Source organism: Parasteatoda tepidariorum, chromosome 2 (assembly GCF_043381705.1).
Source record: "Parasteatoda tepidariorum isolate YZ-2023 chromosome 2, CAS_Ptep_4.0, whole genome shotgun sequence".
NCBI lineage: Eukaryota > Metazoa > Arthropoda > Arachnida > Araneae > Theridiidae > Parasteatoda > Parasteatoda tepidariorum.
The window spans coordinates 44,004,358-44,148,536 of NC_092205.1; the positions used below are offsets into that span (position 1 = coordinate 44,004,358).

The window sequence follows — 144,179 nt, forward strand, 5'->3', positions numbered from 1 at the left end:
TAGGCCCTTTTTCTTTAATAGCTACTTTTGCAAACTTCTTTTTATTGGATTAAATTTTATTTAGAGAAAAAAATGACATTAGAAATAATCTACGACTATAAAAAGTTAATTCAACGATAAAAATAATACGTATATTTTTTTTTCTAATGGCAGGGACTGAACTTTTACGTTCTTCGCCTAGGAAGATACCAGAAGTATTACTAATTTAACGTTACCCAGTGGGCACCTGTGATCCACGGAGGCGAGCAATATTACCCACGCTGCTCTGCCACAGATACCTGTTTATAGGGTGTGCCACATTCACACAATAGAAAACAACACACAGAGCGAAACATCCATTCCCTGAGAGGGATTCGAACCCGCAGCCATTGGCTTTGCAGTCAGCCACGCTAACCGCTCGACCATAAAAATAATATAACCAGCATAAAAATATTATAAACATGTGACAAAATTTAGTAAAACATACTGACTTTAAGGAACTTTATTTTGAAAGAGTTTGGGTTGGCAAAATATAGTTAATGTATACATTACAATTTTGAAATATTCTAATTATTAAGAAACTCTCCTTCCAAAAAAATCTTTCCACCATAAATTGATGGATTCTGAAGGATCAAAGTTTTGAATGGAAACATTAATATTTTAATGAAAATTCTGTTTTCCAGAATCCTTCTTTATTGTTGAAGCAATCTAGTAATCTAGTAAAGCAATAAACAATTTGAAAAAAAAAAAAATTATGGGAAAAATTGACCGGTTACATATTTAAATTAACTCGCCACTTTTTTATGTTGACTATCGCCATGTGGTGAGTGGTAATTTTCATGTTCACCTTTAGCGAGCGTTTTAAATAATTTCGGAGTCGTTGTTAGTTCGTGAATATTGGCTCAGCGGTCATAGTTTAGGAGTCATAGTCATAGCGGTCATAGTTCGATATAAAGTTTACTAAGTTGAACATAGCTCAGCTATGTTCAACTTAGTAAACTTTAATATCGAATTTAATGAGCCAGAAGAAATGAAACCCCTGGATCAAACACAGGGGCAATCTCACCTCGCCTTCGCGATGGAGTTTTTGAGAGAAACTAAACCGTTTTAAGTAAATTTCTCACGATTAGCCCGATGACAAGGATTTAAGTTCTATTTTAAGAAAATGTTAAGAAATGCAAAATTGCTAAAAAATATATATCTTTAATACTTATACTTGCTTTAATTAACCAAAATAAAATAATATTTCAGCATTCTATTGACGCTCTAAAAACAAAATTTTCATCAAATACGTACTTTCATGAAAGTATTCTGAACTATAAAATTAATCGTACGTTCACCTTTTATAACTGAAAATGTTAAAATCAAATGCCTAGTTGTACAACACAAGAGACATTTATTTTCAGGCATTCTTTTTTTTTTATAATTATTTTTACTTCAAAAGTTTGTTAATTTAAATTCAAGTTAATGAGCGCAAGAATTCTCCTTTGAAAAATTTCATTTTATTCACCCTCTTTAAGAATATAGTAGCACACGAAACTTTTTCTAACGTCATTTTCTCTTTTGACGAAGCTTAATTATGGAATTATTTAAATAAGAGACTTAATTAAAATTGTAGAATTTGTAGCACGGAGCTATTTCAGTTAATAATTTTTACATTGTAAAACTATTTTGTGTATTCTAACAATCATGCGCTGTTATTTGATTGAATTTTTTTATTAATTGAATTTATTTTAATTTCTGAAGTTTATTCTCAGTCAATTTAAGTTCGCAAAATGTTCTTCCCCCATCTGAAAAATAGAAAAGAAAATTAAAGTGAATGTAAAACTTTTCACTGTAATTGATCTATCTACATGGAGGAAGAATTATTGTAAAATAATCGTACTGTATGGTACTAACAGCTTTGGTTAAAAAAAAATCATAATTTTGATAATAAAAACCAAAATATACGGTATTTAAACAGTTCATTCCGTAATTTTTTTGCTTGTATGGTAATGATTCACCGATGATTCTGACTTTCAAAACATAGTTCTTATCACCACACATAAATCAAATTTGAAAAATAAATTTTACTGAATAAATGGATTTTATGTCATGCTCCTAGGTATTGAGACAAAAATATCAAATTTTACCACATTTACTGAATTTTCTTTCACATTTTACTAAACCATATTTTAGTGTTATTGGTGTTCGTATTTTGTCAGAAACTCGATACATTTTACTGTATTTTGGTTGTTTTTACCGTGTTTTTTCCCCTTTTTTTTATGTAATGGCAATATAAGAAAATATACGTTTAGACAAATTAATTGATTCAACAAGTGAGAGCTAATTTTGACGAAGCGATATTAATATATTCGTTCATTAATTATATCCAAAAATATCTTATTACAAAAAGTGTTTCTTACAAAATTACCCAATTAAGTCATTTACATTTTATAATAATTTAAAATCTAAATTTTGCAATCATACGAAGTAAACTTTATATCATGAACCTCAACTTTATCTAAATATGTTTGGCACAAAAAATGTGTTTCGTAATTCCGTAATCCGTGATGGATTGTTGATCAAGCTTGTAAACCTTCTGAATTATAGTTAAGCAACTTAGTTTAACTTCAAGTTTATCCTTAATTAAACAAATTTAAACGTTTGCTCAGTTCAACGATGCGTTAGTTTTTATATCATTATTGACTCCTTTACATGGTTAGTTTAGGCTCTACTGCGGGGGGGGGGGTATATAAGCCTGAGACTCACATGCAGTTCACTAAAACGCTTTTAAGCTTCAGCCAGAAATATACATGCTTGGTATATTTTTTTAAAAAATTATAATAATAATATAATAATTTTTATGTAATATATATTTTATATTTATTGTATAGTATTTCAAATTCATTATATTTTAATTAGTTCCCTAATTATTGATATTTATGACAATAAATATCCCAAGCCAAAATGACCCAAACCAAAAAATTTGTTCACTCTCTGCTATATTACATCATTGGTAAAAATTCCTCCGCTATTTAAAGCTTTATTCCATGTAAGTGTGTTTATAATAAAAAATTATATTTATTAAAGTTAAAGAAGATAAAAGATGTTTATATTCTTTTAAGAATCTCTAAATACATAAAAGTACATCTTGTTTTTATGTTTATTTCTTACAGTAAAAAAAAAATCCCGTTTAAATAAATATTTCAAGTAAAATATTTTACAGCTAAAAATACCTTCATAATTTTTATTATTTTCATACAGATGATCAGAATTTATTTCGTTGATTAATGATTTTGTCATATGATTTTTCTGTCCAATAAGAATGTCTCAAAAAATAATAGGCAGTATTTTGCTTTTGATATATTGAGAAAAAATTGCTTTCATGAATAGAGTCAATGAACTTTCCACTGACTTAATTTAAAACAATCAACAAATTGCAGATTTAAAATTGAAGAGATTACAGATTTAAGATTAGAATTACAAATTAAATGGTAATAAATCTAATTTCCTGATAAATTACAACTTTCTCAAACATTAGGGCATCTTAAGCACATGAAAAAATTTGTATACTTTTACTATTCCTCATTATCGAAGTTTCCTCATTATCGAAAACAAGTTGATTTACAGATAAAGATATGTAATTCAAGAAACATTCATATTCATCGTTGAAGATGTATTCTTAAATCGTTGATAAGTATATGTAGTTTTAATTAAAAAAAAATTTTGTTTATCAAAGTATACAAATTTGTGCTATATTTGTGATTTCATATGTCTTAGTTATATGTGTTTTTTTGTGTAATGGGACGTAGCCCTCATATTTTTTTTTATATATTTCACTTAAATTGTACAATTTAAAATGTTTTGTGCTGAATTTTTATTCGCTTTTTATAGAATTTGAGAGAACGCACTATCCAGACGTTTTTGCAAGGGAAAGGTTAGCGGAAAAAATTTCCTTACCAGAAGCAAGGATACAAGTAAGTGTTAGTCCCAACATTTTCTTCTAACTTATCTAACAAAATCAGACAAAATTTAATCGGGAGAAAATTAAAATCCCCTAATTGTGTTAACTATGGAAACAGAATTTTTATTCCCTGCAAAATCTTTCCTCTAAAATTTTATATATTAAAACTCATAACATGGTTTGAAAAATTACGAATCTTTAAAAATGCTACTATTTCCATACAAGGTTGGTGCTAATTATAGTAATTGGATGATGTTTACTTGTTAGATGGTTCATTAAAGCTCCTAGCGTGTTTTAAAAAATCACGATCAAAACTTTTAAAATGCTGCGATATCCATAGAAAGTTGGCGCCAATTTTAGTGATTGGATGATGTTCACTAGCTGGATGGTTCGTTGAAACTCCTTGCACGTTTTAAAAGATCACGATCGAAACTTTTAAAATGCTACGATTTCCATACAAAGTTGGCAGTAATTTTGGTTATTGGATGATGTTCATTAGATGGATGATTCGTTAAAGCTCCTAGCATGTTTTAAAAAATCAGATCACCTTTAAAATACAATTATTTCCATGCAAAGTTGACCCCAATTATAGTAACTGGACGATGCTTAATTATTCGTTTCTTTTCGAATAACAGTCATTTTTTTTTCGTTTGAAGTTCAATGCTCTCGTTTTTAATATTACTTCGTAAGAAACTATTTTAATGAAATATTTAGTATATTTTCAAAGATATTTTCTAAATTGTTGTTGTACGAAGAAGAACCAAACTTTCAAGAACCCTACCACATACCCTCCCATAAAACTTCTCCATATTACATAGCTACAGCCAGTAGAAAGTTGTCGTTTTTTTTTACTCTCATATACGCTATGCTTTTTCGTTTGCTTATGGTTTGTCCATCATGTCTTTTGGCTACAATAGATTTATCACATATTCAGCGCCTTAGCTTCAATGCTTTTCTGTTGTATATATTTTGATATATAAAAACTTCCCAAGCAGACCAGGTGAAACAAGAGGCTTATCAAACTTTCCCTCCGGAGTGTATAAAAAACTTCCAAGCAATATATAGATAGACAGTTAATGCAAATCTTGTATTGATGCAATCTTTATTTCTGAGAGCTCGGTTTATGTTTTTTCAAATTGCTAAGAGCTTAAATTATTATTAATTGCTGCTTTAATTAAATTTTGATATTTTTTCCCCATAGGAAAAACAGTAGCAACTTCAAACTTTTTCACAGGATAGAAAAAATAATTATCTATTAAAATCTACAATGAATAATGCAAGAATTTTTTTTTTCATTTCGGATAACATAAGTTTAAATCAAATTCAGAGTTAGTTTATGCTTACGATATTCCCAGCTTCTGAATAGAACGCATAAAATACAGTAAACACACTGAATCTGTTTAAAAATCATTTCAAAATGTTAAACATTTGATTATGTTGTTTATTTATGATGTTGAACGTTCAAAATGTTTCAAATGTTGATTTTTCAAAATGTTAAAGGCTTAAATTATTAGTAATTTATTATTTGCTGATTTAATTAAATTTTGAAATTTTGTTTCCACATAGGTAAAACAGTAGCAAGTTCAAACTTTTTCTCAGGATAGAAAAAATACCTATTCATTAAAATTAATGCAAGTACTTTTTTATTTATTTGTTTTTTGTAGGTGTGGTTTTCAAATAGAAGAGCGAAATGGCGGAGAGAAGAGAAACTACGAAATCAAAGGCGAACCGTAGATCAAGTGAGTGCATCATCCGTTGCAACACCAACCGCTGGACGGTTGCCATTGAACGGTACTTTTGCAAACACAATGTATCCCTCTCTTGGACAGCCTATGGGTGCAATGCCAGACTCATATAGGTACTCTTTTAAAACTATTATGTTTATTCATGTATTCTTTGCCGGTTGAACTTTTTTTAAAACTTGCTAGTGGAATGCAAATTTAATTCATATCGCAATTACGACGATTTGCGACAGCTTAATTTCAAAATTCAGGTCAATATGACAATTGATGAGCTTAATAGAGAAGAATATGTTCAGTAAAGATTTTTCGAAAATTGTCTCTAAAAGCGTTATAAATTTCTTGCAATTAACTTATAAAAGACAAGATTAGCTCTGGGGGTAAAGCCCTTATCCTACAATGAGGTAATCCCGGTTCGATTTTCTGCGATGCTGTCCAGCGATAATTGACCGATGATTCGCATATTCCTACTGGTACTCACCGATTATAATTCTGAAGAAGAGTATTCCCAATGTTGTGAGATATATATTGTGGTTTAAAGTCCCCTTGCTATAGAGCTAGTAGTGGTTTACCATTTCGTGTAGCTCAAAAGTAGGTCAGTTTCACTAAAAGTCTTTAACGAAAATCAGTTTCTTTAAGAAGTTTCCTTGCATTCTGAAATCGGTTGAAAATTATAAGGATACAATTTTAAATAATATTATATCCTAATTCAGATGTGGAACACCTGTTAAAATATTATGTCCTAATTCAGATGTGGAACATCTGTTAAATTTTGGTTATGCAGAATTAGTATCATAATGTACTCAAATCCAAAGTTTCTGTCTTTTTAAAATATCACTTAATATTTCATTCCACGAAGCCTTTAATTATCACTAATTTCTATATTTAATTTTAGTTATTAATTTTATATGAGTTTGTCAAATGCTTTTTCGTGGATTACATTTCGGGTATTTTATATTCATTTTAGCACACTCCATTAACGAATAGAGAAACATTAATATCAGATTTTGATAATTCCTTTCCTGTATTAGATTATTATTTAGATATTGATTTACATTGCTGAGTAAAATTTATTATTCTTATTTTTATTTTAACTTGTAACATTTTGTCAAGTTGATCCTAAATACATTAAGGTCTATTCAACCTTTTGCAATGATAAAAAAGAGCGGTTACTAGTGCAATATATTTTTAGCATATTACAGGCTCTTTTTTTATGACGATATGGAAACAATTAAGGAAGTAGGTCAGGAAAACAATTAAGGTCACTCATATACATTTTGGCGTATGAAGTACTAAGCATAATTTGACTCACCGAATTTTCATTAAACATATTTTTCTTACTTTTTTCCTTATTTTGTATTAATTTACGTCAAAAAAGTACAAATTTTATATTTAGCATTTTAATAATTTATGGTTATGCCATACAGCATGAAACACCGATGTCCTTTTCTGCGTGGAAGGTAAACTCTTCTAAACACGACTGATTTCAAATTTGCATTTATTTGCAATTATTTAAATCTAAGAGAAACAGTTATTCATCATTGAAATTTCTTTAATCTACAAAATCAATTATTGATACATTTTTTAATTTGAATGGAAAAAAGGTAAGTATGAAGGTTTCTTTTCAATATAGTATAGTATAAAGGTTTCTTTTTAATATAGAATAGTCTAAATCAGGGGTTTTCAACTTACATGAGGCCGGGGGTTGCAATTAAGAACACCAGTCAAATGGCGAGCCGCAACTTCATCAAAATTTTATATATGACTCTTTTATGTTTGAAGGAACATTAAATATTACTGTAAGAATTTTATCAGGTTGTACAAAACGAAAGTATTGAATTACAAATTAAAATAAGAAGTAGATTTTTGCATGAGAAATAAATTTTTTTGCACAGTTAGTATGTTAAATTTCACAGAAACGAAGAAATTAGTTTTTTTTTTTTAACGAAAGAAAAGTATTTTAAACCCATATAGATTTTTTTCGAAAATTGTCCGCAAAAAAATGACAAATAATATATTTTAGTTCGCGGGGCACAAAAAAGCTTCGAGGGCCGTATGTGGCCCTCGGTCCGCCAGTTGGTAACCACTGGTTTAAAGGTTTCTTTTCAGTATAACAGTCTAAAGGTTTCATACAGTATATCATATAACAGGGGTGGCCAACCTGTGGCTCGCGAGCCACATGCGGCTCTTTGAAGGGCTATTTGTGGCTCTCGATAAATATACCCGAGTTCCTTTTCATTTTTGTGCTATTATATTTTAATATTTTTCTGAACCCATTTGAAATTAACATAATTCAAGGTGAGTTTTCCATTTCCAATATACTTATGACCCAAAAAGCATCTGAAGAATTAGAATTAATAGAGATGCAAGACGATCAAGCTCTACAATTAAAATATAAGTCGACGTCGATTACAGAATTTCGGAAATTTGTTCCAGAATCGAATTATCCTGAATTAAAAAAGGCTGCTTGTCTAATTATTTCAATATTCGGAACAACGCACTTATGTGAATCATTTTATTCCATTTTAAATTTCGTGAAATCCAAACACCAATCAGTATTAACTAACCAGTATCTCAAAGAATTACTGAGAATTGCTATCACCAATTATTCACCAAATTTTAAAGAATTGTCAAGATAAGTAAAATAAATGTGTTTCATTTTTAATATTTAAATTCAATACATATATTTTGTACTTTTATTTACATGTTTTCAATAAATATAATTTCTGTAAAATAAAATTTTTAATACCTTTTTTGCATACCTTTTAAATAAATATTTAATTGCGGTTCGCGAAAAATTTCAAATTTTGAGAAATGGCTCGGCTATCAAAGAACTTGGCCACTCCTGTCATATAAAATAAAGGTTTATCACATAGTTTGGAGGTTTATCTTATAAAGTAGTTTCATATGGTATAAAGAGTTTTTTAAAAACTATTATGCGAAATAAAGTGTACGATCTTTTCAAGGGTAACTAGAGTATCTAATCCTGAACAAAAAAAGAGTTTACATTAATTTCAGCTAAAGTACTCATAACAATAGAAAGACTAATGACTTTTAATATACTTTTCTTTTTATGATTATTATAGTAATTAATTTGAATTCCAAATATTTCATATAATAAAAGTGATAATTTTCTAAGACAAATATTGATTTTACAGCAAAGACATGTCTTCATTTTATAGCATGGCTCCGGTGTCTGGCATGACACCGAGTTCGTGTCTACAACAGAGAGACCCTGGAGCTTATTCATATATGCTGCACGATACGCTCAGTCTTGGTGCCTATTCTAGGGCGTCGTGTACACCAGCGCAGCCTATGAATACGCATCCTTCGTACGCAGTCAGCGGAGCTAGTCCACATAGTGCAGGTAGGTGTCTTTTGATTCTGAAAAAATTGTTTTTAATTACCAACATTTAGAATTTAATACTTTTAAAATTGGAGCATCACGGTTTCCCGAAATTGAGCAAAAATGTTTTGAAATAGCTCCAAAAAAAATAATAATTCAAAAAACGTCATGTATTCAAAATTAAAACATTATGAGCTCATTTTTGAACAAAATGATGTGGAGGGTCTCAAAAATGATGCGGAGGGATAAATATGTGAGAGAGATATTCGTTTGGCAGTGACAGTGTTTACCCCCCATTCACTTAAAAGTTTTTAAGATCTAGGGAAATAAGCAAAAATTGGAATTAAATTTATCTATCTCCTGATTAAGCTATTGAAACCATATATATATATATTTTTTAAAAAAAGCAACTCTTTGTACTATTAATATTATAAATTAGTATGTCATGATGTGTCATTGTCACGTCCATTATATACAGATTCCTAACTCTCCCTGGACTGGGGTATAAAAATATGGTAATTAAAGATTCCTACTACGAATCTGGAGGTACTTAGTTCGAATCCTGCCGGCAGCCAACGATTACCATTCTCAATGAATATCATCTTTTTGGACTATGCATTTTCCTCAAAAATGAGTATATCTGCTTCAATTTTGAATACGTAGGGTTTTCAATTTTCGACTATTATTTGTTACAGCGCTATTTTGACACATTTTGAGAAAACCTCTTTTATAGTGCAGATATTAGATATAAGGAAAAAGTAAATTATTTTAATTCCTCTAGGTCCTGCTTGACAGATACAATTATTTTACTCGAAATTTTTCTTTTCTTAAAGTTTATTATTAATTAATTCAATATTTACTTAGTGATTTAGGCATGTTAGATTTTCCTTTAGTATTTCATGGAAGTATTTTATTTAGCATTTCGTTTTCTTGCATAGCATTTAAAAATTAAGGGTACTTTCAAATTAAACATTAGTATTTTATGGCAGTTCTTTATTTAGTATTTAATTTTCTTTCATATAATTTAAAAAGTAAGAGTAATTTTAAAAGGAAATATTAAGTATTTTATAATAAAGAATTTAACCAACAAATCTGCTAATCTATTTTTCTTAGCAACGCATAAAGTAAAATGGAAATACAAATAGTGATAATGTTTAATTGAATACTAAATTTGATTACATGTGAAAAAGGGGCGTGATTACTTTAGAAAAAGTATCAAATAATTATGTCCCGCAGTGGACTGATAGTTAAGACACGGTTCCCAGCAGATCACCGAAGTCAAGCATCACTGGCTACGGTCAGTGTGCGGGTGGGTGACCACTTGGATCAGCCTGCGTGGGGATCGAGGGTGTGCGGTATTGGTACTCGTTAAACTGTTCTACCGTAAAGTGCTCGACTTCGCGTGCAGGTCATCGGGCTACCGAAGCGAGGGTGCCATCCCCTCCACAGAGGATCAAAATTGGGATGGCATGTCTTCGGATCATCCTCAGGGATGTTTCCCAGCCCGTCGGCAATAGCCCATTGTGCAGCTCTAGTGCGACGTAAATGAACAACAACAACAACAAATCAAATAATTATTTTTTACTCATTTTATTGAAATAATGAAGATATATTGAGTTTTATATCGCATATCTTCAATATCGATTAATAATAAAGTCGCAACAATATCGAGTCGTAAGTCGCAACAATATCGAGTTTTTGAAACTTATACGAATCTCTGGTAGCAAACTAGCGTACGTTAAGCAAAATCTTACCGAATTTGCAAATTTATCTTCAAATAAAATATTTATCTTCAAAACAAAAAGCTTTAAAAATATCTTTAAAAAATTCTTTTTTTTCCTTTCAAATTTCAGGTGTTATATCACCTGGAGTTACAGTGCCCGTGCAGGTTCCCGGACAAACACCCGATATTTCAGTAACGAGTAATTACTGGCCGAGGATCCAGTGACAAAGGGACTCCAGTGGTCGCCATAAATGGTCGTCCAGTGGTACTTCTCAAACACAACAGCAATCTCAACAGCAACAACATCAACAACAACAGCAAATATCGCAACAACAGCAAGATATGATAAATGATCGCAATCTTTCGATTCTTGATGGTCTAAGGTTAGGTGAATCGCACTATTTGCATCCTCTTTTCCTTCATCTGGCTTCTGGAGTAGAAAGAAATTCATCTTGGAATACACCTGCCTTAGACCACAGTGCATCGACAGAGCATGATGTCCAAGAATCAAAAGCAAAAATAGAGGAAGACAGCAAATCACATTCCGAGCACGAAACATCTATAGTTCATAATCTACCGAAAGTTTTATAGCTACAATCAAATACTTAACTACTGTTTCATGGGATATAACGCTCCAATCAAGTTCTGCAGAAATTTGTCTAAAAAATTAAATGTGAGTTTTTCTGAACTCTGTTTTTAATTAATTTTGAGTATCATCTTGATATTAAATTGTACTTAAGTTGCACATACATGAAATATATTTGATGAGGGACCATTCAAATATTACGTGAACGTATTTTAGGCGAACTTGAATCTCGCTCCATCGTCAGCAAAAGAAAGTAAATTGCAAACCACAATCCCTTCGCTTAAGCAAGATCTTTTCCTCTCGTCAAAATGTAATGTTTCACACAAAATCTAGTTATGTCTGAAATTAAAGAAATTTAGAAATTAAAAAAATTGGAAAGAATATTAAAAATTAAAGAAATTTAGTGTCTTCCATAAACATTGCTCATACTTTCATTCCTTGCCAGAGTAAGAAACGAAATCACAAATTTTCCTGCTCCTTATGCGTTCACGTTATGTTTGAATAGTTCCAAAGAACAGAATAAAAGTGCAAAAAGTTTGATATTAAAATGTGAATCTAAGCATGATCAGATAAACAATATTTTAAAACAAAACTTTTAATTTAAAATTGCTTATTAAAACACCTTCATTGTCAATATCTTTTCTTATGATAATCCCGAATCTAAAGAATTTGATGAGAACAACTGAAATTTTCTTTATCATATGAGCCTTGTAATATTCATTTTATTAAAACACCATTTTACTAACACAGCAAAGTTTAAGGCACAGCTTTATGTTTAGTTCAATTTATTGCAGTTTGAAGCTTTTATATTTGTACAAATATAATAAAAAAATTTAAACTTAAATATTTTAGTGATTGTTTTTAAAAATATTTAGCTACAAGAATTATTACTTACAAGAATCATTATTTTCAACCTCCAATGGAATCAAAAATAAATTATAAATTGAAATTGTTACCAAAAGTTGAGTAAAAATTTAATTACTCTTTAACGTAATTGCCAGAAAGATGTATCAAATTTTCTTATCACTAAATAAGCTTCGATATCGGTTCTAAACAATCTCGCTAGGCGGTGAGTTTTAAATTTCTCGTTGGTCTCACATTAGTGGCACCGTTTATTAAAGCAGAGATTGTGAAGCTTGTTTACTGACACGACAATTGTCTGAATCTTGATGTCAACTAAATAAAAAAATAATTACGTTTTTCTTAATTTTTGGTAATAATTTCGTGTTTGTATATATTTTTAATTAATTTTATGATGCATCAAAATTTGAAAAAAAAATTACCCATATTTTTATGGAATTCGCAGTTTATGTAATTGAATGCTTTTCTTTTTAACGACGTTTGAGATTATTATTCGAAAATTTCCCCAATGTTTATTTTCTTAAAAATGTAAAATATGAAAAGCACACTTTTTTCAGATTTATTACCTCTTTATCTATAGCTGGCGCTATCTTTCTTGTCTTATTTCGGTAACATATCATGTCTATTTATGTAAATTGTATATTTAATTATAATTTAAAAATGCATCAGAAAACAAACTGTTATAATAGCTTAATAGTGAAATGCAGTCGTAAAAATTTAATAATTCTAACAAATATTTGGAACTGCTGTAATCATTAATGCATAAAAAATTGTTTGGGAAATATTGTACGGAGAAAAAAATTCTGGTAAAATTACCGTAGAGAACGGTAATGACATTTCTGGTAAAAAAAACAGCATAATTCTGTATAATAAAACCAAAATATGCGGTATTTAAATCATTCATTTGGTAATTTCTCTGGGGAGTGCAGAACTCTTCTCCGGAAATTCTGGTTTCCGAAATTATAGTTCTTATTACTACACATTTAGTAAAAAGTATAAAACTGAAAAATAAATTTAACTGTATTAATGGTTCTTATGCCGTGATCTAAAGCATCATGATAAAATTACCAAGTTTTACCACATTTATCAAATTTCATCGCAGATTATAAAACCATATTTTATAGTTAATTTTACCGAAATCATTACCAAAGCGTTTCGGCAAAATTACCGAGCTTTTTGGTGTTATCACACAACCGCTAGAAGCACGGTAAATTTTGCCATGTTCTGGTAGTTTTGACCATAATTTTTTTTTCTCAACGTGGTATAATTAGTGCTATCGAAATAAATAGTACTTAATACAAAATTTACGTAAATTAATTTTAATATCTATATAATGAGCAAAAGCAATTTTCGATTAATATCCAAAAACTTAAAAATTCAAAAAAAAAAATTATAAAAATTCTAAATATACATTTTGAAAATTATGAATCATTGCATTGTTTATCAATGTTTGAATACGACAGATAGTCATTATTAATTCATATACAAAGCATGGAATGTACTGTGATGATTATAAGCTGTAAGTTAATTTTCATATTAATGCTCACTGCTAGTCATATGAGTCACCAAAAAAGTGATATTAAGTGATGAAAACAGTATACCAAAGGGACTATAGGATATTTAGGACCAAAGTTACCGAGAATGTGAAAAGTATATTTTGTGCCATGTCGTCAAATGATGACAAATCTTTGTATACATTGTACTTAATATTTCAATGTAATATATTTAACTCTTCCATTTAAAATCATCAGTTCATTATAATAAAATGAAAGCGCGATGGCAATTAGCTGTTCTTCCTTGAAGATTCATGGTTGTATTATGTTGCTATTTTAAAACTGAATCCTAATTTTATAATGATAATGATAATAATAATAGTGAAATAAGTTGAATGATAAAATTCAAGCCCTGAATTGATTTCTATTTCTCAGTGTTGTTTAAATATTCGTTTGTTTAGTGGCCTGAAAGTAAAGTTGAAAACTCCTCTTATGTAATCTATAATTATTTTTAAAATAATTTCTTGATAATGATATTGGAATATAATATTCATCGAGCTTATAAACTTGTAGTTTTTATTATTCTAGGTTAAAATCTGCCAGAATAATACATCGCTAGGGTAAATCACGGATCAACAAAATATTGTGAGAAACAAAATCTTTTGTAAAAAAGAAAATAATAATAGCTTATACGAAATCCCATACAAACAAAATTTAGGTGGGTGATTACAGCAATGACAAAATAAAGTGAAAAGAATTCTAATTTGGACAGTAGGGTATGGTTTCCTCTATCTTAAATGTTAAAACTATTCGAGGTTTGCAGCGCATGCACGAAACTTTCCCCACTGATCACCGTATCCCTTGCTAATTTACAGTTCAAACCGCCTTTAATGATTCGCTCTCATTTTTGGAGATTTTCCTCTTGGCTGTAGTTGGTCTCAATTAAAATGCAAGCTTTTATTTAGTTATTTCTTTTTGAAAAAATGCTACTTGAACTTTAAAAAAGCAAAATAGAATTGAGTTTTTATTTATTTATTTAATAGAATACCAACCAGAAGAGTGGGTCGTTTAATGCCATGGTATTGGAAATTAGCTAACCATTTAGGGTTAAAAAAAAAAGATTAGCGTTATGCAAAATCTCTCTATTATCTTACTTGACAAAGCACTCTCGTATGATGAATAGTCAGCTGAATTTATTGTGAAAGAAGTAAGTCTCTCACTTTTAATTTGTGGTTTCCGCATTTCTCCCCCCCCCCACCTCGCAATATCTTGTTTTTACATTTTTAACTCGTGAAATAAGCTATGCCCATGCAAAATCTTGCTTTGCACAAGAATTTGCCACAAATGCGAGTTTCTTTCTTTTTTTTTCTTCTCTTTTTCAATGCGAGTGTGTGCTTGCGTGGAAATCTGTCTGCATTGCATGACGTTTTTTCAGAGCGAGGTTTTGTTAGTGTGAATTTTTATTTGACAAAGATTCTGTCTGCATGGCATTCTGTCTATGCTAAATTTTGTCCATGCAAAATTCTGCAAGCAAACACTAATTTATGCAATATTTTGTCCTCGTGAAATTTTGTTCTCGCGATTACCTGAGGTCTGCAATTTCCGCCATTTTCATCTTGAATTCTATGTTATATGCGGTATATGATTGCAATATCAAAATGTACAGCAACATCTCAACTCGTGATGATCTAGATCGATTTCTTTTTTAAAAAAAATATTAATTTATTGAAATCGCATAAAAAGAAAGAAATCATTTATAAAGTTAGTTTTCGAATAAAAAAGAAGCTTTAAACTGTATTAATGCAGCTTATCTTAAAGTTTTATTTTGTCTACTTATAAACTCGATGGTATTATTAAATAGAAATATTTCTTTATTGAGTAATTGAAAACTGGGAAATCTAAGAAATGTAACTCCATTAAATAAAATTTAATTTATGCGCTTGATAAATTTTATTGGAAATTTTAATCTATGTTTTATTTCTTTTAAAAATATTACATTACACTATTTCTTTAAGAATTTTTTAGTAAATATTTCTTAAAATATTTTAAATATATAAAATGGTAATTATTCTTTATTTATAATAATGTGTTGTATTAAGAAAAAATAAAAAAACTGAGCCTAAACATGAAAAATACGCATTTGAAATGTTTTCCATTTATTGTTTTGTAAAATAATTTTGCAGACATTAATTATGTGTTGATTATTTTTCAATTATAATTCTCATATATAAAGTGTGCTATCATTCAAGACATGGGTTCATGTTATTTAAATGTACTATTTTTAATGAAAAATATTAAACTAATGCAATAAAGTGAAAAAGTGTATAATAACTATTGTTAATGAAACAATTCTACACAATCAGAAGTAGCCACAAATTATCTATTTTTTTTGTTTTAGTTTTTTAGAGTAATTGAAGATATCTATCAAATATTAACAAATAAATTTTTAAAAAAATCCTTTGATCAGAAATTGTGGAAAAAACTTTAAAAATAAATTTTTATCACAAAAATTAAATTGCACTTTGTTGAATTATTTTTAGTTTTCAACTTTGATGACATCTACAATTATAGGGTTTCAAGTTTACTCTATGGAAAAATGTTGATTTAACTATTTACATTTATTAAAATTAAAATTTTGTAATTATAGCAAATGTAGAAAAATAATTAATGTATAAAAAAGACTAATTTGTGGTTACCACTGCACATAAGTATTGCTTTCTGAAATCTTTATAGAAATAATTATAATACTAATAATTATATTTTTTTATTTACCAATTACTGATTATCTGTAAAAATACGATTTGCCTAAAAATTAATATAAATAATTTCTAAAACAAATATAATTAATCTTTCACATAAAACTTAATGTTATATATTTTTTAACTATTTTATCAAACATATTTAAATTAATGCATTTTAACAAAGTGGTTCTTAAATCTTGAGTGCTTATTTCAGCGTATTGGCAAATTTAACCTATGTAAATATTTTTTTTGTTAAAGTCTATCAAATATTTTTGTTATAAAAATGCAAGAAAATATGTTAAACTATTCATCTCCAATGTAAATATTTATACACTTGAAAAACATAATAATTTCGAGTCGATTAAATTTATTGAAATTTATTTCTTGCAAAATTTGTTCTCTTTTTTTTAAAAAAAAAAAACTTTTTGCATGAAAAATTTATTTTACATAAATGAAAAAGAGAATAATTGGTTTGAAATTTTCATGAAATTTAACAGAACTTTGTACGAAATGGAAATTTTTTTATAACATTACTTTAAAATTATAAATTGAGTTAAATTAAATTTCAAAACAGGCCACTGGCTATTAATTGCTATGGGACTTGCATGGTTTGCAATAGGTTTAAATGCATTTTAACATACTGTAATATTTTTGAAATATCCATCCGCATAAGTAATTTTTTTTGTTAATCAATAAATTATAATTTATACTTTTGTTTACAAAGTAATAAATATTCATCAAGTAATTTTATAATGAAAATAGATCTGTACGCAGTGAAACTCAGTAAATTATTAGTTTTGAGTAAAGAAATCTTAAGAACCTTAGTTTTGAAACCAAGTAAATTATAAAATGTGGAAATGTTTAATTATTAAATGTAATAAATAAATCATATCAAATAAAATTAATTAACTCATCATGCTAATTCAAAATGTTTAATGCTCATAATTTTTTGATTCAGGCAGGAGTTAACGTGTTTGTAAGCTGAAAAAAATACTACTTTGTTTATTTGAAATATGTTGCGAATATGTTTTTCTGATATGTAAAGCTACAGTCAGAATATATTTATACAAACTGATTACTGGTTGTTTAGTGTATAAAATCTATTATTGTACAGTTTACAGAATAAATATTGTGTAAAAGAATTGTCCGAAAGTTGGTATGATTTGTTTTTGCAATAAAATATTGTCTATTGCATTTTGTGTATTTCTTTTGACATTGGACTGGTATATAAGTTCTTATTCTAAATTTTTATATTCAGTAAGTTAAAACATGATATTTGAAAACTAATATTAGTGTGTTAAGCGTAGATAATAAATCAATATGACATCTAACCTTGATATTCCTTATCAGATATCATTGTTTTTTTGTTTTCGCATTTCGAAACTATTTATCATCCTTGAAAGATACAGACAGAGCATATGTATCGAATCTGTTTCATTAGAGTCTTCGTCATAATTTCATTTATGTCAAAAAAAATTTTCTCTCTTTAAAATGGAATAAAAATATGCGATCGTGAAATTAACAACTATGAAGAAGTAGTATTTTGAAATGCATACCTTTCACTCAAATAAAATAAAAGAATTTTTAGCGACCTCTATTATTAGAAAACTCTAAGCATTTTTTAAAATATCAAGTGCTACTTATTTTCAATTCAGAAATCTTACAGAATTTTTATATACACAGGGTGATTTTTAAAGACAGCTCTTAATATGCATTTTTAAAATCTTTATCAAAAATTAAAACAAAAAGACCTACACATTTGTGATTACAAATTAATGCTAGGAAAAAGCAAAAATGTCATCGAAATTTGACAAATCACAGTTCAAGAGAGCGATTGTAATAAACAACAAGATGAGTTTGATTGATCATTCAGCAGCTGGTAATTAGAAACAAATCCAATTAATCCTGCTTCTGATAGTTAGATAAGTAACAGCCACCTACCTTATCTGCATAATATGTAAGAGTTCAATTAGCGTTTTTTTTTTCCTTCATTCGCTTAAATATTAATCCCTGTCTCCCCGATATGCATTCTTTTTTATTTCATTGTTAATATATTTTTTTAAAAACATATGTTAAGGGTGCCTGTATATATTAATACAAACAGTACACCATGTAAAAATGTCTAATAATGAGTATTTTTTTTAAAAACTAACCAGAAAACTAAAAGGGAGTAATGGAAAGGGAAATATTGGAAACTTAAGAAAACTTTTATTGCTTTTGTTTTATTTCATCTTCAGAGAGTGATACTTTATTTTAATTAAATTTAAATACGTGATAAATCAGTTTTCAATTCAGGAAAAAAGTGTTTGTTATAAAGGGAATAAGTTTTCAAGAATTCAGTTGAATAATTATAAGTCAAGGAATATACAAATAAATAATATTCAGCAAATATATTTAAACTTTTAGAATTTTTAATCTAAAACTATGGTAAAATAACCAGCAGCAGTCTGTCCATCCAGTTAACGGTAAAGTTTCCGGTAAAGAAGAATTTTGTACCTTAATGGTTTTGAAACCGTTTACTACTAGTATGATTAAAAGACTATGAATACAAACCTGTGCGGCTTTTTAACCATTTACAACTAGCATGGTTTCAAAGCAATAAAAAAGGATTTTAATTACACATTGAAGATACTTTAGCAGCTTTATGGTGTTGCCATCTGTACGGAAATGAGAGTATCATATTTTAACAGCCCACGGTCACAAGTCGGGGAGTGCGGAACACTAGAAACTCTTCATGAGTTGAAATATTGTGCTGTCAATTCTGGGACTCTAACCTTCGTTCTGTCGGTCATGAGAATGACAGATTAGCCCGCTCGCTACATGTACCCATCTGCAAGAAACTAAGTGGTTTCATTAGGTGGGTCTAGTTGGTGCGATAAAATACTGGTTGTTTAACAGTAGTTAAAAACAGTTGATAAAAGGTTTTCCCACGGTTAACAATTTGAATACCATTTTATTTATGGTTATTTGACTGTTTTGTTTGAATATGATAAAATAACAATGAATAAATTATTATTTAACCATGTCTCGTAGAAATTTCAGGAATGAAAGCACAATACCTTGGCCAAAAAGAAAATGCAAATCAGGCAAACGAAAAGAAGAAAAAAAATCATGTAGAAGCATTGGGTCACAAAAGCTCGGTTGCGAATTATTGACATTGGGTCGGTTGCAAAAACTGGCAAATGGCATGATGGAGGCATTGAGCGCCTGCCTTACTTTCCAGACAAGCTAGAAGCCATCGCACTGCAACTGGATGAGCTTCACGCTGTCATTACATATTTTAGCATACATATTTTATCGTATTTTTCCCTTACTTTAAGAAACCCGTATTGAAAACAGTCTAAAGACACCTGGTGTTGACACCTTTGTTTTTTGAAATTATATGATTATAAAGATGTAAAAATTTTCATAACTTGAAATTCAAAAGAGTCTCGATAAATTAAATGAAAAAACAACAAATGATTATGTATATAATTTTTTGCATGGAATAATAAACAAGATTTATAAATCGCTAAACAGGACTGCTAAAAAATATTTATTATTGCGTATATGAAATTTTTTATTAACTACAACTGTTTCAGACATGATGCAAAGTACGCAAAAATGTTAAATTAACATTAAAAAGCTCAAATTTTTGTCCTCACTCTTGTCTAAACTCTAGGGATCTTTTTTCTAGATTGCTATTTTTTGGATACCAAAAAATCCAAATTCAAAAGAAAATGTTTTATTAAAAATTTTTAAAATGTATATTCAGAAAATATATGATTTTGTGTCTTATTTTAAACTTCAAATATCGTCTGCACTATTTAATTAACATACTAGGACTCCTCCACTAGGACTATTAAGGTTTTATCTCATTTTATAACCGTCGTTGAACAGCGGACCCAATTGTTGGGTTTACGACTATTAATTTTTAACTCAGTACGGAAACCTATCATGGTCAGTCTGACGTCAAGGGGACTCTAATCCATGATTCGTCTACCACTGAGGATAGTTTACATCAGCACTGTGGTTGTTGAGAGCCGGGTGCTGAATTCGTATCGACCAGCCATCGTTGTGGTTCGAACCCGGTTCACCTCATTGGAAGGCAAACGCTCTATCTCCTGAGCCACCACGGCTCGGACCATTAAGATAGCATTTTTATACGTTGTTGTTGTTGTTATCGTTGGCCATTAAGGCAAGGGGTGCGATTGTTCTAGTTTTCCAGAGGCGCTATTTATGGGCAAGAATTCAACTTCTGCCACACCCATACGTCACACCCGTTTATAGGGCGGACCATTTAATACATCCATCCATTCATCCATGGCTCGATAATTTAAGCCTGAACGAACAATCGCCAGTTCAGTACCTCCAGAGGTTTAATTTGTTATTTGAGCATGGAGGACATTGGGACCCGATAGATTGAAACGAAGCTATAATTTTAAACTATATATACTATCTTGCTGTAAAGAATTATCTGGGCCTTATGACGAACACAAATAACTAAAAAATATTAAAAGACAATAAACTTCAATTTGGGGAAATGTTTCCTCCTAGATGAAAAATATTAAAATAAATACCTTATTCTCATTTTTTTCAAATTTTTATGAGCCCAAATAACGCTGCAGTTTGATTTATTTAAAAAATAAAAAATTAGACCAGAAACGCTTTTCATTTTCTCAAGGCTGTGGTTTTTCTCTATATTGACGTTTTAAGCCATTTTCGGAAAAAAAATTCAGAGGGCGCTGGTTAAAGATAGTTTAAACAGTTATGAAAATAGCATTATATTCGTAAAAAAGCAACGTTAGAATAATATTTCATAAATTAAAAAGTTAGATCAGGCACAAACGCTTTTCATTTTCTCGAAATAATAGTTTATCTGCAGATTGATATTTTTTGCCATTTTCATAATTAGCACAGTTATAATTATAGCTAGTATACCGTAAACCGGGGCGACTCTACCCATCCAGGGGCGAGTCTATCCATTTTAGTTTTATTTAATTTTCACTATTTTAAATTGCAAATAAAAATTTTTTTACCGACGGAGGACTTAGTTCAGACTCTAAGGAAGATGGCGCTGTAGTAGTTTGATCAGTTTTTATTTATTTGGTGTCTTTTTAACCGACGTGTTCAAACGTCTTTTGAGAGATTTGTATTGAAAATTAGCAAACTTTTAGTTGGTGCTCCGTAAGTATATTATTATTATTACTATTTTCACTTTGGTTAAGTGATAAACTTATCTAAGACAAAGATTACATTAATTTTATATTAAAAAAAAACAAAAAGAATGTAAGTTTTGCTGTTGTAAACAAAAAGCCAGAATTCGCGGGGCGAGTCTACCCATTCGTATTTAGTTTTAATAAAGCATAATAATATAATTTAGAACTTTGTTTATATTAAAATTAAGTCATTTTAAATGAATTTGAGTATATTATTTTAATTCTGCATTGATAAATTTATCATTAATAAGAAAATTTATAGGTTAAATATAAATGTAAATATAAAATATGTTTATTTTACCTATTTTTTCAATTTTTATATTACAAAATTAACTTTTTTTATTTAATGCAAGTTAAATAAATTATTATTTATAAATTATTATTACCTCCCAAAAGAATGGGAAAAGGATTTTTCATGATTCCCAATGTTTGAATTTCGATTTTGTTAATAATCTTTAATTATTATTATTTATTAATTATTTAATTGTAAATTTATATTAATTTTAATTTATTTTTATCAACAATAATCAGAAAAAAATGTTATTTTATAATGTTAATGATTATAAAAACAAAACTGTGATCAAAATGTGATAATCGATCAAATACTCAATTTGTGTTATTTTATGAATAAAAAAATGGAATATATAATAAAGTTATGAATTTTACTTCATAAATATCCTATATAGTAACTAAAATAACAATTTAATAGTAAAATTTGATTATTTACAATGTTAACATTCATTTTAGTAGAATGGGTAGACTCGCCCCATACGAGAGATTTGTCAGCAGTTCTATAAAAATATACAGTAACAGCGTAACTGTTAATATTTTCTAAAATCGATTTCACAGCTTTAAAGAGGGATAAATAGCGATTCCGAAACACCTATTAAAAGCCTTTTTTCTTTAATATTTACAAAAGTTTGGCCACTTGAAAGTTGACAAACTGAAAAAATGGGTAGACTCGCCCCGGTTTACGGTAGTTCAGAATTATCTAATCATAATGACCGGTTACAGGGAGAAAAAGTAGGCAAAACAAAACTTAACTAAACCAGTTTTGAATAACTGCTAGAAATTTGAAAAAGTTATAAAAAATATCATAATAATAGCTTTAAAGGGTGATGTTAGAGTTCTTGAATCCACTTCGAAGTCATATTGAGCAACGTTTCGTTAAGTTTTCTTTAATCAGCAAAAAGAGACGCCAAATACACTCAGTCCAATTATTTCAATATAAAAGTATAAATGAACTTTATTTAAGTAGTTTATTTGTAAAAGTTTATACTTAAAATACACTGGTGGACAAATTAAGAGATGGAAAGCATTTTCGCACATTCATTCGCACATGCAAGATACCCGCACACCGCTCCATGTGTTAGACAATGGTTCCGTGAAGGCCCAGAGGTACAGGCAGGAGGTCCTAGAGCCCTATGTGCGTCTTTTCAGGGGTGCTGTTGGCCCTGAGTTCATTTTAATGGACGACAATGCACGACCACATAGGGCTCTCATGGTTGATGAGTGTCTGGAAAGCGAGGATATTCAACGAACGGATTGGCCAGCCAAATCCCCTGACCTGAATCCTATTGAACATGCTTGGGATGCTCTTGGGAGAGTTATTGCGATGCGCTAACCTCCCCCCGGAACCATTCTGGAGTTAAAAACTGTTCTGGTGGAAGAATGGGAGGGTCTTCCACAAGTCCTCCTTAACTCCCTTATTAACAGCATGCATACTCGTTGTGCATGCTGTCTGTCTGTCAGGGGTGACCATACACCATACTAGAGGCAACACACACGGTACAAGTCTCACTTTTATTGTCATCTTTTATCCTTAAGTTCAGACTACATTGGATTTATTGGCGATAGGTCTTGCCAGTGAATGGCACTTTCATTTTTGTTTTGCATACTTTATTATCATGGAATAAGCTATATCCATACCAAATTTCATTTATTTATATTCAGTATTTTTTGAGATATTTAGGATCCATCTCTTAATTTTGTCCACCAGTGTGTATCTGAGAAAACTAACTAAATTTGAGAAAACTAACGTTTTATCAAAATATTAACTATTTATTTAGACAAAAACAATTATTGATATAAACGATGTCAAATTTCGTCATTCTTTTCACGTCAAATATTTTAAGACGATTCACGAAATTTTCCCTGAGCTCTTGGTATGTTTAGAAAATTATGTTCTATACGAGAAAAGGGAACATTTACTTCAAAATGTATGTTTGATAATCAAATGGTTAATTTCGTTTTCTGAAAATCCTGAATATGAAATGAACTTATACATTCTGGAAAGTATCATGAAATAAAATGTTTTCATGATTTTTTTTCATTTAAATAATGTTTAACTTTTTTTAAAAATTATTATTTCAGTAGGAGTTTTACCATTTGCATTAAAAAATAAGTATGATCAAAAATTTAGAGTTAAAAGTATTTTCCACTAAAAAATGCTGAAAATATAAAAAGAAAACTATATTTTTTATAACTGAATGGAAATTATTTCAGTGACTTTGCTTTTAACTAGCTGAATACGTGTTTTGTACGGAGTAAATAAAATTAAAAAAAAAAAAAAAAATCAATAAATCAGTACTGAACAAGCCTACAAAACCATGCACAGAACTGAAAGTTCTATACCGACACAATAAACAAAGCTAAAAAGATTTATTTAGTATTATTATTTGTTACCCTTTCGTGTGGTTTTATGTTACTATATTAAGTAAAACACTTTTTTGTTATTCATCCCTATCAGAATAAAGATAAACTGCATTCAGTATCACTTGGCATGATGTTATTTCTGGCGGCCGACACACGATAATCAAAATTAACTACAGTCCAGCGATTTTTTCCGGTACTTATCTGTTTTGAAGGGCTGTAAGACATCTATTTTCTCAGTATCTGTATTGTAACTGCTCAGTATTAGAGCAGTTTCAATAATTGCTAAAGATATAAATATAATACTCTATACCTATATTAGTACAATTGGTATCTATTATATACCCTCCAACATTTGAATTATGTGTAAGTCTTGTGCTAGAAAACTGAGGTCGAAGTACTAAAAACAAATAGAATTATTATAAGACCTTGATAAGGACTTTAGAGCATAACCATTTCTCTATCTGACCTTTCATATACTGTAATAATAATTATAAGTTGTGGTGGAAAAAACGTTATTTTAAATATTAATACACTATCTTTGCTGCCACTGGAAAATATTTTTCTGAAACTACTGAAAATCCGTTCAAGAACACGTTATTAAAACTACACCAATTACCACAATACCAGTAGTACGTATTACACTAATTAATTAAGCTCCATCTGCCCCATTATTAGTTTTGAGATTTTCTATGGTAACCCTAAACAAGTAAATACACTTACTACATTAATTTTACTTATTTCATTATTTTTTTTTTTACATTTCAATATCTACCTATTTTCTAAATTATTGAAGCATAATTGGCGTTAATAGTAGTATAATGTTTTTCTTATTTTTTATGCTTCTCTCAAACGAACTGGTACCACTTTCCATTATTTCGCTTTTCAATACAGAATAATTTTCATGCTGTAACGTTAACATTGATCATTTAATTTATTTTACATAATAAATAAAAAATAATTAAATATTAAAGTACGTGCAATAAACTATTTTTCTGAACGAATAGAGCTATAAATTAGAAAAATATCACCGACGTCATCTTTAAAATATTTGGAAAATAGAATTGTCCATAATTTAATTTGAAACAATGACTAACGTTTAACCAATAAGAAAGTTCTATTTTTAAATCGACTCTTCCAAATCACCGAATGGAAAATTTTATACCAATTTTAAGATCGAGGGCTAAAATTGGCCCTTGTTACTGTCCAAATTTCAGGACGACAGAACAAACAGTTTTCCAGTGATTAAAGAGATGCACACGAATACAAACAATGTTCCTGATATTATTACAGATTATTCAGAATTGGAAAACATATAACAAATTATTTATTGAAATAAAACGCATTTTCAAATATTATTACATTCATTTAAGGCACAATTTTTGTGAAAAGTATCTGTCCTCTATCACAAAATCTTTATGAAAAAGTGATATTAGAATTTTAATAGTTGCAGATAATAGTAAAAATTATATAATTGTAATAGTTGTTTTAGTTGGAGATAATAACGACTTTCACTTCACACTCGTAGGAGGTTCCAATATTAATTATATATTTACTTAATTATTTATATTTGTGTTAGTACCAAGTTTTTTAAACCTAGATTGCTTATAAAGTAATTTTTTACAACTTTGCAAAATTTTCTACAACTAAAGAAATTTACTAAAAAAGAAAAAAAAAGATTTCACCTTCTCTGATTTCTTATAAAAATACTTTAAAAGACGAGGTTAATAGCAAAAGAATTTACTTCAAAATAATTTTTTTTAAATATTGTAAGCAAAAATATAGCAGAAATACGGTAATTAGCCAGACTCGAAAGTAAAATCCTAAATGCAACTAATTAAGAGGACAAGATTAAAATTTTAAATTTGCAGATGGTATTTTATTCTTTTCTTATTGCTTCTGACTAACACAACTGTAAAGAGTTATTTTAAAATTTTTTTCGAATAAGAATGTAATATTGGTTTACATCATAAATATGAAGGTAAATAATGTTTTTAAAAATTATGCTTGGCGATCTTTTGGTTTTTTTGTGAAATATTAAAACTGTATAATTATTATTTTTTAATAATAATAATAATAATAATGTGATGCTATATATAAAACTTAAATGACAGGAAAAAGTTTTTCGTTTCAATATGAATGCTCATGATGTTGTTCGTAAACAACATTTGTAATCAATAGTTAAAAATTCTGAAAAAATGTATCTTTTAACATTTATTTTCCCCAAAAAGAAGCTGACTGTAATAATAATAGCAATAAAAATAAAGTAATAATAATAATAATATTGACATAATAATTAAAATAATAATAATAATAATAATAACATTATTCATTTTCAAAAAAAATTTTAGGAGAGAAAAAGATAATTGAAAAAAAATTTAATAATATTTTTTATGCTAACTTTAGCTTCTTCTTGAACAATGCCTGAATGGAATATGTTATCTTATATTTTTCAAAATAAAAACGATAACATTATTCATTATTCTTTTTATTTATTCAGGATCAAGGTTACAACAATTGAAATGATAAGTCGTTAGCTGGTAATGTAGGTTAAATAGGTGATATGAGTTATGATTCATAGTTTAGTTTAGATCATTCTGTATGAGAGTAAACAAAAACAAAACAAACGTTTAAAAAAGAATAAACAAACATACAGTACCGCTCAAAAGTATCAGTAGACCTAGAAACTTATAAAAAAATGGCAAAATTCAAAGTGTCATAACTTCTTTAAAAATGATCAAAAATGCTTCTGCTTTATCTCATTTTGAAGCTTAAAATCTCTACTTTTATGTGCTCAAATTGTTTTTAATTAATATATTTTGCAATTATGTACAATTACACTCTAAACAATCATAGAAAATTGTATTAATTTTTTGTGAAGTTTGACGCGATGTACGGGCACAAAGGGGTTAGATATTGTTAATTTTAATTATACCATTGAAAAATTTGGACTTTTAGCTTTAATTTAAAAGAATGTATGTACATTTTTGTTTTCAAATTGTTTCTGAGAAAAATACGAAAAAATAAATTTCAAAATATTAAATTGTAAACGTTGATTCTTATTTCATTATTATATTTTCCAAAAAAAAAAGTTAAAATTGTTATAATAAATTATGAAATAATATTATCGAGAAATATTAAATTTTAATTTATTTTAATTAAAAAATTTTCATATCATATTATAATTACACTAAAATTCATTATAATTGCTGAAAAATCATTAAATTCTGAAAAAAAACCTTTTTTTTTATTTGACAATAACTTCGTCAAAAAACATGTTTTTTTGGAATTTTTTTTTAAATGAAAGCTAAAAGTCCAAATTTTTCAATGGTATAATAAAAATTAACAATATCTAACCCCTTTGTGCCCGTACATCGCGTCAAACTTCACAAAAAATTAATACAATTTTCTATGATTGTTTAGAGTGTAATTGTACATAGTTGCAAAATATATTAAATAAAAACAATTAGAGTACATAAAAGTAGAGATTTTAAGCTTCAAAATGAGCTAAAGCAGAAGCATTTTTGATCATTTTTAAAGAAGTTATGACACTTTGAATTTTGCCATTTTTTTTTATAAGTTTCTAGGTGGTACTGTAAGTTTGCTTTTTTTTCTCTCCTTAAGTGGACACAGCTTAGATAATTAAACGGTTAGGAAAAAGAGACTTATGTATGTGTTTTGGTACACTATAAAAAAAAATCATGGATCTGTTTCTCAGCTTCTAAAATTTAGTAGCGTTTTTAGAAAAATGCATCACAGTAAGTTCAGAGGTAGCGTAACATTGTGTTACAGGAGGTTTTCTTGATTTCTCTTACCTCCCAATGAGGTGTTCGGGGTTTGAATCCCGGCGATGGCTGGTTGAATTGAATTCCGCACACGGCTTGCACCGACCACAGTGCTGACGTAAAATATCCTCAGAGGTGGACGGATTATGGAAGTCCCGGATGAGTCCCCTTACCGTCCGGCTAATCGTAGTAGTTTTTCGTGGTTTTCCTCACCACGCAATGCAAATGCGAGTTAGTACCATCAAAGGGGTCTTTCTCGCAGGCAAATTTCTCTCAATACCTGATCCAGGAGTATCCTTGTCTTCTGAATTAGGTTCAAAATTACAAGGCTACGGAGTTGAACATTAGTAGTAGTAAATCCAAAATCGGGAAAGCTGTTCAACGACGAAAATAGAATAGAATGATTAATTTACATATATGAAAGTGAGACTATAAATAACATTGATACAGCATCAATGCAAGCATGTTCTATCAAATAAAAAATATAACGAGTTAATTAAATTTAAAATTATATTTATATAAAGTTTTCGTTTTGTAAGAAACGCGAAATTTTTACACAAATGTGGAGAACAAAATAATGTGGATAAATCAAGTTTTATTTATAGTTTTATATCTGCCAAAAGTGAATGCATAAAATTTTCATTTGATAATTTAGAGTTAAAATTATCATATTTTTTTATTATATAAAAATAATTAAGAACTTTTGTTTAAGCCAGTTAATTATAAAAGTTCAAAAATAAAATTTTAAAGTAATTTTCGAACTACATACCATACAGCATTAAAAAAGAATAGCAATTAAGTAAGTTTTTTTGCCTTTGAACTGCATTTGCAGAGAAGACCGTTTTACAGATTAGTAGTGAAATAGAATCTTTTCCCCAGTTCCTAGTTCCTCGCAACCTTCTTTTTTCTCCAATTATAAAAATTCATTTTTGATGATTATTATCATCATCATGACTGATCATCATTATTATCATCATTATTGATGATTATTATAATCATCAATGTTTTCGTATAGATTTCTAAGTGGGTGAAAAGAGTATTTTAGTGAATTGGTGTCAAATAAAATTTATATTTTCGAGTGAAAATACTTTTGAGTGAAATCAAGAGTCTCATTATGTGTAGTCTGTTTTTTTTTTCCTTAATGTCACACAATAGCTTATAATAAAAATTGCTGTAATGTTGCTTAATTGAATTAATCATTGTTATTTTTTATTAATTTATTTTATTAATAGTTATAATATGATCTAAGCATTAAATAGCCATTTATATACAACTAGTTATAAAATGGCTTGAAATAAAGATTTCGGTAACATTGTTTTAACGAACTGATTATTACTTGATTTTATTAATTTTGCAAATAAATTTAAAATTTCAGCATGGCAAATAATTAGTCTTCACCTTCAGCTTAATCTGTTTCTATTTAACTAATGAATTGCGGCTTAAAATTAAAAAAAAGTGAAATGAAATTTTTAATTAGGATTTAATTAATGTAAAATGATTAAATCCTAATGAACAAAATTGTAGGTATTTCTTAAGACTGATGAACTATTCATTTATTTATAATTGCTGAGCGAACAATTATTTTCTGAATAAATGATGTTTTTAAAACTATTAAATTTATTATCTTTTAATTTTACTTTTTTAACAAAAATAACGAAACTTTATAACTCATGTGTGCTCCCATCTGCTATTTTTTTTGCACCCATATTTAGAAAACATTTTAATAGAATGTGAGGTATAAGAAATGAAAACTAAACTAAACAAATTAGCAATTATTATTTCTATTTATTCTAATAGCAATAGCAGATGATTTAAAGATATTACTGATTAATTTGTTATTAGAATTATGAATTTGAAATTTTGATTAAATTATCATTTGAAAATGAAAAACGTAAATGTTATACACTTTAAACAATAAGTTTAGACCATTTTCCATTTGCATATTTATCAATAATTTCGATAATCGAGGATGTAAAAAAAAAAAAAAAGAATTAAATTCAATAATTAATAAAATCTGATTACCAGTACAGTTAACCAGATAGAGATATTTTTATAGTTTGAGCTAGAAAAAAAATATTTATCAGCTATTGCCTTTAATTAGTACACGAATTCTTTATTTCAAAAAATGAATATAAACATAAGTCTTAATTACCTTTTTATGAGAATTTATTTCTGACTATCGCCCTCATAAACGTATGAAAATAAGATATTTACGAATATTTTTCAATGATCTATTTAAAAAAAAAAAAAAGTTTGATCTTGAAATATAATTTTGATTCTAACTTAATAAATTCCAATAAAATTAGTAAATTTTAAATGTTTTTATAGCATTTAGGAATGCTCCATATTTGGATTTAAATACGCCAACGCAGTCTTCCGGATGAAGTAGATAAGGAGGAAATACGTGCAATACCTCTAAAAATGAAATGCACTAGTCATACACACATTTGTTTTGAGATTACATCAGCTGACTATACTCATCTGAAAAAATTTTCACTTACAATCGCCAAAATTAGATTGGGAAGTAAGTGCTGCGGATTCAACTTCAGTTCATTGGCACTTTATTTGGCGTTCACTCGCCCAGACTCTGGCGATAAAACGCTTTTCCTTCTCCCATCAGGCAACCCTTGGCCGAGAGTCGTTCCATGTCGAGTATTTTGCTTTGTTTACTATCGCTTCAAAAATTGTAGAACCGTTTCTATTCGCGCTATGGAAAATCAACTCTTGAAGCGTGTTTTTCGATGATGTATTCTTTCGTCGGGTTGATGAAGATTCTGTGAAATTCATTCCGCAATAAGGATTTTATCCGCGAAATGATGGCTCGATGCCCAGCTGGTGCCTGATGATAGAGAGCTGGCGATTCAAAATGGAGGCCAAATCAGTGGTTATCCCCCATCAAGTTTTTTGGTGTTTACAATGTGACATATTTTGGACTCAATTTTCGTGACTTGCGGCCTCACATGGGGAAAGAACAAGAACTTATAGAAGCCGCAAGAAGTGGGAATATAGCGACAGTCGAGCGGTATTTGAGTCAAAGAGCCAAAAGATCAGGTCCCCTCGCAAGGTAGGTTGAGTCTATTTTCGGTCTTTTCTGGGGGTGGAAACTTGGGGGGATGGGTCACATTTAACTCATTTTTTAATCCGTTATTTTATTTCTCGTTTACTGAATGTAATTGTTTCATTTACCGGTTTCTTTCTTAAAGTTGGCTTCACCGCAATGATTCTTTTTTCCCAATCTAACGGAATAACTGTATGTGTTACGAAAATTGTAGTAATCATTGCAGTGCGGGCAAAACTGGTCTAGTTTCTTGCATTTGTGATAGATATTTTACATTTTTAAAAGTATTTCTTAAGATGAAAACGTTATGTTTTTGATTATTATATTCTGAAAAAATTGTTTTATCACATATCTGCTATGCTATCTTTAACCTATCATATCTTTCAAGACTATTTTAATTGGAGATAGGAATCAAGAAAATTATTGATCTCTTTCCAGTATTGATACTTATCTTTGGAATTCTTTACTTAAAAGAAATAAGGATAAAACTGTTAAGTTTAGGCGTTATTTTAGTATTTAATAAATTATACACTACTTTTTATTTCGAATGGTGTACAATTTAGTGTAATGTTACTGGATATTTTAAGCAATAAGAATTATTATTATTCTACATTATTCGTAGAAATTTTTTAGAGATAGTTATTTTACATTGTATTGCATAAAAATAAGCTCATAATTTTTATTGCAATTTTCTTTGTTTATATTTTAATTTATATTCTGTGGTCTATGTATGTTCTGCAATCTATTGTCTTTTATAAACACATTTTATCGTTGAGTATTTATTTAAATTATAACCAAAATGCTTTTTGTATGAGATACTTTTATATCTAGGCCCCACCTTGCTTTTTAATGCCAAATAATAATTTAAATTATAATAATTCAAATTATAGCAGTTTAATTAAAGAAAATTTTTTTATCCAAATTCCTGAACGTTTTTAGCTTTATAATTGTAAAAACTAAGCATTTTGTGCATTCAGTTTCGAACATACAATACATATAATGCATATTAATAATATATTAATTCATTCTTATAATTTTTATACTTATAAATTAGTGTAATCTTGTTATTTTCATTTCCTTATAAATTCAATAATTATTAAATATATCATTACGTGCTAAGTATGTAAATATTCGTTTCTTGAATGTTGAATCATTTCACATTTGGTGCTTTTCATTTATTTTTTGTAGCTATTTTGAGCTTTACATATTCTATTTAGTTAAATTCTAGAGATGAATGCTTGCAAAATTATAGTGTGAGAAAACCGAAATCCACATTCAAAAGTCCAGAAAGTCAACAAATCTATCAAATCATTCCATTATTTATGATAACGCAATCATTACTAATGAATTCACGCTTCTAAACATTTTGAGTGGTTATCATTTATAGACATAAAAATATATCAGATATATTAATTATAATTATTTTAACATAGTTACTTTGGAATTGTGCACCCTATTTATTTTTTTGATTTAACAATCCTTTTTCTCCCCCAAAAAAATTCAAGTTTTTTGTATTTTTAAGTACACAAACATCAGTAAATTTAGTTTTTAAATTAAAGATTCTTTGAAGGATATTAAATAGTAATTCTTTTTTTAGCAAATTGTTTTTAATTTTCCTTTTCAACTGGTAAGCGTTTATATTTTGCTGTTACTACTTTTTTAAGATCACGTTAAAAATCTATTATTTTTATTTGATGTGAAGAAAACATTTTAATTAAATAAAACTCATTTTTCAGCTGCTCATAGAGTAGCTTTATCATTTTATAATACCTTACTTTATGTGTTTCATGCATCATTTAAGATAAAATAATTTAAACTAAATCAAACTAATTTTATGAAGATGCTCGTGTTTTATTGTATCTGTCAAATTTGAGACATATTTCTTATATGTTAAAAGAAAAAGAAAAACGTTTTAAAAGAACAATTCTTTAACAAAACTTATTTATGTAAACACGGTATGATAAATAATTTGGTTTTAGTATGTTTTTCTAATGATTAAGTTAAAATTCACTAAAAGACGTATTATTAAAATTGTCATGATCTTAACTGGTTTTAATATATTTTGTGTGTTAATAAACATGCATTTATTGGATGATATTCGGTTATTCGAAAACGTTTTTTTGAGCAGGTTTTTCTTAGTTTAAGTAAAGTAAAATATTAATAATAATAAACTAACATTTTTTAAAATTTTTTTGACTAAGGAGAGAAAAGAAAAAAAAAAAAATTCTGGTAAATTTACCGCACTGTATAGCAATGACGTTTATATACAATGCGGTAATTTTACCAGAAAAAAAGTAATAAAATTCTGGTTCATTAAAACAATATATACGATATTTAAACCATTCATTTTGTAATTTGTTCATTCATATGGTAATGGTTTACCGGGTAGTCATGTTACCATATAATTAATTAAAAATATAAAAAATTTATAATAATTGTTTTTTTTGCCATGCTCTAAGGTACCTCGATAAAAATTACTAAATTTTATTACTAAGTATGAAATTATAATTTATTGTTGGTTCTTACGAAAAGAATTATCAAAGTGTTTAGGTAAAAATTAAAATTACTGAGCTTTTAGGTGTTCCCATAGAACCAGAAACACGATAAATTTTAGCATATTCTGATAGTTTTGATCATACTTTATTTTCAGTGCATAAAGCTGTAACGATTAAAAAAAAGTTTTAGTTAAATAGTTATTAAGGACGAATTTTTTAAAAATAAACTTAATTTTTTGCTTATGCAGTTAACGGTATAATTTACATTAAAATGCATCAAGCCAAATTTAATTCAAATTAAAAAAAAAAAACAAATTTACCTTTCCCAGTTTATTAAAAGTTTCCATAGTTATTGCACAAGCACCTGCACACTGAAAGTATCTAATGTTTTGCATGAGTAAATAATATACAACGCTAAATTATTCAGATTAATATTTATCTCTGTTTACCCACCTTTAAATCTGATGTTTAAACCTATCTCCCAAAACATCATTGATATTCAGTGCGTGCATTATATTTATGCATACCAAACTTAAACATGCACATTTATCGTTATTTCCTGTTTTCGTGCAAAAGTAGCATTGTTTGCTACAAAGTAAAACAAAACAAAGCCTGACATTCCAAATTGAAATGCTTCATCAAAGGTCATTAGATCCCCATCAATACACGCGTACTCAAGTAAAAAGCCTTGTTTATTTTCTATGCGTCCAAGATGTTGTTTCAAAAATAGGTATCAAATTAAAAGTAATTAAGATGGAATCTAAGGCGGAAAATGTTGTCGGAAACAAGCTGTGCCCTTGGTTATTCAATAACCACAGATGAGTAACTGATCTACTTAACCTGTTTAATGGAGAAAATATGGTAATAGTCACAGAATACGTGCCATCAGGTACAAATGATACCCCAGGCAATGCATCTCGATGTTAGTGGCTCAAGTGAATGAAATTAAATACCTATATAGATTGGTGATAAGTTGTGAGATGGAAAGAATGTAGTAATGTAATATTTTAATCAATGACAGGAGGGACAATTGTAGGGAAAGTATGGAGAATTGATTTCATTGTAATTTGTCATGATGCCACTAAGCCTTCTTTTTTAAGTGCAATTAGTGCAAACAATATGGCTAATAATATTATATTTAACCATCAGGTACGAATAATACTCCAGTCTTAAGTTGGGCTCAATATTAGTGGTTCAATTTTATGAAAATTAACATCCATATAGATGCGCTGTAAAAAAAGGGGGTTTCTCAAAGTTGAGCAAAAATGTGTCAGAATAGCTTCTAAACAAATAATAGTCTAATTCGAAAACTCCCTATTCAAAACTGAAGCAGCAAATACTCATTTTTGAGTAAAATGCATAGTTCCAAAGGCTATGTGGACGGAGAAATATGTAAGAGATAATTGTTGGCCGCAGGCAGGATTCGAACCAAATACCTTTGGGTTCTTGGGAGGATACAGTAACCACCATCGTTGTGATGTTTCATTGCAGCTGGCACTATTTAAAGCTTCTGAACTCTCCCTGACTGGGTTGTATAACTATGGTAGAGCATCCTTCTATGAACCCGGAGGTCCTTGGTTTAAAACCTGCTGGTGATCAACAAGCATTTCTCTCTTTTATCCTTTTGAGACTGAATTTTGCTCAAAAATGAGTATTTGCTGTTTTAGTTTTGAACGCATATGGGTTTTCAAGTTCGGCCATTATTTGTATCTGAGCTATTTTGACACACTTTTGCTCAATTTTGAGCAACCTTTTTAACAGTGTGGGTAAAAAATTGTGAGCTAGAAAGAATGTGATAATGTAATTTCTATAATAAATAAAAGACAAGGACGACAATAATCGAAAAATATGGGGAATTTCTTTATTGTAATTAAACACTTTTTACGATGCCATTAAAGTTTTGTTCTTAAGCGCAAACTTATTTTTCTTAATAGAAATAGCAAATATTTCAAAAATTTTATTAAGTGTAGAATCTACGATTTATAATTGGTGCTTGGAATATCAAGAAAAAATAATAACTGCAAAAGCTATGCGCATTAATAATGAAAATATTTCCAACTTTGAACTCGACGTTAGGTTTTTTTTTAAATTTATAATATACTAAAAAAACTAAACAATATAAATTTGTAAATAATTTTTTTCACTAGATTTATCTACAAAATAAAAGCATTATCTATTTGTTTGTCACCAGATAAAAAACATTTTATGTATATGTTTCTCAGCAAACAATAGAATAGATATATATTACATTGATGACATCTAGGAAAAAATATATCTACATTATTTTATATTAGATTTAAGTATAATATTTAATATAGGTCATAAGCCAAGTTGGAAAGATTTAAATTTTCATTATCCCTTTTTAAATCCCTGGTGTTCAAGATAATTTTTTAAAAAAAATATTATAACTCAAAATCATTTTTTGCATAATAACATCTAAAACTTCATCATGCATAATTTTTTAAACTATCGATTAAATTTAATTTTTTACTTCAACTTTTAGAAAGCATCAGATAAACTGAGCTCATAACTTTTCCTAAATAGCACTATTTATTTCTTCATATTTTTTGAAAATTATTGTAAATTTTTGATTTTAGCCTGCTATAAATGCATAAGGTTAACTGCGGTAGATTTATTTCATTTTCTTTTTTTATTTCAGTATGATTTGAAGATTTGTTTTTGTATTATTTGACTGTGAAATAAAATAACGTCTTAAGGATTCAAAATATAAGAAATTTGCTTATATTTAAATTATAATTTAAAAATTAATAGATCAAGAGTAATCATAGGTAAATATTTTTTATTTTTTTAAATATCGTAATAATTTGGCTTGTTTCTGGAATAAATACTCATATCAAGCAACCAAAATTAAGCTCTATTGATTTTGACATCTGTGATTACTCTGCCAAATTTAACCATATATTTTATTGCTATTTCCGTTTTTATTATTTTTGTTCCAATTTTTATCGAAACATAATAATGCTCTAACTATATTTACTTATGTGTTGCTATTCCGTTGTTTGGTGTAGCAATTTTAATAGTGGTCACTTTTCCAAGAATAGACAATTTGAAGCAATAATAGTAATAAAAAAAAAACTGTTGATATTAATAATGAAAGCATTTCTCAAAATATGGTAAATATTTCAATGTTCCTTTTTAAAATGAAGAGAAAATGTAAGAGAACCTTCATATTATTTCCATATTTATTAAAAAATAATATTAATAAAAAGAACATGTGCTAAAATATTTTGAACCTTAAAAATGCATTTAAAATTAAAAGGATGTTCGCTTAGTTGAATTAATCCTCTCGTTGGCAATTCCATTGGAGAAGTTTTCTTATATTGTTTTAGAATTTTGCTATCAGATAAAATAATAAATATTTATTATGAAGTATATCTATTATCTAGCATGTCTAATATCTATTAAAAACCAAAATAGATTTTACAATTGCCATCAGTTCAATTTTAATCGTAGGATATTTTCTTTCTGAATTTTTAAGGGTTTTAGAAAATTACGATACTGAAGACAATTTACCTTTAGATTCCTGTAAAAAAACATCGGAAATATCATCATGGAAAAAACATCAGAAAATAAAAATACATCAGAAAACATCAGATTTGGCCATAAGTGTCTAAAATGAAGTCTTTATCCCATTGTGGAATGGTTTACTTAAAAAACATTTTTTGTAGTAAGTTAAAACATTCTAATGTTCTAGAGTCCATTTAAATTTAATTTTAGGGGTGATCAAATCAATTACCGATTGAATCTGTTTAACATAACTATTTTTATCTATAGTCATTAGTCTCCATATAGTTTTCAAACAAGTTAACTTTAAAGATTAGTCTGTTTATTATATTATACTCTAACTAATTTTTAAAACACAATTCTAAAAACCTTAAAAAAGAAATATTTATTGCGGATAATATATCGTAAATTATATCGATTCAAATTGACAAGATTCACTCAATTCGTCGAATGTCAATTTACAGCGGATAATTGTGATAAGTACTACTATCCTTATGTAAGTATCATTAGCAAAACAATTTGATTTTATCGATAGAAAACTGATAAGTCGTAAAAAGAAATAGTACCATGACTCATTAAAGAACAAGTGTAGCTGTGAGCTCCTATTTTCCGAGATAACATGAGTGCTTCGTGATATGTTAACAGGGAAATAAAAATAATTGTTTATAATTTCGTTTCGTTTATAGATAATTTCAATCCAATTATTACATGTATCAATCTTTTAATACAATCAGGAAACCACCAATAAATAAAATAGATACATTTTAATTGTCAATTATAAAAATTATTGAAGAGTGATTTAGTTAATAGAAAAAAAATTATTGCATGTGTTTGTGATTATAAATATCATTGCATTAATATCAAATATCATTGCATTTTTTAATGTAAAAATGTGTTATGAAATAATTACAACAAATGCGTACTGTATAGATACAGATTAATTTTCACTGCTAATGTAGATAAACGTAAATAAACTGAAAAATGAAATACTAGTACTGAATAGCACATTATTCGTATTTATGCGTTTGATTATAGCAACCACAATGCCTCTTAAACAAGTTAAAATAAAGTACGAACAGAATAATGCACCAACAGATTTACCAACAGAATAATGCACCATGTTATAAGGGTCGAATCGTCGAGGAACATTCCAGTGACTTTCAAGTCATGTCTTGGCCCCCAAATTCCCCTGACCTTAATCCAATAGAGCATTTGTGGTCCTACTTGGAAAACCAAATTAGTACTGCCATGCTACCCCCTCGCAATGTAAGGGAATTGCAGGATCAGTTCGTGAGCGCTTGGTACCAGATACCTCAGACTACCTATCAGCATCTTGTGGAATCAGTGCCACTGTGGCTGCTACCAGTTTTGAGGGCTAAAGGTGGTCCTACATGTTATTAGCAGGGTGGTCACAATGTAATGGCTCTTCGATGCATTTAACACAGTTGAAATATTTTCAGATAACTTTCAAATTTTCCAATAAAATTTTATAGAATGTTTAAAATTTTAAAAGTAAAAATTAATGTGTGTTGAGTAGCATAACAGTATACATATATGATTAATATTTTTAATTTTGGGGTTAATATTTAATGTTTATATCTTGAAGACAAAACTTTTTTCATCATTAACTTAAAATGTAACGTTTTTATTATTTGTATGATCTTTCAAAATTTTATAATTTATTTAAGTGATTGGTCCTATTGGCAATACTTATTTAAAAAACATTTTAACATTTTAAATGCTTTTCATCTTAAAAATAACAATGTAATTTTTATTTCATAAAGTAAATTTTATTTATTAGGTTACTTTGTGTGTAATTTAATGCACTGTTAGAAATTTCTCGGAAAAAAATTGTTAAATAAGAATTTATTGAATGGTTATTTTACCACATTTAATCGAAGCAGTCAACCATAAAGAAAACGGTAATCAATCTGTTAAGTTTGAGAAAAACTGTTTATTAACTGCATTCACCTAATACTGTTAAACAACCAGAATTTTATCACACCAACTAGAACCTAATGAAGCTACTTAGTTCTTTTCAGCTGCGTACATGTCATAGCCGAGCGGACTTATCTGCCAATATCATGACCGGCAGAACTGGAGTTCGAGTTCCAGTGTTGACAACACAATATTTCCTTTCTTCCCTTCACCATACGAAGAATTTCCAGAATGCGGCACTCTCCAGTGTCCATTACCTTAAGAAAAGCCGAGCTCCATGTCAAGTTAAATAATATTTTCTTTTTTTTTACGTTTTTGAAAAATGCTATTTGTGAATTATTTCAAAACCATAAAGGAAAAAAATGTTCTTTACCGTAAACTTTACGGTTAATTGGATGACCAGACAGCTGCCAGTTATTTTACCATAATTTTAGAATGAAAATTTTAACAGTGTGTCATAAATATTAAAAAGAAAGCATAAAAATAATTTTTATTAGATTTATTATTTTCGCATAACAGCCCACTTATAAGGCAGTCGTTTCTAAACTCTTTCTTATATATCAAACAACAAAAAAAAAAATCAAATAAAAGTTCATCAGCTGCATTTCTTTATCTGTTATCTTGTTTGTAAAAAAGTTTAAAATATTCCGCTTCTTTTAAAGTTAGATAATACTATTACACCAGAAGGTATCGCTAGCTCACCGTTAATTTCCGGAGAACTTTTTCTTCAATTTTAAATCCATCAACAAACAGTAAGAGAAGTAGTTTCTCGAAGAGAGAGAAGACTACACTTTATCGCCATAGTTTCTTCTAGAAAAATATTTGTTCTTTTTTTTCACTCTTTGCCTAAAGGGATGAGTCTAGATAGTTTTTCTTTCTATACGTGTTGTTTTTGTACTCGAGTTTTCTTAGAAATTCAAAGAAAACAAGTATTTTTTTTTATTCAATGAAATGCATTCTTCAGTGGCAAAGTATACAAGTTTAAGCGTTCTTTTATTGAGGTTGTAACGCCCATTGTATCTAAGTACTATCTTTTTTTAAAATGCAAAATTCAATAAAGTTTTCTTTACTTTATTTTTCGTACTTATAATAGGCGTTATATCTAAAATGTCTTATGCTTCTTTATTTTATTCATTTAATAGAACCGGTGCAATTATTTCTTAACAAAATATTAATTTTAACTTTTAATAAATTAAATAATGTGTTATTGTAATAAAAGTATAGTATAATAAATGTTGTGTTAGTATAATAAATTATGAAACTGAGTAAAATTTTGTCTATTCTGTTATAATTATTTTTTATTTTTTACTGGATCAGATAAATTTCATACAAGAAATAAAATTGTTATCTGAGGTGATTTAAAATAGTTTATGTATTTTTTGTTACACAATTTAAATAAATTTTTTAATGTAGAAATTTTTCTATGTAAACAGTTTTTCAAATTTATGTTATATCATAAAAAGGGGGGGAAATTATTACGATACAAAATTAGTAAAGTTAAAAAAAAAAAAATAAAAAAAAAAAAGCATTTGCTTTAGCTATATCAAATACAGCTAAAGCAAAGCTTTTCTTTTTAAATTTTCATTTCCCTCAAGAAATAAATATTTAATTTATGTTTCATTGCTACGTATTACGCTTATTTATACTGGAGGTGGACTGGTCCCTGAAATTTTGCCGGGTCCAGGTACCAGACAAAAACTTTATTTATTACTCGGCCGGTACCGGATACCTGGTAAAATTAGGATTTATTATTACGCGGCCACATATCACAACATTTATGCAAAAAAATATAAAAATTATATAGCATTCTATCGAACAAACATATTTTCAAAATATCATTTTAAAAAAATTTCTTGTGTGCATACATAGATTAAAATATGCTTTTTATCTTAATAAGCTTTTTATCTTCATAAGGTATTTCTCTTTTCCGAACATATTTCTCTGTCCCAAAGGCAATCCACATTAATTTAAATTCTGCTCAAAAATAAAATTTGTCGTATCTAAACTAGTTATTTCAGCTTGATTTTTAGGAAACTAGTGGATTGCACTGATTTCCTAAACTACAACTATTTCAATGAATAATTTTCAGGTTACTGTTAGTTCAAATGTGGTAGTTTTGAGCATAAATGAGTACTACCCTGCACGAAATACCCAGTGAAATTGTCTGGGTACCCGGTAACGGTTCTCGAGTCCAAAAACAAGTATCCGGTATCTGGTAGTGAAATTTTTTTTCTGGTTCCGGATATTAAACGGGTAATATGCAATTATTTAATTCACAATTGGCACATTTCTAATTTATACATTAAATTATAAAAATACTGGTTTATAAGCAATTTTAGAATTAAAAAAAAACTAAAAATTGCTTTTCAAATATTCGGAAATTAAAACTCACTGTTGAACTGAAAATATGTAATTATTCAACATTTAAATGCGAAAATTATGTATTTTATAAATTAAAAAAAAAATTAAATTCATCAAAATTACTAATTTTTTATTTGAAAATAATTTAATCATAAATTAATAAATCTGATTTATTTTGAAAATAAAACTATGCAGTGTAACTTAAACGAGGAGAACGTTTATTACAATTTTTTCCCCTTCAAATCAGTCAATAATGTTTCAAATTAAACCATGAATCAAATTTTGTCCATCGATAAAGATATATTTATAGGTATCGATAATAATTCACCATAATTATGTGTCTGTAATAAATATCAATAATTATGAAAAAAATTCTCTTATTTCTATAGTAAATCTTATTAGTAAAAACTTATAGTAAACACCAATAGTTGTAGTAAACATTATTGATTTATTATAATTGAATACTACTAATAATAGTACAATTCAATGACTAAATTTCTTTTTTAAAATCTCACTAAAAGCTGGTTTTAGAACAACTTAATCATGTCGGGATGAACTGAAAAAAAAGTTCTTACGATTCTCACGCGTTAAAGGAAGAAGAGACTGTTTTTATTTTCATTTATTAATTATTTTTTATTGCCAGTGTACTTTTTTTTATCTACTAATGATTCATTTCCTTTTTATATTGCAAAATCTTAGACCAGGTGTTTTTTCTCCATCCTGTTGGTCTCACATTTTTATCCTTGATTGACAAGTTTATCATTTTAATGCCTTAATATTACGCTTACTGTAATTTTTATTACTTTCTTATCGTTTATAAAGTGATAGTTATTTTTTTTTATCTATAATAAGTATCAAATTGATTTCAAAATTTTTTGTTTTAGTATATTTAACACGTTTAATTAGTGTGCATTGTCAATGTGACTAAGAACTAAAAAAATAATTAAATTTAAAATAACGCAACTATATTTTTTTTCCAAATTCTTTTTGTTTTCTAATATGAAATTAATTAAAATTAATTAATACACGGTAAAGCATTTTCGTGCATCTTAACACCAAAATTGTGTCAACTTCTTAATACCAAAGTGATGCTACTCTAAGTGTTTCATTACACTAAGAATGTTCTTTTATACTACTTGGTGTAAAGTAGACGCCACTATTTTTCATTTCATTTTACTTTCTTTATTTTTGTTTTCAGTAGCATGAAAATTTGTAACTTCATTAAGAAATGATTCATAAAATTAAAAACATACACATTTTAATAATTGAAGAGTTGAGAAGATGTAAGCTTGCATTTTGAGAAATCAGCTGAAAGCTTTACGCGTTAACAATAAGAAGTAACTATTATATCTTTGCCTTTATTTCTTGTCGGCAAGCTACTCTTATTCATACTGTTCGTGCTGTTATGTTCCGACTCTTACCATTTTACCACGAAAGGAAAAAAAGAAACTTTCGAAGTTTACTTGTTGACTGTTTGTAGCACTTAGAACCTCCTACCATTTTAAATACATTCAAAGATTGATCCAATGACATATCTATCTTCTCATCCAATGACATATGCAAAATAAATTCACTGGAAACGGCACCCCATTACGAGCCCTGGCCTTCTTCAGAGTTTCAATTCCGACCCTTTCTTTGGCATTGGTTTTCTATCATGTAATTTTCAATTTTTTTTGTCACCTCCGAGAGAGTCCCACCAACCGAGTTTTTGTAGCTCATTTCTTTTGAGTGCTATCTAGTTTTGCTGCGAAAACTAAGCTCTTTAATTATTTAATCATTTTATTAGGATTAATATTAAAATAAAGAATTAAATGCATTAATTTAGACAGGGAATTCAACTGAAAATTAATAAAAGAAGTAGGCAGTTTTCGAGGACAGTAACCAATATTCACTAACAGCTAAATAACTTGGGCCCTCATTAGGCCAATTTTCTTAAACCTTGGCTCAGTAAGCGTTCAGAGGGCCTTTATTTTTCTGATCTTGGCCTTATATAGAATTTTGTGATTCACCCGATATTTTACAGCCACTTTACATCCAATATCGGTCCTATATAGCATTGTCAGATTCACCCGATATTTTATATCTATTATTTAGTAAATGTAGGTGTAATATTGGCCAATGTGGGCCCTTTATAGGCCATTCTAGGACCAATATTAAAAAATTCAGACATCTCAATATTGGTCCCTTGGTAAATATTCTTATAAGGCCCATATCGAACCAATTTTGGAACCCAACTGGAGCCAAAGTAAAATTGTTGCTAGGAATTTCTACAACAATAGTTTATGAAAAGTGTAAAAAATAAAAACTTTTTTTAACATTTCCTTTTAACAAAAATAAAAATTCAAAGTTTTCTCATTAGATGATTACAGCCTCAAATCAACATAAATATCGTTGTGTCTTTTCAGTAAATTGTATCAAATTTATATTCTAGTTTATCCCAAATCCAAGGAAATTCCTTTTATGACACAAATGATTAAGGCATACAAACTAATGGCCTTTACAAAAAACAAAAATAATTCATTTCGAATCTTCCATCTTTATCGATTTTAGATTCTCCCACTCCCGTTTAGATAAAAGAAAGAATTACGATCTTACCCAGAAAAGTCTGTTGTTATACATTTTTTACGAGCTCCTATTACGGTGTCGGAAACGAAGAAAAATCTTGAATTTTTTATTCACCCTAACACAAGAATTGACGTTGTTTGCCTCGTCAAAATTCTTATGGAAAAGTCAATACAATGATTACTGTTTCTTTTCTTCGGAATCACGTTTTTCCTTTTCCAACTTCTCAGAATCGATTGAAGATCAAGAAAAGTATTAAAGATGAATAACGATGCGCATATGTCCCCTCCCCCCTCTGTATGAACGTTTTGTAAGCGATGTTGCATTTTTTTTATTATTTAGTTTTGAGAGAAAAAAAAGAAATGAATTTTTAACGTGAAATAAATATGGTTATAGTTCTTGGCTTGGAGAAATACTTCTAAAGGCCTTTTTTTTTCAGGAAAAAATTTCTTCCAATCATTTAACAAAGTAGCAAACTTGGTAATCGTACTTGAAAGTTTCAGAATTTCATTTTATGGTTTAAGAAATAGTTTTCATGCAACTCCTGAAAAATAATGTTTGTTGTTTGAGTTGAGTCAGGTTTTTTCATTATTTAATTTATTTTATCTCCTCGCCTATATTTTTTTAACGAATTTTAATTTTTTACCCTTTATTAGGAGAGGGATAATTGCAATTTGGAAGATATAATGCTAATTTAAGTCGGCAGAACCGCTTAATATTATTTTTTTCCTTCATATTTAAACATAACTCTTCACTGTATAAAATCTTGGATAAAATTACCGTAAAAAGTATTGATACCCGTAAGATCCATCTTATCATAAAATGAATTTTTACCGTGAAATTTTATACCGTACTTTTTGCAGTAATATTTATTTAATTACAGTTATTCGGTAACTTTACAATAAATATTACTGTAAAAATTACGGTTAATCAAATTTTTTATTTCGCAAAACTTAACGTCAAAATAGATTTTGCAGTTAAAGTTTAATTGAGCAATGATCGAAATTGTATTAGTTGTAGGATGTGGATATTTTTTTCAATCTCTTGAATTATGTAATTTTAATTGATGAATTCCAAAATTTAAGTTAAGTCTATTGAAAGCAAAACTAACATAGCCATGGGTAAAAGACATTTAATGGCTTTGAATATAAAAATTAATTTTAATCCTTTAATGATATACTTTTTTTGCAATTGAACAAATTTTTTGGTAAATTTTGATTGTTTGAAATGAAAAATATATAATTAATATAAAAATGCTCGTAAATATTTTGACCGTTGGAGGCTTTTATGGTTTTTCTTTTTATGTAACGCAAATGCGTATTAGTTCCATCGAAAAGTCCAAGAGTTTTCTCCCAATGCTTGATCCAGGAATTCCCTTGTCTTCTGCGTTGGGTTCAAAATTTTAAAGTTATGGATTTGAGCATCAAATAGTCTTAAACTCAGAATTGAGTCAGCTGTTCAACGCCGGTCATAAAATAAAGTAAAAATTATAGGTGAACAATAATAATATCAATAACAATGATAATAATAATAAAAACTCAATGACGCTACAATGTTCTCAAACTTAAAGACGTTTATGCAAAAAAATATACGCTTGAAAGTTTTTATTGCAATTTAATATTTTAAGAGATAATAATGAATGGAATTGCCTAACAGTTTTTTTTCAGAACCGAGTTCACATTTCTTCTCAGTTTCAAGGAATCTTGACAATACTAAAGTAGCCATTAATCATAAATACAAAAGAGTTCTCGGTTTCACCACACTTTAAAAAACGGAAACACAGGACATCCAAAAATGAGAGAACAATAACAAGGAAATGCTATTATGAAGCGCGTATGGTGAAGAATTTCCGTGTTATTCCTTTTATCTTCCGTGAACAAGTTTACAAAGGTTATAGAAATCTCTACTAGTTTAATTGAATTGATTATCATGAAATTAAATATCACAAATACTATATGATGACCTGATAATATCAGTTTATAAATTTTGATGTAAATTATCATTTATCACTGTAAATTATCATTTCGTTGCAAATAATAATTTTTAAGTATGATTTCTGATCTTAAAATATCGCCTGCATGAATTAATTGAGATATTTGTGGTATTATTATTAATTTTTATTATTTTATTTAAAAATGGTAAAAAATACAACAGGTATACAATTTTTTGGATAATTTTAAGGAATTTAATTATTTGTGGCAAAATGTAAAACTTAAGCGAAATCGGTCGAATAGTTCCTGAGAAATTGATTTTCAAAATAGTCTGCTGCTTAAAATTCGAGTTATAGCGAAATACGCAAAAAATAAAATTAACACTAAGGGATTCAAGCTTCGGACAGCTCTCCTGACCAAACTATTGAGACTATATTTCCCATATTGGGGTTACCTCCTATATATTTGGGGTCAGAATACTGAGTCCGTTGTAAAAAGGTTTGTTTATTCAGAGAAAATCTATTTTTGTACTTGATTTCGTGACCTAAAATATCCCCTTCGCTTATTAATTAGCATATTTAGGATCACTCTTACGAACCATTAAGATTGAGTACTAGAACGTGAAAATCCGATCATTAGATCAAAAGTTAATCAGAAAGGTTTTTATTTTTTTTTATTATTTTTTATTTTTTTGCGCATTACGTATACTGCTTATGGCATTTATGAAAGAATCGAAAAATCACCTCGTACCCAGTGATGGGATCGATTACTTAATGGTATTTATTTACTCATACAGTTGGCTTCATTTTTTCGATATTCTGATAAAAATCTTGCTCGTAACAGTTTGTATTTATTACAAAAATGCACGGTAATATTCAACGAAATATTACATTTTCCATCAAATACCAATTATCTGGTTGTAATATTAGAAAAAAAACCGGCTATAAAATTATTTTAGAAAAAGTCATTAATTGATTTAACCTTAAACATCTGTAAGTATGTGGGATTTGATTAGTTTATATTAAGATTAGTTTACCAAGCCAATATCATATTTATTTGATTGGTTTTCATTCTCAACTGAAATTTTAGTGCTAATTTTTGATATTTTTTATAGATTTTTAATTAAAAAAATTAAATAGAGTTTAAAAAAGGATTAAGAAGAGTTGAAAAAGGAGATAAAAAATATAAATATTTTACATACAATCGTACTACCAAAGCAGAATCTTATTTGTTTTGAATGAAAGTAAGGCTCTATAAGTGATGCATGTCCATGATGTATGTCCTTAGTACAGACTGTCTCCTTTGTTATATTCGTAAACAATTTGATTTTCAATTGTATTCTAAAAACTTTATTCTTTGAATGGAAATGTTTTAGGTATCACTAATAAAGTAATAAATCATTATTATATTTTTCCTTTCATTTTTAGTATGAATAAAATATTTTACTTTCTGTTCCTTTACTTTTTATTTATCACTTTTTACTTCAAAAATGAGTCATTTTGTATTGTGCTACTGTAATTTACGTGTTCATGCAACTGTTTTCTAGTCTTTTTTATTGGTATTGTTTTTAATCATAACATAATGCAAATTTGTAACAACACTAAAAAAGTACCGCTAATTTAATTTGCACTAAAAAACTACAAATAATTTTGATGCTAAATAAAGTGTTACATACTCGTATAAATTAGATTAAAATTACCTTGTCATACGAAGAAACTAATTTGTAATCTTAATACAAAGAAAATTCAATGTTAGTAATTTATTTCAGGGAAAAGAGGTAACTTAGATCTTAATTGAATTTTGAAAATGTACCAAAGTACTTTTAATACTCCAAATTTAAAGTTCATAGTCGCACATTAGTTTAAAAGTTTTTACAAAAGTAAGAATTTTTTATCAGCCCTGTTGCTTTTTAGTGTCTAATTATCAAATAGATGCTTATGTCAACCATACTCTTGAAGAAGCCAATTATATGATTATTTTCCCTAAAATATCGTTTGCGTCATTTTGTGTTTGTATATATACAGTTCAAATGGTTGTTTTCAACTTGATTAATTTAGTTTGAAAAATTCAGTTCTTTAATTTAAAATCTGTAAAGATTTATGACATAGAAATGTTTATTCAACTATTAAATTCTTGTAACTATCAGTTATCTTTGTCTGAAGAATTGGAGAAAAAAAAAGAAAATCGAAATGATTATTCATTATGCATAGTTGTATAAAAGGCATAGTTGTATAAAGACACTTACTTATAAATTCCATTAACTAACTAAGCAAATGTTATTTATAAACCTGTCTTAAAAATAATATTTTAACAAATATTTTATCCCCACTTGCTTGTTTTCTTATGTCTATGCTTATTTTTCATCATCTTGAATTAATTACTTCGTTATTTTATTTTTCTATTTCTACTTTATTATTCTATTCTTTACTACTTCATTATTTTATACAATATTTAATTCTTTATTTTTTTATTATTTTATATTCTTTAATCCATAGTGTCAAGTTCAACAAACTATTTGATAAAATAGTCTTTAATTAGGTGCAATTTATAAATTAATTTATACATTTTGATAGTTTATAAATTAATTGCATTTAATGTATAAACTGAGTAAATAATTTATAAACTTGTGTTTAAAATAATATTTTAAATATTTCGTCATCACTTACGTGATTTTCTTTCAAACTCAAGGCTTATTTTTTTATCCTCTTGAATTAATTACTTTTATATTTTCCTATTCACTGACCATAGTGTCAAGTTCAACAAACTGTCTGCTAAAATGGCGTTGAAATTGTGCGCAATATATCCATAAGCCGGATATACAGATATTGAGGAGCAGCAAATTTGTCGCTCAATTTCGATGGTGGGGTGCAATGAAACAGATGGCTGAACTTGTGGATTCATCACTCTGCATTTCCTCAATTAATTTCATTTCTCATTTGCAAAAGGAAGGAAATCATCGGATCTTCTTTCTCTTTTGGCCATCAAAGAACGTGCATAGTAATTATCTTTTTGCATAATAAAAACGTAGATTGGTACGAATCTTGGAGGTTATGGCGGAAATTAGAATAATTGACTAAATGTTGTGTTAGTTTAGTTGAATGAATTGTGGCGGGACAGTGAGTTTTTCGAAATTAAAAATGATCTGAATTTTATTGAAGTGTTACTTCTTTAATGTTTAAATATATTTTAATTTGAAGTCTTTGGATCTCCTTTCTCTTTTGGATATCACATAGTAATATTTAAAAATAGTTTTTTTTAACAATAAAAAATAGTTTCTTAATACTTAAAAATAGTTTTTTTAATATTTAAAAATAGTTTTTTAATATTTAAAAATAGTTTTTAATTTGAAGTCATCGGATCTCCTTTCTCTTTTGGACATCACAGAACGTGCATAGTAACTTTTTCTTCATAAAATGAGTTGATTTAGATGATGAGTTGATTCATAAAATGAGTTTTAAAATAGGAACAGATTATTACTTTTAATAATTTTATGCCATTTTTTGTCTTTAAATAGTGTACTCATAATTGATGATTTCTTTATTAGAGAAAGTTTAAAATGCTCGTAATATTTTGTTTTCAAAAATAGTATTATTAATGGATTTTAACACGTGTTTACCATAACAAACGCTTTTAGAGTTTTAATATTTATGATGTGTTTTTTTTTTGGTAGTTTTAAAAGACATTTGATATTAAATGTCTTAACGCCAACGCACATGTCTCAAATTATACGCTTTCTCAATCAATGTTGACACTTTTAACCAGGCGACATCTGAAGTAAATGATCATAAAACCCACGCATGATTCGAATTAGTTTGTTTATTTTATTTTCTATATCTATGTTTTTTTTATAAAAAAAAATCCGTAATTAAAATAGTCGAAAAAAAAGTTTATTTAAGCATTGACTTTGAACTTGAATTATTAATTAATTAATAATTCTTTAGCTATTAAAAAAGCAATAAAGATTACAATTTTCTTAAACATTCTCGAAAACAAATGACCCAAATCTCACCAGTATAGGTATATACCACAAGTCACAATTAGTAATTCCGACATTGTAATACTTTGTTTGTAGGAGTTTTATATTATACTTTACATCAAAAAGAATTAATGGTTATAAATATAAATAGTATTAGCCCCGCTGCATAATTTTAAGTTTCAACTCAGGAGTTTTATTTATTATAAATCTTTTAATAGTAGTGACATCTAAATGGGCAGGTATTTAATCAAATTTATTTAGATGATAAAGAGTTTGCAATAGAAAGGAAATTTTTTCATATTAAAGATATTTCACGCACAAAACAGTATATAATTTATTTATATAAAAAGAAGATAAAATAGATTAAATTTTCCTCCCTTGATTTTCTGGGAATTAATGTGTTAAATAATGTCTTGAAACGGTGTTTCCAAAATTCAACTTTTTGGATGAGTTACAGTGAGGAAAAGAGGGCTGTACAAAGCGCAAAAAATAAATGAACCACCCTAAATAACTTTTGATCTAATGATCGGATCTTCACTCAATAGTAATGGTTCAAGGGGTGACCTCAAATATGTTAACTAATTAGTGCAAACGATATTTTAATTTACGAAATTAAACACAAAACTGTTTTTTCTGTAAATAAGCATACCTTTTTTTTCGGTGGATTTAAATTTTTGACCCCCAAAGTATAGTAGCTGTAATCTGGTCCCAATAGTTTGGTCTGGAGAGCTCTCCAAAGTTGAAACTTCTTAATGTTAATTTCACATTTCGTGTATTTCATCATGTCTCAAGAACTTTTTTAAGAGAATTGAAAAATTTTTGCACGCAATTATAAAATTTGTTTATTCAAAGATAATTTAATGCAAAATATAAATTTTAGTCAATAATTATTATTTTTAATAATTTTATTTGAAACAATTTTGAATTGTAAGTTATCTAAACTTTTACAGCTGTTTAAGGAATTGAGTTGAGTTCTAGAATGTGAAGATCCGATTATTTGATTAAAAATAATTCGTGGGGGGAGGGGGTGTTTATAATTTTGCCCGCAATTTTAAACCATAATAATGGTGCCTTCCATAATATGCCACAAATTCTCTTCAAACTTAAAAATCTTTAAATTTCAATCGCATTTTCACATAAACGTATTTTTAAACTTTTTTTTCTGAAGCTATTCACCTGATTTTTATGGTTTTTGATGTTATAGGTAATTAGAATCTTTATACTATAGTATGTCGTAGATTTTTCTGATGTCTATAAACTTCAATAGTCAACTTTTTTGCCAGTTTTGCGCAATAAATAAAACGAATTTGCGAAAATAGTTTTTGATTATCCCTTCACATATAATTGTTCATATATATTTCTTCTAATCATTTCAATTGTAATTTGCCTTTAATAATGATAAAGAAATATAATTTTGACAAAACTTAAACATGCTTTTTAGTTTGAAAATTAATATCATCCACATTTAGTATTTACGTTTTTCTCACGAAACGTGTGTTGCTTAAAATCTAAAGCTTAGTATCCAGCTAAATAAGGAATAAAACTTTAAATTTTAAACATTTTGTAGCTTAAAATCTAAAATTTTCCCGAAATTTCACACGGATAAAAAAATTCTGGTAAAATTATCGTACTGAATCATCATATCAAAAAAAAAAAAAAAAANGTAATACGCATAAAACCTAAACATACAGTATTTAAACCATTCATTTGGTAATTTTTCCACTCATATGGTAACTGTTTGTCAGAAATTCTAGTTTTCAATATTATAGTTTATATTACCACACATTTAATAAAAAATATAAAACTGAAAAGTAAATTTCTCCGAATAAATGGTTTGCATACCATGCCCTAAGGAATCATGATAAAATTATCAAATTTCACCACACTCACCAAATTTCATCTCCTATTATAAAATCATATTTTATTGTTAATTTTAGCAAAATCAATACCAAAGCACTTTCGTAAAAATACCGAGTTTTCTGTTTTTCCTATCTGGTAGTTCTGACCATACTTTATTCGTCTGGATGGCGCTGAATAATCCCTAAAATATGAATCTGTATTCTAAGCACGCGACTCTAAATATTATGTATATTGAAACCATTGTGTCAAATGTATAATGGTTTTAATATCATTCTAATTATAATGACAGAAAAACACAACAAACATCTTTTAAAATTTGAAAACCAATATAGATTCATACTGAGAATCAAACGTCTAACATCGGATAATCCCAGAAACAGGAATCGGTATTCTAAACACGTGACGCTAAATACTATGAGTATTGAAACCATTGTATCGAATAATATAATGACCATGTTTTATATCTACATTAAAACTAAATACACCTGTGTTTTGGGTCATGCTCCATTGCACTGCTATTACTCAAACTGGAATGGTAAGTTCCGCGAAGAACAAATCTCTTTTTCATTGTTGATGAAGGCGCGTCTTTTGTTATCTTTTAAAGTAATGAGACAAAATGATACCTTCTACGAACAAGAAAAAAAAAGAGTAAAAGAGAATGTTTTTTGATAAATTCTTTTGTAAGAATAACTTTGCTTCATTTTTTTTTTGTGTGTTAAATAAGAATGACTGAGAAAAATAGTTAATCCCGAAAATGTATGGGTCATTGCTGTTTGCATAAAACTTAGCCTCGTTTATGTGCGGGATAAGTTGAAAAAATACAGCACCTTATGTACAAATACATAAAATATAAATGTAAAAATAGGTTATTTTTTCTTTTTTTCATTTGAATAGAAAGTGAGTGAAATTTGCTTTTGTTTTCCAAAGTTATGGTTAGTTTGCCAGGTTTACTTTTTATTTATTTTTTTATATTAATTTTTTCATTTATTTTTAACATTTTTACAAGCATTTTGCATTTGTTACCATTCAAGTAATGATCATACTTTATTTTTATATATACTTTTGCAACTATTAGAAAGTATTAAAAAAATACTCACAATTATTCTATGGATTATTTTAACAATTTTAAGAATTAATGTTTCAAATTTTTGATGTGGCATAATATAATGTTTAGATGTAATGTTTCTCATTTTTGATGAAACTATTAGAAAGATTAGACCATAAGATGCAACTATTAGAAAGTATTCAAAAAATACTCACAATTATTCTATGGATTATTTTAACAATTTTAAGAAATAATTTTTCTAATTTTTGATGTGAAATTATATAATGTTTAGATGTAATGTTTCTCATTTTTGATGTAACGTAATATAATGTTTAGATGTAATGTTTCTAATTTCTTGATGTAAGTACTTATGATTTAATAGTAATATATTTAAACAAATATGAAACATTCTTGAATGCAAATCGAAGTAACTAAAATATACGTTCCCAAATTTCAAGCAGTCATCTTTAATAAATATTTAGAAATATCATTTTAAATATAGTTTATAGCTTCAGAAACGCTTGTAGTTCAACTCAATGAATAAAATTAAGGAAATAAAAAACATGAAAGTTCTTCATTCACCCTTAAGGAAAAACATCAAGGAGAAATAGTAAATAATTTAATAAAATTAATACAATATGTTCTCTTGTATTATATTTTAAACAAATCATCGTTAAATAACTAAGCGTTCTACTGAACCTGCAACGGCTATTTCTGGTAAGGAAAGTGGTTGATTATTTCTCGTTAATCTTCAAAGAATATTGGGTCATATATGGAAAGACATTGTTAATAGATGTTATATCAGTCTCTAAACATTATTATTAAGTGATTTTACTTGATGTTTTGTGTCATGATATCTATTGTACTATGAGTTCGTTTGTTTCAGTACAAGACTTGAGTATTTCTTATTGTCAACTAACTTTTACTTGTTCAACATTCTCTCATTATGACTTTTTAAACTTGTTACACATGGAAGAAAAATTTAACCCAATTTTGCATTGTCTAGGTTTTGAATGGAGCCATTAGAATAAAATGTTTTCTTAAAAAAAAAAACTGTATCAAATTGTAGAAAAAAAAAGAGGAGGGAATTCTTGGAGGAAATGTATTATCAGTATATAGATAAAATATACTATGAAAATTGGTTCATCGCTGAACCATAATTTCAGTACATTAATTGTGCAAAAATTTGCTTCAACCTTAATAAGGTGTTAAATTAAATTTAATCGATTAAATTCAAAAATACTCTCCGAAAAATTGGTTCATCGCTGAACCATAATTTCGGTACATTAATAGGGCAAAATTTTCAACCTTAATAAGAACTAAATTGAATTATATGGATTAACTTAAAATTCCAAAAAGTTACTTCAACGCGAATCCATAATACGGTTCATTAAGCGTGCAAAATTTGCTTCAACGTTAATAATGTGTTAAATTGAATTACTTCAAATATATTTTCCGAAAAAATAGATTCAATGATAAATCGTAAAATCGGTACATTAATCGTGCAGAATTCGCTTAAACCTTAATAAGTGCTAAATTAAATGAGATGCATTACTTCAAAAATAAATTCCAAAAATTTGATTGACGCTGAACCATAATATCGGTACATTAATCGTGCAAAATTTGTTCCGCTCAATGTGAGCCGTAATATTTATGTATTCAAGTTTCTGAGGGATTGATTTTAACGATGACATAGTTTTCAGTTTTACACTGAATTAAGGTTGCAGCGTATTAAAACGATATTTAGGGTCAATGTGTTAAAAAAATTTTTAACAGTGTGTTGCAAAAATAATCGATTTTTTATGAAAATTTTTTGTTAAAAAAATTATAGTTCATATGATAGTAATATCTTGCAGTCCTATTCTTGTAATAATTCTTGCAGTCATTATTTTTGTAAGAAAACAGTTTCAAAAGTGATTGAACTATGCATTGTTAGAAAATTTCGAAACCTTTTGAATTATAGCATTCTTTAAAAATTTAATGTACTTGAAAAATACTGTTGATTCCTAGCGTTAATTTAGGATTCTTGGAATGGAATCACTAAATGTTGACGGCTTAAGAAAAGTTTTTCAACTCTGCTAGAAGGTTGCTTTGTTATTAAGGGATTTGTGGGGAACTATGATATTTAAATTAACATCTGAATATGGTTTTCAAGTGGAAGAATATTATGGTGTTAATTTTTTAAAATTTATCACGTGATATTATAGATCTATTTAAACGGGTGCATGATTCAATTAACACTAGAAAGACTGAAATTTAGTATCTACCTATATTGCCCAAAAGTGATTGCCAAATTGTAAAAAGATTAAATAAATTTTCTTAAAATTAATTTTTAATATTTTTTTATATTATGTACAGTTACACAGCAAGTTATTAGTTAATATTAACAATAAAAAAAGTTATATGTTGTACAAAAAGTCACAAAATTCTAAGAAATTGCGTCATTATGTACACCATTGTTTTTCTAATTGAAATTAAAAAGCAGTCAAAATGACTTCCTTAAGCAATCTAGTGTTAAACATTGTAATAGGGTTATAGTTAATTTGCACTGTGTGCAATAATCGATAGTTAAACGGCAATTAGCAATTAACTATAACAATTAACATTGTGTTTGGCACCAATTACAACTTAGACCTGAACCCATTTTTCGGGGATAGAGATTCTAACTTAGAATGTCATTTCAGCAGGACTTAAAGAAATAGAAATTTTGAAATATTTCTCAGCCAAATAAAACATTATGGATTTAAATTATTAAAAAGCAAACTAACATATTTTTGAAAAAACAATTTTGCCGTGCTTTCCGATTTTAGGAAATTGCGATACCGATTTATTTTCTCTTTTTCCTTCTTTTCTTTTTCCTATTGCGTAGCGCTATTAGTGTGGTTGAGTGTGTGATTCAACCTTTTTACGTCTACCGCTATTAAGTTTAGTCATTTTTACAAATTCGTGATTTCCTGTTACAAAATCAATCAGAAGTTATAATAATAATATATTATAATAGTTCTTTGTTCTGTAATCTAACTTTACTTAAATGAGAATATAAAGAAAACATTAAATAAATATATTGTTAATGCTTTTTGAAAAATTGCAGTGGAAATGACATTTATCGTTTTTGAGTTAAAAAAATAATTGATCAAAATCGCCCTTGAAGCCCTATTTCAACAGAGAATTATCACCCAGGCTAAAAAAAGAAGAAGTAAAAAAAAGAAAACTCTGTCATATTTTTTAAGTGATAAATCATTATTTGTCATGATGCACTGGACTAGATGACGTCAGAGGCTAACAGGCAATTTGCCAAGTGTGTCGTGGAATGTTTTCTAAGATTTAAAGACTGCTGTTTGAGGAACTTAATTTATGAAGTTGTTTACTCGGTATGTTTCATCTATTTGGTGAAAGGTTCTAGATACATTTATGATTTATCATCATCAAAATTTAATAATGAAATCTGTTTCTTCTATTTTTTTTAAATGTGTAAACATTGTGTTCCTAATTCAGCAAAATTACTTATCAATGGAACTAAAAATTCAACTCATCATGCAACACATAGCTAATAAAATAATAATTTAATACATAGTTAAATAAATAAAATAAAAAATGAAAAGATTTTTCTTTTGAATTTCCAAAATTATTTATTAGTTTGTTCAATAGACTTAAATGTTTTTTAAATTTTTTCACCTGGTAAAAATTATTTTTGAAAAATTCAAAGTTCTAAACTACTAAGTTATTGCATGTTCAATCAACTTCAGGTGTGAAATAAAAATATAAAATGAAATAAAATAAAAATGTCTAAACATTAATGAACATTGTTATTTATTGTCTAAATATTAGAAATAAATGTAACTAATCCTTATTTACCTAAAATTATTCAAAACTTTATTATTTTTACTAATAATTTTGAACAAATTTTAGTGCATATTGTCATTTTTTTAATGTTTTCTTTTTAATGTCCATTGTTTAAAATATTTTCTGCACGTGATAAAATTTGACGTTATGCTTTTGATATGTGTGACCATATGTGTACTTTTTTCTTTATCATAAAAATAATAAAATCACTCAAGAAATACTTTTTATGCAAAAATAATAGAAAATATATTACTTTTCTCTTTATCGAAAATAATATATTTTTTAAAAATTATTTTTGCTCAAAAAATATATATTGAATGATTTTTATTATTTTGAATGATTAGATTTCATTACAGTAAAACTCTTAATAATTTTATATACAGATATCTTCCCTTTTCTTAACTAAATCAAAACCTTTCTTCATAAACGCATCGAAATCTTTCAGACTAATTTGATTTAAATAAGGAAGACATAGATAAAGCTTTAAATATACAAGATGATCTTACAAAGTGTTTCCAAAAATAACAACTGGCTTCCTTTAATACTTCAGCCCCTTGCCCATGTTTTGCCCACACTGACGTCATTGGCATTGAGCCAAAATATTCATAAGAGAAAGGCTGCATCTTTTTAGCAACCATCTTCATACCTGGGCGCAACACAGGGCATTTAGAAGCAATAAACGAATAAAAATAAATCCGTTATAGAGTCAATTTGGGAAAGTGCTGCTCAGGAGAAAGTGTGAGGTTCTAGCTATAAAAACAGCCTCACGCTTTTTCAAAAGAAGCTTATTGATTTTTAATATTTCTCTTATCTTTGGGAGTGCGTTGTGTTATTTTTGCTGAAATGATCGAGTCAAATTGGTTTTGAGCAGTAAAAAAGTCTTTGAGAATATCGTTGAGGTTTTATTTTTATGTTTTTTTTTGTAGTACAAATATTGAATGTTTCCTTTATTTCTTAACTGTGACAATTTTAATATTTATTAAAACAGAGGTGTTTTCGACATTTTTTTAAAAGAATTAATAGTTTATTAAGATCGGATTTTTTGTGAGATGTTTGATGCAAGAATAAAATTGATGTAAATAATAAAATAAAAATAAAATTGATCTAAATAGTAAAATAAATCTTTGAGGATATTGTTAATTTTATTTTTATATTTTATAATTTTTTTTGGGGGGGGGATTTAAATGTTTTTTTTTCTATTAAAGTAAAACAATTTTAAATGTATATAAAAAACGAAGACATGATTTTACGAAATATATGCATGCTTTCTCGATTTATAAGATATTGTTTTGAATATATGTAAAAATAGAAGAATATTTTAAGTATTTTTTTTTATTTATAGAAGTAATAATAAACCCTTTTTATTCTTCCTTTCCTTTAAAGAGTCTAGTACTAATTTTGCAAGTTTAATAATAAGCTTTTTAATTAATCATTTTACAAGACAAGATTTTTTGAAATATTTAAATGTTTTCTCGATTAATACGATATTGTTTTGAATATTTGTAAAAGTAGAAGAATATTTCCCTGATTTTTATAGAAGTAATAATAAGCAATTTTTTATTCTTTCGTTTTTTCAAACTGTCTGCTACTAATTTCGTAAGTTTAGTAATAAGTTTTTAATAAGTAATTTTGTGAGATGAGATATTTCGAAATATTTTCTCTTTTTTAAAAAAAACATAGCTCTAATTATTTGAAGACAAAAAAAAAAGAGTTATACATGATAGATTTTTAAAGAAATAATAACGTTCCTTTTCTGAAAAGGTAAAAGGCAAGATTTTTCTCTGAAATTCAACTATTTATAAATGGAAGCCAATATTTTCCAATTAAAATTTATTATTATTATTAATATTATCATTATAATTATTCCTGTAAAAAATTATATTATGGCGTCAATGGTTAGAAAGTTTATTTAAAGACAAATATTTAAAGCAAAATTTTTGTTTGCTTGTTTTGTGATGATATTCAAAGAAGTTTGGTAAAGCTAATTTCTTTTTATCAAAAAGCCCCTTCACATATATTACAAAAATTAGACTTTAATGGAATTGGCAAAAATTTATTTAGATGTCACGCTATCTTAATCAAAAATCCCCGTGTGTGAAACGAGAAAAGAATCGATATTTTGCAGCAGAAAATGACATTTCTATGATTTCAATTAATAGCCTCAATGTAAAAATGGGACTAATAAATGAATATTTTTCGATATAAAATAACATTTGCTTAATCTGAACTAATAATTTCATGTGGAAATGAAGAGGAAATTAATATTTTTCGAGATAAAATGTCATTTGCCTAATTTTAATCAAAGGTCTAAGTGAAAAGGGGGGTGGAGCGGAAAGCGTTGATCTTAAGGACACTTGATCTTAGCTTGACACTTCTGCGTGTTAGAATGACTACCTAGACAAAGTTTGTAGTGACTATTTAATTTTTAAGTCTTTATAACTCAAACAATTTTGGGAGATTGACCATTCATGCAATATATCGTCATAAATTTTTAGCCAATCTCACATCTAATCGTACACTTATTTCTTAAAGTATGAATGGGCACTTTTATGATATATGATCATTATATTTTGACGTTTAAAAGCTTTGATAATTTCCTGAAGAATAATTGCGAGAAATATTTATAAACTTGGTTGCAGACTTTGAATTCCAGCCATAATTACAAGTACCCTATTCAAAATTTAAAGTTTATTTATTCATTTTTTTTCACCCCGAAATTAGTCAACTATTGCATTAATTTTGACACGATTTGAAATATATTATTAAATGTTGAGCACAAGTATTTTTTTAATTTTTAATCCGACTCTTATTGTCTGAGATATATATGTCTCGGGCAGACAAGTCAATGGTATATATGAGACAATGCATCCCCGCTATATCAACATTTCCTAGAAGAGAGGCCTCCGCATGAATCGCTCGACGTAATAGTTCGACGTAACGAACATGAACTGCGCAGTGGAGAAAAATAAGAATGATGTCACAACGTCCAGACTACTAAACTGCGCAGTGGGGAAATTTTTTTTCCAGCGTTCGGGCTGTAAAAGAGCGAGTTTCTCGATTATGGTATCCGTGCCAATGCTTCTTTTTTCTCAATATCTTCTTTTAGGTGGTGGTTATATACGATTCTACTATGTAGTAACATATTGGGAAACTGGTATTACAATACAGCTTGGGATGTGACTTTTAATGCACGTGACCTTCAGAGGGTTATAGTTTTCAATCTTTTGTAGGACTATAATTTCCGAGGGTTTCTTTCTTTCGTTATTTTACATAAACGATGATATTTTAAATTGATATCAGAAAGAAACATTGGAAATTCTAATAAAAATTGGTAAAAAGGAGAAAAAAAAACTATCGATTTTTGGGATTTTCGGATTTATATTTAGTACCAATCAAATAATATATCAGTTATAAAGTTAGTTTGCCCGGGTATTAATCATAATTGCTTATTATCTATAAGAGATGTTATGTATCTCGTTTGATTGACATGTTCTTCTTTATATTTCAGTTTAAGAAGAGGCCCAGGAGCAAATGCTCAAGATCAAAGTGGTTACACGTCACTTCATCACGCTGCTCTGAATGGCCACAAGTAATTATTATTTAAATTACTATCATTTGCTTACAATATAAGAAAAATATGTAATCGGGAGGAAACAGTTATTGTTCATAAAAATACGCCACGGAGCTCTCAATTTTAATTAACTGTAGATATGTTCAAAACAAAATGCCTTTGTTTAAAATTTTGTGTTATTTTTTCTTTCTTCATAAATATATAGAAATGATTTTCTTTTCGCAGTTTAATCAAAGTAAAACTTTTTCCCAACCCACAGAACAAGAACAAGTTTAATTTAGAGTTTTCAATGAAGACGAGTATGTTAAGATACTTAAAACTCAGTTCCCTTGTCTTCTGAGTTAAGATGAGTAGTTGTACTGTGTTCTTCTTTACAGCTTACAAACTGATCAAATTCTGAGGTTGTAGAATCGGATAATATGTAAGATTCTATTATGTAGGTTATAGGGTTGTGTGAGATAATATGTTAGGTCTGTAGAATCGAAATGTAAAATGCAAGGTTCGCACGTTCCTCAAAAATATCTAAAGTGGTTTCTATGTTGTAATTAAAAAGCCATAGATTTCTTTCTATTAGCTTTCATCTTAAAATAACGAAACCAAACCAAATCAAACGAAAACTACTAATGAACCCAAAGATTTCGTAGCTAAATATATTTGGAGTGGTGCTGAATTCATCAAATTCCGAGGGTGTAGAACCGTATAATATGTAAGATTCTATTATGTAGGTTATAGGGTTCTGTGAGATAATATGTTAGGTCTGTAGAATCGAAATGTAATCGCACGGTGCTCAGAAATTTACTAAAGTGGTTTCAATATTGCAATAAAAAAGCTATAGATTTCTTTCTATTAGCTTTCATCTTAAAATTACGTAACCAAACCAAATCAAACGAAAATTATTAGCGACCCCAAAGATTTCGTAACTAAATATACTTATTTGGAGATTTAAAACGTGGTGCTGAAGAATAATTAGCTAAAATGCATTTTTTTAATTTTTTTTAAGAACCTTTCAACCTCCGATCACTTTATATGACAATATGTATTAATGAAAATTAGCCAACGCTTCTAAAGTTCATGAGAAAATGGCAACTGAATTTATATTGTCACACCACTATATTATTTCTCTACTTTTTACTTATGGACAAAGATTTAACTATATATTTGCTTTAAAAGTCGAGCTGGATGAAAATATGTATATATATGTAACTCACGTACTGAAAAACAACAGAATAATTAATTCACTAAAATATTTGACCCCTAATTAAAATGAACAATAGGATTTTACATACTTTTCTGCTGTCATGAAAAGATTAGATAATTGCCAAAGATGAGCCTTATCGAAATTGATAAACATGTTAAACTGCTTCTTGCGAAACTACATTTACTGCAATTTATTTAAAGATATCGGAGATATTTGAACTGGCATTTCTCTTCTATAGCCATCTAACCTAAACTGACCCTACATATATTTATAACACTATTATTCTGTCTTTGAAAGTTTTGTATAGTTTTAATTTCATTTTGTTTTTTGAGGAGGCATAAATAATTACTAATTAATTTTATAAAAAAAAATAATTAAATTTACATTACTATGTTTGATATTTTATTCAATTTCTACTTTTTGGAAATGAAAAAGGCTGTAATGAGCTGCTAAATCTCCTCACGATATCATTACTCTTTTTGATTGTTAGCAATAAACAAATTAGTAGTCTTTGTTTTATATTATTTTTAAAATTTTCTAAATTTGTTTTTATTTATTGAGTGTAAGTTATTTTTTATTAAATATATTCGTTTTTTTTATTATTCATACTAATCCAGCTTATTTAATAATCTGAAAAACAATATTTTCTGGGTATTTTGGTACTATTCATAGCTGAAATATTAACTCACATCATTGTTTTCTAGTATTTGCACAATTTAATAACGCAAAATACAAATAAATTTTTTATAAATATTAACGAATAAAAGATAAATGTTTTATTTTCTGCATTCGGTTTTAAACTCAAATTATCGACATTAAAATAGATTGAGATTAAGGGGGGAAAAACTCAAACTCTAATGATATTTATTGAAATTTTTCAATTTTTTTTTAAACAGCTGCATGATTAATCACTTACTAGGCTTCGCGTCTTCTCTTACGTGTATTTTTTTAAAATTATTTCTAAAAAAATTCATTAAAAAAATTCATTTTCTTTTATTATCATTTTTATTTCTTTCATACATTCTAAACTTTCAAATATTCTAAATAGGGAGATCGTTTCGTTGTTGCTGCAATACGAGGCCTCCACCAATGTTGTCGATCACAAGGGATCAACACCACTCCATCTGGCGGCCTGGACTGGAAACATCGACATCGTTCGATTGTTACTGGAGCAAGGACCATCGGTCCCTAACGTAAATCTAGCAGTAAGTGTGTACTCAAACCTATCTCCTCGACATTAGTTCAATATATTATTTCTTATTCATCAATTACGAACGAACACGAAACTGATTACATCTCTATTTGAGAGAAAGTACCAGCGTTTTGAGAAATAAAGGTGAAAGGTTATTGATTGAGTTGTAAAGAATGTTTCTGTTTTGTTATTATTATTTTTCCTATCTGTTAGCTTTCTCCGCTGATGTGCACTGAGGCGTTACTTGAAGGTCAGAAATGATTATTCAAGGTTTACATTCTTGTGTTTTTTTTATTTGCTTAAATTTTTTTTCTTTTAGTATCTTCGCTACGAGAGGGAAATTATCTTCGCCCATAAAATAATTATCTTATGGCCTGGAGTCCGAGTTCTTTCATCCGTGTAGCAAAAAAGCACCGTAATTCACAATTAACTAGAGGATAACTGTAACTGTGCTTGAGACTCTTTTAGTGAAAGTGATTAAGAAATGAGATAAAGACTGTTTCTTCCGTTTGGCACGCTAGGGTTTTTGAGATGTGGAGATAAAGCTGGCGTTTCTCACGCTTCTATGCCATTTTTCTTTATTTTTGTTAGATAACTACATTTTTATTGTGATTCATTTCTTGAAGCTTTTATATCTTTCAAAAATATTTCATTTTTTCTTTAATGCTGTAGCGTATAAAACAGCTTTCCTGTTATTTTATCTGTTTTACTTACCGTTTTGAGGTTGCTGTAATAGTTCACCAATGCTTATGTGAGAATGATGTATAAATTTTTTTTTTACTTGCAGTATTTGATATCGTTTCATTGTTTTCTGTTTTATTATGATATTAAATGCTTCAAAAAAGCTGTTGAATTTACTACCATAATGAAACTGTTAAATACTTATGGCATTTCCTTTATGTTAAAGCATTTTAAATTCTTTAAAAATATGATTTTCTCAAAAATTTTTGTTGAAAATCGCGGTTGAATTTGCTGCCATACTGAAACTGTTAAACATTTATGGCACTTCCTAAAGGCATTTACGGCATTTTTGTTGCGGCATTTTCAAAAATTTGATTTTCTCAAAATTTTTTAACGCCTTAAAATATTAAAATATTGTACTTTTTTTAACATTGAAAACAGTTTTGCAATAGTCTATTATTAAATAATAAAAATTTACACGGTTTAGGAGTTTTTTTCGTTAGTTGACCAATCATAATGAATTCATGGAATAATTTATACCCGTATCAATTAGCTTAATATTCACGAAAGTTAGAAAGAAAAGATTCTTGTTATTTATCATAGTTTTTTTTTTTTTTTAGATATCAGTAAATTGATTTTAAAAACTCAAGAAAACAAATAATCAACTTATTGATAGTAGTATAAAAAACGAAGAAAAAAAAACAATTATTTCTTTTAAATTTAAAAAAAAAAAAACCAATTTTGAAATTACTTTTGTTAAAAAAAATTAATATGAGATTTTTAATGATAATAAAAAAATAACCAACATTTCAAACGTCAGTTTCTAGTAAAATTTAACTGTTCAGCGTTTAAAGCGCCAGAATGCCTCCTGATTGATTGATTGATTTAATTGAATGATTGGAAGCTTTAGTTTCTCTTAAAACTAGAGCAAGCTGTATGCATCCATCCAATTTTCTTACCATGCTTGTTCTATAACGCATCGAAATCGGTTCAAATTTATGCATATAACATCATTCAGTTACAATGATATATACCTCACGCAAAATAATGCTTCAGATTAAAATTCAGAGAGTTTAGGGATATTCATCATCATCTTCATTGGCGCGACAGCCCGCGATGGGCCCTGGCCTTCTCGAGGATTCTCTTTTATCTTGCTTTGTTCTTAACAAAGGTTTTCCTCGCGTCCGGCTCGCACCGACCACAATGCTGACGTAAAATATCCTCAGTGGTAGACGAATCATGGCAGGCAAGGGGACTTTAACCCATGATTAACCATGAGACCTTTAAGCCATGACATGTTTTAAATAGTTTTTCTTTCCCCGTACCGTAAATGCGGGTTATATTAATCAACGAGTCCTCCACGAAGGTAAATTTTTCCCTATACTTGATCCAGGAGTTGCCTCATCTTCTGGATTGGGTTCAAAACTACAAGGTTACGGAGTTTAACATAGGTAGTTGTAAGTTCAAAATTGGGTCGGCTGTTCAACGATGGTTATAAGAAATAAATAAATAAAATAAAATTCAGTACAAGTAAGTTCTTATTTAGATAATCGAATCGTCTGAATTGAGTTTTCCCCGAATCGTCTGAATTGAGTTTTCCCCTTGGCCGTTGATTGATTATTAGTTAGCCTAGTCATAAAAATCCTTCTAAATGTTGATTCATCTGGTGAGATGCATATTCTTCTTTTAGCCGAAAATCAGATAGATTCTCTTCGCGTTAAGTTGACCAATTTTTCCTGTTTATGAAAAAACACTATCTTTCTTAATATCAATAACATTTATTTCCCTTCACAGTTTTGAAATAGAACAAAAGATTGTTTTCCAAAAATGAAAAAAAAAAATTTTTTTTTTAAATTACAATTTTACAAATTTTAATTTTCTTAATAAATAATTCCCGTGTCACAAAAAAAGCTCTTCTAAGAAATAAGTAGAAAAAGCTGGAAATTGTTTAAAAAATTGTGATTTGGGCTCAATATCGATCTGTAAAGTTTTTTCTCACTCCCAAAGTTAGTTTAATTTTTAATTTATTGTGCAAGGTAGGGGGTTGAAAGAAGGAAGAACTTTTTTTTCTCGATATATGGGTGATTCTCACGAAATATGACCATTCACTGTCCCTTGCTCCAAGATCTAATACTATAATACTAAAAGAACTTTTTTTTAAAAAGAAAATTAATAAATTTCATTGCTGTTAGCATTTTAAAATGACTTTGCACTAGCATTGACTGTTTTGTAGTGCTAAAAAATTTAATTGAACTTCACAATTTCACATTTTTGGCATGTCCCATACAATGTTTCCAATAATAACTAGCTTCAAAACTTCCCATAAATTTAATAATATCTAAATTTTTTTTATCTCAACCGGTGTAAGCATTTCTAGAATACACACAGAGGGTATTATTTACAAAAACTTCGTTTAAAATAATTTTTTATGTCAATAATTTGTTTGTCCCAAGAAAATCTGTCATTTTCCTGGCTTCTTTTATTTAGTGGTTTGTAACCAAAATAGTAGAGCCAGCCATCAATATCTTATGTAAATGGATTGATTATATACCCTCCTATATGAATATGTCTTGTTGCATAAATAAAGAACCAATTTTCTGGTTCAAAATCTATTTCAAAAAATTTTTCAAGATGAGTAGGTTTTTGTGTTGTCATTTTCCTGATTTCTTGAAATCATTAATAACATAAACTACATAGAATTATCTGAATTATTTTAAGAAATCCTGTTGTTTTCTGCAGAATGTAAGCGTCTTGGGCCAAAATATTAAATTAAAGTTATATACTATAAAATGGCGAATTTGTCATTATCCTGGCTGTCATTTTCTTATGAATTTGTCATTGTCTTATGAATTCCAGGACATTGAAGTATTACCAGAAATTTTTTTTAACTGCTAATACTGAAGAAGGAAAAGCAAATATTAACCTAATACCAAGTTTATGTATGATTGTAATATGGTTGGATGTAATCAAAGTTATTTATTTATTTAATGATTGATTATTATACACAATTTTATTCTGTACATATCAGGAACAAAATATTTTTTGATTCTTTCTACAGTGTATAAAAAGAATTAATTTAAGCAATTAATGGTCCATCTAACATAAAGGCTTAAGTTGAGTTACTTACTATTAACTTAAAATGACTGTTTTTTAAACTTCTAAGGTAATATGTCATTTTCCTGGCATTCAAGATTTGGTGAATTTCTATTTTTGTCTCTCGACCAAATGTCAATAAACTACACTGCTGTCTGTAAGATATTAATAAGTGTAACTAAATAATTATACAAAAAAGTTTTTAGATTATTTTGAAAACTTTAAATTTGAAGAAATTTTGTGGTCTGAATTGTCATGTTTAAAAAGAATCACGCATATATGGTTTTTCAGTTGTTCTATCAAATGTAAAACAATAATAAATAGGAACAAAATATATATCAAATATATATATTGTTCAAACATATCAAAAACGTTCAAATCCGATAAATTGAATTTGTTAAAACTTAAATCATTGTAGCAACATTCATTTGAATAATATTTTTTATTTACTATATTGTAAATATTTTTCTAAATAATTTTCAGAAGATCAACAAATCCCTTTTTTTTTTAACCTATAGGACCTAACTTTTAAGAAACCTGAATCAGAGTAGAGCAAATTTTTCCGACCTTTTCAAAATTTTAATTAACTCTACACCACTGATTTTAAATGATAAGAGCTAATTTCAATTACAAGTGATTTCAAGATGGTGCTTAAAATCCCTTCGGCATTTACAAATTAAGGAGGTTTGACAACAGCATTTTTCACTAAGTTATAATGTACCTAACACACTTTTTCAATTTTTTAAGTTAATGTTAAATATCACGAAAAAAAATCCACCAATTAAATTATAGTTTCGTAAAAAAAAATAATTCTAAAGAGTTTTATTTTACTTTTATTTTTGATATGCCACTGTACTTTTAGCGTAGCAAAATGGCTATAAAGCTCTTTGATTGAAAAGTATTTTGCTTTTTGGGTACTAATAGAATAAATAGTAATAATGAAAGCAATAATAAAAACCTGTATGGCCAATTATTCAAAGTTACTGTGTTTTTACGATCTTTATATTTAGTAGCTTAAATATTTTCCTTCAACTTTTGGCAACTATCAGGTTTGAAAAAATGATAATACAGGATAGAGATCCTATCACGGAAATATATCATTTTTGTGATGGTCATTTTTTAAAAAAAAGAAGTTTTTTAACGGTGATTATTACTGTTTCAAAGTAGTTTCTACACTCATTTATGATGCCAAATACTAGGATATATTCAAAACACAAAGCGAACAATGTAAGATGTCGTAGGTAATTTTTGAGTTGGCAAGCAGACGAATTAAATTATTTATTTATTATTACTTAAATGACATAATTGCCGGATTTTCTGGAAGATTTCATTTTTATATTTAAAGTTATAGAATAATCATCTTTTATATTTCATTCTTAAATTAGTTAGTCTAATTTTGAATCATTTTATCTACTTTCAAATCAGAATAAATAAATAAATATATATATATTTTATAATGCGTATATAAATATATATGTATATATTAAATAGTCAAGTATAAAAGGACGTTACTAAGTAGAAATATTTTCGCGAGTGAATATTTCAATTGAATATATTTCTAAACATAATTCCTTACCCACATTATTTTCTGTTTTTAATTTTCTTGTAGAAGATGACTGTATAAAAAAAAAGAGTCTCACTTCAAAAAAAAAGAAAAAAAAAGGATAATAGAACATTTTTATTTATTCTTAATTTTGTTTCAGAATCACGACCGGGAAACGCCTCTGCATTCCGCTGCTCAGTATGGCCACACCGAGGTTGTGTCTCTTCTGCTCAAGGTAAAAGTTCTTATTTAAAAATTATAACATTTATAATACTTTTTTTTTTTTGGGTGATCTTAAAAAAAATAAGCCACGGTTTGCGTGTCTCGGACTTGCGCGGACGAAGCTTTAATTTTGAACTATTTATGCTGTTTTGTTGAAAAGAATTATCCGTACTTGAAGTGGGAGAAATGCGTTAAATATTTTTAGAAATAAAAAACAGTTATTAAAAATTTTATTGGAATTTTCCCATCTAAATGAAAACAATTTACACTAAAAAGTTAGTATGTACCTATCTTGCCCAAAAGCAGTCAAAATTACTGCATTGTGAAAGAATAACTAACGTGTAAAGAAATTTGTTTAATTAATTTTTAATATTTATTATGTTATTTACAGTTGTATAACAAGTTATTGGTAAATATTAACAATAAAGAAATTTACTTCACTTGGAAAGAAGATATTAATTTAAGTATTATTATTTGTACATTTTTTGCAAATGAAAAAGCTGTTAAAATGCATTTAAAAAGCTTCTAGCAACCCAATAACTTCTAATAACTTTACCCAACCTAGTGTTAAAATAAATAAACAATTGTCTTTTGCACGTTTTTATGAGTTCAAATGGTGGAGCAACTCCCCGATTATTAAAAAATTTGATCACAGATATTCACAATAACTGCGACTTTTCTTGCGTCCTTCATAATCAGCGAAGAATCGGGGTAAAGATGAACAAAACTCAACCTAATAGTCATAGTTAACTGTTACTATTTCTCAACAATTTAAAAAAAAATCTAATTATTCACTAAAAAGCTTCATTTTGTACACCTTCGAAGTAGTAGTAGTTTATTTTTTGTCGCACTAAAGCTGCACAAAGGCTATTGGCAACTGTCTGGGAAACATCCCTGAGTATGATTCATGTAGGGGAGAGGGGGGCACATGTGAACATGGTATGTTTTACCAATATGATTTGAAATGAAAAATCTCGAAAAATTTTCAATTGATGGCAGTACTAGTCCTACCTCTCTGAGAAACTTTCAGAACAATGAGACATTTTGTTGGTCTATTCTGACAATTTCTTTGTATCAGCTGGTGTTGCATATATTATAATCGCTCGCTTCTCCAAGTGAAAGCATAATATAAATCAACTAATAAACTAAAATTAACTATTGCAGATCATTATATGAACATTCAGGTAAGTTTATGACAATTATTCTTTTTTTTTACTCAATTAAAAGTTCTTTATTTTTCAAGTTAGGTTTAAGAAGGATGATGGGGCACTTGTGAACAAAACATCTGGGGCAGATGTGAACAGTTCACAAGTACCCCTACATAGTATTAAGATTATTATCCTCATGATATTATAAGTTTAAAAAATTTGTGTGCATTTAAAATTATTATTATTTAATTTTCCATAATTAATTCATTAATTTTTCCTTAAAATTTTTTTTTTTTATTGAATGATTGATCACGCATATTAGCTGATACAAACTGAGAAATAGAATTGCTAAAGCTACAAATGAAAAGATAGAAAAAATGAAAAAAAAGCGTGAAAGAGTATTACAGAAGAAAGAAAAAGGCCCATTACAACTCCCGTGGAACATGAAGTTGCGAAAAACCCAATAACGGAAAAATTATTGTACAGCTGAAAAATTATTTTCTTATTGACAGTACTGTTGTACAATTTAAATTCACATAGTAAGCTACAATCCCCTCAGTATAATGCGTATCTATATCTGTTATATTAAAGATTTTTTTTCTTTGGAATATGATGATTGCTTTGTGTTTTTAATCTTGTTCATGTGTGTCCCAGGCATGTTCACATGTGCCCCCAATAGGGGCACATGTGAACAATTGAAGTCATTTTTCTAAACAATTATAAAGTAAAGAAATATTTTACTGAAAAATCTCAAAAAATTCCATAAGACAAAGAAAAGACTATTTAAACGCATGGACTTCTTAACTATGAAAAATTAATGATATTTTTTGAAAAATGAAGAAATAACAAAATTTGTTCACATGTGCCCCCCTCTCCCCTACGTCTTCGAAGAACAGCCTTATAAAAGATATTGAAACATTGGATGCCGTTCCTTTTTGTATGCGAAAGTGGTTAGTAATACTATTTTTTGGTTATCTCAAATAGTTGGTTAAATGCTGTAACCTGAGAGAAAATTAAAATTTAAATACGCAATTATACATTATTCAACCCTGTACCTCACTAGTGGTAATGTAATGCTTTTCACCTCTCTAATAAGCTAATTTCATATATTTATATAGTCTCCCGCAGTGGACTGATCGTTAAGACACGGTTCCCTGAGGATCACCGAAGCCAAGTATCACTGAATGCGGTCATAGTGCAGGTGGGTGACCACTTGGACTGCGTAGGGACCAAGGGTGTGCGGTATTGGACCTCGTTAAACTGTTCTACCTTAAAGTGCTCGACTTTGCATGCTGATCGTCGGGCTACCGAAGCGGGAGTGCTATCCCCTCTGCAGAGGATCAAAATTGTGATGGCATGTCTTCGGATCAACCTCAGGGATGTTTCTCGACCATCGCCAATAGCCCATTGTGCAGCTCTAGCGTTACGTAAATGAACTACAACTACAACATATGCTAATATAATACCCTACCTGTTAATTTAATCAGTTGTCTATTAAACTAGTTGGTGTTTTATCCAAACAGGAACTTTTATGAGAAGAACTCTCAATTAAGCTTTCAAATTTTTCTTTTTTTATAATTTGGCGCACAGTATGAAAAACACTCATAGGGAATTGAGATTAACATACCTATCGTGTTTCCTTCAGTAAAAACTATTCGCTTTACACTGAAATGCCAATGAATGAGGAATAGATAATGCTTTGCAAATTGTGTAGCGTTACGCCGAATTTATGAACACGTGAAAGCGCTGTGGTAAAACTTTATATACAGTTAGTAATGTAGCTGTTATTCAGTTGTTTCAATAGCCACTGTGGGTGCAACTTCTCAATTAGAGACCTTCGATTGCGGACTAACAGTATTTGCTCAATACATGGGCAGTTTTGATTTCCGAAAGTGTCGAAGAACTTTGATTTTAAAAGTCAATAGTTTCAAAAGCATACCAAGAATGCATGCACGGTGAGAAAAAAGCTATCTGCTGTTAGCTGTTTTTTTTTTAAAAAAAAAAACCTTGCAAACTACGGAACGACGAGGATTTGAAACTTCCAGTTTCCTTCTAGGGCTCAAGCTGTTTCACCTAATTTTTTTCCTTCTGTGTCTTCTACTTTCACATTTTTTTGAACTTTTAACGTGTAAGCGTCATTTACAAACGAAATTCCGTTTTCGTCTTTTTACTTCAACTCTATCCTTCCAAATTTAGTGATTAATTGCTTTATAATAGAATCTATTGCAGTGGAATGTATCTTTGACTCTATAAAGAGTTTCTTAACAAATTATCGCATTCAGATGGCAAATATTTTATCAGTTGAAAGCATAGTATATTTTATAGTTTTGAAGGCATTTTGAAACCAACATCTTCAATCTGCTTATTCTTCTTCGTAATTCTTTTGATGTATTCGGATCCTTTTTTCGTCAGATGAAAATCTTATGTTCAAAAAATCATCCATAAAACTGGCCATAAGAGCTCTTGACGAAATTTGATATCAGAGTTTACCAAGCTGTCTTGCTGTCTTCAGTATCAGCATTTAGGGATTGATATTATCTTTCGATTCCCATGTAGATTGTCGTAAAGAATAGCAAAAAGTTGAAAGTAGAAGACTTTTCCAAGTAGATAGACATATTTGTTTTTCTTAGCTGCTGTAGTCGCGCAGTGGACTGATCGTAAAGGCGCGGTTATCAGTAAAACGCCGAAGTCAAGAATCACTGATTGTGGTCAGTATGCAAGTGGGTGACTTCTTTGATCAGCCTGCAAAGGTCCTCGGCATCAGTCCTCGTTAAACTGTTCTATCTTAAAGTTATCGACTTCTCGCACAGGTCGTGGTGCTACCAAAGCGGGGGGGGGGGGCATCCCTTCTGCAGAGCAGCAAATGATCAAAATTGCGCTGGCATATGTTCGGATCATCCTTAGGGGTATTTTTCAGACTGTGGCCAATAGCCCATTTTACAGCTCTAGTGCGACGCAAATAAACTAAAGCTCAACAACTTAGCTGCTGTATTGTCAAAAAAAATTTTTTTACTAATAATAAATTCCTATCATCCTTTTTCCATGAGCAGAATTTTCATGTTAATTTTCCAGCTTGCTTAGTTAAAATTTTAGAGCTTTGGAAAGGCTATAACTGCTCCATCCGTAGAATTGGCAAAATTTGAACTTTTAATTCCACTTTTTACTCGTAACTAGACTAATTCCATCTTCTAGACCAAAGGTTTGCTGGTTCATGGCCCATAACCGATCTTTTACGGTGACAGAGTACTTACGGTAAATGTTGAGCAAATCTGAATAGTCATATATATATAGTACCATCTTGATAGAGCAGACGACTGAAAAATATTTAATTAAGCACAGCTTAAACATTAAAACATGACATCTTCCATCAAGTGGACATGACAGCATAGTGACGCTCACGTTATCTGAAAAACAAAAATTCCTATCGCCATCGTACGGCAACCTTCATTTTGTCAATTCAATATGCTCATTGGAGTAACAGAACACTGCAACGTTATTGATGATGAGACAACTAGTCTTGATCTAGCTTGATTTAAAATAGCTCCGGTGTATTGTATATAGTCAGCTCAGATCTCAAGAACCACCCTATGATTAACAGAAGATAGTGTTAGTTCCCACGGTGCTCTCACATGCCCGTGAAAAAGCCGCAGCGCTACACAATGTGTAAAACATTGTCTCTCTCTAATTCAGTAGCACTCCAGTGCCCCTGTGGCAGAATTTTTTAGAGCTTTCTGCGACAATTTTATCTACTACTATTACCTTTCTGAGAGACATTTTTAATAATAGCAAATATATATATGTTACTAATTTAAAGTAACAAAAGCGCTTTCTATTTACAAAGAAAAAAAAAGCTTTCATGTAAAGAACAGAACAGTATATGTATATATTTTTTTAATTATGAATGTAAGATTTTTTTAGAAATCTAAATATAAAAGAATACATATTCTAATATTATTGGCGATCTGTTCTAAGCGATATTTGTATAGTTAACCTGTTTTAAATTTTTGCTATCTGGAAATTACTTTTTATAATATGAATCTGAAATTCTAGCTAAAGCAAATCATTGCGGAATTTTTTTATTTTCAAAAGAAAAGAAAAAAATTCACGAGTGATTTTCCACCTCCGATATGAGAGAAAGGCATTTTTTGAATATAGTTCTGCAGAAAGGGGGGGGGGAAGTTCTGTAGGAAAAAAAATATTTTGAAAAATTCTGCAGATAAAAAAACCCAAACTTCTTTGCTTCCCGAATAAAAAATCTTTCTGCAGGAACTATGTAATGTTCTGCAATAATGACGCCGTGTCGCCACGATTTTGTGCATCTATGAAGTATACAGGGTGTCCCAAAAGGTCGTTTACAAACTTAACATGCTGGTCTGTCATATCATGATATAGGTAGTTTGAGAGTTTTATTTGTAAAGTTTTCGCTCTCACCTGTAAACAATTATAAATGCAACCTAATTTATTCTTGACCCGAAAAGTTCTCCTCAGAGAAATTTANTTACATCACAGCAAATGCTCAAAATTCCTTCCATTCGCCACAATGCACGTTTCACAGCGTCGGCGCATGGATTCACGAACCCGTTCTAATTGGCCAGGAGTGTCACGGACACGTGCTACCGCTTCAGCGATCCTGGCGATAAGATCCATGTCCGATGCTACAGGTGTCTCGTACACTATGAACTTCATGTGTCCCCACAGGTAGAAATCCAGGGGAGTCAGGTCGGGGGATCGCGGCGGCCATGGGACTGGTCCGCCTCTACCGATCCAGCGATTAGAATAAATCCTATCGAGGCATTCTCGAACAGCGTAGCTAAAGTGGGCAGGCGCTCCATCATGCTGAAACCAGATGTTTCGGCGTGTAGCGGCTGGAATGTCACCCATCAGATCCGGCAAAACTCTTTCTGAAAAATGCGATAGGTATTTCCGTCGAGGCGTTCCGGTAGAAGGTAAGGGCCAATCACATGTCACCGATAATACCTGCCCAAACGTTTACGCTGAAACGTTGTTGATGTGCATGGGCACGTGTACATCTTGGGTTTTCATACGCCCATACGTGCATGTTGTGCAGGTTCACAACACCATCCCGTGTAAAGCAGGATTCATCAGAAAACAAAATCCATGATGGAAAATCTGGCTGTGCGACCCGCTGTTGCAAATACCAGCGTGAGAATGCAATGCGTTTGGGATAATCGTCAGCGCACAATGCCTGTACTTTTTGGAAGTGGTAAGGGTGTTGCATGTCATCGTGCAGTATGCGCATTATGGTGGAACGAGCTACACCCAAGACACGTTCGCCTTCTCTGCGGGTTGATGGCATATCCTGTAGCACGGTTTCCTCTACGACAGGTGTGCGTGTAGCACGTTCTCGACCGATGTGGCTACGTGCTACGAAAGCACCTGATTCACATAATCTGCGGTGCAATCGTCCAAACAAAACATGACTTGGCAGACGTCTGTTTGGGAAGCGCTCAAGGTACGNTCAACAACACAAATGAAGCTATAATGGTAAATCGTCTGCTGAATTTATGTTTAAAAATATCAAACTTTCGATTAAAATCGTCTGCGGTCGCCTAGCAACACTTACTGTTGCCAAGGCCAGAAATATAAATAGCAACCCTCGTATAATAATGGAAATAAATTAAGTGTACAAAATATTCCATAATGCTTACCCTTCATTTATAAATGTTTAAAATCTTTGTCAAAAGCAATGGTCACAAACTTATGTTTATATAAGAAAAAGAATATTCAGGCTGATCATTATTGAGGTCAATTGTTGTGAATGGGGATTAAAAGCAACGGCTCTATGATGAAGCTCATGGACTAAGTTGTGCTTTCTGTTTCTCACAATCAAACTAATTTTAGCATTCGTCGCCATCATTATGATAGATCCTCAAAAAGAATACATTTAATTTCAATACATTCAATTTTGACGTAATGCTCAAAATACACATTGGACATCGTATATTTTATCAGGTTTCATATGGAATCTGATGTTACTATTGAAGATTATTATAATTTTGTAGATTATAATATAATGTTACAATTTTTTTGTTGTTGAACTCCCCTTCTCGCTTTTGTCCTCACCATATAGCCATAAATTCAGAATTGGATCGACCTTTAAATGCCAGTTAAAAAATGAAGCAAAGTACTTGACTTTTTGAGCTGCTCTATCCCCTGGGCATATAGCGTTTGCCTCCTAATGAGTTGACCCAGGTTCGAATCCCATCGGCAACTGGTTGATACGATTTCTGCTCTCGGATCACATCGACCACAATGCTGGCATAAAACATCGTCAATGGTAGACGGAGCATGGCTTAGAATCCCTTTACCGTCGGGATAACCATGGGAAGTTTTCGTGGTTTTCCTTACCATGTAACACAAATGGGAGTTGGTTTCATCAAAAAGTCCAATACCCTACTTTAGTTTGTTCCAATGCTTGATCCAGAAATTACTTGTCTTCTGGGTTGTGTTGAAAATATAAGGCTACGGAGATGAACACTAAAAGTTTTGGTATTTTGTTATTATAAAATAAAGAAATTTTTTATGCAATAACTATTACAGATTACTTTAATGTAGAAAGATAAATTTATATTTATAATTTTCATAAAGCATAAAAAAGCAAGTCATGTATACTGTCCTGCAATTGAGAAAATAACGTGCTGTAGATTTGGAGAAAAATGGCTTGGCAACTGTTTTCTTTCTATTGCTAATGCTATAAACTCTAAAATAGAACGCTGATAAAACAAAATTTAATTTTGAAAATTTTTTTTGCAATAATTAGCTTATCACAAAAAAATGCCAAAAATATAAAAATCTCAATTTTGAATTTTTTTTTCGCATACGTTGATTTTTCTATCGCGCGGCTGTCTACCTTTTTTATTATTTTTTTTTAAAATTCACAATTTTGGAAAATTGCTAAATAAATAATTATCCTTTACTTTTAGGCTGAAAGTGGTAGTGCTCTTCACGAGGCAGCTTTGTATGGAAAAGTAGAGGTTGTTAAATTGTTATTAGATTATGGTAAGTAGGAATATCATCTTCCTTTCAAGTATCTTTAACAATAGATATGCACAATGACGTGATTTAGTATTCTTTTTTTTAATGCACATCTATAAATTCAAGCAATGTGTTTTGTTTTCTTCTAGGTATTGATGTAAATTTAGAGAATAATATGAAAAGGACTGTGTTCGATCTTTTAGAAGATTTAAACACTGCCATTTCCAAGCAAATATCTAGAATAATAAGAGGTGAGTAAAGTTTTATTACATTTCCTCATTTCTTCTTTTAAAGTTTAAGGATGATTTTTAAAATACATTGTTAGGCCTCACCTGTTATTCTACTTCAAAATCTGTTTTATACACAATTTCCAATTCCGTTCAAAGGATGTAGAGCACTACGAAGGATGATTATTACGGGGTGTTCTCTAATCATTAACCTTTTATTAAATACTTATCAAAGATGTTGACACTAAGAAAGTACGTAAGTAAATAAGTAAAAAAAGTAAACAAAAGCAAAAAATATTTAAAAAAACTTTTTGAAAGTTTATCGAATTATTATCGGATCAATCTACAAAAATACAGCTAAAATTAACAAAACTTATTTATTTGACGCATGAAAGAAAAAAGATGTTTAATAGATTTTATTGTGTAGATGACAATGACACTGTGTAGATGACCATGATTAACTATAGCAAGGGGCAAAATAAGAATTATCGCTAATTGGTTGATAATTTTATGACCAGTTTTAATGAGTTTGTTTAAGTTTGGTTTATTTATATGGGTTAATTCTCAAATTCGTTTTTAAATATTTAATTGTGACTAGCATTATGTATATAATTAACACGTTTTCGACAATAATTTTTTATACCATTCACCATTTTTTTTCAACCACAATCTACTTTCCAATTTTATATCTTATTTTGTAACCGTCGTTGAACAGCCGACCCAATTTTTAGTTTACGGCAACCAATGTTCTGATCCGAAGCTTTGTGGTTTCGAATCCTATCTAGAATACAAGGAAACTCTTGGATCAAGTATTGGGAGAAATTTGCCTCCTCGGAGGACTTTTTCATGGAACTAACCCGCGTTTGCGTTACAAGAAGAGAAAAATCACGAAAACCTCTCGTGATTAGACTGTTTTCGAAGGTACTCTAACCCATGAACCGTCTATCACTAAGGATATGTTATGCCAGCACTGTGGTTCAACCATTGCTGAATTCGGATGCAGGTCACCTCATTGAGAGGCTAGTGCTCTATCCCCTGAGCTACCATAGCTCCTACTTCTACAGAGAAAGAAGACATAAATTCTAAACGTTCCTCAATAGTGTGGTGATAAAGGTAAAGAAAACAGTCAAATCCAATCTAATAATAAATGGACAAATATTTTGTACAATTGCTGCAAATATATACTGTAGAAAATATTCAATTTAGATAGGAATTGTTTTGGATCATTTTAGGATATCTTATCGATATGAAGTGTACTTTTACAGTTTATAAAAAAAAACTGAAATAATTTATTTAAATTTTTTTTCCGTTCAGATCATACGACAGCAGTGGGGAGGGTTGAGGACAGCAGCAGCAAGTCTCCCTACTCCACGTCACCTCCTTCTAGTTTCAGCTCGGTCTCGACCTTCGTTCCTACTCCAGAAAAACAGAACTCCCTTCTTCCTCTAGTCAGAAGTGGTTCTCCTATGTCCGAGGCCACTGACACTATCTGTTCCTACAACAGCAGCAAGCGATCTTCCACGTAAGTTGCAATTTACCTATTAAGAACGATTTTTTTCTTTACAAAAATTTGCAAAATATTTGATTTTGGTATTTATGAAAATGTAACTTATATTGAATTAAGTGAATGAAAAATAGATTATATATAATAGATAGAAAATAGAGTTTGAAAAGATTAGGTATTTTGAACTTCCGAGAAAGAGAAGAAACTTTTTAAATGCTTATAAACTTCAGTGGAAGTAACACTGAAAGAACACGTAAAACTTCTAAAGGAAATAGCATTGAAAAGTTAAACTTCCCGAATATTAGTGAAGCTTCTCAGTAACTAACGTGGAAAACATAGTCGATGTCTTCTAAAAGAATTAACATTGAAAGGATAAATATCTCGAATAATGAAGTTTCTGAGTAAATAACGTGAAAAACATAGTCGATGTAAAATTTCGAAAGGAAACAACATTGAAAAGTTAAACTTCTCGAATATTCGTGAAACTTCTCAGTAACTAACGTGGAAAACATAGTCGATGTCTTCTAAAGGAATTAACATTGAAAGGATAAATTTCTCGAATATTGAAGCTTCGGGAGAAAATAACATGGGAAACATAGTCTTTGTAAAGCTTCGTAAGATGTGATATTGAATTCATAAACTTATAGTACCTTATTGAAACTTTTGAGTAAATAACATGGAAAGCATAACTTTTCATTCTTGTGAGAAAGGGAAGTTTGTAAATCCTTGTAAAACTTAATATTATCTGACTAAATTAAAACTTGTTCAGAACGTGCTGAAAAAAATTTAGATACATGGCATCATTCTCATGGTAATTCGTTTCTTTTCGGGTAGTTTAGATATGGTATTTATAAAGCACTACAAGATTTATAATTTAAAAACTATAATAGATCATAGTTTTTGCCATAGTTTCGTTTTGCATTTTTATAGAGGTTTTATTTTAATACATATTAATGGAGATTCTTGTTCTCAGGGCCAGCGATACTCTCCGGAAGTCGCAGGGTTCCAGTTCCGAGCACCTGTCTATGAGCAGCCGAAGTCCATCGGTGTATGAGACTCCGCCTCTTCCGAAGGACTACGACGCAGCTTCTGTACACTCATCGTCAATGTATGAACCCCACATCATGACTTCTTCTACAGACATCCAAGGACTGACCACTTTCTCTCCTCCAGGTATGCTTTTGAAAACACCATTCTTTAACCTATAAGAATAAGTTCTCATGAGATACTCAGAGATATGATTGCTTCAAGAATTATGTAATTAATCAATTTAGTGAATCTAATATCAACACGGATTAGCAGACTATGTTTTCAATATTTTGAAACAGCTTATTAAGTCATTATTTTCATATCTGAGAAAATTTAATTTATGAAAAATATAACTTAATCCAGGTCTGGATTATAATATTAAGAATGCCTGGCACAATTTTCTCAGAGAGCTGGGTAAACGTTGAATCAATATCAGGTATGCTAATTCGGTGTCGTTGCATTGATTCACTTGCCATTCGCATTAAAAGGTGAACTTGTAAAAAATAATTAAGCATTAAAGACCGTGCAATAAAATCTTAAACGGAATCATTTACGATTTTATTTATATTCCACCAATTGCGATTTTATTTTTTTTTCACTAATAGCTGGAGTGAAACTAATAGGGAAAAAATAATTTCTTACGAACGGAATATTTAAAATTTTTAAATGATTTTTGGATATTGGGCTAAAATTGCTCCTCATAGTCGATGTCCAAACTTCAAAATTCTAGTGCCAATGGTCCTGGATTTATAAGAGATTCAAAATGGCGTTTCGCAACAAGGACATACAAAATACTCAGAAAACACAAAAGAAATTTGAAAAATATGTGCTGCAACCGCAAATCATTACTTGACAAATTCAACTTTTTTTTCTAGATCCTCAGGGTCCACCTTCCAGAATATCAGTGCCGCCTGGTTGGAAACCTCTTGTAAGTCTAACTTTCTATGACTCTTTACTTAACCTAATGTAAATTTGAATATCTTTTTAACTTCTTTTTTGACATTTTCCATGCAGCCACCAGCAAAACCTCCTAGGAAGTCAATCACATCCTTATCCCCTAGTGGTAAAACCCAGCATCACATAAGACAGTCATCAGTCACATATGACTCTACTTCACAAAACCCAATGATGTACGATCCATCCGACATCATGATGCCCAGGACACCACCCAGCGGTTTCGCTAACTCAGACTCAGGCAGCTTACACCATCATCACCAGCACCTAGCACAACAGCACCAACCTGCATCGCTGACTTCAGCCACCCAGCAACAGAATGTTTCTCAGCAACAGTTGTCGAACGGCAAGGTCAGCGAGACATCGCCCTTCAGTGCTCTCTACGATGAAGTGGCCAGTGGGAGGGTCACTAGTGCTACCTCCTCTCTTTTAGGTCCAAAGGCCATGCATCGCAGGCGGTTGACTGGAGAAGGTCTGAGGCCGGACAAACCCATTCCTCCGGCTAAGCCGAAGACACTTGATCTGAGGACTAAAAGACAGACTATCCAGATACCACTCAGCCCCACGCACTATCAGCAGCCACCAACACCAGACTTTCCACCACCATCACCATCAACGGCCGCTTTGGGTATCCATGAGAAAATAAGACCATTAAGTCAGGTGGGTAGTGATTTATTGCGACTACCCAGGAAAATTCTGGCTAATTTTCGATATTGCTAAACTCTTATTATGAAAGCAGAACATATATCACTCGTCGAGTATACTGTTTTTCTATATGCAGTAAAATTGTGACTTTCGGAAAGGCTCATTTAGTCTCTTTGGCCATAAAGTCATTCTAGCAACCAGATAATTCTATTTTTTATGTCCTCTCAGGGGTCGATCATTGAAGTTAATTTTCAGAAAAAAACATTCTGCAATTGGTAAAAATTTCATTTTGTTAAATTTATAACGTTTTTCTTGAAAAACATGCTGTAGTCACCCGGCTATGAATCTTTTACACTATATCCACTTATAAAAATTTATTTTATATAAAAACAAATTATAAATTTGGATATCAAGATCATAAAATATGTTTTTTAAAAAAGACAGCCTATTTTTGTAAATTGTATTTCTTAAGGAAGTTCTTAAGAAGTTTTAAATTTTAGACTAGTTAATTACATTACAGAGATATACATTTTTACCTAAACATAGTTTAATTTTAGTTCAACATATTTGAATATAATTATGTGGTCTTTAGTTTTATTTTCTAAAAATGTCATTTTTCGATATGGTACCAGATGTTTGATTATAAGCATATAAATGAAATTTTTAGCATGAGCTCCTTTTTGGTATGAGTAAAATGAGTGATTCTTTTAAAATGAGTAAATCTAGTAAAATGAGTGATTCTTTTAATGTAAGGATTTATCTCTTTTTTTACATTTTTTTCTGCAAAAACTTGTTTTTTTTCCATCATTTTCTTACTGCTTTGATGCATATATTTATCTTTTGAAGTATGGAGTTAGATTACAAAAACATAGCAAGAGTTTTTTATATGATAGCAATAAATAAATTTCATTAGACTTAGGTAGTGTAACTTTATTAGTATAGAAGCTCCTGGCATGATATAGCCAAGCAAAGAATTGATACAATAATTTTGTAAGAGACAGTTATATGTATATGTTCCTTTTCACGTTGTATACATTTGTATACAGTTAACGTTCTCTTGTATATAATTGTACACATGTTATGGTCACAGCTCCGTATAGCTTTTTGACGGTGAACCTTAGTGAAATTCATTATAGTAATGATTTTATTTTCATATTCAGATATATATTGTTTTCTTACTGAAAACGTGTGATGTTGTACATAGTTTAAAATAATTGTCTACTTTATCATCATCTACATTGAGCTTTCATACTTCCGGTGTACATTCAATACAGTGTAAAAATATTAACCAGCATTCATGTTATAGTTATTTCATTTTTATTATTTATTCATCTGCAGCTTATTATATGTTTGCATGTTATTGTGTTTTATGTTATTTTATGCATATTATTTTTATTTTATGCATGTAAAAATACAATAAAATTATTTTTACGAAATTTCGTTTTGTTTAGTTTCTTTTGTTTTGTTAACCTCCCCAATTGTTTTAAGTAAAGATTAGTTTTTAGAACTCATCCTGTTCTTGATTCCTGAATAAATTATTTTTATTTATATATAGCATGATTTTTTTTATTTTTACTTTATACCTTAAGACAGCACTTACATATCGAACATATTTCGAAATATATTACTATATTAATAGACATAAGTGTTAAAAAAACAATGGAAGTGTATTCATTTTTTTTCCTGAACCATGTGGGAAAAAATGTTTTAAATCACTGCTGTATTTTCTATGAACTAGAATTTCCACCCCTACTTTCATACAAAATTGTTTAATGTTTAACGTAAAACAGTAAACACGTTTCGTACACCTTTTTTTGTCCACGTAAAATTTATATCTATTTATTGAATGGGAAAATGTATACCTTCCTCTCCAATGACAAAAATTTCGAAAAAGTTCAGTATCTTAAGTTAATAAGCATTTTTGTAACGCTAATTAGCAGCTGTATCAAAATACACATTTTTACGAACATAAAGTACTCGTAACGGGGGTTCGCAAAAAAAGGACCTACAGGACCTACATTAGGCTTACATATCAGTATAACAGGTATCTATTACCACAATACCAAAACTACCTATTACTGCAATTATTCATCATTGGTGTCAATAATAATTTGAGGGTTTCTTTTGGCCCCTCGAATGGAGATGCACCATGGTTAGAGAAAAAATTCTAAGTAAATAGTTGAAAAAAACATATTATATATCTATTTAATAGTAAGATTACGTGCATTCCGGCTTAGAATAGATTGTACGAATAAAATTTAAAGAATCTTTTGCGGAAATTTGAGATTTATTACTAACCAAATGTAAAAAAAAAAAAAAAAATTCTTACTTAAAATATTTTCATTCATTGATCAGTACTGCTTCTCATCTTTCTGATATCATAGAAAATAGAATTTCTATTTCATAGGAATTCTATTTTTCACTCAACTTATAACAATTGAAGTACATTTTGGACAGACCTTGAGTCATCGATTTATGATTTCGCAGGAGCAATGTCTGAAGAATACGATGGGTGTGGTAGGATGGTTCATTAAATTTTTTCCAAATAGTTTTTGACTAACTTTGAAAATTTCTTTTCCTGATTCTAATTCATTTGTTGGCCCTTTTTTCCATGCTTTTTGACCTTAAGCATAATGAAATTGCTTGTACCTTAGGGTTATACAAATTGTTACGTTGAACACGAATCTTTGTTCAATATATAATGTTTCCAATTCTAGATCTTCTAACATTTCAGGATTATTTCATGTTCTTTATGCTTTATTTCAAAATCATCACTCTGAAGCCATTTAATTCATTGCTCGCAAATTAAAATTATAGATTTTTTGCATAATGTTGCATTTTCCCCAAAATGTTGTCACAATTTGAATTTCACAGTATGCAAGTTATTAACAGACTGTGTTGGAACTTAATTTTTGAAAAAAAATTGTTGCGAAAAGACTTTACAATGTACAAGGAGAACGATAAAAGTACTCAGAATGATGTTCTGGAATGTTCCGGAAAAAGTACTGGATCACCGTATAATCTTAAACGCCTTATCAGATTATGCGCACATGAGCTGTCTACTTCTCCAAAAATAAATAAATTATAAATAATATTGCCCTTCAAAACAATATTTTTTTTGTAAACCAGAGCACCCCATTCCTGCTGGCTCCAAAGTAAAGAGTTCTTTGAAACCAAATACGATCTCCGTTTTCTACCATCCCTCACCCTATTTTGGGATCGCTATCTTCATACATTTATCACTTAATGGTCATGAATTTGAAAATATATATTTAACCGTTAAATTTCTTCTGAAGTACTAGAGAGGTGAAATGTTCTAAAACACGAACAATTGTTGCAAGAAGAGAGGATTTGCGATTTTTCGTTTCGAAATTTAATTTTGATTTCAAAATTTCATTTTGAAAAAGGATTTGAATAAAAAATGAGAAAAAAATCATAAAAAAATATTGTTTTGTTTGTTTTATTTTTTCAGAACTGTTGAATGTTATTTTCTACAGTTTAAAGCTTTTAATCCTTTGCCATAAACTCAATATAATATAAATATTTGCGCAAAAGTTTGGCTATTAGGGTGACAGAGTGGAGAAATTAGGAAGTCCTTGTGCAGTGAATATTGCAAATTTTCTTGCGAGAACTAAAAGAGAAGGGGAAATATTATTTTAACCGTTAAACTTCTTCTGATCGGCTAGAGAAATTAAAAGTTCTAAAACGCGAACATTTAAATAAGGGAGGGAGATATGGGGGATTTTCTCCTTTGAACTGAAAAAAAAAAAATAAAGTGAAGGAAAAAAACTAAAAAATAACGTTTTCTATGTTCCTTTTATGGGTATTTTAATTAACTTCTACATCCTAAAGCTTCAAGCTCCTTCTTTAAGCCTAACACCCCTAAATAATAGAAATACATAATCATATTTTTTCTAAAATCGGGTGGGGGAGAAGAGTTATTTTTTCCTTAAAATTTAAAACGGTAAACTTCCTCAGAGTCTCCTCGCTACTTCCGTTCTTATCTAAGAACTTTTTTCCTCTCTGACCTTTCAGAAGAAATTTAGTGGCTGAAACAATCACTCCCCCTCCCCTTCCTTTGAAGAAGTACCGAAGTTTTTGCCTAAAAGTCATGCAAATTCTGCAACTAGGTACGAGGCTTCTTAACCTCTTCTCCTCCACCGACTTTCATCTAATGTAGTGGCAATATAGTTATTATTAATAATGAGTATTAAGGAGGGAAAGGGGGCATGAAAGTTGGAAATATGTTAAGAAATAGCAAAAATAAAAACAGAACAAGAAACAATTGTCTTTAAAATTTAAGGAAGAAACCCCACCAAACTTTCCATCCTCGATACAACTCTCTTGTTTTAATATTTTCACCTTTCCAGCACCTCATGAGAAATGTAACTTTTAGAATAATTATTTCTCCTATCTAAGTCTAATTAGTAACGATAAAATTATCCAAAAGAAATAAATATAGGGTGAGAGATAACTCTCGTAAACTGTGGGTGGGTCTGGAAAATGCAGGATTATGGATGGATTCCGAAAATAATTTTTCATAAAAATCAGTAGCCTTTTTTTTTCACTCAGAACAATGTAATTAAATGAGTCAATGATTTTCTTACAGACAATGATTAGATTCACGCCATCTTTTCGTTAATCCCTGATTAAGAAAGAAATAATTTGTTTTTGATAAAAAGAAATATTTTAAATCTCTTTACACTTACACATTTTTACACAGCATGAACATACTGTTTTAACTGAGAAATTATAAATTTTTTACAACAATTTTTTTTAAAAATAAAACTTCCAGTAATGAAAACGTACTTCCTCTGAATGAGCATGCCCTTTTTATGCCAACTGAATTTAGTTTTTACTCTCAAAAGGGGATTGCTTTACAATTCACAATGTGGGATGAAGGGTTTGCTTTATTTCTACACTTTATTCTGCTACCTGATCGCAGTTTTTTTGCACTTAAAAGATTGCTAGCATCAAAAGTAATAACGAGGAAAACAAAGCTTCAGGTTTATGAAACTATAATCCGACCAACAGTTATCTATGGATCAGAGACATGGACTCCAAATCAGAAACAAGAAAAAATGCTGATTACCTGGGAAAGAAAAATTCTTAGATCTATTTTTTGACCTGTCAAAGTGGGTGATCTGTGGAGAAGGCGACACAGTTTTGAAATTTCAAGACCATTTAAAGAAAAAGTTATAATCAATTATGTAAAAGCAAAGATAATTCAATGGTTAGGACACCTTGAGAGAATGGAGGAAAACAGCGGCACTAAGAAGATATTCGAAGGGCAGTGGCAGGACCAAAGGAAAAGAGGAAGATGGTTAGACGAGGTGGAGAGAGACCTTAAGATTCTAAAGGTCCGAAACTGGAAGCAAAGAGCTAGAGATAGGCGACTTTGGAGAAAAATTGTTAGTGAGGCTATGGTCCAACATGGACTGAAATGCCAGGGAGTTAGTTAGTTAGTTAGTATTTTGCTACCTGACAAGGTTGCTTTGCCATTACCATCATCAAAGATAGGACAACATTATGATTATTTTGAAAAAGTTTATTTATTACAAACAAATATATTGCTCTATATGCTTGAAATATATTACATTAAAATCTGTAGATCATCATACGAAAAGTGTTCATGAATGCTTGATATTTTAAACCTCTTATGCACCAGCTACAGTGGTTCAGGGGATTGAGAGTTCACCTCCCAATGAAGTGAACCGGGTTCGAATCCTAGCGGTGGCTGCTCGATAAAAATTTCGCCCCCGGCTCGTACCGACCACAGTGCTGACGTAAAAATTCCCTCAGTCGTAGACGGATCATGGGTTAGAGTCCCCTTGCCATCAGGCTAATCGTATCAGGTTTTCGTGGATTTCGTCTCCATGTCACATAAATGCGGGTTAGTTCTATCAAAAAGTCCTCCACAAAGGCAAAATTTCTCCCAACACTTGATCCAAGAGTCCCTCGTCCTTTGGATCAGGTTCGAAATTACAAGGCTACCGAGTTGAACATTGGTAGTTTCAAACTAACGTTTGGGTCGGCTGTTCAAAGACGGTTATGAAATAAAATGAAACAAAAATATCTCTGAAACTATTAAAGCGTATCAAAATATTTTTACCCTTAATTATGAAACTTGTTTGCGTTAAGTTATGTAGAGGGAATTCTATGTAAAAAAAAAAATTTTCCATCACTCTATTTATTTATTTAATTTATTTTGCAACTCAATTTAAGCATTGAAATTTTAAATGCGATAATCCAAAATAGAACTGAATTAAGTTAGATTAGTCCTAAAAATAAAACAAAAATCAACAGACAACTTTGCTTGCATTTTATTAAACATCTAAATATTCAGGTAATTTCACCTAAAATTAGAAATTTTTTTATCCAATTCAAAAAATATCAACTATTCTTAAGTTAAATAATAAAATGTAAAATTTTTTCTCTGTATAGACGTATTTTATAATTGCGTACAAGAATTTTATAATTTACTTAAATAGTCTTAAAGATATAGCGAAATGCACAAAAAATGAAGCTAATATTAAGATGCTCAAACTTACGACCGCTCTCCTGACTCAACTATTAAGACATTTTTTTTAGATTTGCTCCTAACCTGGCCCCATATTTTGATTGCTGAGAATCTAAATCCGACGAAAAAAATCTATGTTTATTCAGAGAAAATATGTTTTTACATCTGATTTCGTAATTTAAAATAACTTCTACACAAAGATATAAAGTGAGGCTTTCGAACTACAAATATGACTCAACAATTCCGACAATATTTTTAGATTTGCTTCTAACCTAGACCTCTATATTGATGGCCAATGATCTAAATCCGTCGAAAAAAAGCTATGTTTATTCAGAGAAAATATGTTATTGCATCTGATTTCGTAATTAAAAATATCTTCTGCACAAAGATATAATTCGAGGCTTTCGAACTACAAATATTGCACGTTAGTAACTGGAATTCTGATATTTTACTTAATTTAAAGTTAGTAAAAACGTTCACTATGATTAAATAAATAAATAAAAATCTCTAAATGCAAAAAAAAAAAANACTGTGGGTGGGTCTGGAAAATGCGGATTATGGATGGATTCAGAAAATAATTTTTCATAAAAATCTGCAGCCTTTTTTTTCCACTCAAATAATGTAATTAAATGAGTCAATTATTTTCTTACCTACAACGCTTAGGTCCACGATATCTTTTCGTTAATCCCAGATTAAGGAAAAAATAATTTATTTTCGATATAAAAAAAATTATTATAAATCTCTTTACACCTTCATGCTTTTACATAGCATGAGCATACTGTTTTAATTGAGGATTGTTAATTGTTTTTTTTTTTTATATATATATATAAAATAAAGCTTCTAGGAACAAAAACGTACTTCCTCTGAATGAACATGCCTTTTTTTTCCAACTGAATTTAGTTTTTACTCTCTGAGGGGTTTGCTTTACAATTCACAATGTAGAATGAAAGATTTGCTTTATTTTTACATTTTATTTTGTTACCAGACAAGGTTGCTTTATCATTACCATCATCAAAGATAGGATAACATTTTGATTATTTTGAAAAAAGCTTATTTGTTACAAACAAATGTATTGCTCTACATGCTTGAAATATATTACATTAAAATCTGTAGATCATCATACGATAAGTGTTCATGAATGGTTGATATTTTTTATCTCTTATACGCCAGCTACAGTGGCTTAGGGGATTGAGAGTTCACCTCCCAATGAGGTGAACCGGGTTCGAATCCTAGCTATGGCCGCTTGATAAATATTCTACCCCCGGCTCGTACCGACCACAGTACTGACGTAGAAATATCCTCAGTGGTAAACGGATCATGGGTTAGAGTCCCCTTGCCGTCTGGCTAACCGTATCAGGTTTTCGTGGATTTCCTCTCCATGTAACGCAAATGCGGGTTAGTTCCATCAAAAAGTCCTCCACAAAGGCAAAATTTATCCCAACACTTGATTCAGAAGTCCCTTGTCTACTGGATCAGGTTCGAAATTACAAGGTTAGTGAGTTGAACATTGGTAGCTTCAAACTCACATTTGGATCGGCTGTTCAAAGACAGTTATAAAATAAAAATATCTCTAAAACTATTAAAGCGTATCAAAATATTTTAACCTCAATTATGATACTTATTTGCGTAAAGTTATGTAAAGGTAATTCTATGTAAAAAAAAAAATTTTTTTTTTCATCGGTCTATTTATTTATTTAATTTATTTTGCAACTCAATTTAAGCTTTGCAATTTTAAATGTGATAATCCAAAATAGAATTGAATTGAATTAGATCAGTTCAAAAAATAAAATAAAAATCTACAGACAACTTTGTTTAAATTTTATTAAACATCTAATTATTCAGGTAATTTCACCTAAAATTAGAATTTTTTTTTATCCAATTCAAAAAAAATATCAATCATTCTTAAGTTAAATAATAAAAAATGAAAAAATTATCTCTGTATAGACGTATTTTATAATTTCGTACAAGAATTTTATAATTTGCTTAAATAATCTTAAAGATATAGCGAAATGCACAAAAAATAAAGCTAATATTAAGAAGCTCAAACTTACGACCGCTCTCCTGACTCAACTATTAAGACATTACTTTTAGATTTGCTCCTAACCTAGCTCCATATTTTGATTGCTAAGAATTTAAATCCGTCGAAAAAAAAAGCTATGTTTGTTCAGAGGAAATACATTTTTGCATCTGATTTCATAATTTAAAATATCCTCTACACAAAAATATAAAGTGAGGCTTTCGAACTACAAATATGTCTCAACAATTAAGACAATATTTTTAGATTTGCTTCTAACCTAGCCCTCTATATTGATGGTCAATGATCTAAATCCGTCGAAAAAAAGCTATGTTTATTCAGAGAAAGTATGTTTTTGTATCTGATTTCGTAATTAAAGATATCTTCTACACAAAGATATAAAATGAGACATTCGAACTACAAATATGACTCAACAATTCAAACAAATTTTTTAGATTTGCTTCTAACGTAGCCTTCTATATTGATGGCCAATGATCTAAATCCGTCGAAAAAAAGCTATGTTTTTTCAGAGAAAATATGTTCTTGCATCTGATTTCGTATTTTAAAATATCTTCTAAGCAAGGATATAATGTGAGGCCTTCGAACTACAAATATTGCACGTTAGTAACTGGAATTCTGATATTTTTACTTAATTTAAAGTTAGTAAAAACGTTCACTATGATTAAATAAATAAATAAAAATCTCTAAATGCAAAAAAAAAAAATAAAAAAATATTGGGTTTCGTATTAAAGATAATCATACATAGTATAATCATATAAAATTTAGCTTTGAACAAAAATATTAAAAAAAAGCATACAGCAAAAATACTTTGATATTGAAATAAATAATCTTACTGAGTTCAATGCCTTCTTTTTCATTATTTATGTAATGGTATGAGTCTAATTAGTATGAGATTAAGTGCTTTATACCTAAATTGCATGTGATCACACGACTTCAGTGTTTGAATTGGATGGATAAATTTTCAATCCAAAGCAAGCTTGCTTACATAACGGCAAAGATGGACAAACCATTATAAAAAAGCTCGTACAAGGCCTTTTTCAATTTCAGTTCATAAATTCCATATTTAGTTCCAATAAATGGGTAGATATAATATTTCCTTTGATCAATTTTATTTTTTAATTAAGCTAAAAGTTTTTTTCTTCTTCTAAGCTTTTTCACCAAGTAAACAAAAAATGCTCTATTTTAAAGGCCTCACATTTGAGGCTTAGCTACAATTTTAAATTATGCACACCATCTTGTCGCAAGGAATTATGTGGGGATCGGAACGAACAATCACTTATATTTAATAAGTTATTATAATTTTGAAAAAAATCACCAATTTGGCAAGACTTTTCTACCTATATGAAAATTATCAAAATCAATGAGCAACATTGGGGAACGAAATTTTTTGTTGCATATATACAAACACTAAATTTTGCCTAAATCGGGAGTGGGGACTTTAAATCTGAAATTAGTTTTGCTCCTAAAGTTACAGAATTTCTTTAAATGACATTTATAGTTTTTTGTCGAAATGTACAAGTTTAAAAACGTTACAGATCATATGGGGTGGCATAAATGCTGTGACAAACTTTTAGGAGAATTTAAGCACATAATCAAGATTAAAATTGCATAGAGACAATGCTCAGAAATGTCGCTGTACGCGGCTGATGGCGCCTCAATATTATGACCTACTCAGAAATACACAAAGAATCAATTCATATTAGAGAAGTACCCCTACGGACATGGGTTCCTATGCTTTTTTAATTCTGGTGATATGACCTAACTCCCGTGGAAGTTTGTTGCAACTTTTATGCAACATACTTTTTTTGCACATTCACCAAAATCTAGATTAAAAATGTCTGTGTATCTACCACTACAAAAATATAATTCCAATTCACTAGTATATAAGACAGGTTAACACGATTCTACGGTGGGGTACCTTTTCATAGATGAAGGTTGACATTGTCGATAACAACACTCCCCCACATTGGTGACTCGAACGTGATGTGAACACGCCTTCCTTGACAGAAACTCCCACTTCGATTTGAACACGCCTACTTCAATGGATTGTCCACATTGAACAGTTGACTTGCTCCTTGTGACTGCGACAGTATCCACCTCCTTGAGTTGTTGCTACTCAGTCTCGATCACACGCATTATAGGCCAGCATGCATTCGACTGCTAATAACAACACAGGAGCAACCACGACCGTGAATTTAATATAGCTCTCACGATCATCAAAAAGTACGGTGATCTTAATACAGCTCTCCCGGCTTCTCACAAAACAGCAATGAATCAACTAGTGGTATCCGTTCATCGAATTCTATCATAGATATAATTCTGGTGGGGGAGAACTGTCGTGTATCTACCCCTACAAAAATATAATTCCAATTCACTAGTATATAAGACATATTAACTCGATTCTATCGTGGTGTACCTTTTCATATATAAAGGTTGACATTGTTGATATCTACTCTCCCAACAATGTCATTAAAAAAACTGTATCGTTCAAGAGAGAAATTGATTACAGATTTGAAATCAGGGACGTGAAAATATCTAAGATGCGCTGCGAAATCTCATGCAATAAAAAATAAAATTTGTTTCCCAGTGTAATTTTCAATTTCTATTAAGTTTTATGAACCCAGATAGTGTAGCTCTGGAAAAACTTTTTAATTATTTAAAAATTAGATCACCAATGCTTTTCATTTATGCAAAAATGTGGAGTTTATTTTCTGATTGATGTTTTAAGCCATTTTCAGAATTATCATATAGCTTGCGTTCGCTAAGTTCGAATATATTTAACATTCACGAATAATTATTGCAAACTCACAACTTATGAAAATAGCATATTTTTTTCGCAAAAATGCTTTATTTCGTGTGTATAGAGTCTCAAAAAATAAAAAGAACGAAACAGCTTTAAATAAACTAGTCAAGATGTTTCTTTTCTTCAGTTTATGGAACACCAAAATATATACTATAAATTGGCAATGTCATGATTTGTTTCCAAAATTCTTCAAATTTTATCACGCCTACTTATTATTAAATTAATGTCAAACTAAAATATTTATTCTAAGTCGGGCACAGCAACTTAAAGTTGTTATTGAGCAATTATATTAATTTTGCAACTTAAAGTAGTTATAAGGCTGAAAATGGCTGAATTTTTTGATCACTGAATTTTTGTGGATGAATGAGTTTATTTTTATGTTTAGGAATTCAGGAATAAAAGAATTTCTAGAGATATTGAGACTCTAACAGAAGACGAATTGTTCGCAACAATCGATTCTGGAGGACACATAAGGGTCTCTCTTAGAAAAGAGAACAAATCAGTTTCAACAGATAATATTGAAGAAATCGTAGATGATGATCCCTTTGCAGGTTGGTACAAAATTCGTTTTCTTTTCCTTTTTTTTTCAAGAAAAGTTAAATTTAAAAATATTTACATATATTTCCTCCAAAAAGTTGTACGAAAGTTAAAATTTTTTGAATATTTTATGCAACACTTTCAATAAATAAAACGTGCTCATAAGCTATAGAGACGAACGAAATGATGGGAAAACTGTTATATTAATTTTATATATAAGGGAAATTCCTCAATTTAAGAAATGGCACGTTTGCAGGCTTCAAATGTATATAACTTATTTAAAAAAAATTCAAGCAGTTCTAATGACTTTTGCAAAAATAATTCTTGATGACTTTTACATTTCCTCTAATTTTATTAATTTACTTCAACTTAACTTTTTGTAGAGATTTTATAATTTTTCAAAATAATCTTTCTGAAATTTGGTAAATATATCCCAGAATGATTCACATCTTGATGCATGAGCATTGCACAACTTACCTTACCAAATACCTTATTAAGTAACAATTCTGGGGCATTAACGTTCTTAGTTTTTCATTGATTTTTCTTCGTATAGGATTATGCAGAGGTTCAGTTTGCCCAACGAGTTGTCCATGCGACTTCCAGATGTCTCTGAAAGGCCAATCAACAAAACAGCAACAACATAGTTATGACAATATGCTTGGCATGAACACCCTTCCCGAAACACGATCCTCCAGGAATCTTCGGAGAGAGAGTCCTTGTTCAGATCCTGGTGGTCAGGTATCTAGGTCAACATCTTATGACCGGGCTTCAATTTCGGACTGGGGTGAGGCTCCAGCTACAACGGAATCCGTGTTTGTGAGAGACATGGAAGAAACGTTTGCCAGGACCCTCTCAAGATTACGAAAAGGTAAAAATGCAATTAAATTTATTTATTATTTAAATGTGCCGGACTTTGGGTTATTTATTTTAGATAAGTATTTTTCGTATTTATTTTAGATAATTTACCTGCAAACAAAGAATGTAAATAAAGCAAACATTAATGGAAAAATTTTTTACAAACTATATTTTCAGTAATATACTCGAACTATGAGTTTATTTTTTAGTATTCACGATGCTTATTGAATGTAAAATACATTTAAAGAAACTGCAATTATTTTTAGTTACAAACTATGTTGTCAGTGGTATACACAAAATTTGAATTTGTTTCAGTATCTTCAAAACATATTGAATTTAAGTTACTGATTTTCTTTTCTTTACAAGCTATAATTTTAGCGGTGTACACTGTAAAAAATTCCGAATCAAATTACGGTTAAAAATGTCGGCATTTTAAGTGTGTCATCCGTAAAATATTACACCGTAATTTTTACAGTGATACTTTTTAAGTTAAACGATTCAGTGATTTTATGGTAATTATTACTGTGAAAATTGTGGTATATCAGATTTTGTTTGATTTCGTAACATGTTCGGGTAAAAATGGATTTTACGGTAAAATGGATCGGCATCCTGAGCTCCGATATTTTTACCGTAATTTGACCCGCAATTTTTTACAGTGTATCAAGAATTTGACTTTTCTTCGAAAATTTCAAATGCACATCTTATGCAAGATATTAAATATGGAACTAGAAATTTCAAAGCCCAGTTATAACAAGAAGCTAATACTCATAATGATACCAGAAAAGGATTAAAGTTAAAAAAAAGGATTAAAAAGATTTAAAGTAAATCCATTTTTATGTTCTTTTGTATTATTTTTTACTTTACTGAATTCATCGACATAATAATTATCTATTCAGTCAAAGACTACTTATGCGTTACATATTAATGTATCAAATAAAAAGAAAATTATAATACTTAAAATAACCTCCTCTAGTTATGCTTCATGATTTAAGCAATTAGCTTCAATATCGCTCGGCGTAAGAGTTATTTGATTGTATTGCTGAGCAAACGGGTGTATAAACTTTAGTGAGTTTTTGAACTTTTTAGAGAGCAAAAATATCCCTGATATAAGCCTCAGTAAAAATTAAAAAAGAAACATAGAAGCTAATTAGATTGCTCAGAGCAACAGGTAGTTCACCCAGAACCATTTTTTTTAAATTTTAAAAATATATTTTCTGCCTTTTTAAACATTGTCCAAACTTTTTTTAAAGTATTAATAAAAATATTAACGTAGATTTCATCGTGATGCTGAAAAATAATGTGCTTTCAACATTTTCTAACACAATCTTTTTAGTAGAGTCAAATTAATTTGTCTGATTAAAATTATTTTTCACAATAATGACTACTATTATGACTCTTTCTCAATGATGACTCTTTACTATTTCAGTCACAGTGGTTTCGCATTGTTTCTTAAAGAATTTCAACTATTCATTTGACTAGTTTTTTTTGCTGATCGAGTCTAATTAATTAGTCTGATTAAAATTATCCTTCACAATTACGACTACTATTGTGAACTCTTTCACGATTAGGACTTTTTACTATTTCAATTACAATGTTTACATTTTGTTTCTTCTATAATTTCAACGATTTAGCACTATCTTTTTTGACCGAGTCTAATTTATTAGTCTGATTAAAATTTTCTTTACCGATTATGACTTTTTATTATTTCAATCACAATGTTTACATTTTGTTTCCTAAAGAATTTCGGCTATCTAACACTATCTTTTTTGACCGAATCTAATTTATTAGACTGATTAAAATTATCTTTCACAATTATGACTTTTTATTATTTCAATCACAATGTTTACATTTTGTTTTAAAATAATTTTATCCATATAACATTATCGATTTTGACCGAGTCTAATTTATTAGTCTGATTAAAATTTTCTTTTCCGCTTATGACTCTTTACTATTTCAATCACAATGTTTACATTTTGTTTCTTAAATAATTTCAACGATCTAATACTATCTTTTTTGACCGAGTCTAATTTATTAGTCTGATTAAAATTTTCTTTACCAATTATAACTCTTTATTATTTCAATCACAATGTTTACATTTTGTTTCCTAAAGAATTTCGGCTATCTAACACTATCTTTTTTGGCCGAGTCTAATTTATTAGACTGATTAAAATTATCTTTCACAATTATTAGTCTTTACTACTTCAATCACAGTGTTTACATTTTCTTTCTAAAAAAATTTAAACAATATAACATTATCTTTTTTGACCGAGTCTAATTTATTAGTCTGATTAAAATTATCTTTCACAATTATTACTCTTTACTGTTTCGATCACAGTGTTTGCATTTATTTTCTTAAAGAATTTCAACGATCTTCATTCACATCGAGTTTTACAACTGTTGAAGAATGGCTGAAGAGTTTAGACCTTGTTATCTATTCCAAGAACCTCATGGACAACGGTTTCGACGACATAGACTTTCTGGTAATAAAAATATCCGTTATAATCCTAAATATATTACGACTTCCAATCACATTTTTTTTAAAAAAATGCCGAAATATTTCTGATTGTCTTTATTTAGGGTGGTAATATCTTAGAAGAAGATGACCTCATAGAAATGAATATAACGAACAAAGAACATAGGCAAAAGATCTTGGAATCATGTCACAGTCTTCCGGCACTCAAGCCTATCAGTGAGAGTCAAGCACCTGAATCTGTTGGAGAATGGTTAAGGTCATTACATCTTGACCAGTACATTGATACTTTCAGAAGGAACGGGTATTCTGATATGGAAAGAGCAAAAAAGCTATGGGAAGTGGAGCTTAGTTCCGTAAGTGTAGCACTCAATTATTTGACATGATCCTGTTTTATTGAATCCATTTTGCAATTTCTCCTTTTTCCTCGTAACTTATTTGTACTTATCTTCCTTCTGTATCTTTGTGTTTCTCTTTTCATGTTTTTTTTTAATGTTGTTTAATTTTATTCATATACAGCACAAACTTAATTCTTCAATCATAGGACAATCGTAATTGATTGCTTCTGTTTTTTATTTGTACTGTTGCTGTTATTTTGTGTTATTCAGATAATTATATTGAAAATATTTATATCTAAAAAACCCAAAATTATATCAAAATAGCTTTAAATNTTTACCAATGTTTTGTTGCTGGACAATCGTAATTGATTGCTTCTGTTTTTTATTTGTACTGTTGCTGTTATTTTGTGTTATTCAGATAATTATATTGAAAATATTTATATCTAAAAAACCCAAAATTATATCAAAATAGCTTTAAATGGTTGCCTTTTCCTGGGGTTAAAATCAGATTCAAATTTGTTGGATAACACGGGATAATTAATGTCAATGGCCTATATTTAAATTTATTTCAGTTATGTAGCTCAATTCTGTAATATTTGTTTCCTTTATCTGAGCACTAATATAAAGCAATTCAATAATATAAAAAGTAATTTTATAAAAAAAATTGATGCTGCTTGACGAAAAAAAAGAATTTGTTTCCTTACAGAAACTTTCATAATATTTTGTCAACATTCAGTTTAGTAATTTTACTTTAAAATATTTTTTATTAAAGTATGGGAACTAAAATACTGATTTGAAATATTTTAGGCAGAAATAAAAGTAACATTATCTATGTGGGGGTAATTATAAAAATAAATAAATAAATGCAGTTCTGGTTTGTAATAGCATATATATTATTCTCCCATTAGTTGCATTGCCATATTTTTTATAACTTCATGGCTTACTCTAGATTTATCTGTAGTCACTTTTTCTATACTATGAATTTTAAATTAGCTTTGGTAGTAAAATAGAATTTGCGACAAAAAGTTTCTCTCGTTTGCATAGCATCCTCTATAGTGGTTTGTATAGCATCCTCTATAGTGACTATGTTATGTGAATCTTTATAGAATCCTCTATTATGAGAATCTTTATAGAATCCCTTATTATGTGAATCTTTATAGAATCCTCTATTATGAGAATCTTTATAGAATCCTTTATTATGTGAATCTTTATAGAATCCTCTATTATGAGAATCTTTCTAGAATCCTTTATTATGTGAATTTTTATAGAATCCTCTTTTATGTGAATCTTTATAGAATCCTCTATTATGAGAATCTTTATTATGTGAATCTTTATAGTTCTTTTATTACATATTGTAGGTGCAGGAAGTAAAATTATTGTGGTGCTAATCATTTTATTGTTTAAGTCATCTTGCAAATTTAATTTGATTTTTGTCAGATTACAACATTTGAGTTACCCAATTTATTGCAGTGCTTTTCTCTTAGTTTCGAAAAAATAAACAGATCATATCTCTTCCCATTTTATTAAAAATATCTTTAATAGGCAGGATTAGAATGACGTCTTCATGCATAAAACAGAGTTAAATATGTCATGTACGTAACGTTAGTTCGACTCCATCTGTTACGAAAACTTATTATATCAGGGGAAAAGAATTGAGGTAAAAGTAAATAAGACTCACACCACTTTAACTTTAACTCATATAAGTCATTGGAGATTTTTAGGAGTTGGGGTATCAAAAAAACCTGTTGAATTCAAGTTTTTGCAGCGAGTTAAGTAAATAATTAAATTAAAAGAATATTTCCTGAAACAAAAGTTACTTCCTTTTTTGCGCACCTAGAGCAATACTTCGAAAACAGGTAAATTAGAAACATTAAAAAAATAAATGAATAAAGTATTCATTTTTCAGCTTTTATAATAACAAACACCACTTTTGCATAAACTAAACAACCAAAATAAGAGTGACTTTTCTTTCTCTTTATTACGAGCGAAAAATATCTAACGATCATTAGCGAATGTTCACTGATATTTAGTTCAGTAAAATACCAGATGGAAAGAGCTGATTTTTTTCTCCAGTTAAACATATTAGTCTTTAGAATATTCTCTGCTAATTTATTCTTTATCCTGGGAGCGAGTTAGAATGAATTTTTCTCTCTCTTTTTTTTTTTTTTATCATCTTGACTCTCTAAAACCTTAATCGCTACCTCCCCATTTAAACGAAAGTCATTCTTTACAAACTGGTTGTTTTCCGGTTGATTTGGCAATCCTTAACTCAAAACTAAATGCATCAATCTAGTTAATGATTGGCGTTGACGTCCTGCGACTAAATCGCCCTCCGGCAGATCATTTGCCTACGCGCTCATTGGTCCATACAGGTGGGGTAAAGGGGCAAGAGGGGATCTTGATTAATAGCGAGCTTTCGGTAATTGGCCAGCATGCTTCATTACCCTTGTTAATTAATTGTTAATTGCGTAGACACTAAGATAATTGCGGCCATACCAGAGTCGACGGTATTTTAATTTCGCTACATAATGCACCCCTCTTCATCGAATCTTAGAAAAGCTGAATGGAATTTTTTTTGTTGTTGAAGAATGCGCAGAGGTTGAAGAGCGCTTAAAAACTCATATAATTGCTCCCAACATTTCAATGCTTGGGCTAACCAGATCTTAATAGAAAATCCTTAATCTCGCTGATTTTAATTAGTATATCAACATTATTTTCTTTTCGCTCCAGGGACAGCAAAAGTATTGGATCTAAGCAAGCTGTTACAATGACTTAATTATTTGGTCCAACCAAGCACACTCTGACACTTTAGGCTGGCTTCTGTTTTGACAAGCGTGCTGCATTTCGAATTAAAAGCAACTCCTCCTCTTTGCCGAGGGTTAATTACCGGACTGAGAGGATGCAGAAATTTTATAGACTTTTGGCTCGCAGATTCATGGGTCATTGAAGAATCAAAAGGTTGTCGTTTCTGAAGCACGCGATATTTTCGTCGATGGAGTCGTTCAAGTGGATTTCGCGAGAGCTCTGTTTTTCGACGCTCGGATTTCTTTTAGAACATTGCATTCTATGATGGATTCGAGTGGGAAAAAAGAAAAGATTTCGAATTTCAAGACTGCTTCGCATCACGTTTGCAAGCAAAGAATTATTCAAAACTGGAATATGGCAACTTTCTCCAAAGCTAACATTTTGAAATGAAGAAAAAATGTGTAGATAATTGTTTTTATTTCAAAGGTTATTTGGAAAGGTAATTTTCTACAGAAGAGTTCTGACTTCTCAAGTGTCGAAACATACTTCAAAATGCGTGACACATCGTCCAACATAATTAATTTACCAATGTTTTGTTGCTCCTCAATTTGAAATGAAATAAACTCATAATTATTTCTTGAAAACATTTGTGATTTTTGTCAAAAAAATAAAAGAAAAGCTTTCGCTAATAAGTTTTAAAGTTTCATGTGCGTTTGTTGACGCTGTTAATGCTGCATTTTATAATTGGCTATAAAGTTGCGTATCAATCACTAAGTTAGATGAATAGATGATATTTATTCCTTTAAGCCAGTCATAGAAAAATCCCCTAACCTAACTATTATTAACACTAGTGATGTGTAATTAATTGCGGTCATTGGCTGACTGCGGTAATTGGCTGGTAGTAGGTGTTGTAAGTTGTGATAATAGGTCACTAATATACTAATTTTGGCATCTAATATAGGTAATGGAATAATTGAAATGGTTAAGTAACATTTTAATTGTAAAAGGGTAACAGAAGTAATATTAAAATCAAAATGTTAACACACTTTTTATAACTGTTGGTTTATGAGTTAGATTGATTTATAAGTTAGAATAATGCATAACTATATTTTATAATTGATTATAAAGTAGCGTTTTGTCATGTATACCAGTTTATAGACTTGTCAGTTGTTCAAACATGTATAGTTGCAATGTTAATAAAACTTTTAACCATTTATTTTTTTCCACTGAGGTAATTTTTAATTTTATGAAAAATCTTGCATTATTTCTAATTTATATCGATTGATTTTAATAGTAATTTTAAAAAAAATATTCAAATTTTTTTCATTCTCTCTGAATTTTAAGTACATTATAACATTTCAAAAATATGAATTTCATAGATTGTGTTTGAAAACAATTTGTACAGGTTCAAAAATTTCCCAAGAAAAATAAAGAGGAATGATTAAATAAAATAATAGGGAAAAGTTGATCGAATAGCCTACTTTATATACATATATCTATCTATCTATCTATATATATATATATATATATAATGTTTATTATTTTTAATTTCATTAGTTTAATTAGACCTGATCTGCTTTAATGTATTTCCATTTTCATTTTTTTTTCTCAAAAGGTACTTGATATCACGAAACCTGGTCATCGAAAAAGAATATTAACGTCATTAGGAGAGAAGCCAACAAGTCGATTTTTTGAAGAATTGAAGGATTTTAGTCTTGCAAAAATGGTAAAAAGTGTTTTGGTTTTCAATATGCGTAATCATTAATATACATCGTTTTATATGTCATCCGAAAGAAGAAATAGAATACGTCGCCTGAAAATTAGAAAACCACATAGCTCATAAGATTTGTAGAATGCTCATAACACAACAAAATTTGTTACGAATTTTAAGTGGTAATGATTATGTTTTGCACATTCTTTCAAGCTAAGCAACAACATTTTATTGCATGATTAACATGAAATTCAGTTCTCAAACTTCTAGAAAATTTGAATAACGTGCTTTAGCTTTATATCATAGTCAGAAAAACTCTACACTGATTTAAATAATCTTTGCTGCCGTTCAGAAGTCAATGTTGACTTTTATTTAATTATTATGGTTTAAATAAATAAAATCTTCAACGTTGCATGTACTTTTAGAAAAAAAAAGCTTAATTATTGAACCCTAGTGTTTTAAATATGTAGTAGTACCTTTGACCATAATATAACGCGAATTTGTCACAACCTTAATAAGGTCTTACATTGAAGCAAACTTCCGTTTGAAATAAAACATAGTATCATGTAATCGAGTTTAAGAAGTATGATGATATGGTTCACCCTAACACCATATTAATGTTGCAACAAATTTGAACGATATCATGGTTCAGCAGGTACCAAAATTTCTAGCATTGTGCAAGGTGGTTAAAAATGTTCTTAAACGAAATAAAGAATTTCTTTCTGAACCAAGTTTAATAGTGAACTACTGTTTCGTTATTCTAGACAACCGCACGATTTCTTTCTTCGTCATAGGATTACTTATGGTCAAAATGGACAAATCAAGTATTTTTATTTAAAAAATCGATCAAATAAGAAATCAATGAGTTCCAGAATAAATTTTTCATAACGTTATGTTAAAACCAACTACCATTAAGATTAAGCAATTAAGATTTGGAGGATATGAAGAGTTACAATAGTTAGCCTTAAAAGTAGTGTCCTTTTTAACTATTATAGGAAACACTTTTATAACCACTTTAAACCGACTTGTTAAATTACTCAAAACTGATCCATTAGTAGCAGGAAACATTTGATGATTTGATGGTTAGAAAAAATAGCAGGGATGTCACTTGCCACAACTATCAATTTTCCAGAGTTGCATTTTAATGACAAGATATTAGAAGCCTTGTGTTTTTCTCCCTCACAGGACTGGACATTGGGGAGTAAGAGTGGGTTGTCCACCACAGACGAGCCATCATCATCTGGAGACGAATCCAGGACAGTGGACATCATGAGAGGTGACACAAGTATTCGAAGCTTTGCATCAAATGGGTCACTCTCAAGGACAGAATCTCCTCCCTCCGTGTCCGCTCTGAAGATTCGTCCACCCACTCAACTCATGAGAGACACTTCCCCCCAACAAATTTTGCAGGATCTTCCCTTCAATACTACTCAGTGGAAACATCAACCGGACGTCCTCGTGAAGGGCAGTTGTAATTACACTGCAAAGGTAACTTATCACATCAACTAAAGTACCATCTTGACAGAATAGGTGTTAAATACACACTAATAACCTTGATGCCGGTTTCAGTATAGGGAGGGTTGTAAATTCATGGATGCGAATGCAGTATTGTATTCCATTAGTAAATTTGTTAAGGAATTGTATAAACTTATTTTATTATTTTTTACTTTTTTTAAAATTTAAAATGAGTATTATTTAATATTTTAAAACTTTCTTTTTGTTGTTTGTTGAACTTAAGGACGACAAAGACAGTTGCTGTCAAATAAAATTTTATTAAAACATAAATTGCAAAGTAGACATCATGTACACATAGTATACGAGAAAAAGGAACTAACAATACCGCCTTCTCCGACATTTGCACAGTTGTTATATATTACATCCGTCGTTGAACAGCAGACCCAATTTACGACTACTAATGTTTAACTCCGTAGCTTTGTAATTTTGAACCAACCGAGAAGGCAAGGAAACTCCTGGATCAGTACCCCCAGAGGTATTGATTTGTTATGTGAACATGGAGGCTTTGCTACTCGACAGGTTTAACGTGCATCAGTCACCATTTACTACACGGGGAATCTTCGGCCTGCGGGGATCGAACCCATGAACTCTTGGACATATATCCAGTGCCCTCCCAACCACGCTATCCCGGCCCTACAGTTGTTATATAATTCATTTCACTATCAGGAAAACGTAGCTTGCATGACGCAACATGCGCAACTTACCTGAGAGAACAAAAAAAATAGTGTCTCAGTCGTACTTCTACAACACTTTTCTTTTTCTTTCAAGAAAATAGATGTAATTAGATAAATTACTACCTGGAATCAATAGGCAATGCAATAAAAAATTATGGAACTTAAATAAATAGTGAAAGGTAAAGTCGAAACTAGAGACTTTCATTTTTATATTTTGAAGGGTTTAAGATTATGAAAAAAATTTACACTATGTTCAAGTCTTTGGTATTTGTTTTACAAATTATTTCAAAAAGCTTCTAAAAATGGCATAAATAGAATACTGGTATTTTTTTTTTAAAAACTGTGTAATAAATATAGTATTATTAATTAAGCTATATCAAGGGGAAAAAACACTTGGCCTCCTTTGCATAGTTGACGTCATTCTGTTCAGTTAAAACTAGACAGTAGAATGCAGGGCACTCAAGGAATTTTTTATAATTAATTTTCATTATTGTTGCTCATTTGTCACTGAAAAAAAATAAAATGCAGTGGTTCTGCGAGCACTACTCTTCAAAAACAGTTCCATGTATTTTGTAAAAATTTTGCTATTTTCTGCGCAATCCATAGCCATTGACAATATATGAAACATATAATGATTTCCATTAACTAAATCGAAATATCTGTAATTACTTTTCAAATTCTCTCATGTGGTTTCTTATAATTTTAATTTTTATTTCATGTCATTCCACAACTGTCACAATGTTCCATCATACCTATGCCTCTAAGGTTTGAGTACATAGGTTTGCGTACATTGAATTGTTCTGAATCTAAAAAGATTTTCGTGGACTCAATTTCAAATGAAGTTTAAGCATTTTTTAAAACTATTTATAGAACATTGCAAAGAGATTTAATTTATATAATAATTCTGTCTGTATGTTTTTAGTATTTAGGATCAACTTTGGTGAAGGAAGTGCGTGGTCTTGAATCTACCAGAAAATCTATACAGAAATTAAAAAGCTCAACGAGAAATATGAACAAAGTTCCCAATGTTATTTTATCTATATCTTATACCGGTGTTAAATTTATAGACGCACAAGCTAAAGTAAGTTAGTCTTAATATTATGTGATTTCAGTTACTACTAATTTTTTTCCTTCCAATTAATTTTTATTTTATTTTATATATATGTATCATAAAGAGCTTGAATTGATCTTTTTTTGCTATTCCTTTTCTGTAAATCCTTTTCTTTTCTTTTATTATTCTAATCGAAACTCTTTCTCACGCTTTTAAATTCACAGCCTGTCCTTTAATCTATTTTTGACTCAAGTATGTATTAAATAAAAGTAAGACATTTTCCCCTTTGCTCTTTTTGGGAATCGCGTGACCTATTCAATAAATCAATTGTAATAACTAATATTTCCCTTATCCCCTAAAACGAAGCATTTTACGGATTTACTTTGCAAGATTTTCCCTAACATATATCGAGAAGCACAACGATTTCGTGCTCACTTTGATAAACGTTCCCTGCCTAATAATTAATGAATAAATTTTGTACCCTCTTTCCCTTCCTAAGACCNTTTCTTTCACATAAGGAAAGAAAATAAAAATAATTAAGAGATAATCGTGACCTTAACTTTTCTTTAGGTAATTATATTCATCAAAAACATTTCGTTTTTCGATATATTGAAGAATTATTTTAAACTGAGTTGGTTTGCGTTAACTTTTGTGCGACAAGACCATAGTCTATTTCGCTTCTTCAGTAAAAATAAAATTACAATTAAATTTTATATTCCGTAAATTTAATATCCACTAAAAAAATTAAGGTTGCAATAATTTATTTTCAATGTCATGGCTCAAATTAGGAAAATTAATTACCTTAACGAGAATTAATTAATTGTAATTAACGAGAGGATTTTGGTTGGGTAGAGAGTAGGTTTGGATTTAAAAAGTTAAACTGTCTTCTTATAAGCTGTCACGTATTAGCTCTCTGAGAGAAAAACTGTCACGTATTAGCTCTCTAAAAGATAAACTGTCACGCATTATCTCTCAAATCTTCGATTCAGATAGTTCCTCTTATGGTTCAAGTCAATACCTTAATCTTCGGTTTTCATATTAAAATTTATTTGAATTATACATACTTGAGCTGATAATTAACTGATTATCGGCAATATAAATTCAGAGAAAATTGTTCTTTTAAAAAAAAAAATGTGTTAACAGATCAGCGCGTAGCGCCATTAAAGCACATCAGGAACAATGCTGTCTTTGATTTAAATTTTCGTTTTAGCTATATATTATATGAAATTTCATTCTCTATAACGTTCCGCAAGATTTTTTTTCTTTTCATATTTTCAAATTCAAACCTTTTATAAGCATTTTTTTAGTAGGTTTACAAAAAAATTTTAAGAAAAAAAAATATCTTTTTTATTTAGTTAGCCATTAGTAAACCATTTTTATCATTTTTAAATTTAAAAATAGATTAATAATAACGGCTTAAACGCATAATTCTGTCACAGGGATAATTTTAAAAAATGGAAAAAAATATTTAAAATGTTAATCGAGTCGTTAGGGAAAAACCGGGAGAAAAATCCTGTTTTAAGTTATAGGCATTTACTGGTTTAATAGAAAAAATATGTGAGATTTATTCTTTAGTGAAACTAAAATGATGGCTGTGTTTTACAAACTTTAAACTATATAATTTACTATATAATTTAACTTACTTGTTAAAAAAATAAATAAAAAATTTTTGCAAAAAAAGCTCTCTTTATTTTTGTGTATATTTGAATAAATTTGACTATCAAACAATGTGAATAGTATTACAGTTTAAAACAAAATTTAGAATGGAATCTTAATTTTTCGATTACTGAAAGAAGTTAAAAATAAAAGGGTTTTTTAAATCTATGCTGAGGACTTTTTGCATTTATTAAACTACTAATGTGATTTTTTTTGTGTTTTATGTGTTTTTTGTGTTTTTCAGAAATTGGTGTGTGAACACGAGATACGTAATATTCATTGTGCTTGTCAAGACGCAGACGATTACAATCACTTTGCTTACATCACAAAAGAACATCAAACTGCCAATCATTATTGTCACGTATTTTGTGCCCAGAACTTGGTAAGTCTTACTCAGTTTTATTTCATAAACGTCATTGAACAGCTGACCCAATTTTTGACTTTACGACTACTAATGTTCAACTCAGTAGCCTTTTAATTTTGAACCCAATGAAGAAGACAGGGGAACTCCAGGATTAAGAATTAAGAGAAATTTGCCTTCGTGGAGGACTTTCTGATGGTACTAACCCGCATATGCGTTTCATGGAGACGAAAACCTCCCATGGTTAACATGAAGACAAGGGGACTCTAATCCATGATTCGTCTACCACTAAACATATATTACGTCAGTACTGCGGTAGGTGCGAGCTGGGTGCAGAATTTGTTTCATCCAGCCATCGCTGGGAATCGAAACAGGATCAATTCATTGGGAGGCAAGTGCTGTATCTTTTGAGCCACCTAGGCTCTCCCAATCAGATTGTCGCATTTACGGGAATCTACTATATATTTTTTTTATCAAAATAGCTTAATATTTTTTATTTAATACTTTAACATTTAATATTTTAATCGTATTGTTAAGACGTTGCAAAAAATATTCACTTCGTGTCAATCTAACCCTGTGTGAGAAATGAATACTCAAATTTCCAGAAGATGTCAATAACTATCGTCACTTTTTCGAGGAAACAAATTTCGTCACTAGTTACGAAATATTTCATCAATCTATTTTCATTTCCCCCCCCCCAAAGAAAAGAATTATTGTAGGCACACTATAGCCGGGTCAATGTCACCTTAGTAACGCATGAAAGACAAATAGAACAGAGAGATAAATTACAGTTTTATCCGAAGTAAGATTCGAACCCTGGATCTTTGTGGTACGAGGCCAGCTCATTGACCTCTATACAGACTAGTAGGCTTTTTTAGGCACTTCAGTTTTGATCGTTTAGTCTTCCTCCTAGATTCGTCATTCTAGAAAACTATCTCCCACAATGCACTACGGTGAGATTTCAAGTTGAGGAAACATTTTTGAGATATATTTGAAAAATCCCGTTTTGTCCAAAATCACGTGATTTCTGATGAAATAAACTCAAGGATTACTGAATTGTCAAAAGTGAGTATTCCATTTCTGAGAGCGGAAGCATTTTTAATAATAGAATTTTAAAAGTTTTATTTAACTTCAATAATTTATGGAATATGGGCTGCCGGGATAGCCTGGTCGGTTGGGCGCTGGGCAGAATTCGTGGGTTCGAACCCCGCCGGCCGAAGACTCCCCGCGTTGTAAAGTGACTGATGCACGCTAAATCTGTCGAGTTGCAAAAGTCCTCCATGTTCCCATAACAAATCGAAACCTCTGGTCGTACTGGATTGGAGATCGATTGCTCTCTGATTCAAATCAAAATTACAATCTGTATATGAATGAATGGATGTATGTATGGGTCCGCCCTATAAACGGGTGCGACGTATGGTGTGGCAGAAGTCAAATTCTTAACCATAGATGGCGTCACTGAAAAACAAGAAACGCACACTCTGCCTTAAATTTGCTCGGTTTCAGCAAGCAGGCTTGCCCGTGTGGCAAATGGCATTAGAAACAACAACAACATAGAATATGGAACCTGTCTTAGAGTTGCGGCTTTGAGTACATAGAATTTTTCTAGTTGTGCACTCTTTATCTCATTGATGCACACGGAAGAAACCCCGCAATGACAATTAAACAAATATAACCAAAATATTTACTAACTTAGAGAAAATGTAAGTAAAAATTTTAAATAAATTGAATCCTAAAAGGTTTATTTTATTTCAGTAATTTATAAAATGCGGAACAGTCCAAGAATTACGACTTTGGAAATACATAATTTTCCCAGCAGCACATTTGTTTCCAATTGGTTAACATAGTAGTAACCGTAATTACAACATAGCAAGTAGTATAACTAAAATATCAATCAATGTGTTATCAGGGTAAATAAAAATCTGGAATAGATTAAATCTTCAAAGGTATTTTTTTTTAAAATTTTAATAATTAAAATGCGTAACCCTCCAAGAATTGCAGCTTTGGTGCAAAGAAAAAAGAAGGGAAACACGAAACAATTTTGGATCTAGTAATCAGATTTTCGCTCTAGGAATAAATATTAATGGTTTAAAGGAGTGACGTCAAATATGATAGTTAGTTAGTGCAGATGATATTTTAAGCTACGAAATCAGACACAAAAACGCACTTTCTCTGAATACTCTGAATACACATACCTTTTCTTGGATGGATTCTGGAAAATATGTTTCTAATACTTTGGTCAGTGGTCCAAAGTTTGGACCCCTTAATATTAATTTTATTTTTTGCGTGTTCCGTCATTTATCGGTAATATTCTAAGCGAATTCACTAAATTAAGCACATAATTATAAAATTCCTTTACCCACAGATATTTCTGTGCAGAAAATAGGTTTTGAAAATTATTTATTATTTTTATTATTTTTTTATTAACAGTAAGAAAAAATTTATTTTAACAGGTACATGACTAAAATTTTATTTTGTAAATTGTCCGTGATTAAAAGTAAGCTGTTAATTTTATGAGATACAGAAAATCTCAAAAGAAATGATTATCTAATGAGCATGCCATAGTATCCATAGTGGCAAAGACTAAAAGGATAATGATGTTAATTATCTGTTTTAACTCTAATAATAAAGGTTTCCAAGTAATTGTGGTATTGATCCTACGAAAAGTCCACCAGAACCTCGTTATATTGGTTACTTTCACGTTTAAAGTTTAAGTTAAGATAGGTTTGGTTAAGTTAAGTTAAAGTTTAAGTTAAGAATTCACAAAAAGGATTGATTTCTTTTTGGTTTTATTGAACTATTATTACAGTTATAAATGTAACAAAATATCTTTGTTTGCTTATTTAAAAAAAAAAGAAAAAAAACATATGATAATTGCTACTCATAGCATCAAAAAAGCCATACATTTCTAAATTTCCAATTTGCATTTATTTTCGTCCATAATATTTGTTTACATACTTAATATAACATATTCAGGGTGTTGTATAAAGAAACATCATTATAATATGAATTTAGAATCTTTGTCAAAGAATTATATCTAAGAGAGGAAAAATAAAAAATAATATCGATAAATGACTGAAAATTAAACCTGTTTGATTGTCCTGTTTGAAAAGGTGTTTTTCCAACAACCGCACTCATCCTCACTCCTGTTTCTACCAGCAATAAAACTGATTTTGGTTCACCCTACTTCCTTAATAGTGCTTTGTCAGATTTCAATAGTATTTTTATTTTTTCCTCGCTTAAATATTTCCCACTTCTGGTTTACTTTTCTGTCTCTATTTCTTACAAGGATTCTAAAAGCATACATAAATGGAGCTCTTTATAGATCTCGATAGAATATGGAATAGAATGATGAGAATATAAAAAAATTAAAATAATAGACCAATGAAAATAATTTTTTCCTGGTACACTTGTTATATATGGTTTCTTAATCAACAAGTAGTATAAGAGCAATTTCGGCTCACAATTTTTCATAATTTTTTGATGAGTTTTTCAGACTTTTGTTCCATTTTCAGGACATGGCAACTGAAATAATTTTAACTTTGGGGCAAGCATTTGAAGTGGCCTACCAGATGGCGATCCGGGAAAAGCCGGCTCGATCCGGTAACAAAAGCGAGTCAGGCACGGCGTCCTGTGGTGACGACCAGAAGAGGTACGTCAGCCAGATAACCGTGCATTTAGTGCAGAAAACCCCGGAGAAAAAAACTATGGACACAGAACTCAAACTTGCTGAGTCGTGACGTTGACATAATGTTATATGAATGTAAACTAGCATGTCGAACAAGAAATTGTACATTGTTAAAACTATTAATAATATTATTAAATTTGTTTTTTTGGTGCAAAAGCGTTTATAGCAAATGGACGGTTGGAATTTAAGAGAGAAATCATGCAGAAGATATGAGATCAAGTTAAACACCTGCATACAATTTCACTGGAGCAAAATATTACAGACAGATATTTTACAAAAGCAATGTTATTAAATATTTCAAGATATCATTTGTTTAAAAATCTATATGTTTCAATTTATAATAAAAATAATTTCATTGATTGGTTTAATAATGGTACAATTTGCTTAAAATAGAAATAACTTTCAAATAATATTTGGCATTATTTAAAATTGTTTATTAACGTCTTTTGATATAGCAAAAAATTAACTTTTTATAAACAGTAGCGGCACCCAAATCTGCAGAGATTCAAAAAGACCCTCATATTCAAAAGGGATAATATTCTTAAATATTCTGAAATTTTATGGTTATGGAGCCCTTACACACGCTTGCCCTTTCATTGCTCTGAAATGAAAAGACCCTTTTTATCCCTGCTACTGCTTATAATCAAAAATATTTTTTATTTATTGGGTGATTTTGTCATAACTATTGATTTCAGTAATTTATTGGATTATTGTGGTGCTGCCATCTTTTGGTCAAATATCTAAGTAAATCAGAACCTAGAAGCTGTTTTGATACTGCTAATAAAATATATTAGCAATCTTACTGTTCCAAAAAAAAATTCATAGTTTTATTATTATTTTTTTTTTAAATTATGAAATTACTTAAAAATTTGCATAATTATAGGATAAATTCATCTTAACATATTTATTAACTACTATCAACTTTTAATGATGAACCTTAAGGAAGACACCAAAATAACAAAAGATCTAAAAAAAAAGGAAAAAATGCACCTAATAATTTAAATTGTAAGAAATTTAGGAAAAATTTAAAATATTCATTGTAAAATTTTAGGTAAGTGTTTCAATGCTACAATTTTTTATTAACAAATCAATAATGAAATGCAAAGATTTGCAACTTTAAAAATGAAAAATGTGGTTTAAGAAATGTCCTACATTGTTTTTAATTTTGAAAAGTAATGAAATGCTCTTAAAACTAATTCTTTCAATCATGTATCGCAGTAATATGATTATGCAGAGAAACATTTTATAAATTTTATTCTTAGATCCAAATTTTAAATTTCTTATACAATTTTAAGGAAAAAGTAAAAAAAAAAAAATTTTTTTTTTCTAAGCTGATTTAAAAAATTTAAGGTTTTCATTTGTGTGTCGTTACTAGGATTTAAATTAGATAGATGATTTTAAAATAGATTAGAAAATTTAGTTTAGGTTTTGCAGGTTATATTTTAAATTGCCTCCCCGTTTTTTTTTTCGTTTTTTTTTTCTATCAAATAATAATAAAATTTTTATGTTTAATTTCTTATATTTACATAAAATTTTTACGAAGTGCAATTAAAAGATTTTCATTCTCTGGGATGTGCATAAAAACAATTTAAAAATTTGGATAATAGCTATTTGAGGCAGCTTATAAAAGTTAGAGTATTTTCTTTCATTGTTGTGATTAAAATAAATTTTCATTTTCAGTAAATTACTTGTTAATGTTTGTGCCATTGAAATTGCTTGAATTTTCAAAAATAAATTTACGAAAACTAGCGACTATCTAAGCAATTTAATATTTTTCTTAATTTTTTTTTAATGTAATTTTGCTAGAGTTCCTTAACCGAATTTCCAGCGAACCAAATTTCTAGTAAACAAAATAATCAGTAAAAGAATTCGTAACTTTGAAACAACTAAACGATAACGTTGCACTAATAAGCAAAAGTTCAAAGCTAATTCAGGTCAATGATTCAATGATTATGTAAGTCTGTTTAGTGAATATTCTAAAAAAAATTTCCTATTTATAAAAACATTTCAATAAGTTTTCTTTGCTTTTTTATACTACAATCACTAAGAGTTATAAAATTAACGTTCTTAAATGTAATTTCACGATTATTATTAAGATTTTGAAGTCATGCAAATTAAACTCAAACTATGCACTCAACAAATGCTACAATTTTTTTACGAATCATAAACGTAATTTATTTCTGAAAGTTGCTCTGTGTCAGCCTGTCCAAAATATATATATATTCAAAGTAAATGTGTAGAAACTGTTTGTATTAAAATGCCTTTCCACTGTTAAATTTCGCATATCACTCACATATTTTGCTAATTAATACCGTAAACACAGGTTTTTGCGATGGAAGAAGGGATAAGCAAATTAAATTATACCAACAAAAAAAATTTTTTTTTATCCAAAATTTCTAAAGAACTTTTTTTTCTCCCCTACTAAACCTAAGGATTCGAAAACCGGGAAAACATGGGAGGTTTGACCCACCTTACATTTATTTTTCTGATGATTTCAGCATAGTATCTAACAGAGTCACTTTTTAATGTCACTAAAGCAGCCACTATCACTTGATTAAAAACTTCATTTGCTTCAAAAAAATACAAATTGGAAATAACAGTCGACTTGTTTCAGGCGATCAAAAATAAGCGCCTATTTCCAAGACAAGAATGAGAAGAAACACCTCTGTAGCCGAGAGAGAACCGCTTCAATTTTTTCAAATAAATAAATAAAAATTCCCAAAATATTAAAAAAAGAAAAGAAGAAGGGTTGTTTTCTGATAGTTTACTGAAAATTAAATTCATTAACCAATCTTGGTCTGAATTATTATTTTTTTGATCCGTAAATAATTATTTCTCATTACTTAAGACCCAATTATTGTCTGTAGTAATTTTTTATCATCTTATTATCGCTGAATAAGTTTTAATCTTCCGTATGACTGTCACCTCATAAATGATAAAACTATTCTGACCCAGTTTTTACTCCTTTAAAATATAACTTACAAAAAGGGTACTTTATAAAGTAATAAATAACTAAATAATCGGATAGCAAATATTGCCTTAATTAATGCCAAGTTAAAAACTTAATTGCGTTTTAAAAAATGATTTTTTTTTCTTTTTTTAAAAATACGGATTAAACCTCTCATGTTCACCCTACTATTATATTCTCAAAAAGCAATCTTCTTTTAGATGGTATTAATTAAAAAAATTAAGCTATTGTTAGAATTCTAAATATTGTTTTGAAATGCTTATTTTTTTATAATTTTTTTTACAGCAAAATATTTGCAACCACACATAAACTTACATTTTCTTAATTCGTGCGTTTATGGTTTAAAAATGTTTATTTAAGAAGTTTGGCTAAATTCCCCTATCCTCTATTTCGCTTATAAAATCCCAAATATTTCAACCAAGGTCTTTTAGAAAATAAAAACACTTAAACGGAAGATAAAGAACTTATTTTTCAAAGTGTTAACAAATAAGTAATTCATTAAGTTACATAAAAATATTAAACTTTGTTTCTTAACAAAAAAAGAGTAAAATTTGTTTCTAAAGCCTAAAATAAATATAAAAAGAGGAATTAGTATATTAAGAAGAAAATTTAAACTACGTTTAAAAAAATCAGCATAAAAATGTTTGTTTTTAATTTACTTTTGTGAATGATTCTAGCATTTTCATCAACAACAAAAAAATGAGTGATCTTTTTTTTGTGTCATAATTCATAAATTCTTACATTTATAACTAATGTTGCAGCTAAGAACAATGTAACAGCCCTCCAGTAATTGATGTTCAGACTTAGAATTTTATAAACCCACCAGCTAATGTTCATTTTTAATAAGTTAAAATGTGGAAACACAGCTTTTAGCATGGAACGTGGAAACAAATTTGAAACTGGTGCTAATAAAATTAACTTATATTGTTTTACTTAAGTCTTACACAGCATTATGGTTAACAGATTGCCAGTTGCAGAGAGGGTTTTTAACTTATTCTTATTTTACTCCAAAGCAGTGCTTGATTTGTAGAGAATTTTCAGACTTCTTAGACTGAAAACTCAATAATAATAATAATAATGAAGCATAGTTTGTTGATGTAATATTATTAATTTTTTTAGACTTCTTAAAATACTCTATAATTGAAAACATATATCTTTAAGTTTCAGGTAATACCGTTTCCGTTGATCAAAATAGAAACGGTTAAGATAAAAGTGACACTCCAGTAGAGATAAAAATTAAGAGAAAATAATGATAAAAAGCTCTCTGGAGAATAAAAATTTTCAGTGTGTTAAGCTGTTTAGTTCAAGTTGTGTTAAAATGGCGTGTCAAGATTAAATGTTTTTAAAAATTTAAGGTTCTGAGCAACGTTCAGACTCAACTTTTCACAATGAATTTCATCTTCGGGTTGAAAAAAATACCGCGACAGTCTTAAATATGCATACCTTTAATATTAGAGTATTTTAAGAAATATATATTGAAAATAATAATAAATAAATAAATAAATAAATAAATAAAACATTATTTTTTGCGTTTAGCAGTTTATTTCGCTACAAATAGTTTCTGCTCCTCAATTTACGGCAGAGTACCTTTCATAGAAGTAAAATTATTAAATAAAGTCAAGGTAAATAACAATACTTGCAGATTCTTTTACATGTTCCGTAAACCCTGGTTTCACAAATCGAGCACTGATTATAAGGTATTGAATAAAGATATATATATATAAACGAATCTTACACTAATGGGCTCTAGTTTTAGTGTCCTTAGAAATTATAAAGGATTGCAAAGTAAAAAAAAAAAATCCACTCTGAAGAAAAAAGTAAGGTCGAATCTGCCAGAATATTGTAAAATTTACTATGTGTCTAGTCTATGGGAGCATCAAAAATCTCGATAATTTTTACGGAAGCACTTTAGTAATGAGTTGGGCAAAATTAACAACAAAGTGTGGTTATATAATGTTTCATCCTTTTTGTTCCATCCTTTTTAAATATAGGCGTTGTCAGTGACAAGTTTTGATATTTTGATTCATTTTGGAGTTTCAGTGATTGATTTTCATAACGATTCATCAGGTCTCTCTGTCGTTTTCATATCGACGCACTTTATGGTTTTTAATGCTTGATTTTCATAATGATTCACATCAGGTTTCTTAATCGTTTTCATATAGTCCTACTTTAAGGCTTTCAGTGATAAATTTTCATATTGATTCATCAAGTTTTTCTATTGTTTTCATATAGACACACTTCAGTAAATTGATTTTCATAATGATTCACATTAGGTTTCTCAATCGTTTTCATATAGTCACACTTTAAAACTTCCAATGATTGATATTCATAATGATCCATCAGGTTCTTCTTTTTTGTTTTCAAATAGTCACACTTTAAAGCTTTCAGTGATTGATATTCATAATGATCCATCAAATTTCTTTATCGTTTTCATGTAGTCCCACTTCAAAGCGTTCAGTAAATTTATTTTCATAATGATTCATCAAGTTTCTCTATCATTTTCATATAGTCACACTTTAAAGCTTTCAATGATTGATATTTATAATGATTTATCGGGTTTCTCTATCGTTTTCATATAGTCACTTTTTAAAGCTTCCAATGATTGATATTCATAATGATCCATCAGATTTCTCAATCATTTTCATAGAGTCACACTTTAAGGCTTTCAGTGATAAAATTTCAGAATGATTCCTCAGGTTTCTCTATCGTTTTCATATAGTCACACTTTATAGCTCTTAGTGATTGATATTCATAATGATCCATCAGGTTTTTCTGTCGTTTTCATATAGTCACACTTTAAGACTTTCAGTAAATTGATTTTCATAATGATTCATCAGGTTTCTCTATCGTTTTCATACAGTCACACTTTTAAACTGATTTTTAACACTTGACGTTTTGGTTACTTGAAATCTTCATGCATAAGTTCCCCTAGCTTGCTTCGTCAACCTACCCTTTTTCTTTATATTATCATGGGACCATCTCATTTTCTTTTCCCCTTCCACAAATTTTGAGTGAATTCCACCAAAAATAGATTTCAATAACATCCGAACTAAACTTTTCTGAAGTTAATTTGTTTTAAAACTAGAGCCATTTAGTGTAAAGTCCACCTATATCTAAATTGGATACCTTATCATTAAACAAGTATTTTAAATTAATCTTGTAAAAAGTTTGTTTTTGCTGATGAGTGTAATTAAGTTAATTGTCTTTCAAGAAATGTAATAAATTCCATTGGAAATTGAATTTGTTATGTATACGATAAACTGTGATGCTATTGTGTAATGATAGGGTGTGTAAATTTATGTTGGAATTGAGGAAACGATCAGTTTTGCTCTGTGTAAAATATAAGAAAGAATTCTATAGATTGTGCTAAATTATGATATATAAATATATAAGATAAATTGTAAAGCGAGTTATGAAAAGAATTTTTTCTGTGTTCATTTTTTGTTTGATTGTATATCTTGAAAGCATATATTATATTTCACTTGTAATTATATACTTTGTATATTCATCCTAAGCCTTGAAATAAAGAGACCTTAAATTATCGTCAAATTAAAACAGTTTCTGGATTATTTATTACTGTTCCATAAAATTATTCTTTAGATGAATTGTCAAAAATTTTTTTTTTCATATTATTTTATTTTGTCCTACCCTGTAAAATATACCAAATCAAATTACGGGATAAAGTACCAGTACTTTAGGTGCATCCTCCATAAAATTCATTTTTACTGTAAATTATTAGAGTGACATAATTAGAGTGACATAATTAGAGTGACTCAGTGATTTTACGATAACTATTGCTGAAAAAATTGACGGTATATCAGATTTTTTGTAACATGCTCCGGTATTAATGGATTTTACGATAAAAAGTACTGGTACCCAGAGTGCCGGTATTTTGTACCGTAATTTGATCCAGGATTTTTACAGTGTAAATTTTGTTTTTCTGTCTTATAACCTTTCGAACAAAAGAATCTTAAATTGTCGTCAAATGCATTTTTTTGTAGCATCTTCATAAAAAACTTAAGGTAACTTTTAACTTTAATAAGTAGTCAAATTAAAACAACAATAAGCTTCAAAACTTTAATAAATAGTCAAATTAAAATGACTATAAGCTTTAGAACTTTAATAAATAGTCAAATTAAAATAACAATAAGCTTCAAAACTTTAATAAATAGTCAAATTAGAATAACAATAAGCTTTAAAACTTTAATAAATAATCAAAATAAAATAACAATACAGCATTTTATTTTATTTTCTCTCGTCAAAGAACAAATTTGAAAAGTGAAATTTTAGACGCTAGCTCCCTCGATCCCTTATCCACGATTTAACAACTAAAAAAGATGATTTCTGGCAGTAATTTCGCCTTAAAATAAAATAGTTATATTCAGTCGAAGTTTTAAAAGATAAATTGTAATAATTTGCTTCAACTTGAAATTTTTCTCGAAAATTAAATCTAAATTAAAATGATCACCATTTTATTTGTCGTTGGACACAAATCTGAAAATTAACTGATAACAAATTAGCCTAGTTATAATTACTTTCTGCACTGGTCTACTAAATGAAATTATCAAAGATTAATTGTTAATTTAACTTTCAGAATAAATTATTCTCTCCAACAAACTACAAATTCTCAAAATTGACCCAACACAAGCTTTTCTTAATTTTTTAAAAGTTGTTTTAAATTTAGATAATTTTACCACAAACATATTTTTAACTAACAAGCAACAACAATTCCATGAATAAATTATTGTGCATTACTGTTTATACTGTGAAATAATTTTTTGACATCACTAGTCTAAAAAAAAAAAGGAATTGGCATTAAAGATAAGAGAGGTTTATAGTATTTACCAAAATCAATAAATTATAATACGAAACTTCATTGATATAAGCTAATTATTAAAAAGTTAAAAGTAAGAAATGCACACTACTTTGTAATTTATCAAAAATTTTAAATTTATTTTATTACAAAAACACACATATATATAATTTGTCTATGGTAAGAACTTCCCCCGCCACAAAGTCTGAGACCGTCTGTTGCCTCATTCTAGGGCTAACACCATAGGCCGAAGAAAAAGTTTCCCTTTCTCTCACCGATCCAAGCAAAAACCTGTCCTAAATAGTGATTCCACCCCCCTACTTGAAATAGTTATATAGTTTGTCGACGGTAAGATCTCCCCCCCCCCACAAAGTCGGAGGGTGTCTGCTGCTATGAAAACTAGAATAACGCATTCCATGAAGGGTAGCTTCTTTTCATTCTGGGGATAACACAATATATAGAAGAAAAAGATTCCATAAGACCTAATCCTAGCTAAAAACTGTCCTAAGCAGTGACCCAACACCCCTGCTTTAAATACTTATACCTCGTTACCATAGTCACCACTACGGGTCCAGACGAATGGCTAGGGGAATTTTCACTTTAGACAAACTTTTTTTCATACATAGTGCTAAGATTTGTTAACCACATAAAAATAAGACTGCTAAAAGTTTTAAACTAATTATTAGAATTGCAATAGTAGTAAACAGTATCAGCTATTTTGGATTTTTCAAACAAAAAATGACTACAATAAAATAATTGCCCAATAACACTTTTTTATTAAAACTCCAAACAGTCATTTCTTTTACGAAAGATTCTACAATGAATATCATTTCATGCAATTATATACTTTCACAAAAGAGAGAATAAATTCTATAAATCAAGCTTCATTATATTATAGTACTGTTATGTTAGTATACTACAGTTTATAAAATTCCTAATTTTTAGAATAAGAAAGAGTGATTACAATTTTGTAATTTTTTTTATTTTAGTGCTTTAATTTTTTTTCCTTCAGTGTTCTAATATAGTGCAACCGCATTGATTCAGACAGGTTTAATTTTATGCCAAAACTTTTAATAACTAATATAAAACAAGTCATGTTTTGTTAAGGTTTTATTAAGAGTAATTAATTTATGTTGCAGACAATTTATGAATTAGAAATCAATTTCAAGACTATTTTTGAAAAAGGCAAAAAGGAATCATTCTGTTTTATTTAACATAAACTATTTATTATTTTTTTAAATAAAAGTTCAACTTCTAAATTCATTCAAAAAGGAATTTTTTATTCGAATTTTTGTTTTGTTTTACAGGCTTGTTTATAAAATGCAACTACTAAATCCATTTCTGTTTTATTTAACATTACTCATTTAATTTTTTCAACTATAAGTTAAACTTCTTGATACTTAATCGATGCTGAATTTTGCATTCTAAATTTCTTTGTTTCACTGAATTGTTTATAAAATGATTAATTTTCGAAATAATTTCAAAAGGTCAAAAAATACGACATTGTTCTAGTTTTTTATGTTGTGGCTCCAGGACAATAGGGAGAGCACAATTGTTGCATCCTTCCAATTAGACAAAAAGCGAAAAGATAAAAACAATTTCTATCCCCCCCAACCATTTTTTTCGAAACAAAATCCTATTTTTACTGAACCATTAATGAAGTATTAACTATCAATTTAAAATTTTCCTCGCTGTTTCAAACTCGTTTAACTTTTCAATCAAAACCCAAAACATAGTGAAGTCCAGCAAATGCTTGCTCAATCGAACTAAAGCGTTAGAGAGACTTTCCCTCCTCAACAAGCCAACTGGATGAATTCAAACCCCTTTACCCCAAAGCCCAGCGATAAGCGTGTTGATGCAACATACTACCCTGCAGGTATACTACTAATTAGATTGAATATAGTGCAAAAGAGAGAAGGGACGTAGTATTGCAAATCCAACCCACCCTCCTGCATATGACAGCACTCAACTCTTGTAATTAACCAATTATAGCGCCCCCGCCTCATACACGGATCACGGAGCGGGCCCAGTGGCATGCAGGCAGTGAGCTAGAAACTTGATTAGAGTGTATATATGTTGAGAAGATATATTTCCCGGGTACTGACTTCGATAGAACCGTCCTGCCTTTATTTTGACCGTATTGTACAACGTGAAATGGAATGTTATGCGCTGAAGGGGTAGCTTGTGAGAAAACAGAACAACCCGAGATCCATAGGCTATTGTGAAAGAATGTGATGGATTGAATATCCTAAGTTAAAATCTGACATGTGGTACGATTTTTAAGATTTTTAATTGTACAGGTTTCAAAGTTTTCGCATTTCAACCCTTAATATGAATATTATGATGAAATATTCAATCATGAAGTAAAGCAATCTCAAATTTAACTATTTTATTCGTTTTTAAATTTTTATATCCTCTGATGATGTTAACATGGTTTTTCAAGACTCTTTCGCAAAAGAAAAGAAAAACGCAGTTGCACTTAAAGCAAAGTTGTAATTTTAAACTATCTATGCCAACTTTGCCGTAAAGAATTATATGGACTTTAGAACGGTCAAATACTTTTTAAAAGTTATTAAACTTTTTTAAAAATCGCCAACTTTACTATATTTTTCGAACTAGATAAAAATTATCAAAACCGTTTATTTTTAGCAGTGTTTTTATAAGTCCAGATAATACAGCATTGGAATAAATTTTTAAATATTTCAAAATTAGACCATCACAGACGCTTTTCTTTTTCTCAAAACTGGATTTTTTCTTCATGCTGGCGTTTTGCGCCATTTTCAGAGTAAACATAGAGGATGCTGGCGAAGGATAACATTGACGTAGCAGTCATGAGTAACTAATTCAAACTTACAACAGTTACGAAAATAGCATATTATTCGTAAGAAAGCATCATTTCACGCGAGTCTTCAAGAAGTTGCCTCAATCTGAATTTACAATGAATTTTTTGAACAGTTTTAGAATAACCAAGTTGGAATCAAATTGCTTTTTCAAACGCAACAATCACCAATCAAATACTCACGCAAAATCTTGTAAACTTTTTGGATGCATTGGCTAACACGAATGAATGGTATCCTAAGTTGTAATCAGGCATGTGATATTATTATTTAGATGTTAAGTAATACATACACTATAAAGGTTTTGCGTTTTTACCCCCGATGACCTGTAGTCACACCTGCATATATAAAATAAACAATTTTGAGTTTTAACAGTTTATGTTTTATGCAGTCCTGCTGCTTAACACTCTATGCGGACAATTGCTTGCAGATAGCTGAGGGTGTGTGGATGGCCCTGGGCATTATCTAGTAGACTGTCCATGGACACGACTTTGGCCAAAGAATACCTTGTTTGCCATGGACACGACAAACAACCAATCAACAATTCATTAGTTTGTAAGTCTTCATAACCCATCTTATTTTTATTTTAACTCGTAAATAATCTTTAAACAGTTTTGGAATGACCCAGTTCTGATATGTAGCTTAAAAAAGTCCATTTTAAAGCATTTTTACCAAGCATTTTAACACATTGACAGTTCGCAACGAACTCTTCACATCCCATTCTCGCCGCTAACCGAAGCGTGTGCTATTGGCTCACATTTGTTCATTTTCGAATAAAATAAGGGCAATTGCGGTAAATAGTATTTAGAATAAATGTATTTTTATGCCAACGTAAATAAAAAGCTATAAAATGATATCAAGTGCTTGGTATCATACTTCAACTGGAATTGAAGTTTAAGTGAATTGCTTTGGTGTATTACATAATTGCCGCAAAGAAAACTGTAAATATTAAAAGATTTAGATATTAAAAGATTTAAATATTAAAAGATTTTGCAACTTATAGTTGCAAAATCATTAAGACTATTTGAAACACATTGATGCAAGAAATAAGCATATATCATTGTTCTCAAAAATGATTTTAGAAGAAGCATTAAACGCGCATACAAGTGATTTATTCAAATGAAAGACGAGAAATGAACCAATCAAAGGCGCAAGAGAATTATAAGAAAACAAAAAATTTTTGTAAAAAAAAGGCAATGATGAATCTTAGCTTTGCATAAAATGTATTTATATTTTAGACACAAAATGAACTAGCCATTTTTATTATGGTTTATTGAATTCATTTCGATTTATCGGTCGAATTATATTCGAAGATCCTTTGTAAATAGTCAACTAAGTTTCCTTTGAACTTGTTAGACGCGACCCAATGACAACTTTTGATGTCAACCAAATTCAATGACTCAGCAGTCAACGTGCAACATTAACCTATCTAATATACACAAAAAATATGGCAACAAAATATTTACAAGTCACAAGTATTCTAGGTTACAGTTGAATTTATGCTGCATATTTGGGTCCTAAAATTAACGGTGAAAACTCACATTCAAACAGAACTAACCTTGAGAAACGAAGCCCCATAACTTTGGGTGTTTGAACTTTTCGAAAATGCACTCGCAGAAAACCAAAATTTAATATATTACAGCTTGGATTTAAATTGTTGGAAAATCTATGCTAGGTTGTTGAGCCATTCATAACGGAGAAAGTTTTATCATAACTTATTTTTTCGGTACCATTATTCTTAAATTTTTTTAAAATTTCATAATATTTAGTTTTGCTGGTCTAGATAGGTCTGTACCAAATTTAATTTGAATTTTAAATGTTAAAGAGGAGGATAAATCATAAAATCGGCTTTCTTGACAAATTTCCATTATGTCATGATATTTTCTTGACTGCCATATTTATTTAAAAGAAATGTTATAATTACTATTTGGCCGTTTTCTATTTTTAAAATTTTTACCACATACGTAAAAATTCAGATATTCAGATATTTTTGTTTAAAAAAGAAATTTTGGAAATACTTTTTTTATTAAAATTGATAAGCTTTTTTTACCTAAAAATCTGCTACATAAATATAGGAATGAAACTTCAGTAATGTAACACAAGTTTTGCTTTTGTGCAAATAACATTGACACAATATCCGTCGTCTTCACCATCGCCTTTTAATATTATTAATTACAAAAGGTTTTATGTCTCTTATAGATAAAATAAGCAATATTCTTGTTATAGAAATTCTATCCATAAGTTCTTTCGAGCAGCGTAGTACATAGGTTCATAAACAGTCCATAAAGTTTTAAGAATCTAAATACATTGAGATTGTACGTAGATTCACAGAACATGAATCTACATACATTGTTTACATTATTTATGAATCTATATGGACAGTCTGCTCTCTATAAGAATATAGTTGCGTTCAATCCAATTTTTATTCTAATTACTAAGCCTTCTCCTATGCGTTTGTCTAAAGTCTTTCTATTATGGGTTCAAGGATTTCTCTCTTTGATACAAAATCCTTCGTCAATACTTAAGTTTAAGAGCATAATCCTTTAAAGTAAGTATTATAAAAAAACTGTGCCTTACCATCCAATAACTTTAGAAAATTCACTGATAATCTAACAGTTCAGAGATCTAGTCCCACCAGGGCCACATTTTCCCATGTACAACAGCAGCTGTTAAACGTACCCTGAACAAAGCAATAGGCCTGATTACTCTTCAACAAAAGCCAATACTGAGTCTTTGTGAGAGGACACCATGAAACCACTTCAGATGAAAAGTCTGTTGCACTCTAAAATTCGCCCTTAAATTTTCTTCCCGACTTAATTGCCTCTGAAAAGAGGAAGAGCACCATGGAAAGGACTCGTCGAGACGATTACTGATCATGCGCAAAACGTCATCAAAGTGATGGTATTACGGTCAATTGGTCGAATCTTATAAGGAATCATTGGGTCGGAAGGCTTTAAGGGAATTCTTTAAATGGATGTATCCGATGGTTGACTTCATTGATGTTTTCATTGAAATCATTGCATTTTAGCTTTGATGAACCAAAGCGAGAGGTATATCAGTGTGATGAGGTATCGAAAAAATATACGCCAGGTTTTTTAGAAGCATAACTTTGATAGCTTTTTTTTTCTCCTTACATGAGTGTTCCTTTTTTTTTTAAAGTGTGATACTTTTTTTCTTTCTCTCTCCTCCCCCCCCCCAAAAAAAAAAAAAAGAAAATATTCCCACATTAAGAATTGGAAAGAAAGCGTACTTGAAAATTTTTTTTATACATAGAATGAATTTTTAAAAAAATCACATCTGTTTTGAGTGAAATTATTATTTTTTAAATGTAATGATAGAATTTATTTAATTATAATTATGTTGTAGATTAGTTGTTGAACTCTGCAATAATTTTTTTTCTTATAAAAAAGGATAAGTAATATGTTTCATTTGTAAAGTCTTTCTTCAACCCTGTGAAATAGGCTTCAATGCTTAGTTTCAAATGTGTCATTAAATGAATATTTAATATTCTAAACCTTCGAACAAGAAATAAGTTTGAACGGAAAAGATTTATGTATCACATATTATCAACTCCTTTGGGAACAAAAGAGAATAAATAACTACAGTAAATTTTATTATGTCTTGAAAAATTTCACATTTACTTTGCTCGAAAATGTAGATTTAAATATTTTTAAAAAATTATTATTTCACTAAAATGTTAAATTTAAGTACTATTCATGAAATATTATTTTTTATTCACTTAGACTTTTATAATATTATTATGCAACAATCTGCTAACATCTTAAATAAAAGACTAATGATTTTTAACTTAAAGGACTGAATGAGTCTTACTAAATAAGAAAATTATTTCCATAATAATGCGACAAAAAAAAATCATTAATTGTAATTATCAAGCTATCATTGATACGCGAAACAAAAAGAGAAGCTGCAACGGCACCAATACACGAATGCTAGGAACTTAGCTTATTTGTTTTTCTGCATGACTGAACTTTCAAAGGTCAAATATAGTTGCATAACAACAGATAATTTTAACCATTGTTTATTTGGTGTTTTGTTTGCCTAAAGAATGAAACATTGAGAGCACTGTAAAAGATCAAAGTTATCAGATGTATTGTTGGTACGATTTTCCAATTAACTACAGTTTATCAGAGGGAGAATAGTTAATTTGCAAAGTAACTGTTGAGAAAAGTAATTTGAGTACCACAACTGCAAACCCCCTGAGCAACTTGAAACTGTAAATCCCGTTTCAATAGCTGGTATGTTTTTCGTTTGACTTCTATGTATTCTATTATATCTACTTACTTCTATCACATTAAAACTGTTGGAGAAACATGATTGGAGAATTTTTATACCTTAATTTGCATGTAATTTTTCAGCAAGGCAATCTTACCTCATAATTAGACTTAGTGCCTTGAAATTTGCTGGCTCCCTTTGATGATATGCATGCATGCTTAGGGCTTTCCAGGCAAGACCATTTCAGTAACCCATGATTAGTTTTGGATTTCTTTTGGGTGTGCAAAGTCATGGACCTGATTTAGTCCCGTTAATGATTCATAGGATTATAATAATTCACCATAATTCATTGGAAGATTAGGTAACTTTGCCTATCTCTCCCTAACTGTCACTGACTGTTAAAATTTCCGGTGTGCGATATATATTGGAGAAGCAAGGAAGATTCTAACATTTCTACGTATGACTTGATCATTTCTGGAGAAAAAAGAACGCTGAAAATGAAACAAAACAATAGAATCGATTAAAAATCCATGAACTTGCGCAATCAGGAAATTTTCGCGGAGAAAAATATTTGAACAAAGAAGAAAAGAAAAAAAAAGACAAATTTTATTTTTCCTAAAAAAGTGAATGGATGCAACATTTCACCGACCGACTTTTTATTCAAAACTTTATTTTCGGAAAAACAATTTCGTTGAGGAAAATTTATTTTTGAAAAAGCTTTTTTGGAATTTTTTACACCAGATCAACATATATGTTTTTTTTTATTGGTTTTTGCTAATAGTCATTACTAAAGTTCATCTACTAAAATTTCAGAATAAAAATCTAATTAAAGACCCTTCCGATTAAACTCAAATGTCGAAGGGGTGGAGATGGTTAGGGCAAATTATAAATGTCCTTTTAACAATTTTTATTTACTTTTCACAAATAAACTGATGATGGGTATTTACTCTACTTGGCTGTATCATCCGATACATGTAAAATGTAAGGCCACCACCCAATCACAATTTGAGATATAAAGCATGCGGTTATTTAGATTCTCTATTAATTTTTGTTGCAGAAATATGTCAATACAATTCCGCAATCAGCAGTTTTCGAAAGATATTTAAATAGTACACAATTATCTGTTTTAAGAGTTCTGGTAAGTGTCTTTGTGTGTATCTTTCTTTGAACATACATCCCTCCCAATAATTAGAAATCTTTGTAAGTCTCCCACAATATTTGAGATAACTGAAGAAAATTTTTATGAATTACAATCAATTAAAATTCATTGGAAGGGAAATAGTATTTAATACAGGGTCATAGTAGTCATTGGGTAGTTAAATAGAATTACCTGTTTTAAGAGATTTGATAAGTGTCTTTGTTTACGTCTTTGTGTGTATCTTCCTTTGGATATACATCCCACTCAATAATTAGAAATCTTTGTAAGTCTCCCATAATATTTGAGATAACTGAAGAAAACTTTTATGAATTACAATAAATTAAAATTCATTGGAAGTAAAAACAAGAAAGAGATTATTTTTTTTAATAAAATGTTTAGATTTAAGATTGTTTTTTTGTCAAGTGTAAAATTTAGAAAACTATTTTGACAGTGTATTTTAATTTTTCCCCCCATTAAAAATTGAACGCATGCTACGAACAATTCTTTAAATGATAAACATTTTCTAATTGGTAAATACTTTTTTTAAAAAGCCAAACAAACATAGAAAAAGAAAACATCATTTTGCTAAGGACAACACACAAGCACATCACAAAGAATTCCAGCCTGTCATTTGAAACTCGCATACCACATCCATGACATGCGAGTTACTTTCAGCAACTTTGACGTCCACTAGATTATTTTCCAACCACTGACTTCACACAGAGGACTTGAATGAAGTCGATTTAAGGTCCTTTCACCGAAGAGGAAAAAAACCCAAAATTCAAAATGTCAAGCAGGGTGTAGACCACACATGTTGACCTCACCTTTACCATATCCCATTTGTACTTTTACCTCACTTCTAGAAGCTAATAATAATGTTCATACTCTTCACTGCACTGCATGTATAGCAAGAAGAAATTTTGTTGCATATTTTTAAGCATGAGCGAATAGCTGAGATACATATTTAGGGACGTTTCATACACTGAGCGGTTCTGAAATTTATTTACCTATAAATGTAGTTTGTTTGCATGTTTACGTATTTTCATTTGAGACTTTTGAGGGTATTGTTGAATTCTAATAAAAGCAGATGGTCACTGACTTAAATCTACATTTTTTTGTAATATGGCACCAAAGAAATGTTAAATATATGAAGTCCTTCAAAATATGTAATTATTAACAACATTTTTATATTCTTCATGAGTGTGTTTTCGATGAAAAGCATTATGGTTTACATTTACGATTTTTTTTCTGTATTAGGCTGTTATTTAATAGAAATTCCGGAAACTTGAACATTCTGTATCTAGAAACATTACTAAGAAAAAGCTCTATGTAAAAATGTCACCTTTTGTTACCATTGAACCATATGGCTCTAAACCATTCACATTCTAAGTTATTGACAGTTTTTTTTTTAATGAAATATTTTTAGTTTATAATTGTTATAAAGCATTCTTTTGCAAAATTAGTAATAAATCTTGAAAATATCAATATTTATTGAAAAAAAAAGACGAAATAATAAAATTTTCTTGAAATTTAAAACTATTTTTAAAGAGATAATTGAAAAACCCGAATTAAATTAAAGTTACATATATGCTTTCATTTTCTTACCATCCGAAAATTTTAGTTGTCAGTTTATATTACATATGAATTTAGAAACTTGTGTAGTTTCAATAATATATCATTTTTTTAAAAATTTAATTACGCTTTTATAAATATTTTATAAGAATTCATATATTTCTTCAGTTTTATTACTTCTAAATTTTGGATGTGAGATTTTATCAAATCAAAATATTTTTATGTTAATTTGGTATTTTTCATGACAAATTTTTTTTAACGAAATTAACTTTTTAAAATGAAAAAAAGGGAATAAAATATTTTTAAAAGTATAATAATTGAAAGTTATTGAGGAGTTAATTTTTATATCATTAAAAAATATGCACCAATAAAATATAAGCGCAATTTCAGAATCTTTTCTATCTGGTATTCATAGGCGTTTGATAATTAACTGCTTTAAATTATTCAAGGGTTGACAACAATTCATATATGATATTACTAACAAAATTGTCACCTAGTAATGCAAAAGGCAAGTCATTTTTGCATTTATTATGCACTATAAGAAATTTTGGATTAAATTACGCTACCTAGTACCGTCACTTCGTATGCATCATCCAAAAAATTCATCTTTATCGTAAAATATCACACCGTAATTTTTATAGTAATGATCAGTTAAGGAGAGTGATTCAGTGATTTTATTGTAATGATTACTGTCCCCTGAGTGCCGGTACTTTTTACCGTAATTTGATCCGGAATACAGTGAACAAGAAATAACATTTGCATAAATAAATCTTTTGTAAGAAAAGAATATAATTTCGAAAATAATGTGCTTTATAGAAGAATTCTCTCAGACAAATCAATAAATCATTAATCCATTATATGGAGAAAAATTGCTGCAACCTTAATTACATGTGAAATTGAAACATGACTCTCATCAATGTTGAACAATAACATCGTGAATTCAGGTTTAATGAAGACAATAATATAGTTCAACTTAGTACCATAATGAAGTTGCAGACAATTTAAAAAGGTTTAGCATGCTACTAGGTTTGTAACTTACTGCTCTGAATTTGAATGAAAGAATAAATACTACGTGCATTTAAAAGCAAACAAAAAAATTATTTGGTGAGTATTTTGTGTGACCAATTCCAACCTCTGAATTTTATTCAATTAATATAACAAAAAGTTACCTCAGAGAAATTGTTTTATTAAGATTTGAATGTTTAAAGAAGCAAATGCAGGTATTTTTGTCATTTTTCTATTATGATTTTGTCATCTACAGGTTTTTTTTCTCACTCTTTAATTAACAAATAGGATTACCGAAATCTGTATATTGACCTGTAATAGAATGATTGATGCAGAGCAATTTCATTAAATATAAGCGAGTATCTAAAAATAATCCAATCTTTGTTGCTTGCAATCGTGCTGAACCAAAATACTGTTCAAGTTTACTGCAAGTTTGATATGGTGATGAGTTTTACCACATTATCGTACTCCTTAAACGAAATTATACAATGATTTGGTTTAATTTAACACCTTATTAAGGTTACTGTAAATTTTCACCTTTTTTTGGTTCAAGATGCCGATATTATGGTTTGGAGCTGATTTTTGTGCTGAAAATCATTGAGTTTTCTCTAAATTTTCCGGAAGTTATAAATAGTTACACTGATTGGTTTAACATTTTTGTGTGTATGTGGCAATGATGGCAAAGCTTTTGCTAATTTAGATCAATTTTCTTTAATATCTTCCATTTTTGAACTAGAGCATGTCAAAAAATTGTGATTACAAAGGAATAAATTATTAATTAGCTGAAAGATTTTTATCTTTTACTTGAATTTTATGAAAATTTATCCCATAATCGTATGGTTAAAATATGCCAAAAACATAGGCTCACTTTTTATGATAAAAAATGAAATTTTGTATGCAAAATACAAATATGAATGTAGAATTGAGAATTGAAAATTTGTTGATATTTTGGTTAAAAAAACGTCATTTATAATTCTTAAATAGCTATTATTAGTCCAATTTTTTTGCTACTATCATTTGTCAATTTAAAACAAATTTGAACTAAACTTCTAAGTAAAGTTTGTATCTTCATAATCTAATTAATTGCAAATCAATAAAGTTTGCTTTGAACACTAAGTAAATATATATTTTAAAAACTTTTTAAGTCAATTGGCTGATGACGTTTTTCATTTATCCTTAAATTGATAATAAATGATTGCTCAAGATTAGAAAATTATTTTTTCAATAAACTGACAAGAATGTACGATTTTAGACGATGATAAATTTCGAACTGAAACAAACAATGAACAGAAACAAACAAATGAACAATGAACAGAAACAATAAGCAATTTTATGAAATTCTTCTACGAACTTACTATTGGGTCTTTTAATTAAGGAAAATCCTTCCATGAATTGATGATGATATACTAAGATATTTCCTAAAATGATAAAGACGTAAAAAATCTGTTAATTTGCCTAGATAAGTAAGATACCGACACACTTCTTTCATATGGGAGAAAGAATAACAAATCTTCTATTCACAAGGACGTAATAAATTGAGGATATCTGTCAATTCCTTCTTAAATTATTAGAAAACTTCAAAAAATGTTTAAACACTATTTTTTATATTTTTAATATTTTCTACAGAAACACAAAGTAAAGAAAATTAAATTTCGAATTGCACACTTTTCTCATAAATAAATAAGCAAATAAAGTAAGAATAATAAATAATAAAAGACATTCTACCCGAGGAAAAAATTCTGGTAAAATTAGCACACTGTATAGTAATGATTTTTAGGTGAAAAAAACAGAAAAAACATAATTTTGGCTTGCAAAATTGAAATATAGTGTATTTAAATTAATCATCTGGTAACGATTCACCAGTAATTCTAGTTTTCAAATTTATTTTTCTTATTACTGCACATTTAATACAAAATACAAAACTGAAAATTAAAATAACTGAATAACAGTTGCTCAGGCTCTAAAGTATCATGATAAAATTGCAAACTTTTATCACATATTATAAAATCATATTTTATTCCTAATTTTACCAAAATCATCAGCAATGCTCTTGAAAAAAAAATTACCGTACTTTTTGGTGTTCCCATAGAGCTAAAAGTACGGTAAATTTAACCCTATTCTGGTAGATATGACCATAATTTTTTCTCAGTCTGTTGTAAATTAATTAATTTCACTTTAAAACTTATTATTAAAATGAAAGAATTTTATTCCGCATGTATAATTTCAATATTTTATAAAATTACAACTGTCTAAAATTAACGCACTGAAAGCGTGTAAGCAGAAACAAATAAAATATTATAGTTATAAAATAATCATGCACAGATGAATGCTTTTAGGTGACAAAAAGAATCTCCTACAAGTAATTGCAGGTAACTTTCTTTAGAAAATAATTGTTTCTTTTGAATAAAATGTTTCATTCAAAACACATTTTCCGTTTCGTTTTCTCAGTTTTTTAATCAACAACACTTTTCGACGTTGAGGTGAACCACCCTCAACTTCCATTATTTTTTTTGTTTCCTTTATAAAACAAATTCGTTCTCTTTTATTTTGAAAGAACAAGTAATTCCCACATACACGATTCCTCCCGTGAAAAAAAGAAAAAATCTGCGAAAACAATGAAATCGTAATCAGACCCCCCAAAACCATCCTCTTCTTCTGTTTCTTCCACCAAAACATTAACCTAGTTCTCTTTCTCAGCTTCTAGCTAAAAGGAGAAATATATTATTACAAAAAGAAACAAAAGAAGGAAAAATACTAAGTCGCAAAAAAAGAGATAAAGAAAAGAAGAGAAACAGAACTTCCTACACCCCAAAAAAGTAAGAGAAAGAACACAGTGCGGTGGGCATCGGCACGGAAAATGCGGCCGCCGGGGAGACTTGTGCCCGGGTAGAAAAGGGATCTGGAGAGGGGGACGCCCCATCCCCGATCCTCTCCCGGATTAAAAGACACCAGACATTCGCGTACTCATCGAACGCCGGGGCGCACTGAAGTGAGAAATTAAAACCCAATGTGCCGCTTGTTCTTCTTTGGTAACGAGATGGGGCGACGAAGATGAGGTGGGGGGAGGCAAAAGGAAGGCATGCACGTGCTGTGACGACACGTCACGTGACAAAGCAGGGAGCGTCGGTAAAAAATGATCAGTGGGGATGAGGACATTTTCCGTGCCCAAGAAACAATACCTTCTTGGAAAGTTCATTCATCACAAAATATGATTTTTCTTTGCCAGGTACTGTTTCAAGGAGCTTTTTTTTCTTCTTTTTTCTTTTCTTCTTTTAATCGAATTTCGGTAAGAAGAAAATGATTTGAGCCTGGTCGTCACAGAAAAGTGTATTATGACTTCGGACTGATAAAATGCTTCTTTATGATGTCGTGTTTGACATTTTGAGTAGCTGTTTGTAAAAGTAGTGCTGCTTTGTTTCTCAGAAATGTCATTGTTTAACTCTTTCTTGGATGTAAAACAAACGTTATTATTGTTTAGATTTTATGTGCATAAATTGAAATTTTTTTTATGTGATGTTTAAACGCTTGATTATTTTAGATCAATAGAAAAATAATGTATTATTGTATTAATAATAATGAAGTAGTATTGCAAAGGAATTTCACATTAATAACAATAACATATTTCGATAGATTGCTTAAAATTATGCATATTATTCAATTTAAATTTTAAGTAACTATTTTAGATTACTGATATTGAAGAACTTTGGATTAAAAAAATCGCCTATTATGATTTCAGAAGCATTTATACTGCTCAAAAAAAGAAAGAGAAAAAAAAGCGGACCTCCCTGAATAACTTTTGATCTAATGATCATACTTTTACGTTCTGAAATTCAATATTACAGGCTCGAGGGCGGGGGTGATCTTAAATATGATAATTAATAAGTGCAGACGATATTTTCAGTTACAAAATGAAGCACATTACACAGAATTGTACTTTCTCTGAATGACCACAGTTTTTTTGAATTCTGAATTCGGATTCGAATTTCTGAGCCCCAAAGTATGGGGAGTAGCTGCAATCGGGGAAATATGGTCCCAACAGTTTGGTCTAGATAGCGCTCCAAAGTTTGAACCCCTTAATGTCAATTTTATTTCTTGAGCATTTCACCATATCTCGAGAACTTTTTAAGCAAAGTGAAAAATTTTTACGCACAATTATAAAATTTGTTTATCCAAAGATAATTCTTGCTAAAAAAAGTTATTTACTTTTTTTCCATTTCATTAAACAATAGCCGAAAGAATTTGAATTGTAAGGTATGCAATTTTTCATGACATTTTAAAGTAAGTAATTTGGCATAGCAAAATTAAAAATTTGAGTTAAATTGGTCGAACAGATCTTGAAAAATTGAATTTTTAAAAAAATCAAGCACTTAAAATTCAATTTCTTTATTATGAAAATTACATTCTTTAAAATGATGCAAAAATTTATACCTTACAATTCAACATTTTCTTTTACTATTCTCAAATAAAATAATAAAAAAATAATAAATATTTGCTGAAAGTTATTATTATTATTTTACATGGAATTACCTTTTGATAAACGAATTTTGCAATTGAGTGAAAAAATTTTTCAATTCAATTCAAGAGTTCTGAAAATATAGTGAAATACGTAAAAAGTAAAATTAACACGTAAAAGTAAAATTAGCCCACTCTTCACCACACTATTGGGACTCCTTATATTTCGGAGATCAGAAATCTGAATCCGTCGAGAAAAGGGTATATTTTTTCAGAGAAAAACCGTTTTTGTGTCTGATTTCGTAACTTAAAATATCGTCTGCACTTATTACTAAGCATATTTGATATCCCCCCCCCCTTAAGCTATTACGATTTAGTCCTAGAATGAGAAAATCCAATCATTATATCAAAAGTTATTCAGGATGGTCAGTTTTTTCTTCTTGTTTTTTCTTTTTGGCGCACTGTACATATTCATAGTTTCTAAATAACTAAAAATTTATGACTAAGAAAATGACTGAGCAAATTTTTAAGAATCAAGAAGACACGTAAGATTTTCAACTAACACTGAATATCAATTTCTCGTTTTTTATCCAAAAATCGCATATTTTAGTTTTTACTCCCTATTTCTGATTTTTCGTATTTATTTCATTCAAATAATTGTTCTTGTTGTAACAGTTATAGCTTTTATTTTCGATGCATAATAAAGTGTTTTTGTACTTTTTCAAAATCTTTTTATATATATGCCGATTTTTTTAATATTACTTATTTGTTCCTTTCATTACATTCCATTGTTTTTTTTCAATCTATTGCATTTATATTTATAAATAAATGAATTTTGCGAATAAACGATTTCTTCATTTTTTTTCCATAAGCAAACAAGCAAAATTTTTTTAAAGGCTTCATAATAACAGAAATAAATAAATATATAAGAAAGTTGAACAATAGCAAATCAAGTCGAAATTCTCTGTCAAAATGGTAACTGTATTGATTTTTAATACAGATGAATTTCACAAATAAGCAAATATTTCAATAAACGAGTTAAAATAAATAAAATATTCATGGCTTGATAATAATAGTAAGGCTTTCTACTACTAGCTTCGCCAATTAAACTCAGAAAGATAAGTCCTAAATAAAAAAAAAAAAAAAAAAAAAAAAAAAAAAAAAAAAAAAAAAGGATTTGTTCATTAACAAATGAATCCGAAAATTACTACCTGAAAAGTAACTAACAGGAATATATCTCAGTAATATTATTTTTAAAGAATTTGTCTCACACCAAAAGAGCAATCTAAGCGAATCTATCAAAACTGTTTTGCTTCGATACAATACTGCTTAACAAAAGATATGGAAACCACTTGATTCATCTAAATAAAATTAATAATATGACAAAATTTAGCCGCTAGAATTATATAGAAATCATGCATATTGTAAAATTGTATTTTCTTAAAACTTGTAGGAAATATGGTTGGTTTGGTTAAACTGAAAAGGCGAATTTTGAATTTTAGTTTATAATTATGATTTTTTTTTCTTTAGTTTAAATAAAGGGAAAAATTTATTTTGAATTTGAAACTGCATGTTTTTGTTTACCATATTCATGCATTCATCTAAACAAAAATAATAAAACTTGTGTTAAAACTGTTTTGAACTAAATACTTAATTTATCGTGCAAAACATAAAATATAGATGATTCCTTAATCTGAATGCAAAATATGATTGCGATTTGATGGTTTAGAACTTTCTGCATACTGTTTTAAATGCAATCGAAATTTGTTAAAGCTTCTTGTGCTTCAAGAACCAAAGCATTTACTTCAATTTGTGTTTCGCCAATATACTATATTGCATAAATTAATTAGGAAAAATTCAAAAAATCGCAACTTTTCGACGCAGATATGCTTTCACTCATACTATGTCCTTATGTACATCAATATAATTCCTTTTACAGTAATGAATTTCTGAAAATGTTTTAATTTAAAATTAAAAGATAATTATTTTAGAGATAAAGAAAAGACTATTACTCTTCAAGTCAACGGCATCGAATTCAATTCATTCTTGATTGCGTAGATTCGATCCATTCCTTATTGACCAATTAAATCTTGAAGACGTTTGCACACTGAATTCAATAAATTAGTACATATATTCTTGATCACGTGCATTCTATCAATATATTCTTGATCAATGAACTCTTGAAAACGTTTTGAGATTAAATTCAAAGATTAGTGCATATATTCTGGGTTTTTATTATCATCACCCAACCATGACTAAACCCCAGTTTTAGTGCTGTCTTTTAATGGCCGTGGTAAGAATGCCACTGGTCAGACGACTTGGATGGAGACTGAGCAGGTACCCCGCTCTCCAAACTTACACGCTACAACCAAAGAGAGAATAATCAGGCACGGCAGATTTAACCTGCACCTTGCCACGTATACACGCTGGTTGTTTTGGACGACCACTGGGATCGAACTCTGGAGGTAGTGAGCTGAATGGAACAAGATTTTTATGGAATTATTAACTCGAGTTTTTGTCTTACATTTGATTTTACTTAAATAACTCCTCTAAATATCGTAAATTAGATTTATTTTTAGCAAATTTCCATGAGAATCAAGCAACATTTAGATTTATACAAACTGAATTTCTAGGCTATTTTTCAACCATGACATAAAATCGTTTGCATTTATGGAATAATTCTATATCCTGATTCTTATCTGTTTTTATATGATTTTATCATGCCTTGCTATGAAGAAGGAGTTCGCAGTGTCATTCTTTAAGAAAAAAATATTTGTTTTAAACGATATTTTACAGTTTGTCAAACATTCAGAAATCTGAAAAATAAGTAAAAGCTTGATTATCCGCAGTATAATATGAAACTGTTCTATGTTTGTAGTTTTAAATTTAGAATCAGAATTGCGTAAGGTAATCTAAAAATCACAGTAATAATTTTCTTCCGAATCAAAGTCATTGTCTTACAAATGTTTCAAAAAGAATTATAGCAAAATGAAACTTTGTGAATAAAATGAAGCCCCACAGAGGGGAAAATTTCTGATTTCAATTATGTTCTTAAAAGTAAAAATAGTTTGATTGAATAAAAAATAATAATTGTATGCATTGCAATTAAGTAATTTCAAATAATGAATGTACTATCAAATTATGAATTGTAATTTAATTATTTAAAAAAAAAATTGTGTGAGTGTTTGATAAATAAATATTTCGACAAAAATACTTAGAATTTCTTTGATACGAGTGGAACAAGGTATTGTCAAAGCCAGAATGGAATAAATATGCGCAGAGGAAAAGTCCGAAGAAGAATATTGAAGAGAGATATGTGCACGCGTTAGACTGCAGAACTCGTACGCTAAGAAAAATAAATAAAAAAAAAGGCTTGAAAGCTGAAAAGAAAAAGAAATAAAAAGATTTTGACCAGAATTTCTGCCACCGGGGAAAAAAATTGTCTTCAGGTTTTATTTTCGGATCCCTTTTCTTCGACATGTAGATTTTTTTTCCTCGTCTCTCTTTCAATCTCCTCTACTTTTCGAACCAAACTATTCAACCAAAAATTTGAGGAAAAATCTCCACGAAAGAAATTCAGATGCGCCCCCTCTTTTTTGCATATTGCACATTCTCATTCTTTGGCGAGAAGAGGACGTCCATCCTAAATTTTTCTGTTCTGCTCCCGAAGTGTTCCACTTGTTAGAGCAAAAGTGAACTAGTGCACCTCAAAATCAGAGACATACAGGATATGTAGAGAATAAATATAAAATTTCTTTAAATACTGATACTCATTAAATTTTCGAACAATTACAATTTAAAGCAGAGAGATGCTATTAAAATTTTAAATTAATCATTATTTTTGAAGGATAGTCTAAGGAAAATAATCGCTGGACTTGTTAAATTTGGATTCAAATTGTTTAAATGTGTAACCAATAACTTTAACTCCAAGATTTCGTTTTCCTGGGAAAGTACCATGCAGGCTAATATATGAATAGTCTGATTCTGATTATGGGGAATATCCACTCTGAATCGAAATATAGAAGTTTTAGTTTATATTTACTATCTATTAAATGTTTCGTAGGTATACTACTAAAAAGATCAAGGAAATAAAAAATATTAAAAAAAAATTTAAAAAAAGGAGGGGGGAATGAGTAAACGTTCCTAAGTCATTTAATTATCAGTTACCTTTTCGTAAACTGTTCGCGTCTTTTTGTGTTCGCACTCTTGGCATTTTATTCAATAAAAGATATATTATAAAAAAATTCAGTAAATTACGGTAAAAAGTATCCACATTCAAGGTACCGGTAATTTTTATCACAAAATTTATTTTTATCGAAATATGTTACAAGGCAAAAGATTTGATATGCCGTAATTTTTACAGTAATAATTACCGTAAAATATATTTAATCTCTCAAATTAAATTAATATTAATGCAAAAATTACATTATAACAATATAATATTTTGCAGATTATGCACTCAAAGTGCCAGGACTTTATGCCGTAATTTGATCCAAAAGTTTTTACAGTGGAGGTTTCTTAATAAGGTTTACATAACAGTCTCTTGCCATCTTCTTCCACACAATGTGGATTTTTTTTAAACTTAAGGAATTGTCACTTTGTAATTTCATCAACTGAAATTCCCAAAATTCAAAATTTTCACTAACTAAATGATAACAACACTTAAATGAGACTAAAGCAAGATATTTCCTTTGGAATCTCAAATCATTCGAAAAGGTATTCTATAACCTCCATCAACTGTGATCGTCGCTTAGGTACTAGTAGATGCATGATCATCATAAATGTCCAAAAAGATAACGCTGCTTCTGATAGTACAAAAAATTGCCGCCTCATGTACAACAAAAATAGTGCTCTATGCTTTTTGTCAGCATTATGACTATTTTAAAATTCAATTTCTTTACTATTAACTTTATTCCACTTATATAAAAAGTCTTACATTTATAACACAAATTCTCAGAAACTATTCAACCGATTTCGCTGAAATTTTGAATTTTACCACGTAAAATTATATACTTTAAATTGAGGAAAAAAATTTTATACCTTGCAATAAATTTTTTGTCGCCTATTATTAAATAAAATAATAAATATTTACTAATAATTTAATTTTGCATGGAATTATCTTTGTATAAAAGAATTTCGTAGTTGTGTGCATAAAATTTTCAATTCGCCGGAAAAGTTCTTAATATATTGTGAAATACGCAAAAAGTATAATTAACATTATGGGGTCTAAACTTTGAATCGCTTCTCTGACCAATCTATGGGGACTATATTTCCCAGCTTGCTGCTACGCCTATATTTTGGGGGTAAGAAATCAGAATCCGTTGAAAACATGATAGGCTTATTCAGATTATTCAGACAAATTACGTTTTTGAGTCTGATTTCGTAACTTAAAATATCGCCTGCACTTTTTTATTAGCATATTTGAGGTTACTTCCTCGGATCATTAAATTTGAGTCTTAAAAAGTGAAGATTCGATCATTAGATCAAATGTTATTCAGAGTAGTCCATTTTTTACTTTGTGCGCTGTACGCCTTTTCAAACTAAATTGTAAGCAACGGCAACATTTCTCTAATTCTTACCAACAAGCCATGAGGTCAATTTTAAATTACTTTCTCGGACTTTATAAATAAAATATTTTGAAAAAAACTGCTATTAAATTTTAAAGTTATGCTTATTTTTTTTTATTTATTCAAAGAAAAATGTTAAGGCATTAGTTTACATTGCGTATAAGTATGAAATAAAAATTCGTATTTACTCATTTTAACGAAACGAGGAATAATTACTAAGTTAGTTATTTCAGATTCTTATCCAATTGGCTTTTCACTATTTAATTATACTGCTTTATTCCTTTCCTATTATTGATACCTATTGATATAATAGTGATCAATACTATGTATGACATAGTTATAAGCATTGTAAAAAAATTTATTGATGTCACACTTTGCTTACAGAAATTCTGTTTGCATTTAAATAACTGAATATAAGAACTTATCATTTTTCTTAATTAAGCGAAAATAACAAAGCTTTTATTTCGGTATTTTTTCAAAAAAATAAATAAATAAAATGACGGCAAAATTTACTCGCTTTAATTTGTTTTTTAGATAAAACTACTCCATATAAACTTAAATAAAAAAATTTAGTTTGATGTTGAATTCAAAAATTGAAGATTTAATTAAAACTAGAAATAATCCACCATTCTCATTTAGTAAAATATTAATTATTCATAAATTCAATAATTAATAATAGTGGATAATTTCTGTAGCGTTTTACTATCTTTAATATAAAGTTTTAATTAATAATAATACTTAAAAGTCAAAGTATTAGTATTAATTACGACCATTTTCAAGTATGAAATTTCTCACTCATATTTTTTTTTATTTGTCTTTCGTTTTATTTAACAATAGAAGCTTCAATTGATTCGAATAAGAGATACTTTATTGTATTTTTCTGATACATGGCCACTTGCTTTGCTAGAAATTAAAGGAAAACTCTCATCAATCTTACACAGTATCTCAGATAGTACATAGTTACTTAGATGCAAGATACATAGTTACATGCATATATACAAGATACATAGTCAAACCATACATAATTACATCTTACATAGTAACTTCCTACATAATTACATATTACATAGTTACTTCTTTCATAGTTACTTCTTGCATAGTTACATATATAAATGCAAGATACATAGTTACATCTTAAATGGCTGTATAAGTACAGAATTTTGGGAGAGTAGATCTTGTAAGAGTGTATAACTTTCGAAATAGAAATTGACTCAAGCCATTTCTAAACAAAACGTGCTTGCATCTCAGTATAGAAAATTCTGCGCACGTTTCGATATAAGTAAGGGTGAAAAAAAAAGGAAAGCGAGATTCTTTTTGGCTTTCCATCCAATACTTTTCCCGTTGCCAACTTTTTTATTTTTATTTTTAGCCAATATCCCTCTTCTTTCTCCCCAGAGATTCTGCCTATTTCCTTATTTCAAACTTGAAACAATGGTGAAGAGTCAGTCGAAGACAACATAAGATTCCCATTTCGATTTGAGGAAAACGTGCAAATGTGAAATATATATGCAGTCCGGGTGCCTCACTCTTTTTGCACGTGAACGCTTTCCCTGATAAGATTGACCTCCCGCTGCTTGAATAAGAAATGTAACTGAATAAATATATAAATGGAAAAGGGTAGCGCCATAGCCCCACCTTCCCGAGTATATAGCACGCTCCCAAAAATTTGCTGGTGCCTTCGTATTTTTTCGACATTGTCGAAGAACTTACTTTGCATCCAATTCGCAGTTTTGCATTTGACGAAATGGTGATTTAAATAATGGTTCCAAATGAAATGGCATAACTTTGTGGGTTTCTGTCGACAAATTTATTTGAATGGATTTTTACTGGATGATAATCATAAGTTTGCATTTTCAATTTTTAGTCGTATGGGTGTAAGTAAGATAGGGGGTAGATTGAAACTATTTTCTTGAACTTTCTTTTTAAGCGCATGAATGAAATTTCTTTTTCATTCATATTCAAAAATTGATTTTGAAAATTTAAGAAATTCAAATGGCGAATAACCGTTTCTTTTAGATCTGAATAATTGCAGATTGCGAATTTGAAAAATTACTGTTAGCCGTGTTTGGAAAATTTTTCCTTTTAAGCAGAAAACGACAACGGGGTCTTATGCTACATTTCATAACCATAAATTATTAAAATGCTAAATATAATATTTTCCACTAATTTTGATCTAAATGAATAAGAAACAATGAAAAAGGCATGAAAATATGTTTAGTAAAAATTCTGCGTCCAAGGATTAAAGTTAAAGATTACTTATACCGTTAAGCATGACTAAAAGCTATCATCGCCTTAATGGAAAATTTTTCGATTGCATAAAAAAGACTTTTCTAACTATGATATTCTATCACAAATAAATCTTCAAATTACGTTTTTTTTTAATTTTAACTTTCATTGAAAATCTTTTACACACTTTCCGTACAAATCCTCTACCTATACACATTATCTATATAAACTCTTAAAACAGGAAATGGCTATAGTTTCTTTTTAAAAAAAATGAGGGAAGAAAAAGAGGATAGAGAAAATAAATCATTTGACATAGAAACAAAAGTATCGAAGACGACGTATATTTACCAAAAACTCGAACAAGGGAAAGTCATATTCTTTCCCTTCCAGAATGTCAGATAACGACTTACCGATGGGAGCAGGAGGTCAAGAAGTGGACATCAGAACTGACATTTATCGGAAGAGCCCCGAGGAATTGGATGATGTCAAAACTATTCTTCCACTTCTGTTGGATTGTTACTTTTTATTGGCACTGCGAGGAAAAGACGATAACACTCTTCGAAAAAAGTTAATTTGAGATCTAACCGTTTCTTATTTTTATTACGCTGTTAAATTGTATCTATTTGATCATCTTCTTGAAAAGTTTATTACATTTTTGCTTCCTCAGAAGAAGGGAGATCATTGAAGTTGTGGTGTAATGCTAGTACTCAAAATTCAAAATTGAGACAACCAAGGAGAAATTTTCCCTACAATGTGTATCCATTTTAGCATCTTCTTGAATGGTTTGTAATATTTCGGCTTTTTTGCGAAAAAAAAGTAGCGCACTAAATTTGTACTGTAATACTCTAAATGCAAAATTCACAACTTGAGTACTGGAATTCAGAGCCGCGTATTTGTTGGGAAACTTACGGATAAAAACTGAGGAAACATTAGAGGATTCAATACTGTGAAAGAAAATTTCCTTTTTTCCTTGAAAGATATCTTTTTCTGCTTCCGTTTCTGCGAAAAAATATATATACATAAATTATAAGCCAATGTGATCACTGTGTGCAAATCCAGTTTAAATAGACACTACTGATGCCTTATCGAATGGAGAAAAAAATTCAGGTAAAATTATTGTACCGTAATGGTATTAAAATTATAATAATGGTATTAAATATAGTAATGGCATTGATTAAAATAAACGGTTTTTAAAAGATTAATTTGAAAAATTTTCCGTTCATAAGGTAACAGATAACTGGAAATTCTAGTTTTAGAAATTACAGTTCTTATTACTAAACACTTTGTAAAAAAATGCAAAACTGAAAAATGAATTTAACAGAATAAATGGTTTTCCCGCCATGTTGTAAGGTATCATGATAAAATTACCATATTTTTATCCTATATTATTAAAACATACTTTATTATTAATTTCACCCAAATCCTAATAAAAGCGGTTTGGTAAAAATTACCGAGTTTAAAGCCAGTAACACAGTAAATTTTACAGTATCCTGGTAGTTTTAACCATAATTTTTTTCTTAGTGCTGTGTAATTTATCTTTCCATATGTGAATCATAATTGAAAAAAAAAACGAAATAGCTTTATCACTATAAAAATAGCAGACTTACACAACAATAACGTTAAGGCATAATAACAATTACATAAATTGCCAACCATCCCATATCCAACAACTCAACATGAAATGCAACAGAAATAGCAATATTTTTATTGCTTAGCTCGCTATATGGAAGCAATATCCCTTAAATGCTTGTAAAACTAACAACAATAGGTGGGGTCAACATCACAAGGCCCATTTTATTCAATGACATAGTGAAAATGAGAAGGGTCAGCATTCTCAATTACGTGACGTACCGTCCATTAACTGGAGCGGAATGCAATTGAGTGGGTGGTGATACCACCAATTTTTCTCCCTACTCCCCCGTATTGTTCTTTCTCGGGCAATATCAGTTTCGATGTTGAAACATCCTGGAACGTGCCTTAGCTAGTTGAAGGAATTCGATAAAGCACATTTTATTAGCACTTTTTATTATGTAGGGGCGATTTTATGTATAGGCACGTACTAGACGATGTTGCCTTTAACTAACGTGCCAATGGAGATTGTTGAACATGTATTTGCGTTGGAATGTAAGATGAGGATTTATTAGATTGCATTGAATAGAAGCCTAGTTTGTAGTTGATATGTTTTAAGTTTGATACTTATAAGAAATGCATTGTAAGTTTAATATAAGTTATGCAAGTGAATTAATTTTCATGTAAGCTTTACGTATTGTGCATAAAGCTAGTCAAAATAATTTCTAAGCATATTTTTTTTGGATCCGTTGGTTTAAAAGTTTCATTAAGTAGTAATAATATACAGGGATATCCTAAATTATCATTTAACAAAACTCATCATTTTTTTTCTTTTTTTGCAACGTTTGCCTACATATTGATATTAGTCATCCGGGTATCAGAAGGGCAGATGTGTTGGCTACTCTTTCAGGGGTACTATATTAGGTTCGCTAACCCCACAGTAAGAAAGACGGATAGTTCAGGGAAGAAGGGAAGGATATATATGCCTCTCATCGGGATTCGAACCCAGGATCTGTGGCAAACTAGCTCCGTCTGTACTTTCAATGGAATGTATTCGTCAATGTCCTTCACAGCAGCAGTGATGTGTTCTTGCAATATTGTTGGTATTAAAGATACATAAACTTCTTTCAAAATTTTTCATTGGGAAAACATAATCTTCATTCCCATTTGGGTTCATTTACTAAAAATCGACGTCCCTTTATCGTAAAAAAATTAGTCTGATGTTTCTTTTTATTCATATTCAAGTATTTATCAGTTCTTGATTTCGTAAATTAATGATAGAATTTATAATTCTTATAATGCTTGCAAATCCAAATGCTTTAAAACTATTTCCATATGAAGTCCACAATTTGGAACTACGCCAGGAAATTTATAAGATACCAAAAAATTAAAAAAAAAAAATTCCTAAATTTAAGTGTTTTTTTCTTCTTAACCCTTTGACGCTGATGGGACACCGGTATCTCTTTTATTTATTTTTTCTGACGCTTTAATTACAAACAAAAACATACTTTGGTATTTTTTAATTATGTAAAACTGTCTGATGGTCAGTAAATAAATCAGTTAGATTATCGGAATTATATTTTTACTTAAATATAAATTTCAAAAAAAGTAGCTTGAAATTTTTATTTTCATTTATATTTAAAAATTTATCAAAAATTGATTTTGTAGTTTTAAGACATTTCAATTATGAATAACTATTTCTATTAGATCTAAAAATAACGGCATATAAGTGCGAATTTGATAAAAAGAAACATTGTTAGGAAGTGAGCTGTGTTTGAGGATTTTACCTTTTACGCAAAAAGAAACACCGGTGTTTTCTGCTGCATTTCATAATCATTAATTATTAAAATGCTAAACATGATATTCACTTGTTTTGAGTAAAACTAATTCAAAATAATAAAAATGTATAAAAAATATGTTTAATAAAAATCATGCTTCAAAGGGTTAACGTCTTTCTCTTTTAATATTTTTGAACAATTCAGCAAGTAAAATCCTTAGATAAAAAGCTAATTTCAACATTTTTAAGAAATTGTTTATACTTTTCTCAATTCAATACTAATAACGGATTCGCTTTTATTGATCCTTGAATCATTGTAATACTATCTGTACACAGTTCATAGCACTAAAACAAAACGCAAATTTAATTTCTCCTTAACAACCTACTTAAATAAATCAATTTTATAAATCATCATTA

At 29.3% G+C, this 144,179-nt stretch overlaps 2 protein-coding genes across 5 annotated transcripts in view; both read left to right on the plus strand.

The window, feature by feature from the left end:
• LOC107441893 (paired box protein Pax-6) overlaps positions 1-11,690 on the plus strand; it is an 85,699-nt gene extending 74,009 nt beyond the window's left edge. For 2 of the 4 annotated variants that reach the window (XM_043042665.2, XM_043042667.2), the window contains exons 6-9: positions 3,856-3,938; positions 5,590-5,783; positions 8,823-9,031; positions 10,864-11,690. In XM_043042665.2, the coding sequence (XP_042898599.1) occupies positions 3,856-3,938; positions 5,590-5,783; positions 8,823-9,031; positions 10,864-10,958 (581 nt within the window). In that variant the 3' untranslated portion in view covers positions 10,959-11,690. The remainder of the gene's footprint in view (positions 1-3,855; positions 3,939-5,589; positions 5,784-8,822; positions 9,032-10,863) is intronic. The other 2 variants (XM_043042666.2, XM_071177514.1) reach the window with 1 other exon arrangement.
• Positions 11,691-30,666: 18,976 nt separating this feature from the next.
• LOC107436597 (ankyrin repeat and sterile alpha motif domain-containing protein 1B) lies at positions 30,667-109,761 on the plus strand. The gene is made up of 19 exons (XM_043042693.2): positions 30,667-31,113; positions 60,152-60,232; positions 62,461-62,617; positions 68,082-68,156; positions 76,236-76,311; positions 76,437-76,538; positions 77,829-78,036; positions 78,992-79,191; positions 79,923-79,975; positions 80,062-80,661; positions 92,390-92,555; positions 93,095-93,409; positions 95,755-95,876; positions 95,974-96,222; positions 100,565-100,675; positions 101,846-102,148; positions 103,772-103,930; positions 105,801-105,938; positions 109,433-109,761. The coding sequence occupies exons 1-19, from the start codon at positions 31,010-31,012 to the stop codon at positions 109,655-109,657; spliced, it is 3,444 nt and encodes a 1,147-aa protein (XP_042898627.1). The 5' UTR covers positions 30,667-31,009; the 3' UTR covers positions 109,658-109,761.
• The last annotated feature ends 34,418 nt before the right edge of the window (positions 109,762-144,179 follow it).

Bases quoted from the DNA above. Each gene is read 5' to 3' on its own strand.
- LOC107436597 (XM_043042693.2), top strand. From the start codon at position 31,010: ATGGGGAAAGAACAAGAACTTATAGAAGCCGCAAGAAGTGGGAATATA. The intron at 95,877-95,973 runs GTAATAAAAATA...GTCTTTATTTAG, and splicing joins TCGACGACATAGACTTTCTG to GGTGGTAATATCTTAGAAGA. The intron at 103,931-105,800 runs GTAAGTTAGTCT...TGTGTTTTTCAG, and splicing joins TTATAGACGCACAAGCTAAA to AAATTGGTGTGTGAACACGA.